The sequence below is a fragment of the Sorghum bicolor genome, chromosome 1 (genome assembly GCF_000003195.3).
Source record: "Sorghum bicolor cultivar BTx623 chromosome 1, Sorghum_bicolor_NCBIv3, whole genome shotgun sequence".
Taxonomy (NCBI): Eukaryota; Viridiplantae; Streptophyta; class Magnoliopsida; order Poales; family Poaceae; genus Sorghum; species Sorghum bicolor.
The window spans coordinates 14,863,912-14,997,894 of record NC_012870.2 but is presented as its reverse complement, the minus strand read 5'-3'; the positions used below and the strand labels follow the sequence as shown (position 1 = coordinate 14,997,894).

At 43.6% G+C, this 133,983-nt stretch overlaps 16 protein-coding genes and 2 long non-coding RNA genes across 21 annotated transcripts; 11 read left to right on the top strand and 7 right to left on the bottom strand.

The window, feature by feature from the left end:
* On the top strand, positions 11,268-13,505 carry LOC8062999 (60S ribosomal protein L10). The gene is made up of 4 exons (XM_002466823.2): positions 11,268-11,425; positions 12,151-12,652; positions 12,761-12,842; positions 13,222-13,505. Exons 1-4 carry the CDS (start codon positions 11,416-11,418, stop codon positions 13,288-13,290), a joined length of 663 nt encoding a protein of 220 aa, XP_002466868.1. The 5' UTR covers positions 11,268-11,415; the 3' UTR covers positions 13,291-13,505.
* On the top strand, positions 15,873-19,439 carry LOC8062998. Its single transcript, XM_021463834.1, has one exon. The coding sequence runs from the start codon at positions 16,679-16,681 to the stop codon at positions 19,190-19,192; it is 2,514 nt and encodes an 837-aa protein (XP_021319509.1). The 5' UTR covers positions 15,873-16,678; the 3' UTR covers positions 19,193-19,439.
* LOC110433997 lies at positions 23,871-24,327 on the bottom strand. The gene is made up of 2 exons (XR_002451445.1): positions 24,203-24,327; positions 23,871-24,092 (listed from the first exon to the last, which is right to left on the bottom strand). It is a non-coding gene; the product is annotated as an uncharacterized LOC110433997 (long non-coding RNA).
* Positions 24,390-25,650, top strand: LOC8062997. Its single transcript, XM_002466821.2, has 2 exons — positions 24,390-24,808; positions 24,936-25,650. The coding sequence occupies exons 1-2, from the start codon at positions 24,390-24,392 to the stop codon at positions 25,579-25,581; spliced, it is 1,065 nt and encodes a 354-aa protein (XP_002466866.2). The 3' UTR covers positions 25,582-25,650.
* LOC110431981 lies at positions 28,541-31,926 on the bottom strand. The gene is made up of 4 exons (XM_021451864.1): positions 31,643-31,926; positions 31,006-31,544; positions 29,704-29,795; positions 28,541-29,150 (listed from the first exon to the last, which is right to left on the bottom strand). The coding sequence occupies exons 2-4, from the start codon at positions 31,374-31,376 to the stop codon at positions 29,038-29,040; spliced, it is 576 nt and encodes a 191-aa protein (XP_021307539.1). The 5' UTR covers positions 31,377-31,544; positions 31,643-31,926; the 3' UTR covers positions 28,541-29,037.
* On the top strand, positions 32,230-34,304 carry LOC110436318. The gene is made up of 3 exons (XR_002454165.1): positions 32,230-32,304; positions 32,784-32,933; positions 34,148-34,304. It is a non-coding gene; the product is annotated as an uncharacterized LOC110436318 (long non-coding RNA).
* On the top strand, positions 49,889-50,770 carry LOC110429528. The gene is made up of 4 exons (XM_021453034.1): positions 49,889-50,018; positions 50,099-50,362; positions 50,453-50,563; positions 50,656-50,770. Exons 1-4 carry the CDS (start codon positions 49,987-49,989, stop codon positions 50,753-50,755), a joined length of 507 nt encoding a protein of 168 aa, XP_021308709.1. The 5' UTR covers positions 49,889-49,986; the 3' UTR covers positions 50,756-50,770.
* Positions 62,237-66,261, top strand: LOC8062996. The gene is made up of 3 exons (XM_002466820.2): positions 62,237-63,906; positions 64,713-64,885; positions 65,184-66,261. Exons 1-3 carry the CDS (start codon positions 62,310-62,312, stop codon positions 65,970-65,972), a joined length of 2,559 nt encoding a protein of 852 aa, XP_002466865.2. The 5' UTR covers positions 62,237-62,309; the 3' UTR covers positions 65,973-66,261.
* LOC8064539 (FRIGIDA-like protein 3) lies at positions 70,778-76,590 on the top strand. The gene is made up of 3 exons (XM_002466819.2): positions 70,778-72,185; positions 74,604-74,776; positions 75,773-76,590. Exons 1-3 carry the CDS (start codon positions 70,964-70,966, stop codon positions 76,370-76,372), a joined length of 1,995 nt encoding a protein of 664 aa, XP_002466864.1. The 5' UTR covers positions 70,778-70,963; the 3' UTR covers positions 76,373-76,590.
* On the bottom strand, positions 76,855-81,204 carry LOC8064538 (FRIGIDA-like protein 3). The gene is made up of 3 exons (XM_002464230.2): positions 79,585-81,204; positions 78,438-78,613; positions 76,855-77,770 (listed from the first exon to the last, which is right to left on the bottom strand). The coding sequence occupies exons 1-3, from the start codon at positions 80,771-80,773 to the stop codon at positions 77,195-77,197; spliced, it is 1,941 nt and encodes a 646-aa protein (XP_002464275.1). The 5' UTR covers positions 80,774-81,204; the 3' UTR covers positions 76,855-77,194.
* Positions 81,900-86,863, bottom strand: LOC8064537 (guanine nucleotide-binding protein-like NSN1). 2 transcript variants are annotated; one of them, XM_002464229.2, is made up of 8 exons: positions 86,423-86,863; positions 84,825-84,963; positions 84,566-84,739; positions 84,264-84,478; positions 83,509-83,773; positions 83,160-83,339; positions 82,872-83,083; positions 81,900-82,435 (listed from the first exon to the last, which is right to left on the bottom strand). In XM_002464229.2, exons 1-8 carry the CDS (start codon positions 86,687-86,689, stop codon positions 82,085-82,087), a joined length of 1,803 nt encoding a protein of 600 aa, XP_002464274.1. In that variant the 5' UTR covers positions 86,690-86,863; the 3' UTR covers positions 81,900-82,084. The 2 variants fall into 2 exon arrangements, with proteins under 2 accessions (XP_002464274.1, XP_021306694.1); XM_021451019.1 differs by lacking the exon at positions 86,423-86,863 and adding an exon at positions 85,068-86,391 and having other exon boundaries at positions 81,911-82,435.
* On the bottom strand, positions 87,214-90,007 carry LOC110429717 (filaggrin-2-like). Its single transcript, XM_021446157.1, has 3 exons — positions 89,588-90,007; positions 87,653-88,106; positions 87,214-87,251 (listed from the first exon to the last, which is right to left on the bottom strand). The coding sequence occupies exons 1-3, from the start codon at positions 90,005-90,007 to the stop codon at positions 87,214-87,216; spliced, it is 912 nt and encodes a 303-aa protein (XP_021301832.1).
* Positions 98,888-99,947, bottom strand: LOC110429689. The gene is made up of 2 exons (XM_021446073.1): positions 99,489-99,947; positions 98,888-99,406 (listed from the first exon to the last, which is right to left on the bottom strand). Exons 1-2 carry the CDS (start codon positions 99,945-99,947, stop codon positions 98,888-98,890), a joined length of 978 nt encoding a protein of 325 aa, XP_021301748.1.
* On the top strand, positions 104,363-105,569 carry LOC8062994 (chlorophyll a-b binding protein 5, chloroplastic). Its single transcript, XM_002466818.2, has 2 exons — positions 104,363-104,598; positions 104,693-105,569. The coding sequence occupies exons 1-2, from the start codon at positions 104,462-104,464 to the stop codon at positions 105,342-105,344; spliced, it is 789 nt and encodes a 262-aa protein (XP_002466863.1). The 5' UTR covers positions 104,363-104,461; the 3' UTR covers positions 105,345-105,569.
* On the top strand, positions 107,909-111,295 carry LOC8062993. Its single transcript, XM_002466817.2, has 2 exons — positions 107,909-109,257; positions 110,859-111,295. The coding sequence occupies exon 1, from the start codon at positions 108,046-108,048 to the stop codon at positions 109,213-109,215; it is 1,170 nt and encodes a 389-aa protein (XP_002466862.1). The 5' UTR covers positions 107,909-108,045; the 3' UTR covers positions 109,216-109,257; positions 110,859-111,295.
* Positions 116,284-117,211, top strand: LOC110429676 (translation initiation factor IF-2-like). Its single transcript, XM_021446011.1, has 3 exons — positions 116,284-116,464; positions 116,553-116,810; positions 116,894-117,211. Exons 1-3 carry the CDS (start codon positions 116,294-116,296, stop codon positions 117,209-117,211), a joined length of 747 nt encoding a protein of 248 aa, XP_021301686.1. The 5' UTR covers positions 116,284-116,293.
* LOC110437014 (DUF21 domain-containing protein At1g55930, chloroplastic-like) lies at positions 120,335-132,923 on the bottom strand. Of its 3 annotated transcripts, none has more exons than XM_021464989.1 (15): positions 132,155-132,923; positions 130,490-130,587; positions 130,302-130,395; positions 130,141-130,223; positions 129,961-130,059; positions 128,912-128,993; positions 126,308-126,447; positions 126,155-126,233; positions 125,982-126,045; positions 125,720-125,811; positions 124,795-124,860; positions 124,027-124,143; positions 123,295-123,474; positions 122,253-122,546; positions 120,335-120,678 (listed from the first exon to the last, which is right to left on the bottom strand). In XM_021464989.1, exons 1-14 carry the CDS (start codon positions 132,734-132,736, stop codon positions 122,286-122,288), a joined length of 2,037 nt encoding a protein of 678 aa, XP_021320664.1. In that variant the 5' UTR covers positions 132,737-132,923; the 3' UTR covers positions 120,335-120,678; positions 122,253-122,285. The 3 variants fall into 3 exon arrangements, with proteins under 3 accessions (XP_021320664.1, XP_021320658.1, XP_021320666.1); XM_021464991.1 differs by lacking the exon at positions 120,335-120,678 and adding an exon at positions 121,882-122,022; XM_021464983.1 differs by lacking the exon at positions 120,335-120,678 and having other exon boundaries at positions 121,440-122,546.
* LOC8062992 lies at positions 121,364-122,288 on the top strand. The gene has a single exon (XM_002466816.2). The coding sequence runs from the start codon at positions 121,673-121,675 to the stop codon at positions 122,072-122,074; it is 402 nt and encodes a 133-aa protein (XP_002466861.1). The 5' UTR covers positions 121,364-121,672; the 3' UTR covers positions 122,075-122,288.

The following is a 133,983-nucleotide window of genomic DNA, read 5'->3' as shown; positions in this document are numbered from 1 at the left end:
AGCCCAAATAGTAAACTGTTGGAGAAGGTCTCTTTTTTCACTTGGCATTTGGTTTTGAGATTTGGCAAAACTATAGATTTGCCAAATGAATTTTAGCAAACTGTTAGAGTTACTCTAAACTAAATTATTTTAGCTTCTTTTTAGTTAGACTCAAGCAAGCTTGATTGCCTGAATATACAGCTCAAGCATTCTTAAAAAATTCAGAAACTAAAGAAATATTGTATAATCAACGGAACAACTTCTATAAAAAAATCAGCTCTAAAATATAAAATCTCATTGGAAAAATTTAGACTACGAAGGCAAGCCAATCTGTGATTTTTATTTTTTTTTCTAAAGTTTGACTTGCATAATGGATATCACCAAATAAGTAGGAGACTAATAAAAACTATTTTAAAACTAAAGTCAGTTTGTATGAATGGTTAGTAATAGCTTCTAATTTGACTAATGCATCTAAATACTTTTATGAGAACTAATGAACAAATTTTTATGTTATTTTATTGGAAATTTTGTGGTGTTTTCATTTTGATGATATATTGATATACAACAAGTCATTATTTGAACATCTTGATCATCTATGTGTTGTTTTTGAGGTTTTGTGTGTTGCACACTTTTTTGGTAACTTTGAGATGTGCGCATTTTGCTTTTCAGGCTATTCTGATTCTGTAGGGGATTGAGGTAGATAAAACCAAGGCGCGTGCTATTTAGAGTTGGTGAATGCCTCCAATCATTTCATAAGTGCAAATTTTTCATGAATTTGCTGGATTTTACCGCTGATTTGTAAAATATTTTAGCATCATCGCTGCACTTGCCCTACCGCCACAATCACGTGCCTACGCGTGTGTGCTACCATGTTGTGCCCTTGCCAAGACACCTCACGCACCCATGATGGTGTAGGGGTGAGGAAGGCCTAGAGAGTGGGAGCAGGTGCGAGGAGATGGCAAGCATGACATCTTGCATTCAAAAGAGAGAGAGAGAAAGGAGTGCAGCGAACTCAATGCCTTTAGAGACCTTTCCTCTAGTGGTCAACGTTTTTTCTTGCGAGATCTATTTACAAACATATGTAGAAACTCACATATACACAAGTGCACACTCACCTCCTATGAAGACACACACCCTACATCTATGAGCATCTCCGAAGAACTGAGTTAGACCAATAAATCTCAAGATTAATGAAGTCACCACAGGCGTCTCGCTGTCGATAAACACGTCGCCTTTCACTGAAAGAATAACATCATTAAATCAACATTGATGGGATGTACCTCAATGGGTCTAACACCGGAGCGACTGGGGTGATATTGTGTGGCAGTGATGGTATTTTTATAGTATCATCGTCGGCTCGGTGGATGGACTGGGGCCTGGTTCAAATTACAAAAATTTTGGGCGAAGCAAAAAAATTTGAGTTTCGGCCTTTTGGAACTAAACGGGCCGACGAAAAGTCGGCCTAGACACTATAGCCCAAAAAAATCGGCCTGCCACCGCCGTCGCCTCGGATTCACCCGTGACCGCCGCCCTTATCCGTGCCCGGCATCCCCATCCAGTGGAACCCTAGTCCCATTCGACACGCACCCTCCGCCGCAGCCACCCTCTCCATCCGCTTCTGCCGTCCGCCGCCCGCCACCTTCCCCCTCCCAAGTACCCGGCAGCGCAGATCCGACGGTCCCCGTGCCCCAGCCGGCCGGATCCACTCCCACAGCGCGCTATCCGCCAAGGACGGCCACCGCGGAGACGACTTCGACGACGCCAACAACGAAGACGAGCGCGAAACCGCGTTCCCCGCGGCCGATGCGGCTTGGTTCGCAGGCGGTGCTCCCCGCCATTTGTCCACAGGAGCGGGGTCCAGCCACGTCACCAACCCCCGCCTAGGGTTGGATAGCTTGGACATCAACGGAGGCGAGGGATGGTCTGGCGGCCCTTCGTACACCGGCAACTATCCCGGTGAGTACAACATGGCCGGCGCTTTTCCCCCTCCGATTCGCGTTCCCGGACGCACCGTCTCGCACGACGGTGCCTTCAGGCCTCCTGCAAGCGTCGGTGGTGGGCCCAACTCCCCATTCTCTCAGCCGTGGTCTCCTCCTCCGGCCAGATCCGAGGCGGCCGGTCAACATCTGTACGGCAACATAGGACGAGCCTTCAGCCCGCCACGGCCGCCTCGCCATCCGTCGTGGTCAACCCCGCCACGTCCTGCATCAAGCAGCCCATGTACCGCCGAGGTACGGGTCGCACCCAGCAAGGCGGTCGGGCCCATCGAGCCTCAGCCGACGGCGACTTTCTACCGGTATAGTTTCGTCCTACTTCCTTCTCTGCAACAGATTCTTAAGTTCTTGTGCTTGTAATTCATGTCGTAGCAGTTTTGTACTGAGTCATGCAATGTAAACATATCCCTTTCTTCCTAACACTGATTTAGGCTTCAAAAAGCAAGGCAAATTGGTCGACTGAAAACACCAAAATTTTATGTGAGCTTTGGTGTCAGCAAATTGGGATTGACAACTGTGTCAGGGGGGTTATGAATAAAACGGGGTGGAAGGACCTCCTCCAGAGGTACCATGCTGCCACAGGGTTGCTCCATGATAGGGACCAGATTTCTAGTAGGAAGCTGAAGACCCAGTGGAAGTTCTGTAACACCCTGCGTTACGGCTTTGGCTTAGGTCGTAAGGAAGACGGTACTGTCATTGCTACTGATGCTTGGTGGGAAAAAATACAGAGGTCAGTTCGTTCATTTGTACAAAGTATTTATCACCAATACTTCATACAACACTTGAACTAAGTGTGTGGTGTGGAACTCTGAAGTTCAAACTATATTTGTGATGTTTCATATTTGAAGTATTTGTTTCCAGTGCACTGTGTGATGTGAATTATTTGAACTGGCATGTGTCAGTGAATTATTTAAACCAGTGCTTATTTGTGTACACAGGCAAATCTCATTTCACCTGGTACTAGGAAATGGGTGCAGAAAGGCGATGACGAACTGGATTGGATGTTTTATGAGTTGATGGAGGATGATGAGGAGGAGAAGTTTGTACAAGGTATGTACCAGTATGCAATGCACATAGACAAGCACTTGAGTAGGAGTGAGTACAGGCAGCCAGCCATGACTGGGTTGGAGTGGGTTCACACCAAACTTGGTAATAGGAAGCAATGCTATAACATGTTTAGAATGAACCCAAACATGTTCCATAAACTGCATGATGTACTGGTACAATCGTATGGACTGAAATCAACTAGGAAGTCCACTTCCATTGAGGCGCTAGGGCTCTTTCTTTGGATGGTTGGGGCACCTCAGTCTGTTAGGCAAGCTGAGGACAGATTTGAGAGGTCCATGGCAACTGTATGCGCCATGTTCAACAGAGTTTTGAATTCCCTAGTGATGCTAGAAGCAGACATTATTAAGCCTGTGGACCCACAATTCGCAACAATTCATCCTAGACTTGAGCAACCTAGGTTCTATCCCTACTTTAAGGACTGCATAGGTGCTATAGATGGCACCCATGTCCCTTGCGTGGTGCCTCAAGAAAAGTTTGTGCAACACCTTTGCCGAAAGGGGATGACCACACAAAATGTCATGGCTGCGTGTGACTTTGATATGCGGTTCACATTCGTTATGTCTGGATGGCCTGGGTCAGCACATGACATGACAGTGTTCAAGGATGCAATATCAAGGTTCGGGGATCTGTTTTCGCACCCTCCTACAGGTACGCAAATGTAGTGTTGGTGAAGGTTTTGTTTTTGGGTCTATAGTAGAGGCTAATGTGAGATACTTTTTGGCAGGGAAGTATTATCTGGTGGACTCTGGCTATGCTAACCGGCTGGGATACCTAGCTCCATACAAGGGAACGAAGTATCATCTGCAGGAGTACCGAGAGGGACCTCAGCCTGAAGGTAAAGAGGAAACCTTCAATTATGCACATTCGAGCCTTAGGAATGTCATAGAAAGGGCTTTCGGAGTGCTCAAAATGAAGTGGCGGATGTTACGTGAAATCCCTAGTTACTCAACTGAGAAACAAAGCCGAATCATAGTAGCATGTTGTGCTTTACATAATTTCATAAGGACAAGTGGCATACAAGATAGACACTTTGCTAGGTGTGACCGTGATGAGAACTTTGTGCCAGAAGAAGCATTTGAGGATCAGCCGGAGCCAGAAGTAGTGGAAGATGACTCACAGCTCATGAATGCATTTCGTGAGTCCATTGCGTGTGCTTTGGTTCACCATTCTTGAATTTTTCTTGTGTTCAAGAATTGGTGTTGTATTTTATCAGTTTTGTTTGATGTGTGTGTATTTCAGAGCATTTTTATGATGATTAAAGGTGATTCATTGTTGTAAACATTAGAACGTATGGCACTGTGTAGAGTATGTGCTGGATTGGTGTTTATATTGTAACAGTTTTGTGTAATGTAACAGTTTTGGTGTTTGTTGATTGTATACAGTTTGCTATGAGCCATGTGCATGTGCATGGACCTGTTTGCATGGGAAGCATTAAATGCAAACCCAAAATTTTTGGGCAAGTGAGCAGGAGAATGCAGAATTTGGCGGATGGCAGGTTTTGGCCCTAAAACCTGACATGTCAGCTTTTTGGGCAAACTCAGAAATTTTTGTAAACTAAACAAGGCCTGGATGGGCTCAGATCTCTTTGGCAGAAGCAGAAGTGCTACGGGATGGCATTCGGCTCATGCTAGAGGGCACTTGGGAATAATGCATCATAGTGGAGACCGATTCCCACGAGTTGGTCTCGCTAGGGAAGAACAAAGGAAAGCACCGATCACAGATCACTGCAATTAATTCTTGATGATGTCGAAGAGATGGTATCGAACTCCAGGTTCTCCACACCAAAAGAACGGTGAACTTTGCAGTTCACTTGTTGTGCCCAACATGCTTCATCTAGTTTAGCTACTTTTGTTTGGTTTGTCCCCCTAGCTTTCTTGCAAGAATGCCTACAATTTGATTGTAATAAACGTTGTTTAATCAATGAAGTGAAAGTTTCCCAAAAAAAAAAGAAGGACCGAAACTTTGGCACAGAACTGCAACATGCCTAACCATCTATGACATGCCACAAATCTCTGGTGATAAATCAGACACCGACTAAATTTAGGCACATCGATCGAGTCATGGCAAGTTTGTGTCATGATCGATATGATCATCAACAGATACATGTTGTAAATATGCAATTTACCATGCATTACCAGGATATCAAAATGGTGGAGTTCTCCTAATGTTTTCAAGTTCTAATACACATCGAGTCCTGCTGCCACCAGCCATCATGCGCTTGGAGGCACGGGTTGCCCAAGCACAGGGGTGGCCTCCGGCTCATCAAAGCTCATGTTCATGCAAGCCGATCGCGCGACCCCGGCCTCGACGAAACCTACGCATCTTTCCAGGAATTTCGTCCCGGTCGTCGTCGACGTCCGCATGCGGAGCACCAGCTAGCCTTGTCCCTCGGCCAACTGATCGACGATACGTGCCCGCGCCGTCGTCGTCGTCGAGTCCGGTGACTGGCTCTTCGCTCTGGACAGCCGCGGCGCCTTCAGCGTGCTCTGCTGTCCCGCGCCGCTTGACCCCCAGGAGAGCTGGTCGTGGCGCGCGTTCCCCGGTCGTCCGCCATTCGAGCACAGGCATGTCGTCTCCTACGCCGCGGGCGCAGACGGTGGGCGCTCGTTGTCGATCAGCACCAAGGCGAACGGCGACGACTCTGAAGCTTCCTTCGCCTTCACCATGGCCGCAGGGGCAGAGGGCAAGCCTGAACCTGAGTGTGGAAAAGCAGAGCAGCAAGGAACAGCAGAAGGGGGCCCTCCACCACAACGCTCAAACAAACTGAACCTATATGAACAAAAGAAGGTATTGATACAACGGTTGCCTGCAAAAAAACCATAACCATGGTGGCATAGCACCCAAGGGATACAACACAAGCTTACACAAAACATCGGCAGCAAAAACATCCAATGGCCTTGGAGGCAAAGCATCCACCATGGGAACCATCATGATCTTGGTAGCAAAGCATCCGCCTAGACTGGCATGTTATTGACAACAAAACATCAACTAGAGAAGAGACTAACGACAGTCAAGCATCCGCTAAGGGAGACACGATAGCGGCAAAGCATACCCCACCAAAGTCGAATGACCAGCAACAAAGCACCCACTAGAAGAAACAACCCAAACAAAAGCGAACGGAATATAAAAATAAAAAACAGGACAGAACCGGTGTCAGTTTTCATCCCTATCTCCAGAAGTGGTAAATCCACACGTGATACTTTGAGGCATATCCTAGGCATTTTGCACATGCTTGTTTTCACCGGCCACGGTGGCCTTACAGCGCACACAACCCCTTTTAGAATATTTCCAGCATTCCTAACACATATGATGGTATTAGGCTTTGGATTACTGAGAGGATTATACTTTTGCAATTAAAAAATATACTCATGTCATCAAATATTCTTTCTATTTCTCTCACACTTGCATACAAGTACAAAGACAACACCATTTTCACATTACAAAAATTAAAATATTTATGTTCTTAGGTTATTGGTATCACTTTTTATGTTCCAACCGCACATAATTTAAACCAATTAATGAATTTCAAATTGAAACTCAAAAGTTCAAATTCGGTATAGAATTATGAAACTTTAGTTAATAACTTGATATAGGGCACACGTTGGCAGGTAGTACCCCGCAAGAACCAGTGAGGTTTGAGTTTGTTTCGGACAGCCTCATAGTATTTAGTGAACGGAAACAAATCGGATATACTTCCTCCATCACAAATTGTAAGTAATTTCAAGAATGTTAGAAAGTCAAAGCATCTCAACTTTGACTAAAATTATAGCAAAAATTACAAAGTTTTGTAATATTAAATAGGTATAATATAAAAATATAATTAATGAACAGTGTAATAATACTAAGTTTATACTATAAATATTATTATCTTACCATATAAAATTGGTCAAACTTGAGATGGTTTGACTCTCCAAAATTCTTAAAATAACTTAAATTTTTGGGATGGAGGGAGTATTACAAATAGGGAATTAGGGATACAGGTTGTTTTTTTTTCTTTCTCTGAGTTCAAAGTCAGATATAGAAAGTGTCACATATTGATAACCATATCATCATTTATGTATTTTATTTATTTAGCATCTGAACACCTTTTCGACCTGTGGATACCGGAAATATCCATCCTTTTTCATCACTACTCACTATTCGGGACACAAGTACATGCATCAACAATTCAACATAGTTTCTTTCTTTTTAAAGAGAATGAGGACTTTGAAAGCAATACTGATATAATAAACTGATGCGTGTTCGATCCTCCGTCCTTCTTGTCCTTCCAGGAAAGATCTCAGGAAAACATAACAATATATGCATACACTAAACGAACTAGCATTGCGCATGTACTCCCAATATTTAGACGACCTAGCCTACAAACATGAGCATTCTGAAATTTCACTAATATATAGCATTATAGCTTCACTTCATCATGTGATCTCGAGGAAGGTAAATTTACTCTGTTGTCGTTAATTCTTGTTCCTATCATCACTACCTTCCATGGCTGACGTGTTTGAAAAGTATCTCTAGACAGTTGTTACATGAGTGATTCATGACAGTAATCAGGGGCGGAGCTAAGTTATAAGCACTAAGTGCAAATGCACCCGCCAAACAATAAAAAAACAGTGAATTTAGTTAAAATTTCATCATATATACACCTCTCATGAGATAAATTTATACACCCAAAAAGCATGTGTACTGTCCTCCTTTAATTTGTTCTAGCTTCATCACTGTCCACTGACAGTAATACAATATCCATACCAGCATGTTTATATCCAGAACACAACAGGATTCTTTGTGACTTGCTCCGAAACAAACTCAGGCAAGCTGTAATCCTGGATTTGTCAGTCGCCAACAGTCAGGTCTCCATTCTTGTCATACTTGACATAGAAAGTGTTATGAACTACGTATAGTAATATGAAGTAAACGAAAATCAAACACAGCGAAGACACACGATTTACGTGGAAAACCCCTTCAATGCGAAGGGGAAAAACCACAGGCACCAGCCGACAACAATCTCACTATCTCAAGAGTTTTGGGTTACACGCCTATGGCGGCTTACAAGAGAATCAAGTCTCCATGAAACCCTAGCAAGGGCATATATACCGTACCGCGGGGGGGGGGGGGGGGGGGGGTGGCCCGCACCCCCCATGCACACACGGGCGCAGCACGGGCCTCCGCTTCACTCCGTCGGAAGCCCGGTCAATATCCTAAAGTAAATTTGGAACAATCCAACAGAAAGTCATAAGCAAGGATGCAGGTTACTCCTCCAGCTTCTCATCAACCGACAAATATTGCTCCTCCAGCAGCTTCTCATCAACACACATAGATTGCTCCTCCAGCTTCATCAACAGACATAGTTGCCCCCCTCCCCCCAGCTTCTGATCAACAGACAAAGATTGCTCATCCAACTTCTTATCAACAGACATAGATTGTTTCTCCAGCTTCTCATCAATAGAAATGCACTCCACGGCACGAGGCGGTAGCCAGTAGTAGCTTCGGACTCCACAAGAGATAATAAGGGTGGCACCTACCAGCTTCTCATGAGGGTTTAGTACAAAAAGCTCCTCCTTGCTGATGTTCACAGCTGGCGACTGCTCCACCTCCTCGTCAGGCCGGTAAGGGTTAGGGCAGAAAACACTTCGCGCGAGCAGAGGTGACCACTGACCAATGAATTCGCGAGAGAGTCCAATCCATGCCCGCAGTTCAGAGTCAAAATGGCCATGGCCACTGAGGCCTTCCCGGAAAAAATTACAAAATATTCAAGATTTCCTGTCACCTCAAATCTTACGGCATATGTATAAAACATTAAATATAGATAAAAAATAATTAACTATATAGGCCTCGTTTAGTTCAAAAAAGTTTCAGATTTCCTGTCACATCGAATCTTGCGGCACATGCATTAAGCACTAAATATAGATTAAAAAAATAAGTAATTGCATAGTTTGTCTGTAATTTGCGAGACGAATCTTTTGAGCCTAGTTAGTCCATGATTGAACAATAATTGCCAAATACAAACGAAAGTGCTACAGTACCCAAAACCAAAAACTTTCATCAACTGAACAAGGCTGTTCATATGTAATTTGCGACACAAATCTTTTGAGCGTCCATAATTAAATAAATAATTATCAAATACAAACGAAAATACTATATTAGTATTTTATAAAATTTTATATCGTTGATCCACTGAAAATGATAGCTACTACCCATCAGGACATCCACAGTGTTGTAAAAGATGGTGCTATCTTGGGTGCTGACAAGTAACCTATGCTCGCCACTGTGCACGGCGTAGGAGGTGACATCTTTGGAGTGAAAGGGCAGCCGTATATCGGGGAGTTTGCGCCAAGCCAACTTCCAAGACTCCAAAAATTCCAGCGGCACCCGGACTCCGTGCCGTCCTCGTCAAACGGTTTGCGGAGAGCAGCTCGAAGGAATCGTCGGCGAGAGCAAAGATGGCGGCGGCGCAATCGACAGGGATGTAGTCATGTAGATGGGGGTGTGAGCTGGATTTGGCACTTGGAGGGGGGCATGCTGCAGTACCTGCCAGTCCGTTTGTGGACGTTGAAGACGTGAGCGGTGAGCCCCAGCTGGTAGATCGTGGCACACGGGCAGCATCGCCAGGATCGAGTCGAAGGAGGCCGCGAAGTAACCACCTGGTCAGCTGGCGCTGTGCCTCGAAGCTGAAGATGGCCGGTGGCAGCCGCCGTTTGAGGTAGCGGGCAGCTGCGGGACCATGTATAAGTTATACATGATTCAATAATTAATTTTTTTTACTATAGCCGCCACAATTGAATGCAACTATGAATTAATTATAGAAATGCATAGACTTAAAACTACATAAAAAAATTTGTAGTAAAACATACCATATTATATGTCCGCTGTGTAAATCTACTCATATAGAGTCCAATAAAATTATATTTTATGTTTTTGCTGTGATTTTTCTATATTTTTTAAGATATGTGCAAAATAAATAAAAAAACAAAAAAAACGCTTATAACCGTTATGGAAGCAAAACAAACGGTTTTAAAAGTTCAGGGAGGTTTTAGAGTTCGGTGAAGAAAAACAAACTTTGGCAAAAATTAAAAGAGAGCATCTCCAAGAGTACCCATGCCCCTTCCTGATCCATATTTTTTTTGAGAAAAAAGAAAATCTTATCTCCAAAAATATCTTGTATCCCTTCCTTATATTTTGGCAATTGGCAAATAGACAGACCAGCATCATGCGTAAAAATATGCATAGCCTTTTTTGCATGCATTGGTCTTCCCCGTGCCATCTTCTCGGTCAATCTAAAGGTGGAAGAGTGTGGGAAAGAATAGAGAGTAGGAACTGATGCAAATAATATATAAAAATTGTTACAATAATTTATAAATAGTATAAGATTTTTGACGCAAAGTTGTTTTCTATATATCAGGAGTGAATTATTGGAAACTCTTGGAGATAACCCTTTTTTTTTCTTCTAAGAGAGATTTACTTGTATGGCCCTCAAAAAAATACCTCTTCCTTGTATGGTCTCTTTTTTTTAACTTACTTCTATGACCCTCAAATGAATTTTCATTCCTTCTATAGCATTCCGTCCGTTTTTAGCACTTAACGGTGTTAAGTGGAGGGTAAAAAGACTATAATACCCCCGACGTGAATTTTTTTTCATAAAGTTTAGTTTGTTTCTTGTATAAATTTCTTTTTGAGTACATATGTGATGCTGTCCAAATATTTATTGTGATCCAAATATGTATTGTTATAATGTCTAAATTGTCAATTTATTTATTTACTATTACTCAAAATATACAAGAAACAAACTAAAGTTTGCAATAAAAATGATGCCAGAGGCATTATCGTTTTTTTACCCTCCATTTAACACTGTTAAGTGCTGAAAACGAACGTAAGCCCATAGAAGAAATGAAAGTTCATTTGAGGGCCATAGAAGGAAGTTAAAAAAAATCCATTCAAAAAAAAGACATTTTTTATGGCCTTACAAGTAAATCTCTCTTCTTCGAATATCTTTTTAGAAGTTGTAAAACTACATATTTTTAGAGGAAAAATAGGATATTCTTGGAGATGCTAACGTGGACTTTTTCCTAACTTCACAGGTCAATTGTAATCTGGGCCCTCTCCCTGGCTACTCCGTATGACGCATGGGCTGACCTTGAAAGAAAGGACTCTTCAATTTTACTGGGCTCTCTTGGGTTTTCCGGTCCAACTGCTCCCAAGGCCCAGCATCGGGCAGTCGCATGCGGTGACGCACAAAACCCACCGCGGCACGGCCCCATTCCGCGTCCGCGCTCTCTATATAAAGTATCCCCTCGCTCCCCTCAAAGCCCTAGCCGCGCCCCTGCTCTTCGCCCCGCCGCCGCCCCGCCGCCGTCGCCTGCCTCCCTCAGCCGCCGTCGCCATGGGCAGAAGTAAGTTCGCGTTTTCGATTCAGCTCCTTCGTACGCTTCTACTGCGATGTTTGTTGCAACCGCTTGTCTGAATAGGGCTCTCTGTTTCGTCCGGTGCAAATCTCGACTAGACTAGATCCACACGAAATCGGGTTGATACTTTTGATCAATCCGTGGTGCTTACTGCACGGGCTTAGTGTTGTTTGTCTGCTGAGCTGATTTGTGAAAATCGCAAAGTTGTGGATCCCTAGTATATCGGATGAAGATGATGTTCTGCTAATATATTGACTCAGTTTTTTTGTGTACGGGTGATGTGTTCCGAGGTAACATTCTCATAGTTTAGGATCTGTCTGACTACTGGTAGAACGTGGTATCAATTGATTTGCTGTTCGTAATTGGAAAATCTTGTTTTGGTTCCGCTTAATGCTTGTAGACCTTGTACAATTGCTTTACCTGTCAAAATGGGGTTATTAGTTTTGTTACATGGATTCTTAACAAATACATTTAGTATTCTAAATTGTATGCCATGAAAAAACACTATAGGACCAATCTGATTACACTCCATATGGTCATTCTGTGTGGGTCATGCAAGCATTGTTGTATATTATGTGGAAATTAATGTTGTGTTTTGCATCTAGTCAATGGTTTATATTTGTTTGCACTGATTTTTTTTGGTTACCCCAGTGCATAATTATTATTATGTTATTGATAATAACGAGCTTTCATGTTTCTGAAACATTGGTCAGGGCCTGCGAGATGCTATCGCCAGATTAAGAACAAGCCATACCCCAAGTCCAGGTACTGCCGTGGTGTCCCTGACCCCAAGATCAGGATCTACGATGTTGGGATGAAGAAGAAGGGTGTTGATGAGTTCCCCTACTGTGTGCACCTTGTCTCTTGGGAGAAGGAGAATGTCTCCAGTGAGGCTCTTGAGGCTGCCCGTATTGCCTGCAACAAGTACATGACCAAGTCTGCAGGAAAGGATGCCTTCCACCTTAGGGTCCGGGTTCACCCGTTCCATGTCCTCCGTATCAACAAGATGCTTTCGTGTGCCGGGGCTGATAGGCTCCAGACTGGAATGAGGGGTGCCTTTGGCAAGCCTCAGGGTACCTGTGCTAGGGTGGACATTGGTCAGGTCCTCCTTTCTGTGCGCTGCAAGGACAACAATGCTGCCCATGCTAGCGAAGCTCTGCGTCGTGCCAAGTTCAAGTTCCCTGGCCGCCAAAAGATCATTGAGAGCAGGAAGTGGTCAGTGCAAAATATATTCATTGATGCTGTTGAATCAAAATGTCATAATCTTATTGCGTGCATAAATTATTTTGTATTATTGTATTTAATTTGCATTTTCTTGTTTAGGGGCTTCACCAAGTTCAGCCGTGCTGACTACCTGAAGTACAAGAGTGAGGGTAGAATTGTTCCTGATGGTGTCAATGCAAAGGTACATCTATTACTCTACTTGCTACATTTTTGTGTAGATATCTCTGAATTAGTTTTGGAACAGTTGATATTATCTCTCTTGGATAATGCATATTTTGAAATGTATCCTTTTCCTTGCCTCATTTCTAGAGGCAAGCTTAGTTTGGACATGGTAATCTATGCTTAATCACAGTTTTTACCTTTCGTCTCTGAGCATTTTTTTCTAATGTTTGCTCTCTCATCTCTGAGGACAGTAGTGCATAATCTAATTTCATCTTCTCTGCTTAATCACTGTTTTTACCTTACGTGTTTGAGCATTCTTCTGATGTTTCCTCCCTCATCTGGGGGCGGTATAGTAGCCAGGCCATAATCTAATTTCATATTCTTCTGACCTTTTACAGCTGCTCGGTAACCACGGCAGACTTGAGAAGCGTGCTCCTGGGCAGGCTTTCCTCGAGGCCGTTGCTTAAGTGGAATCCACAGTGGGACTGCGGATCCAGACGTTTTGCTTTAGCCTATCTTACTATTTTGCTTTGTGGAACATGAATTTCAAGTGTCTCGGTTATTACAGTGCCTTATGTGAACCAACCTATCTTGTGCTGAACATCGCTATGCATGGAAGTAGTTCTCTTTTGTGTCTGAATGCTGAGAATTAAATGTTTTGCATCTGAGTATATCTTCTCAATATGGCGAATCTCTTTATTTATTCGAAATGGGTTACGCAAATTTCATGTAGAGGTGTCAATGCGCGATGATTGTGCAATATACACGAATTTGATTTTAGTACGAGCTTTATCACACGCAATCTACATATCTTGTAGAGGCTTCCTTGGATGCAATGTCTAATTGCTTGGATACAATGGGCAATTGCTAGCGAGCTTATAATAGCCCTACTACATCCAACCTATAGGACCTTGAAATAACCAACCATTGCTTATTTAGGCTGATTTTTAGTCTCAACTTGTAACCCCCTATAGAACACTGAAAATCCATACTACACTGAAATCACGACTAGGGTCTGTGCAACACTGAAAGATGCTACTCACTTGCTGTATTATTAGCCCCGCGGCGTGGGTATCCGGATTGCCGCTTGCTCGCATGATGCCAAGCTGGTGAAGTTTCCACGCCTTAAGCTCCACCGGGCAAATTTACCATAGGTCCATAGCACAAAGTAGTATTGTTTGATATCGTAGCAATGAGCCCTTCTTTCCCATCCGTTCCAAAATGAACAACAGTAGGGAAGTTGAAGCCACAACAAACTCTACCAAAGAGATCCAAGGTCTGTTAAGTGATCCCAACTAAAAGTCTGTTAAAGTGGTCGATCCAGCCTAGCATCGATTCCCTGCAACCCAATTCCGCTCTAGTTGCCGGTACCAATTTGCCAACCAAACACTACCATATGCGTACACGCACTTTTAAAAGAGCCAAGCTCTCGTTTTGCTTAGGACTAGGTTAGTTAGATGCATCCTACCGCCGTGGAAAAGCATGCCATGAACATCGAGTTATAAATAAGAAAAAACATACTTTTGTTTTATCTTGACCTGATGAACAAATTTCCATAGCATCGACAATCTATTGTTATTGTATTATTTATTACACACAACAAACTCTTCAGAGTTACTATACTAATAGCATTAGATAGCATTAGATTTAGTAATGAATTGTAGTCACTAATGATATTTAAAAATGATATTTAAATTCAGTATTGAATTGTAGTCATACATTACAACCGTTTCCAGGAACTGGAGCTCAGGAATATCGCAATATTCCCTTAGAAAGCTATACGTCTTCTTTTGACGTTTTAAGGCTCTGTTTGGAAGCGTGGTACAGTTTTTTCACCTGTAACTGTAATATCATTTCACCTGTAATTAGTTGTGCACAAGGATACGATGCCCAAATTGTAAGTCATTCCAAGAATCTTGGAGAGTCAAACTTTTCTAAGTTTGACCAAACTTATATTATAAAATAATAATTATTATGGTACTAACTAAGTATCATTAGATTCTTTCTTAATTATATTTCCATAGTATACTCACATTACGTTATAAATCTTAGTATTTTTCTTTATAATTTTGATCAAATTAAAAATGCTTTGACTCTCCAAGATTCTTGGAATGACTTGCAATTTGGGATGGAGGGAGTATCTTTTTTCAGCGGTAAGTTTCTTGTTTGGGAGGCGAGACAGCTTCTCATGATGCATACACGAGAACAAGCTAGCTACTATCCAAACCCATGAACATGGCGATGTTGGCCTCTGACCTCCAAGGGCAAGCCCACCACCTCTAACGCTGCCACCGTCCCAGGCCGACGACCTTGAAGCCGGCGAGGACGACACCGGCCGGCGACTTCACCCACTACACCGTAGCTGAGGATGCAGGATGCTCCCCACCATGTCTGATGACGCCACCATCAACCCGCTCCTCATCCCGTTGCCGCTCGGCATGGCCGGTGCGTTCTCCCCAGCTGGTGCCTCGGTGAGCTGTCGGCCAGAACGTTGCTGCAGACGGACGCGGAGTCGGGCGCCATCGCCGAGAGCCCGAGACGACGATTGGAATCAGGGTTGCCATCACCGCCGCCACCGAAATACTATATTGAGAAATATTAATATTTATGATTTGTAATAAGGGGTTGTTTAGTTCCCTATAAAATCCAAAATCTAAAATACCAACTACTTTGATGAAATACAAAATGCCAAAATTTCCAGAATCATGTTTAGTTCCATCCAAAATGCAGAATTTATTGTCCTCATTTGAGCATCTCGAGGCTTTTTTTGAGTTTTTTTTTGTCTCTTTAGGCCAAAATCTAAAATGGAAAAACATTTTTTGGCCTAAAATTTTGGATTGTGTTTAGTTCCATTTTACAAAATGATGTACCAAAACCTAAATTTTTTTGGAAAAAAAGGGAAACTAAACACCCGCTAAGTATCATTAGATGAATTATGAAATATATTTAGAGATATAAATTGATAATATTTTTTATAAATCCAGTTATTTTTTTTAAAATATGACTTATTTTAAATCTAGAACGATGTTCTTTCTAGGTAGAGGCAGTAGACTCTATTTGAAATGTAAAATTTTTCTTTTTGGTTGTGTTTGTTTCTGTGAAGTTAAACTGTTTTCTGTATATAATTATATGAATCAATTTTTTTTACACAAAGAACACAGGGGCCTTGGAAAAAATATTGCATTAGTTATTTGTTTTTATTTTCAATCTTATTTCTAACCTTTAGAGCTTTTTTTTTGGTGTGACGATCCTTCAGAGCTTCAATACTATCATTCTAACTAACAAATAAACCATGCAAACTGCTATCCGAATCAAGGAAATTATTTTTCATGGACCTATAAAAAGTGTTACTTAGTTTCTTAACTTTATTTTTTTTTCTCAAACTTGGCTATTTGACCATAAAAGGAATTTTCTTTGGGTTTTAGCCCTTCCGTTAGTTTGTCGGGCTAACAGTCTTAAGTTGCATGTGAAATTACTCTTTTACCCCAGCACAGAAAACAACAGTTCAATAAACTATAGGTGCGCTCTATAGGTTTTTTAGGGTGTCTACTATATCAATAAATAATATCTCAAAATAAGGTATAAGCATGGAAATCATTATTTTTTGAAGCATGGAATCATTATTTTTCCCAAAACAGATCTAATTTCTCAAATAGCAAGTTTGAGGAAAAAAAGGCTAAGAAACTAAGCAACACTTTTCTTTTTTAGGGTTAAGAAAATAATTTTCTCAATCGGAACGGATTGAAATCAAGGACTTCCATCCAGATCGAAAAAAATTACGGCCTCCGCGATCTATAAAACGCTGGCATCTTTCGGTTTCTTCCCACACGTCTTTCATTTGAAACGGATGGAATCATGGAGTCCGCGATGGACTCGCGAAACGCCGACGCCGCCGCCGCCGCCGCTCCAATGCCCCTGTACCCTCACGCTCTGCTGTCGCTTCCGGATCTCGACCGCCCGCCGGCGATCATGGAGATGTGGGAGGTGGAGGCGGTGGCCGCCGCGCTCCCGGCCAAGAAGCGGCGCCTGCGGGAGACCTTCGAACGCCTGGCCGCCTGCTCCCCGACGCCGCTCCCCTTCCGCTGGGAGGATCTCGACACGTACATCTCCTCCCTCCAGTACTCCGTTACCCTCCGCCACCGCCAGCTCCGGGAACTCGAAAAGTCTAAGCCTGCCCCAGCGCTTGCCCCTGCTCCGGCCGCAATGTCCCTGCTGCCCATCGCCGCCGCCGGCGACGTCGGCCAGGTGCGGGTCCTTGAAAAACCACGGCCTTCCCCTGTTCTTCCCGTCGTCATGGCGCTTCCGGCCACTGGCGGCGATGTCCACGAGCTTCGGGCCCTCGTGAGGTCCAAACCCGTCCAACCTCAACCTCCTGCGCCAGCTCCCGCCGCCGCCGCGGCTGCGGCTGACACCGATGTCCACGTCGAGGAGGGAAGAAAAAGGAAGGCGTGTATCCAGGAGGCGGAGGAAGTCCGCGTGGCGAAGCGTACGGCGCATAAGCAGGAGCGCCAAGCAAAGATGCGGTCGCGAAAGATCCAGGAGGATGGAGCGGTGAAGGAGAAGACGACGTCTCCGTCGCACGACAGCAACGGCAAGGAGTTGATGCCGGTTCCTCAAGGCGACGACGACGACAATGGCCTCGCGGCGGAGGCGAACGCGAGCACGGACGCCACAGTGCAGGTGAATCCCGTCACCGTCAGCAAGGTCGCCGTCGTCCTGCAGCCGGAGCTCCCTGAACCTGCCACTGCGCGCGATGCCACGAACCGTGTGCTGGCTGCTGGCGTCGCGAACTCCACTGGCCTGCAACGAAGTCGTCCGCCCCGCCCCGTCGCCGCCTCTGGCGCCGCAGCGTCCGCGGCGGCTGTCACCGTCACCGGCAGGGATGTGGAGGCCGCCAGCCAGAAGGTGCAGATGCAACTCGCCGTGCGGGAGGTTGAACGGCACGACGACCCGGTGCCGGTGGTCACCAAGAACATCGAGTCTCTCGATGGTGGCGAGGCCAAGGTGAGTCCGCGTCGTCCTGGCCACTGCACCGGCAATGGCCTCCCGATCACGGCCATCACGGCCACAGATCCCATCTGCAAGATCGGCGGCACTCTGCACGAGCCCCCTGCCACGATTCCCAAAACCTCCAGCAACTCCACTAGCCAGGCGGTGACGGTGCCTCCCAACTATGAGGTGCCCGACGTGGAGATGGAGATAGTGGAACCGGAGGAGACGACGCTGCAGGTGCTCGAAGACGACGCATCAATGTTAGCCAAGAAGGCATATCAAACACAAGTCGCCATCATGTCCGAGGAGGCAGCCGGCAAGGTAAGCCCACTTCCTCTAGGCTGCAGCAATGGCCATGGCCATGCACAGGCCGCCGTCGCTGGCGCGGCCACCGCGATGCCGCAGGTAGCCGCTGCTGCTGCTGCTGCTGCGGGCGACGCCACCGTGTGCAAAAGCTCACCCACCGTGACGCGCGACACCCCAAACCTTGTGCAGGCTGCTAGCATCCCGGCCCCGAAGAGCGCCGGCGTGCCCGCTGCCACGCGCGAGCGCGACGCCCCGGCCGCCTCGCACGCCACTCGAGGTGCACCACCGGCAGCTGGCTCCCAGCAGGACGCCAGTGACGTGAGTCCAGTTCCTCCACGAGGAGGCAACGGTCTTGCTCACGCTCAGTCGTCCCGCGTGAGCGCCGGCGCCGCCGGCACGCAGACGGACAGCGCGCGTGATAGCGCCGTTGTCCGGCAAGGTTCCCCCGCCGCCGCGGGCGCGGGCGCGGCACCGGCACCGGCCCGCCGTGACCTGAGCGCCACTAACCCTGTGCCGGCTAGCAGTAGACGGGAACACCCTGTGCCTGTGCCGGATGCCGGCAGGCATGTGCTCCAGCAGCAGCACATGCCCAAGCATGAGCCGGTTTCTTCGCCGCAGAAACAGCAGGAATGGTCTTCGAAAAACCATGGCGGCCGTCCGACGAGCTCTCGCCCTGTGCCTGAAGCACAGGTCGCTGTTGCTCAGAGGTCGTGGAGCAGGCCCGGCGAGGGGAGAGGCGGTGGAATCGCAGCTGCACCTGCAGGAGGGCTACGGGGAGACGACAACAACAGAAACAACAAGGACAGGTACAAAGCAAAGCGACCCCTATTTTGCGACAAGTGTGGATGCAAGGGCCATCTGGCCGAAAATTGTCGCACAGCGAAACACCTCGTGGCACTCTATCAGAAGGCGAAAGAGGAGAGGGAGAAGGAGCAGAAACAGATTTGCTACAGGTGTGGATGTACAGGCCACTGGTCTCGCAATTGTCGCACAGCAAAACACCTGGTCGATCTATACCAAAAGGATCGAGCGGCCAAGCGTGCCGCAGGACTTCTTCAGAAAAATGTCTAGCGTTTTTGGAGATTTATTTCAAGCTTATCTGGAATCCTTCATTTGGAGATCAAGATTGCAATATCTAAATGGGTCTCTACAATACTCATGGCAAAATCAGCTGTATGTTATCTTCATATTTGTTGCATTAACCCTCTCAAATGGTACCAAATTAGAATTCATATTGGACTATTGGAGCCCCTTTTGAAATATTTGAATGTTTGTCTGCTTAATGAAACACGTGCCATTGCATGTTCTCGAAAAAAAATATTTGAATGTTTGTTTAAATTTATGTGATATGAATCTCATACCTAGAGGCATACCTCGTGTGTTATTGCAGAATTTCTAAAAAATAAATATGTTATATGCATAGCATTACTAAGTTATCTTCATATTTGTTGCATTAACCCTCTCAAATTTAGGGTACCAAATTAGAATTCATGGACTATTGGAGCCCCTTTTTGAAATGTTTGAATGCTTGTTTAAATTTATGTGATATGAATTTCATTAACTAAGGCATACCTCACGTGTTGTCGCAGGACTTTAAAAAATAAATCTATTGTATATATAACATTACTGTATGATCAGAGGTGGAGCCCTATATGGCGAGGTTGGGCATCTGCTCTACCTCCTCTCCGGTGAGCACGACATCTAGGAACCCATCTCCGGCGGCGGCGCAGGCTCCGACTCGTCACTGACTCGAGCGAATGGTTGAGACTTGAGAACGATGGCGACGGGAGTCAAGCAAAACAAAGGAAGTTCGGCAGTCTCCAGTTTGTGCTGCTGGGCCGTCTAGCAAACAAGGCCCACGCCCACCCATCGCTCAGCCCAAGCAACATACGGCAAACGGGCAGAGGACTAGCATACGGATACGGCGCCGCTCCCCATCTAGTCGTTGCATCGCTCTCGCTCGGCTCAGTTCGCCTTCGCGCCGCACGGCCATAGTCCGCAGCTCCGCGGCTCGGCCACGCCTGTGCTTCGGCCTCCAGGCATCTGGGCTTCGGTTTCTGGCCACCGCTCTACCCCACCGGCCGCCGCCCCATGCTCCGCCGATCGAACAACGGTGGCTGCCGTAGTGCCACTGTGCGGTCGTGCCGGTCAGCTGCTTGCCTGTGGCCAGTGAGTGCTTATGGATGGAGATGGAGATGAAGTTGGAGCCGACCGAGACACAAGTAGGCAGAGGCCGACAGCTCCAACTCCAACTCCATTGAGCCATAAGCAGAAGCGATATAAGAAACTAGGTATTGCCAATTGCCATGGATTTTTAGGAAATTGTTGGCTTCATTAGTTGATCTTTCTGATTTATGAAAGCAATTAAATTAAATGGTTATGCAGATTTAAAAAGCTTCTATACCACTATGACTAAGAGTACGATTTCTACAAGTGGAAGTAACTCGTCCCCAAGCACTCGTGAAAGCAGTAATGTTACTGAATCCATAGAACAACAAGAGCTAGGAGATTCAGAGCAACATCTAGATCCAATAGAAACAGTACAATTTGTTTGCTGAAATAAATATTAGAATACAATAGCTACGTGATAAACCAACATATATATAGTATACATATATAGTTCGACCGATATATTGGTGAAGTTTGCTATATGTAGATAGCGGTCTGCCCTACCTCATTTCTTCAGCCGGCTCCGCCACTGTGTATGATATTCTATATACTGCGTATATATGAATTTGATTTGCATGAATGTTATTAATTGTACCAAATCTCATAAAAATTGGTAAGTTAATAGAAGACAAACCAATAGAATATTTGATTACATTATAGAGAAATATGTGATAAACAAATAGCGTATGTAGATAACTTGTATGTTAATGAATTAAAGATTAAAAATATTGCACAGGATAAAGACGATGTGGATATTTTTGTAATTAATAAGGGATAACATGGACCTAGTGGAGAATGATATAGATATTTTTTGAAATTAATAAGCGATGACATGAACTTAGGATAGAATGATGTGCACATTTTTTATAATTAATAAGAGATGAGATGAGCTCGGTGGAAAATATTGTGCACGCCACATGAAGAAATAGATGCGTCGAGGATGGCGCGAGCGTCGATGTTCTCTCCGAGGCGATCGTGCACCGTCTTGCCCTTGTGCTCCCATGGACTTAGGGGCTCGAGATGAACCGATGCCTCCCTTTCCTCACGTGGGTGCAACGCTGGTCGCTCGGTTTCTGGCTCTTAGTGTCGAGAAGCGGGGATTTCCGCCTGTAGGACCGTGACACACTCCAGGAGTCTGCGGAGGTCGTCGTGGACCCGTCTCCCTTCTAGGGTCGATGGCTCGGGCATCATCCGCAAGAGCATGGTTGCTGCCACCACATTTTGGCTGGCCTTGTTGAAGAGTTGGGGTCGATCGCCCCACTTGTCCTCGATGATGCGACAGTTGACGTTGCAAGCTTGACGTCGGGCCGTTCCTCCATCTCCGCGGACCGCTTGCTCACGCTCGAGGGCCATGCGCAGTTGCTGTAGACGCTTGCCGTTCTCATCAAGCTTGGCCTCAAGCTCATGTAATTGCTCGAGTTCAGCCCGGCGGTGGCCTTTAGGCGCTGATACTGCGGCCTGATGCCTCGGGAGCTCAGAAGGTAACGCTCCCTAAGGCGGAGTGCGATCTTCCGGTCTTGCCATAGCGTCGTCTCTGGATGGTACTTCCTCGATCTTGAGGTTGAAGCACTCCCAGGAGTGGTCGTAACCTCCCTCATCGGAGTCGAAGTAGCCGAAGCAGTAATCGCTTGCTGCAAGGAATCGGCACAGAGCCTCAGGGTCGCCAAGCCTGGTGAAGTCCGCACCGGTCCACGCATCGCCGTCCTCCGCGGAGTCGATGTACGTGGAGGCTAGCGGGGTTGCGATGAGGTCGAGGGTGGAGCGTAGGTGATGTTCGAGGAGCTCCATGTAGGCACTTAGAAAGGTGCTCGTCGAGGAAGAGTAGGCCAGCGTAGCGTTCCCCATACCATAGGATAGTGGGAATGGTGCGGCCGCCCGCCTCCTTCGTGTCGGTGCCAGTCCCGAGCATGGTGGCAGTGGCGCCCTAGGACATGGGGCCGGGACGTTCCTATGTGCTCCCGGCGCCTCTCCCTCGGCCAAGCGTAAACCAGACATGCCCCTTTCGAGGGGGTGTATGCTGATCGCCGGTCGGGAAGGGCCAGAGAAACATGTTGGGTTATTCCTGACTTCGACGTTAGAGCTAGAATCCCCTTGTCTCTGCCGTGCTCAACGAGTGCGGCGAGAGTGATGTCCTAAGCGCCTCTCGCGGCTTGGAAGGAGTGGGGAGGGCTCGTCGTTAGAGGTGGCTCTTGGCAGGAGAAGGACCATGTCATAGCCGTAGCCAAGCAACATGAACTATAGGCTCCCAAACTAGATGATTGTGCCAAGGCAGAGTGGGTGATGGTCGTCAGCCATCCAGAGCTTCCCGAAGGAAGTGGTGTCACACGCGGAAGGCCCCTACCTGGCGCGCCAACTGTTGGTGTTTGGACACTTGGTCTTACCATCGGCGACTAAATTTGTATAAGCGTGTCCTCGATCCTGATGGGGATGCAAGAACACAGACGATTTATACTGGTTTAGGCCAAGAATATCCTATGTCCAGTGAGTGAGGAGATGAGGAGTCCTTGTATTATCTTGCACCTAAGTGTCTGTAGTAGGGGTTATAAGCGGGGTGAGAGAGAGAGAGAGGGGTGCTCCCAGGTCTCACGTGGAGATGTTGTAGGTTTGTTGTGTGCTCAAGTGTATGTGAACTCATACTTGTTGTGTTTTTTTCTCGTCCTTGGAATGGACCCTGCCTTCTCTTTTTATAGTTACAAGGAGAGCCAAGAGATACATGTGTACATGTTGTGTTGCTACTACAGAACCCAGAGCTGAGCTGAGGTATGGCGTAGTACGACGACAGAGTGGCTTCCCATTCCTGTGGTGTTGTAGCCGGTCGTAGTCGTCGTACGAGGCGTGTCTGTCCCTGTAGCTGCGTGTCGAGCCACGCCTATCTTGTGGATGGAATATCTGTACGTGTTGTAGGCTTGCCGACCTTTGTTTGTTGACCGATGTAGAGACTCGTGGCTTCCCTGGTCGTGGACCATGCCCTGGACTCTGACGGGCGCGTGGTGACAGGAGCCTGGATTGACGTTTGAACGCCTTCCCTGGTCCCAGCCGTATGCACAATGATAGGAGCGGGTGGCACAGGGATGGGAATAGATAGCATATTGATCGTCATGGCCTGCTCTGTGTGGCATGGGCACGGGCATGGGGATTTGACTCGTGTCTTATCTTGTAGTACCATGGCCCCATCATGGGTGATGTCATGGGTGATCTCGAGCGCACCAATAGGGGAAGGGTGCTCGAACCCTGAGGTTGGGAGAGGCGGAGATTGCCGAGTCTCGGCTTCGTTCGAGGCCTTGGCGTTGGGTCTCGGGCAAGGCGGAGAAAATGAGTGGTCTCGGCTCTACCCAGGGCCTTGTCGTTAGGTCTCGTACGAGATGAAGAGCGACTGTTTAGTTTTCCTGGCCTCCTACTAAGGGGAGCGGATGAGATTTTTAGTTCTCTTCTTCGGGTACCTAGGTTATGGTACCTGAGAACCCTATAACACAATAATAATTAATAAGCACCTAAAATTAATAGCATAGTTTTTACGTATAGCTTCTCTTATATATAAATATTTAAAATTCTTAAAGCAACAAGGGTCTGTGGCCATTGGTAGATGAACATAGGCATTTGATTCTGGATCACTTACAACTATACTGTAATAGACGTCGACTGAATGTTTTATCGACTCTGATTTAATTAAATCGACACTGGCTCCTAGTCCGATTTCTGCCAGTCGATTCCGAACTCGACGGGAGACTCACACCGTATACATGCCGCGTTCGCCCCCTAAACTCGCGCCAATTGGACCAATCGGAAGTCCTTAAAACTCGCCCTGCGCATGGAATCAAGCAAGAGCACGTCATCATCAGAATAGAGATAGCCACGTACGTACGTCGACGTCGCGTGTGACTGAGATAGCATAGCAAAGATGGAGTTGCTCACCGACGACGTGCTCGCGGACGTCCTCCGCCGGCTGCCGCCACGAAGCCTGGCCGTGTCCCGCTGCGTCTGCCGCGCGTGGCGTGCGCTCATCGACGCCGGCGACGGCATGCTGTGCGCGGACGACCTCCCGCACTCCTTGGCCGGCCTCGTCATCTGCTACGACGACCACCAGGGCCTCCCGCGCGCGATGCTCTTCGCCCGCCCCGGCGTGGGCTCCGAACGGGTGGCGACGACGGATCGGGATCGGAACCACCACCACCTCGAATACGAGTTCTTGGCGTTTGATCCCGCGGTCTCGTCGGATTACGAGGTGGTCATGGTCCCCTACGTCGTTGTTCCTCCCGAATCGAAAGATGTTGGTGAGCCTGGTGGAGGTGGTGCTGGTGCCATGTTGCATTCAGAATGGCCGCCGTCGCCGTGGATCCTCACCGTCTTCTCGTCGGCGACGGGGCTGTGGGAGGAGAGGTCGTTTCTTCGGCGAGGTGAGCCTGCGGGAACTGTCGCCGACCTGCGGCCAAACTGGTGGAGAAATTGGCGGGAGGATGGGCGCGCTGAATACTGGCGAGGCATGCTCTATGTTCACTGCGAGACTAACTTTGTCATGAGGTATACTTTCGGTTTTATTTTATTTCCAGCCGCCTCTGCTAGTACAGTACATATCTATAAACCTAGTATTAAAGGGTTAAAATTTCTGACTTTGATATCATTTCTCTTTGATTAATATATGTTGCAGAATATCATTGTCAGATAGCACGTATCGAGTAATCAAACCCCCAAGATGTTTTGGGGATCATCAGGAGTTTGTGATAGGAAGGTCAAAGAAGGGGATTTACTCTGCATTCCTTGATGATAAGTATCGCCTTTGGATCTGGATCCTTGATGAATCATGTGACGATCAAATAGAGTGGAAACTGATGCACGATAGTGGTCGGGGGATTGCATTTCCAAGTCCAAGTCTTGGCCGTGGACCCTGGATCTTATATGACCTTGGAAGTGAAGACCAAGATGATGAAGATGAAGCGCAAGCGCAACTGGATCAACACCAAGATGATCAAAATGAAGCGCAGCTTGATCAAGAATTCGAATGGAACTCCGATGACGACAACGACAGTAATATTATTCTGCCCACCGATGATGTAACTGAAGAGCGTCGCAGGTTTGTTCAAGTTATGGCGTTTCATCCTTACAAAGAGATCGTCTTCTTCCATGTATCATCAACAAGAGTGATGGCGTATCATTTGAGTAGCTCTAAAGTCCAAGACTTGGGCGCATTGTTGCCTGTGACTTTCATGTCTTGGCAAAGACATGAATATATCAGAAATTATTTTCCATACACGCCTTGTTGGATGGGAGAGTTGCCTGAAGAAGAATTCGAGTAAACCGAAGATCGGCATGTATTGCATCGAATCAAAATTGTTCTATCAATAAAATGCATAGTTTTATCCTCTTGTTTGGGAAGTTGATTCCAAATGCATACTTGAAGTATAACTCCACCATGATTTTAAATTATATTTGTTATTTTTACCCGTAAATATGCGCATACGATTGAAGTAACTGCAAAACGAATTAGATGCCCACTTTATCACTCTAGGCCCTGGAGGCCTGGGGCCCATTTTGTTTTTCATGCAATTAGTCCAGTTGTTGCTTCATGCTTGCACGTTGCAGAGAGGCACGTACTACGTGTTTTTTTCGGAGTGGCGTGAATTGTACAGTACTCGAGCACACTTCGCGTGGCTCAACGGCTCCCTTCGCCTGTGATGATTTGTGAGATATATATAGAGAGAGAGAGTAACTACACGTACGTGTAAAAAGGAATTTCCATATATATAGGGAAATTCCTTTGTACACGTACGTGTAATTACTTTCATCTTCAATAAACTACATTGTGTATGTATTCATACTTGTTTATCAGTTTGAGTATGTTTATATACTCATATTAAGATACTCTAGATCTTACCACGCGAAAAATTTTCAAAAAAAATTATGTTTTAAATATATTACTAAAATGCCACTACTATATTATATACAATAAGTATAACCATATACTCTATGTATGTATGCATACTTAACATACATATCACTCTAGATAGTCTAGTATAATCATATACTTTGTCTATATACATTTCGTCCGGTCATATACACCTTAAATCTAGAGATACATAGATGAGAGTAACTACACGCGCGTGTAAAAGAAACGCGTCATATATATATATATATATATATATATATATACGGCAACGCTATTCTACACCTTAGGTGTAGAATATTATTCTACACCGCAAGTCAAAACTGAGCTGAAAAAATACTGAGCAGTACTGAACAACGTTAAGTATCAACCAATTGTACACCCAAGACCACGAAATACTGAACAATACTGAAACATGAATACTGAACGATACTGAATTTTGCTTAGTATAACACTTTGGTGTAGAATAGTATTCTACACCTAGGGTGTAGAATAGCATATATATATATATATATATATATATATATATATATATATATATATATATATATATATATATATATCCTACGAGTAGTTACTCCCTCATCTAATTAGGCATCCACGAGCAGAGGCCATCCGCGATGATTTAGCGGAGTTAACGGGTTAAACAAAAGTAACCCATTTGTACCTAGCGTGGCTACCGTATATGCGTGAATTAAAAAAATCAGCGTACTTCCGGTTGGCAGAATAATTAGCGCAAAAAGTGGATCAAGCTGACAATGGGTCAAGTATACATATAGGCATAGATGATGGCTGACATTTAAAATCTCTTGTTTCTCTCTCCTCGCATCTCTCCCGGACGGCACAGGCTGCGGCGGCGCTCCCTGTCCCCGATGAGCAGGCCACGCATGGGGCTCCCTCTCCTGGTGGACTGAGCCTCCTCTACGCGACAGACATCCTCCATGGCAGGGCCACGGCGGCGACGCGCTCCTCTATGGCTGGGCGATTGGATCTCTCAAAAGTCACCGATGGTGGGTCTCTTTTTTTTTGTTCTTGATCTTTTAGTTCCGATCTACATACGCTAGTTTCATAATTTAATTAACATGATTATTTTCCATGCATTTCTCGATTTGCTTGTCTGTTGCCAAGCGGCTCCTATGATATACATGGGTGAGTATCCACTAATGCCTTCGACGGTGGATGTATCTATCATGGCATTCTCCATGGCATGAGCATCCAGCAGCGAGCACAAATTGTCACCAGGCCTACACTGCAAAGGGATCCATGCGGATAGGTTGCCGACATTGGCAACGAAGGCTGGTTATATTATCTTTGGATTTTTTACTAATGATTTGATTTCTACGTATAAGTATTACGTCAGTTTAATTTTGTCAACAGAAATATATATACATGCGTACTCCATTATCATAGAAGTATGCACATATATTTTATTCTCAAACAAAAAGTATGAATACATACTCTCTCATTGTTATGTATATCTCCATATGTGAATCAGTGAATGTATACTGTTGCCTAGATCCGTTTTTGCCGGTAATTAAATGGACACCGGCCTTTTTTAATTCATGTAGATACTCCCTCCGTCCACGAAAGAATCAATTCCTAGGTTCCGTGCCAGTCAAACTTTTTAAAGTTTGACTAACTTTATAGAAAAGAGTAACAACATCTATAATATAAAATACATATTATATAAAAATATATATTATGATGAATCTAATAATACTAATGTCATACTATAAATCTTAGCATTTTTTCTAAAAATTTGGTCAAAATTTAAAAAGTTTGACTTAGAACAACTCGCCAACAATACAAACGGGTCCATGTTACTCCACCCGTTAACTTGCCCTGAGTCCTGCTTGACGGGTATTCTCTCGGTGGGAGTAGTTACTCCCGGGAGTATAGAAAACCCACCCTATATATATATATATACACACGACGCCCGTCCCCGCGACCCACGAGGTAACACAATTTCTGGTTCGTTTCTGGTTTCCTTGAGTCGCAAAGGCCTTGTTTAGTTTCCAAAATAATTTACAAAATTTTTTAAATTTTCCATCACATTGAATCTTACGGCACATACACGTAGCATTAAATATAGATAAAAATAACAACTAATTATACAGTTTACCTATAATTAGCAAGACGAATCTTTTGAGCCTAGTTAAACTATAATCTCCTACAACTAATAAAAAGAATAAAAGTAAGACCTCCCCTTGGTGCGACATTAGGCTTCCGTCCGTCGGTCTGCCTTGCGACCGCGCGCCCTCCCCTCGCCCCCATCGCGCCCCCACCTCATGTCCCTAAAATTGCCACTCCACGTGGACCATCCTGGATAAGTATCCCTCTAAACGCCACTATTTGTGGACCCACACAAATTATTATTCATGTTTTACCACCCAACCGGAGATGGAAACAATCCGTGATTTCTGCGACTCCCTCTTTCTCCCTCTCCCAGACCCGTCGCCTGCGACTCCTCCCAGCCCCTTCGTTCTTCTCTCCAGCGATTATTGTCCGCTGCACTCGTCCTTCGCGCGCCTCTCCCTGCAATCTTCCTCGCCGCGCGCCGCCCCATGCCCTCTTTCCTCGCTGCGCGCCGCCGGCGTGGCATGTCTCCGATGAGGTAGATCAGCGAGGAAATGCGGCGGATTTCTTCAGAGTAACAACGTTGTGCCCATTCGGACTACTACACGGCTGCTACCCAGCGACACATCGTCCCGGACGCGGCGACGTCCGCGTCCTGCCCAGCGACACAGCAAGGTAATTACTGATCCTAGATAGCTTGCCCGTGCGTTGCTACGGGATAGCTCATATTTTTATCCATCTGAATGTACGGGTATGTACTGATCCTATGTAACATATTTAGGCTGTGTTGGCGTTAGGCTTTGTTAGCAGCGTTATTCCACAACCGTGCGGCGGCACGGCGGCAAAGCGGCTCTGCTCCAACTCTTGAGGGTTTCTGGGCTCGTGGAGTCGCAGTGAGGTAATATCCTGCATTATTGTAATATTAATATTAGCAAGCTTATAATAATTCAATTTGAAAAAATACATAGTGCGTTTAAGGAACCAGAATGTCCTGTGTAAATCTGAAAAGTACTGTCAAAAACATAGCTTAAATCTGAATAGTACTGTCAAAAACATAGCTTAAATCTGAATAGTACTGTCAAAAACAGCTTCAATCTGAATGGTAGCTTAAATCTGAATGGTACATAATGTTTTATATCCATGAAAGGATGTAAATTTATAACATGTGCTCAACATTAAATTTATAGGTACTGCACACTTATATTTAGATAAGACACCAAAACTGCACACTTATATTTAGAGCAGGATAAGCAAAGGTCAATGTTTCTTTGTCCACAAATCAATAGTCCAAATCACATACAGAGCCTAATCCAAGCATGATAGCAAAAGGTTGCATACCCTACTTGATTGGAAAATGAACAAAGTGAACTCAGAACTGCAGCCAGCGATTCAAGAACATGAAGTGGAATTTACATTACATCTTAATGCAAGACAACCATATTTAGTGTTGTGTGAATACCTGTAGTAGCAACTAAAATTTGGAGTTGAAAAGGAAAACACTGAAAGCTCTCTGCAGGGCATTTCCAGCCTCTATCTTCTCCATGAGATGGCCTATAATTATTGATCAAGTACGATTAATAAACAAGTGCAATAGCAGTTAAAATCTGACACTTCACTGTTAGAACTCTGGTTTAAGGCCACATGGCATCAATAAGTGTGCAACTGTCACATAATAAAAACTAAAATAGTACCAAGTAATGCTAAAGGTGCACAAGAAAATTCCACCAGAGCTTATTTTGGCAGGAAAATAGTGTTACACAAAATTCACAAAAAAATTGGCTGCAAATGTGTTGGATATTATTTCGAAAAACAGGCTGTAACTTGAGGTTCCACCAAACATTAGATGTAAGAGGGCAATTGCAAGCATTTTCTTCCTGCTGACCTAATGGTGTAACTGTCAAAGTCAACCATGGCAATTGGGACACTTAACAAACTGAGTAGTAATCAGTGTTGGGACTGCTTCCATGGTACTAGAAACCAGGCGTGGTGTTGCCGCGCTCATGCCATGGCATATGAGTGGGACTATCGGTGTAGACTGTGGAGCAGTTAAATGAATAGCAACTTAAGAGCATACTTCTTGACTTATCAGGTCCATCTCTTACACCCAATAGTAGCACAATTTTAAAGCTTGTTGAGAAATATAGATATTAGGAAGATAAACACAATAAATTCTACAAGGAGAAAAGGTGCTATATGTCGTGAAGTGCGAAGAAACCTCCATGTTAGGGAACAAAGATTATATTTGTAGATTAGCAACCTCCATGTCAGGGAACAAAGATTATCTTGCCACATTTGGTTGCAGGTTACCATTTTCCGCCCTAAGCCTATGATAAATGAGTATATATATGTAACAATACAAAAGTGATTAAAACATTTGGGAAAAATATCAAAACTGATATATGAACTGACTACTGGACTCGGGGTTTAATTTGCACTCTGATCAATATTAGAAGGGCTAGAACAGCACAAAAATATTTGCACGATGAGACTGATAAATAATACCAAGTTTCTCTACCATGAATGATTGATCCTCAACCTGTGCAATTATCAAATATCTCTTTTGGAAAAAAACATAGTATGCAGCCATCTTAGAGTGATATTTTTTTCCCAAATGTTTATTTTAGTTCACTAATCAGTGAACCGTTTGTACTAAATTAGGAACAAAGCAAACACATTTCTCGATCCAAACATCTGAACCAAAATCATATATAAATAAATAAATAAATAAATTTAAGGCGAACACAAGGTCACGGAATTGTACCACTGTTGCGTTGTGGCGAGGGAGTAGTTTCCATCCATGGAGACCATCGTGCCCACGCACTGTTGCCTACTCGCCGTCAGGGACCCTCGCCAGATCTGGCTCGGCTCGGTTGTGGCTGGCTGGCTGACGCCAGAGCCGTCGAGGAGAAGAGATGGCACAGATCGAGTAAGAGGTGGCCGGTAAGAGGTGGCAGCCACTCCCTGTTGTAGCCGGTAAGAGGTGGCAGCCACCCAGATCTGCTCGCCTCCGCGCCTGCCACTCGCCAGCTGCTCCCCGGTCGGTCGGGTCGCCATGGGGTACGACCAGCCCAAGATGGAGGAGTACGCGGTGCTCCACTTTCGGGTTCGCTCTGAGCTCCTGGTGTTGGTCATTCACCAGCGCTACATGCTCGCCAACGCGCACCACGCCTATGCCGAGTCGTTGCGCTCCATCGGTGCCTTGCTCCACAACTTCCTCTGTAGGGCCCAATGACTGTCGCCGCCTCTGCCCGAGCTCGCACTCTACCTCCCCAAATCAGGAGGAAATGAAGGAAGAGCCACCTGTGACAGTCAGAGAGGGCCAGTGGAGTTAGAAGGGAGTGGGGAGGGAGCGAGAGAGCCAGGAAGCGGAGATCTGAGGAAGGGGATTGGATTACGACCGGTGGTGAGGAAGCAGAGAATCTGAGGAGTAGCGGAAGGACATCGGGTCGCCACGCCTGCGCAGAGATGAGCGCCAGTGGCGAGTCATCGTGTTGCTGCACAAGGAGAAGCAGAGGGATGCCTGGACGGGAGATCCTTGTTCGTAATCTCCGGGGAGGAAGCTCTACCGGTGCTTGTGGCATGGAGTAGGGGACGGTGAGGAAGAAGTAGCAGGTGGTAGGGGAAAAGAGATGAGGCAGAGAGAGAGAGAGAGAGAGGAGAGAACGCAAGGAAGGGGAAACGGATATAAAAGAAAAAAAAATATAGGTCCAGCTCGCCTCCTCGGCTTCTTCGAACGAGCCTGTGACCAATGGCCTTGTTTAGGTTTTGTTTATTTACTTCCTCCGTTCTCAAATAAATCCATATCTCACTTTCTAAGTAATCAAACTTTTTTAAGTTTTATTAAAAATATGTCAAATAATATTAATATTTATATATACAAATAAGTATATTATGAAAATATATTTTATGCTCAAACTAATGATACATATTACATATGATAAATTTAGTATATTTTTATATATATTACTGATCGTGAATCTTATACAGGTACTTAAGTGGATTTCTCATCCTACAGTATATGTCTACATGGAATAGACCATAAGTCACACACATTTATACCGTGAGTATAACACTCTGTCTAAGTTTTTCTGAATTTTTTTAAAAATAACGTAGTATTACCCATGCGACACACAATAAAATTTACATATATATACTCAAATGTGTAATAGGATGGCACGGAGATGCGGCGAAACTTATTTGTGGATTTACCAGCGCACGAAAGAAATGGATATCAAAGATTTCTTTCTGCCAATATTAAACATTATCTTGGTCGTATCACGGAAAGGTCTATAAAGTAGAATTTGTGAGCCTATAACATCGTGCTCTCCGTGACCGTGTTTGATTTCACGAAGTATTAAGTTTTATTATAATATTATTATCTTATTGTGCGATACATGTATTTTTAATAAAAAATGTTAGCTATCCCGTAGCAACGCACGGACACGCTACCTAGTTGAATAATATTTGTCAAATACAAAATACTACAGATCTTATTTTGCTAAAGATTTTAGAACTAAACAAGCCTAATTTGTTCCGCAGATGACCAGACCAGACCAAAGTATTTTTTGCGATCCCGCAGTCAGCTTCCAACCCACTGCGGAGCCGAGCCGACCGACGGCGACGACCAACGACGACGACGACGACGACGCTGCCACGGCGCCACCGTCGAGTTTCCTTCGCCCGTGAGCGGTACTACACATACTTTCTCCACATGGCATGGACACTTCCTCAGCACACTAGTTTCTTAAATACTACTCCCTCCGTTCCAATTTATAAATCATTTCAAAAATCTTAAAGAGACAAAGTATTTTAAGTTTGATTAATATTATAAAAAAATAGAAAGATTCATGACATCAAATATATATTACTATAAAAATATAACTAATAAAAAACCTGATGTTTAGATGATATCATAAATGTTATTATGTTATTATTTAAATTTGATCAAATTTGAGATACTTTGACTCTTTAAGATTCTTGAAATGATTTATAATTTAGAATGGAGGGAGTACTTAGTTGGCATGCCTTTTTCTTCTCGATGCATATTCTATATTATTATTGTCATGCTTGGTTAATCATTATTTCAACGTGATATAACTAAAATAGCAGAGAATAAATAGTTTTTTTTAACATTAATCGTACTCTCTGTTTTCAAAATGCAAGGTGTTGCTCAAGACGTAATTTAACTTGACATGACTTTAAGAGCGTGATTTGACCATTATTTATTTAGCTAGTACTTCTTCTATTCATGAAAGTTTTAATTTCTAGAGTTGTCTTAAGTCAAATTTTTTAAACTTTGACTAAATTTCTAGGAAAAAAATACCAAGATTTATAATACCAAATTAGTACCATTAGATTGATTATAGAATATATTTTCATAAGATACACATTTTATATCATAGATATTAATGCTCTTTTCTATAAAGTTGGTCAAATTTTTAAAAGTTTGACCGGTATGGATTCTAGGAATTGAAGTTTTCGAGAACAGAGAAAAACCAAATTAAGACCATATGTATTGACAAAGTGACTTCATCTATTAACCCAACTGTGCCATTTTTTCATATATCATCTCATCATAACATAACATCTACATATATGTTATGTTGTTAGAGAAACCTTTTATATTAGTAAAAAAAATCAAACAAGAGTATTATATAACTGTGTACTGGCATTATAAAAAGAAAACGAGGGGGAAGTATGATTCAGAGATAAATTAATTGAGAATGCATATTTGGCCATTATTTGCTTTTTAAACTTGACATGAGCTGTAGTTAAATACTTCAGGAGGGGATCAATTTGTGTGGTGGTGGCTCTACCCCACTAGCTAGCTTTAGAATGACATTGTAACCGTATTATTTTTGCTAAGGCCTCGTTTAGTTAAACAAGTCCTGACTTCTCTGCAGCTAGGCATATCACCCATATGCATGGCATATTTCCGCAATAACGTCCACCTTGTGTTGTTGCTGCTGCTCGTCGTTGTTCAAGCGCCCAAGCTACATGGCATCGACGTGACTGATGAGATGTAAGTGTCAATATATACAAAATGCATGCCTTCTTCCATCATCGTGTCAGCGAGTCCTGAATAAATACGTACATCCATGTGATGGATTTGCTGATACATGGATTTTCTGATTTGCGTTGCCAGATTAGGCCCTGTTTAGTTTCCCACCCAAAATTTTTTCATCCATCCCATCGAATCTTTGGACACATGCATGTAACATTAAATTTAGATAAAAAAATAAACTAATTACACAGTTTAGTTGAGAATCGCGAGACGAATCTTTTAAGCCTAGTTACTCTATGATTAGCCTTAAGTGCTACAGTAACCCACATATGCTAATGACAGATTAATTATGCTTAATAGATTTATCTTGAAGTTTCCTGACGAGTTATGTAATTTGTTTTTTTATTAGTTTCTAAAAAACCCTCCCGACATCCTTCCGACACATTCGATGTGACACCCAAAAAATTTTCATTGCCAATCTAAACAGGCCCTTAGAGGGGACTGCATCTAGTCCGATACGCTATCGGGCTATATCAGAATTGATGCATCGGTTTGCTCACATCTGGGCAGCAGCCACTTGGTCTGCTAGTGCACCCAACGCTGTGGGCCAGCCACCGCCAGCCAAGGTTGATCCTGATCAATGTCGTGAGGAGACGAGAAGATCGACACAATAAGGCTCCTAAGGGCAGTCTTAATGGGTATTTATGGTGGTTTCTATCTCTATTAAATGAGATGCCACCTAATCAAAAATGCTGACATGGCAGATCAATAAATGAGGAAAAAGAAGCAAAACATAAGAAATCGTTTCTTCATCAGGAAACGAAGTCTTCCCTCGTCCCGATGCACAAAGAAACGGTGAAATCCCCGTTGGGAAGAAACCACCCGTTTCTATACGCACCCGCCCTTGCTCCCATGCCGGCCGCACTGCCCGCGACGCCAGCCCCGTTCGCCCATGCCGCTGTGGAGGTCGTCGCAGCAGCCGCGCCCGTGCGCCCCCCAGCGCTGCCACGCACTGCCATGGGAGTTCGCCGTACTCGCCTCGTTCGAGCGTGTTGCAGCGCTGGCCCAAGCCCCCGATGGACATGGACATGGACGGCCCCAAGCCCCCGATAGGGATGGACGAGAACGGCGGCGTCGACGGCCTGCCAAGCGACTCGCGCTCGCCGGTCGCCACCGCTGCCTTCGCTCGCGCAGCGCTTTGACGCGCTGGCCGCGCACGCATCTCATCCGCGCACGTGGCCATCCAAAGCGAGCAGCGAGGTGTTGGCCGACGCGTTGGGCATGAGCAGACGAGCATGCAGCTTTCCGTGGCAAGCATGCAGCCTTCCGTGCCGAGGTGGACACCGGCTGTGAGGCTCCTCCAGGCCCTCGCCTGCTGCACAAGCTTATCCATGGTGAGCATGAGCTCACGCCTCGTGCTCAGAGTGAGGATGAGGATAGATTTGAGAGAGAGAAAGCAAAAAACAAAAGTAGCACATTTATTAAGCTAAGAAACTTCCATTGTGTGGAATAGTTTCTATTGATAGTTTCTTGTTAACGTGGCAGCTATGGAAAGCGTGCGTAGTTTCAACCATTGAGACTGCCCTTAGTTTCAACCATACGCGATAAAACTGGGTCTCTGATTGGTTTCACCAATTTCACTAGACATCACTTACTGGCTACGACTTGCATTCACTACGTGAAAAACTTACTAAGAGAGCGCCCCTCCCCGCACTGTAGGGGCGGTTAACATTTGAACCGCCCTTACAGTGGGTGGGCAGCGAACCAGATAGCCAGCCGCCCTTGTAGTGTTCTCTGTAGGGGCGGTTGGTGTTACCAGCCGCCCTTACAGTGGGGGAGGCACTGTAGGGGCTGGTAACACCAACCGCCCCTACAGAGGTCTGTAGCATAAGTAGCCAGCCCACTCTTCTTCCTCCCCGAGCCACTCACTTCCACTCGCAAAAAAAGGTTTGGGAGGCCTTGGGCACCTCCCTAAAATCACTCTAGGAAGGGGGGGAGGTTTTGAACTTAAATCCTTTGGTGGGGAGCTTGTTTAAGGTAAGAAAATGCTATTCCCACCCTCTAATCCATGTTTTATTGGTTGGTTAGTGAGCAATTTACATTTTGGTTTTCTCTCTCTTCCATGGAGCTTGAGCTTTGTGTTGACCAAATTAGAGCTTATCTATGATGCTATTAGTGTAGAATAGGTAGAGACACCACCTTGCACCATCAATTAGGTGATATAGCTTGATTTTATTGAAGATTAATTGTAGTTTCATGTATGGAGAGAAAAGGCATTCTAGATCTAGGGTTTCCTTTTTTTGTTTTTGTTTCATGAATTTGTAATGTGGTTGGCATGAATAGTTATTGGTAAACTAATAGTTGTTGTTAATATTAATTGTTTCTAATAATGGTAGATCATAATTGGTAAAATTAATTATGTCTAATAATCGTTTCTAACACAATTATTACTAATAATGATAGATAATAATTGTTGCTAATAATGGTAGATAATAATTGTTACTTATTAATTGTTGCTAATAATGGTAGATAATATTTGGTAATATTAATTATGTCTAATAATCGTTTCTGACACAATTATTACTAATAATGATAGCTAATAATTGTTGCTAATAATGGTAGATAATAATTGTTACTTATTAATTGTTGCTAATAATGGTAGATAATAATTGGTAATATTAATTATGTCTAATAATCGTTTCTAACACAATTATTACTAATAATGATAGCTAATAATTGTTGCTAATAATTGTAGATAATAATTGTTACTTATTAATTGTTGCTAATAATGGTAGATAATAATTGGTACTTATTAATTGTTGCTAATAATGGTAGATAATAATTGTTACTTATTAATTGTTGCTAATAATGGTAGATAATAATTGTTACTTATTAATTGTTGCTAATAATGGTAGATAATAATTGGTACTATTAATTATGTCTAATAATCATTTCTAACACAATTATTGTTAATAATGATAGCTACTAATTGTTGCTAATAATTGTAGATAATAATTGTTACTTATTAATTGTTGCTAATAATTATTCTCAACTAATTAATTTTTTTATTTATGTAAAGATGGAGAATAGGGTACTTGGATGTATGGTTTGCCAAGGTACTCACAAGCCTATGCTGATGAGGTGGACAAATTTATTACAATCGCAGTGAATCATGCAAAGACGTTGTCAACAGGAAATAATTGTTCAGTTATTTGTCCCTGTAAAGATTGCAAGAACCACTTAGCAACTTATGATGTGGAAATCATCAGATCACATCTGATTAGGCGAGGATTTGTCCCGAACTACACAGTATGGCTTCATCATGGTGAAGTAATGTTTCTTGATGGCAACGATGATGACCAAGAAGACGATGTTGAAGAAGGCCAATTGTTGTCCCAATACGCAGACATGTTTGAAGCACAAATGCAACATGATTCAGCAAATGAACAAGCACGTGGTGATGATGCCGGTGGTGTCGACAATAATGATGGGGATGTTGGTGGTGTTGACAATAATGATGTTGGAGCATGTGAGGGGGATGCAGAAAACTTTGACAACTTAGAGGAAATGCTTCGGGCCATTGGACCAGAAATACTACAACAGAAGAAGGGTCTAGAAAATCTAGAGCGGGTGAAAACAGCATCAAAGGAGACTGTGTATGGTGTTGAGAAGGGTTGTCCAACACATTGGACACTGCTCCGTTTTGTGCTTGAGCTACTCATCCTGAAGGCTAAGTACGGCTGGTCAAACTGCAGTTTTGACGATCTGTTGCATCTTCTGTCATCTGTGCTGCCACTGCCGAACTTAGTTCCCTCCAACACATACCATGCTAAGAAGGTCATAAGTCCATTGACAATGGGTGTTGAAAAGATCCATGCATGTCCCAACCATTGTATCCTTTTTCGTGGTGAAACGTTCGAAGGTCTGGATAAATGTCCTCGTTGTGGGGCAAGTCGGTACAAGGACAATGACCTTTACAGTGGCGGAGAAGCCTCCACCGGGAACAAGAGGAGTAAGAAGGGTTCCAAAAAGGTGGTACAAGAATCTCGACCTCCAGAGGACACCCCATTAGGCAACGACGCAAACAAGAGAAAAATTCTTGCCTTGGTAATGTGGTATCTGCCAGTGACCGACCGCTTGAGGCGTATTTTCCTGAACCCTAAGGAAGTCGCGCTCATGACATGGTGGGACGATGAGCGCAAGGTCGATGACGATGTGATTGCACACCCGGCCGATGGCAGTCAGTGGCAGGACTTCGATAATAACAACCCACTGTTCAGTTCGGACCCAAGGAATGTACGGTTTGCCTTGAGCACCGATGGAATGAATCCCTTCAACGAGAGGACAAGCAACCATAGCACTTGGCCAGTGATCTTGACCATGTACAACATCCCAACTTGGTTGTGTCAGAAGAGAAAGTATCTTTTCCTCACTGTTCTTGTTTCTGGCCCTCAGCAACCAGGCTTTGATATGGACGTGTTCCTCGAGCCTGTGATGGAAGAATTCGAGAAACTATGGAGGACAGGGGAGCTGATGTATGATGCTTTCCAAAAGGAGACCTTCACATTAAGAGCAATAATATTTGTGACCATCAACGACCACCCTGCATTGTTTGCCTTGTCTGGACAAATCAAAGGCAAGACAGGATGCTTAGTCTGTCTGGATGATACTAAATGGGTGTACCTAGATGGATCTAAGAAGACTGTTTACATCAGGAATCGTCGCTTTTTAAAGCAAGGTCACAAGTACCGCAGCAAAGTGTACTTAAAGTATTTTGGCAACATCCCAGAGGATGAAGATCGACCTCCGGAGAGACGTCATGATGGACAATATGTGTTCCAAATGGTGAAAAATATAAGCGTCATCTATGGAAAGAAGAAAATGGATGGAACACCTAGAGATAGAAGCACACCTCCTATTGAAGGCGTGCCTTTTAAGAAAAAGTCAATCTTCTTTCAGTATCTTGAATATTGGCCACAATTGGAGGTCCCCCATGCCATTGATGCTATGCATGTGCAGAAGAATGTCTTTGAGAGTCTCATCGCTACCTTGATGGACACACCAAAGTCAAAGGATAGTCTCAAAGCAAGGAGAGACATGGAGCAGCTACATGTGATGCCAGAGCTTCACCCGGTACTTGAGACAAAAACTGGAAAATACACCCTACCCGCGGCTAGCTACAACCTGGACCTAGAAGAGAGGAGAGGTTTATGCACTTCTGTGAAGGGGATCAAAGTCCCGACTGGGTTTTCGGCAAACCCGAAGAAGCTAGTGTCGATGAAGGACCTATCATTTCCACACTGCAAGGCTCACGATTGTCATATGATGCTGACGGTGTTCCTACCAATCGCAATAAGGGCTATCAAGCCAGAGTTTTTGAAGATGGCTATCACCCGCATGTGCTACTTCTGGTCGAAGATCTCACAGAAGAAGATTAGCAAGACAGAGCTGAGTGACCTACATGATTTTGTCGTAGAGACACAAAACCAACTAGAGATGTGTTTACCTCCCGCTTTCTTCGACCCTATGGTACATCTCATGATTCACATGGTTCATCAGATACAGGCGTTGGGCCCTTGCTACTTGCATGAAATGTGGTCGTATGAGCGGTTCATGTCGGTTCTAAGTCGATATGTGCATAATCGTGCATACCCAGAGGGCTCTATGATAGAGGGCTATAGTAGTGAAGAAGTCATCGAGTGCTGTCAAGAGTACCTAAAAGTACAGAGAGGGATTGGTATTCCTGATTCTCACTACAAGGGTAGGCTGGCCGGGAAGGGCACAAATGGTAGAAAAATCTTCATCGACAATGAATACGCTGAAGTGAGTCGGGCGCACTACGCTGTCTTGGTGAGCACAAAATTGATGGAACCATATATTGATGAACACATGGAGATCATCCAATCAGAGAGAAATGGTCGTACAGGTGATTGGGTCATGAAACAACACAAGCAACGCCTAACTTCATGGTTGAAGGACCAAAACATACAGCCTGGAGAAACCATAGATTCTATTACCATCAGTAAGTTGGCAGCGGGGCCATCAAGACAGGTGACATCTTGGAGTTCTTATGAGATCAATGGGTACACATACTATACCCACGCAAAGGATAGTAAATGTGTGAACCAAAACAGTGGTGTTCGAGCAGTGGCTATCGGCGCAGGGGGACAAAAGATCGACTACTTTGGCATAATTGAAGATATATGGGAACTTGACTATGGAACTGAGGCACTAAATGTGGCCCTATTTCGATGTCGCTGGATCAAGCAACATGAATTCAATGAAATCGGATTGAGGGTCGTGGACCTTCACAACATAGGCTACCAGGATGATCCATGGGTCCTTGCTTCACATGTTACACAGGTTTTCTATATGACCGACCCGCTCAGCATTGTCCCCCCAAAGAAGAAACCTAAGCATGTGGTTATCCCTGGAAAACAACACATTATCGAAGTTGATGGCGTTGATGATGTTGAAGCCTACAATAAGTGCGATCAGATGCCGCTATTCACAGACTTTATTAACAAGATCGGTGTTGTGGAAAAAAACCTACCCAAAGATGTATTGCCATGGGAACGAAAAGGTGTGAAGTGGAAAACTGTTACGGCGGCAGATACTAATAAATAGTCATTTGTATGTGTGTGAGACTTTATTTATGTATCCATGTGAGACTACATTTATGTATGTGTGTGAGACTACATTTATGTATGTGTGTGAGACTACATTTATGTATGTGAGTAAATGACCTCAAATGAAAAACTTTTCAATACAAGGTAGATAGAGCTCATCAAGATACACATTTCATACATAGGACATTTTTGCATTTGAGAAAGTGTTTGTAAACTCTAGTCACAAAGGCTTGAATCACACATAGACTTTATGAAACTACATGCGGGACTTGTGGATTTAGAACTGCACTTTCTTAACGCTTTGTCAAATACAAAAATGTCCTATATATAAAATGTACATATTGATGAGTGGAACAAAGTTGCTATTCATGACTTTTGGAGTTGGGGCCGTCTAGGGTCCTGAAAACGTGCGTGTAGGAGTCAAAATTGGAAATTTCAAAATTTGAGTGGTCCAAACCATCTCAGATGAAAAGTTGACCATTACACCAAATGTGCATCTTGGTAAGGGGAACAAACTTTGTATTCATGAGTTTTGCATCTGAGACCATCTCGGGTCCGGTCAAAGTGTATTTTGTCAAAAATCCAATGTTTGACTTGGTCAAACTAGGTCAAACTAGGCAACAAAAGACCTCAAATGAAAAAAAATTGAATACAACATAGTTAGATCTCATCAAGGTCTACCTTTGATACACAATACATTTTTGCATTTGGAAAAGTTACAGAAAACTCAGTTCACATGTTTTGAAAACACAAGGCGTGGCTTGGTCAAACCTGGTCAAACGAGTGAGTAAATGACCTCAAATGAAAAACTTTTGAATACAAGGTAGATAGAGCTCATCAAGATACACATTTCATACATAGGACATTTTTGCATTTGAGAAAGTGTTTGTAAACTCTAGTCACAAATGCTTGAATCACACATAGACTTTATGAAACTACATGCGGGACTTGTGGATTTAGAACTGCACTTTCTTAACGCTTTGTCAAATGCAAAAATGTCCTATATATAAAATGTAGATCTTGATGAGTGGAACAAAGTTGCTATTCATGACTTTTGGAGTTGGGGCCGTCTAGGGTCCCGAAAACGTGCGTGTAGGAGTCAAAATTGGAAATTTCAAAATTTGAGTGGTCCAAACCATCTCAGATGAAAAGTTGACCATTACACCAAATGTGCATCTTGGTAAGGGGAACAAACTTTGTATTCATGACTTTTGCATCTGAGACCATCTCGGGTCCGGTCAAAGTGTATTTTGTCAAAAATCCAATGTTTGACTTGGTCAAACTAGGTCAAACTAGGCAACAAAAGACCTCAAATGAAAAAAAATTGAATACAACATAGTTAGATCTCATCAAGGTCTACCTTTGATACACAATATATTTTTGCATTTGGAAAAGTTACAGAAAACTCAGTTCACATGTTTTGAAAACACAAGGCGTGGCTTGGTCAAACCTGGTCAAACGAGTGAGTAAATGACCTCAAATGAAAAACTTTTGAATACAAGGTAGATAGAGCTCATCAAGATACACATTTCATACATAGGACATTTTTGCATTTGAGAAAGTGTTTGTAAACTCTAGTCACAAAGGCTTGAATCACATATAGACTTTATGAAATTACATGCGGGACTTGTGGATTTAGAACTGCACTTTCTTAACGCTTTGTCAAATGCAAAAATGTCCTATATATAAAATGTAGATCTTGATGAGTGGAACAAAGTTGCTATTCATGACTTTTGGAGTTGGGGCCGTCTAGGGTCCCGAAAACGTGCGTGTAGGAGTCAAAATTGGAAATTTCAAAATTTGAGTGGTCCAAACCATCTCAGATGAAAAGTTGACCATTACACCAAATGTGCATCTTGATAAGGGGAACAAACTTTGTATTCATGACTTTTACATCTGAGACCATCTCGGGTCCGGTCAAAGTGTATTTTGTCAAAAATCCAATGTTTGACTTGGTCAAACTAGGTCAAACTAGGCAACAAAAGACCTCAAATGAAAATCCAATGTTTGAAAATTTATCCAATGTTTTATTCAAAATGTTCAAATGAAAACTGTTTCAAATAATTCAAATTTACATAAATCTGAATTTTATTTCTAAAAACATTTGATTTTTATATTTTTAAAAAACATGGAATTGTTTAAAATTTTACACTTCATATAGATAAATCAATCAAAAATACAGTAGTTTAGTTTTATTTTATAAATATATTTTGAAGGTTAAGTATAAACTGTATGATAGTTTAAATTTATTTTATTTTAGAAAAAATAAAAATTTGTAATTAACCACTGTAAGGGCGGTTCTAGACCTCAACCGCCCTTACAGTGTTCGTGCCCTAAGTATATAGTGGCCGGCTGAGGGGAGGCCCATTCGGCTAAGTCGTGGGCGTGACTCTTCCTCTTGACGCCGCCGCCAGGCTGCCAAACTGGCCCGCCTGCGCCGCCGCAGCCACCCCTCGAGCTCTCCTCCCCCTCCACCTTCGCCGTGTGCTCCGACTCCTCCACCCCTTGAGCTCTCCTCCCCCTCCCCCTTCGCCAGTGCGCGTGCCACGCCACCGGTCCGCTACCGGGAACCCTAGGTCACCCGGTCGGAACCCTAGCCGCCACCGGGAACCCTAGGCCACCCTAGCCGCCACCGCTACGAGTTGGGGACCTCCGTCGTCCCTCTTCTTGGCGACCTGCTCCGTCCGCTCCGTCCGCGACCTTGGCGACCTGCTCCGTCCGCCACCCGACCGCGACCTGCTCCGTCCGCGAACTGCTCCGACGCCACTGGTGGGCCGAAGCTCCACGCGTGGCCGCCTGCTAGGAACCCTAGCCGCCACCCGTCCGCGACTTTCTCTCCTTCTCCTCCAAAGGTACCGCCCCCTCCTCTCTTTGAGTCCTAATTAGATTTGTGTGATATTATGTCTTTGTTGTGTGCTTGGATCGATGATTGGGGGTGGGGGCTTAATTAATCATGTTCAGATTGATAGCACGCAATAGGGTTCATCAGCTGCCGTGATTGGGGGTTGGGGCACGTTTTGTACTGTTTATAAAATAGATCGTGAACATGAATATTCTAGTGTGCACATTCTAGTTCATTCCAATGGTGGCGTGTGCTAGACATTAGCACACTGAGCTTTTTTTTTCAATACTTTGTGTTCAATGCCAGACAAAATTTGTTGTACCTAGAACTGCCTCTGTTACCCACAGACCACATAAAGTTTGTTGTAGTCTGCATATGATCTGCACTGGTAGATCTAAGATGCTGCTGGGGATGTTTTATTCCATTGAACACTAAGGCAAAAAGTAATTCATGGGGTCAAATCTTGGTCTGTAGATTGTGCAGGAGTTGTTAGTTTTAATTTACTGATTAACCAACCTGCATCTTAGTATGTAGGAACCAATATATATACAGCAGAAATTAGTTTCTGCAGACCGTCGTTTTTGTTCAATAGCACAAATCGCAGATTGAGTTAATATCAATCTTTTGTGGTATATATAACATAATGGTTTATAAATAAAGAAAATAGATGTTTGAGAAAAAAAAGAAATTTGATCCCAATAAAAATCTTTCTGAGTATTTTATCAATGTAAACATTACCTTCTAGATGAAGTAGAAAATGAGGATTAAACTGACATGCACATCATGGTACTATTTTCAAAATTCAGATCAGATCACACAGTTGCACCTATAGTGCTACAAAGATCAATAGAAAGTATGGCTAAAATGTGCACGCATAGGTTCTTCAAAGACCAGAATCAGTCCACAAGCTTGACCACTGATCGAGCGAATACTAAATAGTCAGCACCAGCATACCATGTATCACCATTAACTTTAGCTGGCTTGTTGATCAGTCATATGTTCAACAACCTACATCAACGTTTATCTGAAAATGAATAGTATGATAAACAAAGATAGTCCCTCTTGATTAGTACTTGCTGTCTACTATCTCTTGATTAGTACTTACTGTTGTTTATATAGCAGGCTGCTTATATGCCACTCCTCTGTACTACTATTTGTGGTGGCTTACTAGCATAATTTTGAATTGATGACATTTTTAGAACTGTGCTCCTCTATACTACTACTATACTCTCTCTCCTCTACTATTGTTTTGCCGATGATGAAATTGTCTAATTCAATACATTATCTTAGAATATGAGCTGATGATCCAAAACTTATGAGTAACTTGGCATCATTACTAGCCGCCTCTATAGTGCCTTCTTATCTGTTTTTGATGCCTTGATGCTCCAAGTTCTTGATCAAATGATGCTAGACATGTTTCTGAGGCCTTTTAAAACCTTTCCCTCTCCTCACCTCTCCTTCCTCTCTGCTCCTTCTATCTCTCTTCTATTTTCTACTCTCATCCTCTCTCCAACACTACGACACTAGTCTACTACTAGTGCTAGCTGCTGCTCTACTCTAGTACTCTAGTACTACACTACTGTTGGGGCTTACTGTAATCCTACTACTACTGCTGTTGTGCCCAACTCTACTACTACCCTCTCTATGACAGTTTTATAAACTGTGCTCCTCTATACTACTACTACTCTCCTCTTCTATTTTTCTTCTCTCCTTTGTTTTGCCGATGATGAGATTGTCTAAGTCCATTCATTATATGGAATATGAGCTGATGATCAAGAACTTGTGAGGAACTTGGCATCGTTACCAGCGGCCCCTATATGACCTCATCTTCTCTATTAAGATGCCTTTATGCTCCAAGTTCATGATCAAATGATGATTGGCATGGTACTGAGGCCTTTACTACTTGTACTACTTTTTTTTCAAAATTTCTTGCTCGATGATACAAAAGGTGTAGTGAGACACAATGACAGTCAAATACCCATAGCTTCTCCTAGACCGAAAGCTTCGGCGGGAAACTAGTCTCGAATGGAGTGCCATTGGATACTAGCCTCCCCCCGAGGTTTTCGGTCTTGTAGTGCAAATGGGTTTTCTCTTAACCTATTACTGACTGTCATATAAGTCTATGATCTATGATCACCACAGAGCAGCGGATGGCTCTATAAAGCAGCAACCCGCTAATTTGAGAGCACATGAGTTTCTTCTTCTTTTACTACTGTAGTTACCGATTACTAATTTGTCTCCTTTGTCTGTTCTCTCTCCTATCTTCTCCTCTCATCTGCTGCTGCTACTACTAAAGCACTGCTGCTCTCTCTTCTCCTCTCTTCAACCTACTTTGATGTTTTGATGCCTTGATGCTCCAAGTTCTTGATCAAATGATGGTAGACATGTTTGTAAGGCCTTTTTTAAACCTTTCCCTCTCCTCACCTCTACTTCCTCTCTGCTCTTTCTATCTCTCTTCTATTTTCTACTCTCATCCTCTCTCCAACACTACTGCACTAGTCTACTACTAGTCCTAGCTGCTGCTCTACTCTAGTACTCTACTAGTACTACACTACTGTTGGGGCTTACTGTCATTTTAATTTGTGGCTTACTGTAATCCTACTACTACTGCTGTTGTGCTCCAACTCTACTACTACTGCACTAGTATACTACTAGTGCTAGCTGCTGCTCTACTCTAGTCCTAATTCTACTACTCTTCTCTCCTACTTCTATGATTTTTCTTCTCTCCTTTGTTTTGCCATGATGAGATTGTCTAAGTCCATTCATTATTTGGAATATGAGCTGATGATCAAGAACTTGTGAGGAACTTGGCATCGTTACCAAATGATGATTGACATGGTACTGAGGCCTTCTCTGTTTTGATGCCTTCTTCTTTATTTTGATGCCTTGATGTTCCAAGTTCATGATCAAATGATGGTAGACATGTTTCTGAGGCCTTTTTTAAACACTACTACTACTACTACTACTACTACTACTACTACTACTACTACTACTACTACTACTACTACTACTACTACTACTACTACTACTACTACTACTACTACTACTACTACTACTACTACTACTACTACTACTACTACTACTACTACTACTACTACTACTACTACTACTACTACTCTCTCTTCTCCTCTCTTCAACCTACTACTACTACTAAAGCACTGCTGCTACTACTACTAAAGCACTGCTGCTGCTACTACTACTGCTAGTGCTGCTGCTGCTGCTGCTGCTGCTACTACTACTAAAGCACTGCTGCTCTCTCTTCTCCTCTCTTCAACCTACTACTACTACTACTACTACTACTACTACTACTACTACTACTACTAAAGCACTGCTGCTACTACTACTACTAAAGCACTGCTGCTGCTGCTGCTGCTACTACTACTAATGCTGCTGCTGCTACTACTACTACTACTACTACTACTAAAGCACACTTTATTCCTTTCATCTGTTAGAACAAATCACGAAATGACACGGACAACAAGCAATGCAGCCCGATCCAACGAACATGAAGAGCACCCTAGCCCTAGAGAGCAAGAAATACATGATCAGTTTTCTCAGGAACAGTTTGATGAAGAAGTGGGCAATGGTGTAGCATTTATGCTTACTCAGGAGGAGTCTGGCGAGGAGCAAGGTGGAGAAGCGGGAAGAGAAGAGCCTGATGAAGGATCTAGCAAGGACGATGACTCAACCTCGGGATATGAAAGTCCTGAGGATCCACACCCATGTGAACCTAGACGGAAGCCAACGACGGATGAGTTGGACAAGGACTTTGACCCAAACGAGAAGGTAGGGATATGAAGGTCACTTAAAAAATCATAAATTTTGGTAACGATATGGCTGTGTTACCTCTACTAACACTTTCACCTGTTGTTTATACAGGTCCCTCCTAAACCTCCAAAAAGACCACGTCGGCGTCCGGCACGTTTCGCCGGACACGACGGGGCAAGGGAAAGGAGGGCAGAGGCAACAGGCACAGAGACTACGATTGTGGCCTCTGCTCCGCAACCTGAAGGCACAACCTCGGCCTCGACTACCAAAGTGAAAAGGAAAGGAGGGGTCAGAAAGCCAAACCACTATCCAAATGCAAAAATGGTTTATGTGATTGATGAGGTTGGGGAAGAAGGGCAGATCCTTAAGCCAAAGGAGTTCCAATCAAAATTCCGCAATGCAATTGGGGCCCTAGTCAGAGACAAGTTGAACCCATCAATCCGTAATTGGCACGACTATCCAGAGGACATAAAGGATGACCTATGGAAAAACCGTCTGTTGGTCAATTTTAATTTTAGGATTCCGGCAGAGAAGCTACCCCCAGTAAGACGACGTGCTATGAAGATGATGGGAGAATCCTTCCGACGTTGGAGGAATGAGCTGAACACCGAGTACATCAAAAAGGGGTTAACTCCGTACCATAAGTATGGACACATCACTCCTGCTATCTGGGCGTTGCTCGTGGCTGAGAAGACTGCACCAGAATCTTTGGCCTTAAGTGAAAAGAACAGCTTGCAGGCGAAGAAGAACATCCACCACCCTCATCTAGGCCCCGGTGGCTACGAGGGAAAGGAAGAGATGTTTAGAAAGATGGAAGAGGAGGCCGTAGCTTCTGGGAATACAAAAGTAATGAAATTGAAGCCACGCACCAAGCGTTGGCTCTTTGCAAGGAATCTTGAAGAATCAGGCAGCAGTCTGAAATTTGCCAAGCCAGAGACCGAGGAGGCAGTGTCAAGGATAATGAAATATTCTGAAGACATCGAGAAGGGCTCATTCACTCCTTCTAGAGAGAAGGACGAGCTTAGCCTTGGCTTGGGAAACCCCAAGCACCCAGGCCGTGTCAGGGGTTTAGGGAAACATAAGACATGGAAGGAAGGATTTCGAGAGGATGTGGAGATGTACAAGAAACATGGTAGAAACTGGGAGGTGAGTCTTGCCACCCTAGTGAAGACCCTAGTTGCCAAGGAACTACAGGAGCAAGGACTCTCTACTGAGCGACGGTCACAAATGGAGCCGCCTAGGGATTTGGTTCTAGTTGGTAGCCCTCCAAATGTTCAAAGCAGCCAAGGTTCCAATGCAGCCTCCGCCTCAGTCGATCACATACGGGTGCCAACTCGTTGCATCCTGTTGATTCCCATCGGTAGGGGACAGGAGATGGCTGAGGTGGCAACGGGTCTGGCACATCCTCCAATTCCAAGCGACATCTGGCACCATAAACCGGTCCCGGCCGACTATAGTAAGGTTGAGGTGCATACCGTGAATCCCGAGTACGCGAAGCATAAGATTGAACACCCAACTAGCGAGGGGATTCGTGAGCTTGGACTACTCATGAAACAGTTCATCCTCTGGTACAAAAAGGATATTGTGTTGAATGTTTCCTCGCCAACTCCAAGTGATGTACACCTGGAGAGAGTCCACCTTGAGGATGGAGCGGTGTATTCACCGTCTCATGAGGACCACTTGATGCATGAGAGGGTACCGGCTTCTCCAACCGCTGGTGAGCAAGGGGTCGAGCCAGGGCATGATGAGACGCCACATGAGCCTCAAATAGGTGAACCTTCTGTAGCTCGTGCGGAGCCAGAGCATGAGATGCCACATGTGCCTCAGAGTCCGCAACCTTCTACAGCTCGTGCCGAGCCAAAGCGTGACGAGACACCACATGTTCCTCATAGCCCAAAACCTTCTACAACTCGTGCCGAGTCAGAGCATGACGAGACAGCACATGTGCCTCCTAAGCCACAACATTCTCCAGCTCGCCCCGAGCAAGGCCATGATGAGATGACACAGACTTTTCAACAAGCACCGCCGACACATGAAGAACTACTCCCTCTAGTATGTGAAGCTCGTGAAAAGATCCCCATCATGATAAGGTCGACAGGGTCAAAATCTTTTGTGGATATGAATGTCTCGGGTATGTACAAGTGGTATGCTCATGACCAGTTCAAGCCTGAGAACCAAGGCCCGAACAAATTTGCCTACAGGATGCCCACTGACACCTCAGACTACACAACGATAACAAAGTATCCAGATGTTGAAACTATCAAGTGGTCAAAGGATTGCCCGAAAGAATATGTAAAAGGCAAACGTTTCCTACCAAACCGGGTCTTGTGTAAGATGCCATATGGAATGAGAAGGTTCCATGATTGGTACTACTTGCATGTTTCACGTACAGAATTGAATGTGTTGGAAGCAGTAATACCTGCTCGCACATTTGGAGGCCCTGCTTCGGGTATTGCCTTTGACTTCAGCGACATCCAATCATGCTTTCACCTTAGTTCAATGTCGATGAATCTGATTCGCACTTGGTGCCTGTAAGTCCTCTTCCTCTTGATATGATTTGAAAGTAACCTAGTTGGATTTTGCTAAAACTAACTTACGTCATGATTTTTAGAATGCAAGCAAACTTTATGAAATCTACACGCTCAACGAAAGCCGGGTATGTAGACCCTATGCCTATAGCACAAATAAATTTTAATTACCCATCGAGATGGGAATTGGATGCGCCACAGCTAGCTGCTGGAGGGACGTTGGCGGAGAAAGAAAAGATCCGTGCGGCCAAAATAAGAGAAGAGTCTCTTAAGGTTGCGGCGTGGATTGCCGTATGTTTAAAGAATCTCCAACACTTCGAAACAATATGGATTCCATACCACTTCAAGTAAGTTCGATTAATTGTATACTTAACGATTGTTCGGTTTATCTTATTTTGATGCAAAGGTACTTATGTGTTTATTTAAAATTGTTGTAGCAATCACTGGATAGTCATAGGTCTCGATGTCGGGATGAACATGGCATGGATTTGTGATTCTGCAGATTTTGACCCTCACACATATAAAGACTTCATGTCAATTCTCATTACGTAAGCAAATTTGTAATCCTAGTAACCTTATATGATTCACTTTAATATCGACTTCTCCATACTACAAGTCACATCGATTTTTATTCAAACAGGGCATTCAGGGCCTATGTCAAGAATCACAAAGGAAGGCATGATCCAGGTCTGGGGAGCCACTTGCGTTTTAAATCTCTATGTTCGGTAAGTGCGACTTAGTTTGGCATAAAATTACTAATTTTTTCAGTACTTATACTTGACACATCTCCATTTGCAAATTAAAACAAAGTTTCCCAAGCAAAGGCCAGGGAGTCTGCATTGTGGATACTATGTATGTGCTTTCATCAGTAACACAAAAGGCTACAGGAGACACCCTGAATTGGTAAGTTTGAATCTCTTAGTGGGTTGTAGTATGAAAACATAGTATTTCTCACTTAGCTTTGCAATCTCTTCTTTACACTAGACCTAAACTTGTCTTTTACGATCTTGTAGTGGAAAGAAGAAAAAGGACTAAAAAGGGATGTCTACAGGGATGATGACCTCTTAGAGATTGTTGGTGACCTTTGCAACTTTATAATGAACCATGTTGTTTATTACAAAGGTGATTACCATAACCCACAGTCCGACTTAGGTAGCAATCCTCTTTACCAGCACCTCCGTCAGTGGGATAGGCTATGTCTAGGTCGTTGATTACATGTGAACTTGTTGGAATGGACTGTGATCGATTTGTATTAGTACCTGAAAAATTTCGGACTCTTTTGGATGGATTTGGACATGGAAACATTTTGGACTTGAAATGTGGTGCTGTGTATATGTATGGATATTTATGTTGTGAATCTGTGATGTTGAGAATCTGATTATATATGTATATATGTATGTGGTGCTGTGCTGTGCTGTCAACTCGATTATAGTAATTTTTATTTTTTTTCTGAAAAATAACTGTAGGGGCGGTTCTAGATAGAGCCGCCATTGCAAATGCAGACAATAGAGGCGGCTGAGACACAAGCCGCCCTTACTAAGGCTCACTATAAGGACGGCTGGAAGCACCAACCGCTCTTACAGTAGGCCACTGTAAGGGCGGCTGTTGTTTCCAATCGCCCTTACAGTGGGCCACTGTAAGGGCGGCTGGTGTTGAACCGCCCTTACAGTGAATTCCACTGTAAGAGCGTTTGCATAAGGGCGGCTGGGCCAGCCGCCCTTACAGAGCTTATTTAGCCGCCCCTGCAGTACTTGACTGTAGTAGTGATTCAAAGTGCATAGCTAATTGGTGGTTAATATCGCTCCTTTGTGAGGAACAAGGGACACTAACAGGCACAGATGCCCATGAGCTGAGAGGATTTGAGGTAGCGACGACACAAGACGTGGAGAATATCTGGCTACTAAATTATCTAGTGTTAACAATATATTTTCTCTAAAAAAGGATCGAATAAAGGACTTGTAGTTGTCATACTGCTTACCATTATCATGTACTCCGTACTAGTACTTTCTCTCCTATGTACTGAGGGCTTGTTTGTCATAAGTCAACATCTTCTCAGCTTTAGCATGAAAAACAACTCTTCCGGTAGAGTTGAAACTGTTTTCAAGAAACCATTTGGTAAACAACACTTCTTCTAGTGAATAAAAAGGATAAGAGACGCGGTATTGAAATATGCAATTGCTCTTCTAAATAAATAATGAATGGGATCTGCAAGCGCACAGATTAATACCGATGCAGCATTTTAACCGGGAAGTATTCCAGGTATCGTTATTTATATTTTTACCACTGGGAAGGGATTAGCGATCATCACTATTGATTACAGAATAGAATATGAGATTGAGCATCTATCATTGCATGTATAATTGAGAACATTATATCTAACTCTTCATACAGGGATAAGTGTCACACAAAAGATATATGAAATAATAATAGTGACAAGGATAACTAATCTGATCTAGCCACATAATAAATATGATAAGCACCTCAATTAGATACTCTAGAAAGTCATTAGCATGGTATTAGAACGAACTACAAGAATATTCCCTAAGTTATTCTTAACTATATAGTCTAGCATATCATAGTTAGTGCAAGCATACTTAGCAATCATTGCGAGACAAGACTATGCCCATGCATAGTGATATTAGCAAGGAATATGAGAAACATAGCAATCACTCCCCTGTAATAATGTTGCTCTGCCAGCCCAATACACGAGAGGGGGACTATATAAGAATCAATGAAGCTGTCACTATCACGAACCACCCCACGATCTGGCATATTGGGTACAATCGCAGATAAATACGGTATAAGCACCACGCCTACACAATATCTATCATTTACCCATGGATCCGATGGATAAACGCTATACGATCCTAAGCATGTATATAGATCGTATCTAACTAAGCCAAGTACATAACTATGATAAACTAAGAACAATATAATCTTGAATATAAGCAAGTAGAGCAAAGTCATAAGCAATATATTGAAGTAGAACAAAGTCATATTCATAATATTGAAGAACAAAGATAATTAGAAAGCAATTAGAAACACAATTAGAGAATTACCAAGAATCCTCTTGACAGATCCGGAAACCAATCGAAGATTGACTCCTTCTAGTTCTAATCCTATGTAGCTATGCTAATCTAGATGTCTAATTGATGTGGTGGCTCTAATCTTGATCAGAGGCTTCTTCTCCCTTGATGGAACAATGAATTAGGGTTGAGAGGCTCTCTCCTCCAGGGGCCAGGGGGTCTGGTTTTATAGTCCCTCCAAGTGAATATGGGCCCTTGGATCAAACCGACATAGATTGTATGGTTTAGATTCATCCTTTAGGTCGGTGGAGAGTTCCCGCAAAGCAGAGTCCTGATTGGACTTGGACAGGGGGCGGGCGCCCAGTAGGTCAGGGCGGGCGCCCTGCCTCTGGCCCCGATTCGCCTCCGCTTCGGTCTCGTGGCTTCTGGAGTCTTCTAGATGTAAGATAATTGCGCAACACGTTAATATCTTTACGTAATCCTGACATGTGGGCCTTTCTTCCATATTTCCTGATAACCCCCTGCAGAAATAGACAAACACCAAAACTCGTGGAATTCTGTCAGATAAAACCCTAAGTCTGGATGTTGATTTCATTTGGATCCTTTTCTTTATTTATTTGATAATTAAATTTGATACTTAAGGACCGTCAACAAACTCCCCCAAGCTTACCTCTTGCTCGTCCCTGAGCAAGGATAGACTCAGCTATGGATCATAAGTAGTTGCAATATCTTTAAAAATTGACGGTACACATGCTTTTTAAATAAGATCTCATCTCTGAGTTAGAGTAAACTGTCAAGACTTAAAACTTACTTACTTTACCTTCACCATGGGACTTGTAACCGTCACTTCTATCCACAGTGGTTAAAAGATAGAACAGTCTAGCCAAGTGCCATGTCTCTTATTCTTGATCAGCTATAGCTCTGGGGTTTTTGCAGATTTTCAAATAAAACTCAGAAATTCCTTGTATGATTCTCTCAGGTCTCTCTTTTGTGGTATTTTTGGATCCTTACCAAGGCAGTGATGGTATATGCCTTCTCTCAAGATATGTGGTATTTGTGGTATGAGGCAGAGTGACATTGCCTTCTCTGTCACCCTACTCTAATAAGGCTTTAATATCTGGAGCTCATAGGTGGGAGATAAAGTATACATACTTACAAGACATTTATTGCATAGTCAAACCATGGATCCAAAGAAACAAATCAATAAGCCAAATCAAGATGTGCATGTGTGGCGAATGAGTGGTGTACGGTGATGATGGTGACAACAATGATGGAAACAATGGTGGTGGAAGTCTAATTCTACTTTGCTCTTTGAGGGGATACATACCTTCCTTGCTTTTGAAACTTTATGAGAATGAAATGATCTATCTTTTTTTTCTTTCCTCTCAGGTGGGTATCTTGCACCCCTAATTCTACTGTCGGACACTTGTCCAATTTTTACCTCTCGTCTCACTTTTCTTTTCTTTCGAGGTTCCGAGCACTTGCTCCTTTTTATTTCCTCGTATATTTTTTTTCTCTTCTTTTTCTCTCTTCTTTTTAGAGCATTCATCTCTTGAGATAATATAGCAAGTGGTAGTAACAAGATAACTTGAGCATTTATTTCACAAAGGGAAAACAGAAATATTTTTGGTTATTCTCTCCCGGATTAGGAGTAGAATATTTTTGGGTGATTCTGGAGATGGAAATGGATGGATATATGTGGATGGTACTTCCGGAGTAGAAGTAGCATATATGAGTGAACGTGCAAGTGAAATCTTGATTTAACCACATGACAAGCTCCTAAGGGTCTACACAGCTTGACCACACTCAATGCTCATAAGCAGTAAATAGTAAATGTGTGTCTCAAAGTCTAGCAAGCATGTATATATGGCTGTGGTAGGAATTTAAACTCTCATCATACAGGAACTCATCATGCAACATTTTAAAGATTTTCAAAGATAAAATTCTCCAGAATTCTAGCATCTCTAGGAACAGATAAACAGCAGCTCAACCTTCCCATATAATATCCGTTAACAACTTAGACTTCAGATCAAGTTTTCATCACACAAGTTTAGGTCTAGAGCAAGCTGTAAATTATAACAGTTATATCTAAACTTGAGAGAGAACTTAAAATGTGCAAATTAGGCAGAGCAACTATTCATCATATCCATGCTTAAGTTTTATTTAGATACAGATTAGCATAGCCACTTTATTTATTTATTAAACACACTAAGCAAAATATATATATAAGCATAAACTCTTTATTTGGTTTTCCATAGTTTATGTATATTTAATATTGTAATATAATATAAGTATGAAGATAGATAGAAATACTTATCGAGATAAATGGGGGTGCTTTCCCCCAAGCTGAATTTTGACGTAATTTCTCTTGATGTAGCTAGCAGGTGGCAGAGGTGTATTTGAAAGTCAGCAGCATTCTGACAGCGATTAGAATGTCCTCCGTCTGCTAGTCTTCTTGATTCTTAAATTCTGTGGAGTTCAAATAGACAACAAAGCTTATGGAACTGATTAAGTGTTAGCATAAATATCTAGCCTTTATCATGTTGAGACTCCTTAATAAATTTTACTCCCTGTTTTTATATTTTTTTATTTTTATAAAGCAGAAAAATATTTATTTTATTTTTATGCCACCACAGTGAATGTACTTATGGGTTTTATGCCACTCGTCTACTCACATGGGGCTTACAGTTTTTCACATTTTTATTTTCTTTTTAAGATAGTATGAATATGATTAACTAAGTAAACTATTTGAAATAATTGAAAGGGAAAGGATAACTACCAAGTTTACCTCTTGGCAAGGCGTTCGGTTTTTTTAAGTCCTCCGAACGGGACTCTCCATTTTCTTAATCGTCCTGAGGTTCGTTGGGTGGCGTAGTCGGTACTTCCGGTAGCGCCTCCTCTTCTTGTATAGTTATCTTCATTTTCCACACCTGACTTGGTGCTTCAATCTCCTCTGGATAATTCTGTTTAAACTCAACGTCTTCTGACCTTACAACTTCTCCTTCATAGTCTGCCCATCCGTCCTTGATGATCTGCCTCCTCTGGTTGCGGTTGCGTCTCTTTCTGACCTGCTTAGATTCTTCAACGATATAGTTAGGGTCAGTAAAATAACGGCGTACCTTTTCTGAGGGGAAGTGCATATGGACTTCTCCGGTTCCAATGTAGATAATTGCTTTAACGGTGCTGAGGAACGGTCTTCCAAGGATGATGGGTGGATCATACTCGTCTTCTCCCATGTCAATAACTTGAAAGTCTGTGTAGACAAAGTGATCATCTATTTTGACTGGGACATCAGATATTATTCCTTTGACTTCTCGAAATGTCTGATCTGCCATCTGGAGCTGAATGTATGTTGGTCTTAGTGGCATGGTCCCGAACAAGAGCCGATAGGTGACTGCGTCCATTATGTTGACGCCCGATCCGGTGTCGCAAATCGTCTTGTAGAAGTTGTATCCATTTATGGAGCAGTAGATGCTTGGCATTCCTGGGTCGTCCTTCTTGGTCAAAAACGGTGACTTAAGTTGATGATCTTGGCCTCCATGAACTACAGTGACCATCTTAGCTGACTCGGTCCACACTTGCTTGTTCCTGTTCCTCCTGTTGGTCCTCTTCCTTGATTTACGTCTGGATTGATCTTGTATTTGTGTAGTCTTGTTCTTGAAGAAAAATGTCTCCTTCTTCCCTTTGACGTAGAAACTGATCTTGGCAGCACTGGCGTAGATGATAGCTCCCGTGGTGTTCAAGAATGGCCTCCCTAGGATGATAGGTGCTCTCTCATCATTTCCGGTCTCTACCACTACGAAGTCTGCTGGGGCATATAAGGTACCAACTCGGACACAAAGGTTCCTCACTATTCTTTTTGGAAAAGTTATCGTCTGATCTGCAAACTGCAAACACATGGTTGTTTCTAATAAAGGATATATAAAGAATTTTTCATAGAGTACCCTGGGTATAATGTTGACACTGGAGCCAAAGTCACAGAGTGCTTCTGGAACGTCCACCATGCCGATGGAAATCGGGATGACGGGGCGTCCTGGATCGCCTCTCTTGACCGGCAGACGGTCAGTAGTGAATTCAGTGACGGGGTTACTCCAATTACCTGCATCAAACATGTCTACAAGATTTACAGATTCTAATCCTTCCGGTTGTGATGGTATACCGGGGTTAGTAGTAGGAACAGCAGCAGCTATTTGATTTAACTGAGATTCAATCATTTTATTAAAGCTAATTTGATTCTTGATGGCAGTAGAAAAATTATCCATTCTATTATTTATATTTTCTAGCATTTTATCATTAGATGCCAATTTCTTAGATAGATTATCCATTAGCTTGCCTTGATTAGACACTAACTCTCTCAAAGGTAGAAAATTATTATTGTTGTAAGAATTGTTACCTTGATAATTACCTGAGTAGTTAGGCCTCTGTTGATTCCAACCTTGATTTTGTTGAGGACGGTTGTAGTAGTAGTAGTAGTAGTTGTTGTTGATGTAGTTCACATCCTCAAGCATCTCAGGGCAGTGGTTGCCTGAGTGTCCAGTGTCTCCACACTCCTCACAAGTCATGTGAGAGTCGTAGATGTGCATAACTTCTTTCTTATCTCCAGCTCTATCGTCGAGCTTCTTCATGAGCAGGTCTAGCTTTGCAGACAGCATGTCTACCTCCTTCAGCTGATGCATACCTCCACCTCTCTTGCGTGTCTGGGTCCTCTCTTCATTCCAGCTTTGGTTGGACGCCATCTTCTCTACAAGAGCTGTGGCTTGTGGTATAGTAAGTGATAAGAATGCTCCTCCAGCTGCAGCATCCATGGTCTCTCGGGCACTGTTGCTGAGCCCATGATAGAATGTCTGCATCAATAGCCAACTCTCCATTCCATGATGGGGACATTCTAGGATGTAGTCTTGAATGCGCTCCCATGCTTCTGGAACAGATTCATCATTTTGTTGCTGAAAACTTGTAATCTTCCCACGGAGAGCATTGGTCTTGCCCATGGGAAAGAACTTTGCCAGGAAGTTTGTTGAGCAGAGTGCCCACGTAGTATTCTTCTCCTTTGTAGCATAGAACCACTGCTTCGCTCTTCCTAACAGTGAGAATGGGAAGAGGAGAAGTAGTACAGCGTCTTTGGGGACTCCTGATATGGTAAATGTGTTGCAAATCTCTAGGAAGTGTTGGAGATGAGCACTAGCATCTTCGTGTGCCTTCCCACAGAACTGGTTGGATTGCACCATGTTGATAAGTCCAGGCTTGAGCTCAAAGTTGCCATCGATCTCTGCAGCAGGTCCAGTGCGGATGTTGTCCGTAGTGGGAGCTGAGAACTCGCGGATTGATTTGTTCGCCATGGCCTCGAACTCTGAAGACAAGTTCCGGTGATCTTCTTGATTGGATGAAGCTTCTTGCTGAAGTGTTGATGATTTCTCTAGCTTGGCTCTCGTCTTCTTGAATAATGCTTTGGGATTGTCAACAAAATTTCCTGGAAGATGTCTTCTATTCATACATTCCCCTGCATAAGATAAAATAGAAAAATATCGGAGTAAAACTGTATGAGAGAATAGATAAGCTCAATCATATTAGTGATGCGAATGATAACTCAAAATCTTTTATTCTATTCCTGATTGGTAATCAACCTTCCCCGGCAACGGCACCAAAAAATGCTTGTTGGGTATTCTTAACATCATTACCAAAAGTAGACTAAGTTCTTTAAATCTAGTAACGGTGCCAAAAATGCCAAACCTATCCCTCACACCACTTAAGCCAAGTTGTCATCCCCAACATGATATAAGAGACGCGGTATTGAAATATGCAATTGCTCTTCTAAATAAATAATGAATGGGATCTGCAAGCGCACAGATTAATACCGATGCAGCATTTTAACCGGGAAGTATTCCAGGTATCGTTATTTATATTTTTACCATTGGGAAGGGATTAGCGATCATCACTATTGATTACAGAATAGAATATGAGATTGAGCATCTATCATTGCATGTATAATTGAGAACATTATATCTAACTCTTCATACAGGGATAAGTGTCACATAAAAGATATATGAAATAATAATAGTGACAAGGATACCTAATCTGATCTAGCCACATAATAAATATGATAAGCACCTCAATTAGATACTCTAGAAAGTCATTAGCATGGTATTAGAACGAACTACAAGAATATTCCCTAAGTTATTCTTAACTATATAGTCTAGCATATCATAGTTAGTGCAAGCATACTTAGCAATCATTGCGAGACAAGACTACGCCCATGCATAGTGATATTAGCAAGGAATATGAGAAACATAGCAATCACTCCCCTGTAATAATGTTGCTCTGCCAGCCTAATACACGAGTGGGGGACTATATAAGAATCAATGAAGCTGTCACTATCACGAACCACCCCACGATCTGGCATATTGGGTACAATCGCAGATAAATACGGTATAAGCACCACGCCTACACAATATCTATCATTTACCCATGGATCCGATGGATAAACGCTATACGATCCTAAGCATGTATATAGATCGTATCTAACTAAGCCAAGTACATAACTATGATAAACTAAGAACAATATAATCTTGAATATAAGCAAGTAGAGCAAAGTCATAAGCAATATATTGAAGTAGAACAAAGTCATATTCATAATATTGAAGAACAAAGATAATTAGAAAGCAATTAGAAACACAATTAGAGAATTACCAAGAATCCTCTTGACAGATCCGGAAACCAATCGAAGATTGACTCCTTCTAGTTCTAATCCTATGTAGCTATGCTAATCTAGATGTCTAATTGATGTGGTGGCTCTAATCTTGATCAGAGGCTTCTTCTCCCTTGATGGAACAATGAATTAGGGTTGAGAGGCTCTCTCCTCCAGGGGCCAGGGGGTCTGGTTTTATAGTCCCTCCAAGTGAATATGGGCCCTTGGATCAAACCGACATAGATTGTATGGTTTAGATTCATCCTTTAGGTCGGTGGAGACTTCCCGCAAAGCAGAGTCCTGATTGGACTTGGACAGGGGGCGGGCGCCCAGTAGGTCAGGGCGGGCGCCCTGCCTCTGGCCCCGATTCGCCTCCGCTTCGGTCTCGTGGCTTCTGGAGTCTTCTAGATGTAAGATAATTGCGCAGCACGTTAATATCTTTACGTAATCCTGACATGTGGGCCTTTCTTCTATATTTCGTGATAACCCCCTGCAGAAATAGACAAACACCAAAACTCGTGGAATTCTGTCAGATAAAACCCTAAGTCTGGATGTTGATTTCATTTGGATCCTTTTCTTTATTTATTTGATAATTAAATTTGATACTTAAGGACCGTCAACACCGGCCCCGTCCGGCCCGGGCCCGTGCCCATATGGCCCGTGCCTCCACAGGCCACCGTGCCTGCCTGATGGCCCAGGCATGGCACGTGGGCTGATTTTTGGGCCGGGCCGGCTCGAAAAGCACGATGCTCAATAGTCATTTGGGCCGACTCATGGCCCGCTATATGAAAAACACCAAATTTAATACAAAATTCAACAAAGTATAAGTAAATCACATTCAAGTTACAGACATTGATACTTCACAATTCACATAACATAATATATACTCACATATCATATTTCATTTGCCAAAAGCCACAATTTTCACAAGTCACAGAACTTGATGCTTCAAGTTTCACAAGTTCCCTGATACCGGGCCGACACCGTGTCTGCTCTTAAAAGCATGATGATAATTTGCAAAACTAAAACAACAGCTAGATTATAATTTGCGAAACGAATCTTTTGAGCCTAATTAATCCATAATGGACAATAGTTATCCTGTTAAATTTTATCACCCCAACCAAACACTCCATTTGCTAGACGAATCTTTTAAGCCTATTTAGTTTATGATTGGACAATAATTGACAAATATAAACGAAAGTGCCACATTTTCGTAAGGGAACTAAACAAGGCCTTATTGCGTTTTGGTGGGCAGGTTCCATATCAGCAGTTTTTTTTAAAAAAAAAAAGTTAGCGAGAGAGCTTTGAAGCCAAATTATCAGTATAACAAAAAAAACGAAAAAAGACCACCGAAAGGAAATAAAAAACCAAAAAGAGGCTAGAAAAAAAAAAGAGAGCGTAGAAAGCACCCTGCAGCTTTCCACCAAACAGCCTACCACAGATGCAGCGTTTTCAGCTGACCGGACCCGAGCACATAGTTCGGCTCCAAGGTGCTTTGACTTCTCTACGCAGTTACTGTGTAACATTGTTGATCACTGTGGTAAATTAAAAATAGTTTCGTCTTTCACACAAATCAACAAAAGAGAGGAGGGGCCACCGGAGCGGAGCCACGATTTTAGTGCTCCGCCATTGTGCCTCTACGGGGAACAGGTAGGTAGGTGCTCCTGAAGTTGTAACATTGTTCACAACAGATCATTGTAGAAGTCGATGTCTTGATAAATACCACCTGCACTCTTGCATCGCCATACTTGGAAGATGAATCATTCTTGGTTTTTTCTTTCAAATATTCCACAAAAAATATATGCTCCCTCTGTCAATTTTTTATCGGTCCTTTTTCTAAACCCATACTTTTCTCTCACAATAAATCAGTGAGCATTATTTTTAGCCATGTTGTGTGATTGAAAGTAGTATTCGCTAATTTATCGTAAAATAAAAACATTGTTCATTCGTTGAAATAGTAGCTCACCCCTCAACAACCACCCCTACCTCCCCGCAAAAATGATAATGGATCCCCTTAGCTTTCAAAAACTGATATAAAAGCTTGCGAGTCTGTTTTTATTCTTTTTTGAAGTAAAAGTCGTACACAAATATCGTTTTAGAAAAAGGTTAAAGTTTTTTTAATTTAAATGATAAAGAGCTTTGTGCAAGATTTTTACAAATACAAAAGTTCTTTTGAGAAAAAAATTGTAAAATGAACGTTAGAAATGTGTTCCCAAAACCAAGTCGATTTTTTCCTTGGAGTGTCATCTAAGATTTGGTCGTCATCGGGAAAAAAACATCTTTAGGTACTTTAATTTTATTAGAGTAAAGTTTATTTTGCTTTTGAAAACATATGCTGTCAACTTTCTATTCGTTGGATTCGCATTGAGAAGTGTTCAAACACTTCACAATGCGAACACAATGGATGAGAGTATATGCCCTTGAGAGAAAAAAAAAAACTGCGTTCATCCCGTTGGGCCTTCGCCCTTTAGCCCGGCCCGGCCTGGCCAGACGCTCTGCCGGGTCCGTTCGCAACCTTGCCAGGAGGCAGGAGCCCAGGTGAAACGTGTCTGTTCCGCTCCTCGCCGACTCGCCGTCGAACTCGGGATGGGAACCACCACCATGCAATCCGCCGCCGCTCCAAAACCCCAGCCCGCTACACCCTCCCGGCCGATGGCGCAGGCCCGCCCTGACCACCCGGCTCCAATGGCGATGACGGTGGCGGAGCTGGAGGCAGCCATCGCCGCCCTGCCCGGCAAGAGGGACGCCCTGCGGGAGGCGTTCGACCGCCTCGCCGCCTGCTCCCCCTCGCCGCTCCCCTTCGCCTGGGAGGACCTCGACGGCCACATCTCGTCGCTCCAGTCGTCAATCGCGCTGCGGTTTCGCCAGCTCCGTGTGCTCGAGTCCGCCGGCGCTGCACCCGCTGCTGCCGCGTTGGGTGGAACTCGCGGCGATGGGAAGGGAGAAAACCAGGAGGAGGTGGAAGAAGAAGAAGAAGAGGAGGAGGAGGAGGCGGCAGAACTGGAGAAGAAGGCCGATGAGGATGAGGAGATACAGGAAGCTTGCAATGATGAGAAGGATGTGAAAGAGGTGGAAGTGAAGGAGGAGGAGGAGGAGGTGGCGGAGCTAGAGAAGAACCATGAGGAGATGCACGAAGCCAGTAGCAATAAGATTTGCAATGATGAAAAGGACGGGAAGGAGACCAGAGAGGTGGAAGTGGAGGAGGAGATGGCAGAGCTGGAGAAGAAGGCCAATGAGGAGATGCAAGAAGCAAACTACCATAAAATTTGGGTGGTGGAGGAAGAGGAAGTTGAAGAGGCGGCCAACGTGAAGATTGGCAATGAGATGAAGGATGATAAGGAGGCAAGGGAGGACGAGCAGGCCAGTAAGGTGAACGAGCAGGATCCTAATAACAAGGAGATGCAGGTGGTTGATAATGATAAGGACGGGCTGAATACCAAAGATGCTTTTAAGGCTTCTCAGGACAAGGAGGAGGAGGATCAGGATACCAACATGGATGAGACTGCGGCCAATATGGTATCTTTAGTGCAGCACAAAGGGGAGGAGGCTTGCGACATGAAGCGGGAGAAGGAAGCACAACAGCAGGACGTTCATGAGAAGGTGGAAGTTACCAAAAATGCTACGGACCTGGAGGCGGCGGTAGCCAATGAGGTGTCTGTGGACCAGGGTAATCGAGCTTTTCCATGTAGATCTGATGATTGCACCGTAGCATGTGCAAACATGGATGCACAGAGGTTGCTCAAGCTCATATGCACCAACACCGAGCTCAATTCAGAGTTTCATGCTGCACTTCGCCGTGCTCCAGATGCTGCAGCACTGGCTCTTCACGTAGTTGAGCTATTCCTACACAACAAGATATTTGTTAAGACCAGGAAGGTCTGGGCAGGCTGTGTTGGGCTAATTCAAATGGTACCTCTAGTTGTTACCAAGCCTTCTGCCGACACGATTGAGCAGGCCAAGCGGGTGGCTAAAGATTGGAAGGAGATGATTGACAATCCAGAGAGTTGCAATGGCCTTGGCAGCCTAGCCTCGTGGGGCCTCCTTAACTTCCTTATTTCCTACAACATTGTAACTGAGTTTGACAGGAAGGAGATCTTCTGTCTCTTTGGTAACATCCCATGCAAGAAGAAGAGGAAATCTGTCGTGCTCTTAAAGGGTCTTGGGCTCGGCAATAGAATCCCAGGTACAACCACATCTTTCGGCATTATTAACTATACTATGTTCTGCACTTTTTCTCAAACTGTGCTGGGAAAACATAATATGTTGGATCTTTAATATCTGCTCATTACTTAAATTCAGAGTCGTCTTATGGTTTAAACATTTTATTTTTTACGCTTACAGCCTTGTACTATACAACTCACAGATAACTATGGCAAAAGTAGTTATCCTGTTATCCATGATATTTAAAAATTTGCATACTTTTTCCTCACTTCAAGTGAGCAGTAGCAATCAATGCAAGTCGGTAGCTTAAGATGCACAGAGGTCTAATTAAGTAATCCTAGTTTTCATAATGAAACTATCAATAATCTGAGGCATAAGAGTCGCCATTATATCACTTATCTGTTTCCGTGTGCTATTTCCATGTGAACCTATTCTTTGATGGACCTATTCCTTGATACCTACCTGATGCCAATTGTGCCAGCCTGCCACGGTGCCACCTCTTGATCGAAATCACATGTAAGAAATTTTCCGAAAGGACATTTTTGTACATTTCATGGACTGGGCCTTCGCATGACATAAATCCAAGCAGTATAGTTGGTAATATGATATTGATGGATATATTTGATTGATTTGGGTATATTATAGCCTCAGTGAGTATATCACTATGCACTTGATCTGTTGATGATTTAGTTCATTGCTGTTTTGCATATTTGCATGCTGAGTCATCAGAATGCTTGTCCAACCATCATTTCAACTCTGACTCCACCTCATCTGCAGTGTAAGGTCTGCTTGTTAATGTTTTTGCTGCTTTCGTCCTTTTTTTTGTAGAGTTAATGGACTACTTGATCAGAAATGGGCAGCAAATAGATGTTATTTGGTTGGCACACGTTTTAAATATGGTGGACAAGTATCCTCCACTTCATCTTCTGAAGGGATATATCGAAAAGGCAAAACAGACTGCTATGGGAATACCTCAAAAGAATATGACACACAAGTTCCAGGTATGTGCCAGAAATTGATTTTAGTGGCAGAATATATTTTTTAAATTTGTTTACATGACTGGTTGTTTCACCCAGTTTTATAAGAAAAAATGGGGAAATTTAATGTCTTATGCTTGAGCTATTTGGAGTGGCCTATTTCCTTGTAAGGTTTCATGCTGAAACATGTAATATTATTTTTTTTAGAAGGGACTAGCATGTAATATTCTTATGGGGACAAATATATATTCATAATTCATCTCAATCTGCTTGATCTCTGCTATATTATTAGTTTAATAGTTTTGCATCTTCCTGTGTGCAGATAATAAAGGAGCTTGACAATCTAAGAAGGGCACATATTTTGGCTAATAAGAAGGGAATCACCAACTCCAACCTCTGGACGAGTATCAGGGAAGAAATCAACATTTTGATAGGTGAGCTTGAAAAACAGAAGCGGAATTTAGAGAATCCCTTGACAGCCTCAACTTCAAATTCACAGCAGCAACAAACAAAGAGTAAGAAGAAGCTTAAGATAGAGCAGAAGCAGGAGCATCAAAAGGGACAAGAAAACCAGATGCGAGGGCAACTGAGTGAGTTGGCAGAGAAGCCGGAGAAGGAACAAAGGAAGCCTCGACAGGAGCAGCAACAGAAAGAAGAAGATAGGCCGGAAGAGAAGAAACAGAAACAAGAAGATGAGCCAGAAGAGAAGAAACAGAAACAAGAAGATGAGCCAGAAGAGAAGAAACAGAAACAAGAAGATGAGCCAGAAGAGAAGAAACAGAAACAAGAAGACGAGCCGGGAAAGAAGAAACGGAAACAAGAAGATAATCCAGAAGAGAAGCAGCAACAGAACAAGCAGAAACGTCAGAAACGGCTGAGGCGACGCACTCACCAGCTACCAACACAGGGTTATCCTGCAATGTGGAACGCGGCACTGAGAGGCGACTTGGATCTTCCACTATATGCCGCAATGCATGGAGTCCATCATGGTTACCCTGCCCAGCCAGGCTGGCCTGGAGTTCATTGTGCATCACCGTTCATGCCACTTGGAGCACCTGAGTACATTGGACCCTTTACACCCTTGTACCCTCCACAGTTCTATCCCAGGTAGCAGTACCTGCTTGTGTTGGGTGGTGATGCTCAGTCGCCCAGTGGAACATGGACTATGCCCAGGAGTTCAGTTAGGACTATGGACAAATAGCCTGGTATGTTTTGGTTCGTTTGTTTGGTACACTGGAGACTGGAGTTGTTTTTCTTCTAACCTGACAGTCTGGCATGTATATATTCTTGTGTGTGTGTCTTAGAGAACTTCAGTGATCTGAGAGACAGCTCATGTTATATGTAGTACTCCGTTCAAATTCGAATTTACTGTCTTTTCTGGATACATACATTTTATTACATATTTAGACTTAGTATATATCTACGTGTAAAAAAAATATATATATATTTATTGAAGTCAAAGGTACTTATAATTTGGAATGACTGGAGTACTACATATATATAATAAATAGGAACTGGCTGCAGTTGGAACTTGGAAGTGGCTGCAGACCAGCAATTGCACATTTCACAGAAGCTTTGCGGAAGCCGGCAAGGGTTCGGCGGGTTTGAGTGGCAGCCGCAGCCAGCCTTGCCGGCGACGGATGGTGAGTAAATTTGATGAACTTCGGCCTTGTTTAGTTCACCCCAAAAACCAAAAACTTTTCAAGATTTCCTATCTCATCGAATCTTGTGTAAAGTATTAAATATAGACAAAAACAAAAACTAGTTGCACAGTTTGCCTGTAAATCACGAGATGAATCTTTTGAGCCTAGTTAGTCCATGATTGAACAATGTTTGTCAAATAAAAACGAAAGTGCTACAGTACCAAAATCCAAAAATTTTTCGAAACTAAACAAGGCCTTCGTCATAAAAAAAAGAGTAGGTGAGAGTAAATTTTGTGATCTTCGTCATAAAAGTAACTACCACTATCTTGAAATAAAGTAAAAAAAATCAGGTTGTTCTGTTACCTTTGCCACATAGCGAGTATTTTTTTATTTTATAATAATATTTATATATCTATTATATATACTTCCTCCATTATAAATTATAAAATATTTTATTTTTTTTGGTTCCGTTTTAAAACCGAGGCCCTCTCTGTGCATCGGAGCCCTTTCTTTCATTTTGGCTTTTTTTTAGATACATAAATTTTATTATCCTGTTCTACCTAAATAACTTTGCTAGAAAAATGTTGTTCGTTATCCTGTCCTAGGTAAATAACTTTGCTCCAGTCGACGAAAGCTAGTCGGCAGTCTACCTTGGGGTATACCCACGGTAGTAGTTTATCGGTAGACGGTGCGCAAACTACGAACTCGATGGTGACGCAAGACACGGACAAGCTTTTTATCCAGGTTCGGCCGCCGAGTTGGCGTAATACCTACGTCCTGCGTCTGGTCGTATTGATTTGTGTTGAGAGAATATGATGTGATAGGTCCTCTAGGGGACCCCTGCCCCTCCTTATATATCCTGAAGGGACAGAGTTACAAGCAAAGTATCCTATTTGGTACAATATCTTGTAGCCTTGCGGTGCACGCCGACCAGTCGTGCGCCGCACGTCTTCATCTTGTGGGCCGAGCCACCTCTGATGGTGCGGCCCATATAGGCCCGTGAGGGTATAGGGGTTTATACCCCCACAGCTAGTCCCCGAGCACCATGTATTGTGATGTAACACGCCGTCTTGAGCTTCTTCGATCAGCGAGGCTTGACGTCTTCAATAAACAGGAAAGTCGCCCAAACAGTTGCAACGGTATTTTGACCAACTCAAAAGACAGTTGATCAACATTGACATCGAAGAAGCAGGTTGTTCGAAGAATGCATGGTGCTCTTAATTAAAAAAAGATTTTTTCCTGGTGAAGTGTGCCCACTTTACTTTTCTGAAAAGTATAGTCTTTCAAAAAGCAAGCATATTCACCGCAAGGTGAAGTGTGCCCACTTAGTCCCCGAGCCTGGTAGTAGGTGACGTAGGCACGTGGTGCCAGGGTCAAAAGAAAAGTCCTCAAAGAAATTCTGAAACTGAGATGCATCACCAGATGCATCGTACCGATGTAGTCCCCGAGCTTGCTGGAAGGCGAAGTATGAGCCTTGTAGCAAGGTCTAAAAAATTGAATTTACCAGTCCCCGAGCATATCATGCTCGTATGCAATTGAATAGACTAATCGACCAGTCCCCGAGCATAGAACGCTCGGTGGTCGGTACAGTCTCCGAATTCTCAAATTGGTGGGCTGGTCGACCAGTCCCCGAGCGTATAGTGCTCGGTGGTCGGTGCAGTCCCCAAGCTCTTAAATTGGTGAGCTGGTCGACCAGTCCCCGAGCGTATAGTGCTCGGTGGTCGGCACAGTCCCCGAGCACGGCGTAGGGACCGGTGGACAAGTCCCCGAGCGTGGTTGGGAACGTAAACGTGCTCGGTGGTCGGCACAGTCTTCGAGCATAGCATAGAGAGTAGTCGACAAGTCCCCGAGCGTGGTTGGGAACGTAAACGTGCTCGGTGGTCGGAGCAGTCCCCGGGCACAGCGTAGGGAATAGTCGACGAGTCCCCGAGCGTAGCTTGTCGACTGGGCCAAACTCCTGAAAAATAAATATAGAGAAAATAGGTAGTACATGATGTATAAATAAACTCTAGATAAAAAATCAGCACTGAGATAAGTTTTAGACTTTTTATTATAAAATTAGCACGAGTAGTTAATTCATCCTAGAGCTTGTACCAGCTCTGGTCTAGCCAACAATCAGCATGAGGTGCGGAACCTAGACACGCGTGGGATTGCCAGCCTCGCCAGAGAGCTACTGCCGACCACCCGGAACGCAGAGGGCGGATCTCGTGCACGTGTAGGGAGGAGTCGGAGACAGTACCGGCTCTGGAAAGCTCGTGTAGGAGAAAAAACTAGTGTGGCTAAACAAAAAGTTGTTTTTTGAAGGATAATAAAAAATATTATGCCAAAAATAAATAAGATATTAGAAGTGTACTTATCTTTGGATGAAAGTCTGGTCGGTGACGACAAAATTGTTTGGCCCTCGAGCTTTTGGACTTGTTATCGTGACGGTGGTCGCGGTTATCGTAGCGCCGTTCTTCGCGGCGATTATTATTGCGACTCGTGGTCAGAGCAAGTAGGCCAAACAACTTGGTTGATAGGCTGAGCAGGTCGGTGTCATCGATCTGCCTCTCTTTGTAGTAGGGAAGCAGGTGACGCATTGTCGGCGTGGTCGGAGACGCTGCTGGTGTGGTCGAAACCGTAGCCAGCGTGGTTGAAGCCGCCGCCGACGTCGATGAAGAAGTGGTTGGCGCAGATCGGATCTACACCTCCTCCGTGGTCATGGCGGTGAAGTTGTTGAGGCTGACGGTGAACGTGAAGTCGCCCGCCATGGCCGCGAAGTCGGGGATGATGGCCATCTTGTTCGTCGGGAGAGCTGTACGCACACCCCCTACCTGGCGCGCCACTGTCGACGAAAGCTAGTCGGCAGTCTACCTTGGGGTATACCCACGGTAGTAGTTTATCGGTAGACGGTGCGCAAACTACGAACTCGATGGTGACGCAAGACACGGACAAGCTTTTTATCCAGGTTCGGCTGCCGAGTTGGCGTAATACCTACGTCCTGCGTCTGGTCGTATTGATTTGTGTTGAGAGAATATGATGTGATAGGTCCTCTAGGGGACCCCTGCCCCTCCTTATATATCCTGAAGGGACAGAGTTACAAGCAAAGTATCCTATTTGGTACAATATCTTGTAGCCTTGCGGTGCACGCCGACCAGTCGTGCGCCGCACGTCTTCATCTTGTGGGCCGAGCCACCTCTGATGGTGCGGCCCATATAGGCCCGTGAGGGTATAGGGGTTTATACCCCCACAGGCTTGCATGCAAGCACTAGCATAATCCTTGATGATGGTTGGGACGTTGGATTAATAAGGATAGAAACCATTTGTATCCCGCCATTTATTCTTTACGCTTCATCTAATCCTAACCGTCACCTATTTCCCTTTCCTTGTCTCACCCTCTGTATGACTGTATCCCTGGATGATATTTTAAATTATATAGATTTGTTAAGCAAATCTATGAGCCACGCGTCATTCATGTGACTACACAAACAAGTATTGTGGAAAAATAATTCATTTTCCCACCGCTTAATTGTGGGGAAACGGTGGTCAAAGCGACGAAGAAAATAGGGCTTTGTTTTAGATGCGAAAAGATTTTAAATTTCGCTACCGTAGCACTTTTGTTTGTTTGTGATAAGTATATTATTCAATTATAGACTAACTAGAATCAAAAGATTCGTCTCGCGATTTACAGGTAAACTGTGCAATTAGTTTTTATTTTTATCTATATTTAATGCTTCATGCATATGTCAAAAGATTCGATGTGACGGAGAATTTTGAAAATTTTTTGGTTTTCGGGGTCAACTAAGGCCTTGTTCAGTTTGCGAAAATTTTTGGTTTTTGCTACTGTAGCACTTTCGTTTGTATGTGACAAATATTATCCAATTACGGAGTAATTAGATTTAAAAGATTTGTCTAGTAAATTACAGACAAATTGTGCAATTAGTTTTTATTTTTATCTATATTTAATGCTCCATGCATGTGTATAAAGATTCCATGTGATGGGGAATCTTGAAAATTTTTGGAAACTAAGGGCTTGTTTAGTTCTGAAAAAATTTCGAATTTCGGCACTGTAGCATTTTCGTTTTTATTTGACAAATATTATTCAATCATAGACTAACTAGGCTCAAAAGATTTATCTCGTGATTTACAGACAAATTGTGCAATTAGTTTTTATTTTCGTCTATATCTAATGCTTCATGCATGTGCTCTAAGATTTGATGTGACGGACAATTTTGAAAAGTTTTTGGTTTTTCGGGTGAACTAAACAAGGCCTAGATCCAGTTCCCGCGGCGGAGAGGGCCCAATCCCAAGCGCTGCCGGGCTGACGTCGCCTGCGGCTGATGCCTCGTCGACCGCTGCTGCGCTAGCGACCGGCCGACCCAACGGCGAGCGCTACTTGGGGGAGACGGGGAGCCTCCGACGCTGTGAAGTGTGAATTTCCTCACTCCTCCTCGCCGCGGGTTCCGACCCAGGCCCAGCCATGGGGACGGCGGCGCCGGCGATGATGCCGACGGAGGACCTTGAGGCGGCCATCGCCGAGCTCCCTGCCAAGAAGGGCGCCCTGCGCGAGGCCTTCGACAGCCTGGCCGCCTGCTCGCCCTACCCGCTCCCCTTCACCTGGGAGAACCTTGACGCCCACGTCTCCACCGTCCAATCCTCCATCTCGCGCCGGTTCAGCCAGCTCCGGGCGCTCGAGGCCGCGCGCCCGGCCCGCACTAGTGAGAATAAGGAAGGGGCTAACAAAGTGGAAGAAGAAGAAGAGGAGGAGGAAGAAGAGGAGGAGGAGGAAGCGGAGGAAGAAGAGGTGGAGGAGGAAGCGGAGGAAGAGGAGGAGGAGGAGGCGGAGGAAGAAGAGGAGGAGGAAGAGGTAGAAGAAGAGGAGGAGGAGGCGGAGGAAGAGGAGGAGGAGGAGGCGGAGGAAGAAGAGGAGGAGGAAGAGGTAGAAGAAGAGGAGGAAGAGGCGGACAAGCAGATGCAGGAGGCCGACGGCTACATTGGCAATGAAGCGAAGGATGCTAAAGAGGGCGGCGTGGATGACAAGCGGGATGCCAACGAAGAGGCGGTGACTACCAAGGTCTCTGAGGGGCAAGGCAAAGAGGCTGAAGGTGAGGAGGAGCTTGATGGAGAGCAGGATACTGAACCTGAAGAGGAGATGGTTGAAAAGATGACCAAGAAACAGCGTAGAGGGCTTCCTGCAGGTGGTATAAAGGAATTTGCTGAGGCATGTGGGAGAATGGATGCAGGGACACTGATCGAGATTGTGATATGTGTCAGCGTCAATAAAAAGTTGCTGTTCGCACTGCACCTTGCCCCAGATCCGGCGGCCCTTGTCCTTCAAGTGGTCAAGCTACTCCTATCCAGCAAGGACTTCAAGTGCTCCAAGGTCTGGGGGAAATGTATCAGGTTGTTTCGCTGGTTGTCTATGAATTCTGTCAAACATTCTGCAGACACAATAGAGCAAGCCAAGCTGGTGGCAAAGGATTGGAAGGAAATGATCGGCAGACCAGAGTGTTGTGGGGAACTTGACTCGCTGGCTAGGAGCCTTCTCGAGTTCCTCATCGCATATAACATTGTTTCTGAATTCAGTATCCATGAGATCATCAGTATTTTTGCTATGGTCCCTCGCAAAGTTCAGAAGAAACAGAACAACACTGACAATGTTAAGCTTTGCGAGGAGCTTGGGCTTGCAGATAGGCCCACAGGTATGGAGCTATCTCTGTTCTTAGTCATATATTTTTTTTCTCAATCTATGTGTTTGATTGTGAAGGCCATGCATATGGCATTATGGTGAATTGTCAATAATATTTCATAAACAAGGTTGATTTAAAGTGCTGGTACAATTTTTTATGTCATTTATAGCACCATAACAGCTTGATTACAGAAAACCACATTCCTGCAAGCAGGTTATTCGTTCATAGTGGATGTAATGCAGTTTGACTAGTTTTGGAAAGGCTTCGTATCTGATCATGTCATCCAGAGTTTCCTTATGGTTCAAGCGTTTTTTTTAGAGTGCACTGGCGGTCCTCAAATTTATTCGGCTGTGCTATCCTGGTCCCTAAGCTCGCAAATCGATCATTCCAGTCCCCAAACTTGTTCATCTGTGTCATTCCAGTCTCTAAACTGTCAAATTGCTCGTCTAGGTCCTCAAACTTGTTCGGCTATGTCATCTAGGTCCCTAAATTGTAAATCACCTGTTTATGTCTTCAAACTTAAACTTGTAAATTCAATATTTATAGAACTGTCCAAAAATGGCAAATTTAGTTTTGTTAGACTCCTGGTAACATGTACTTTAAATTAGAATAAAAGAAATCACCATTTACTTTCTATTTTTAACTCTATGGTTCAATAACTAAATAGGAACATACACTTTTATGATTTATAAAAATACACATGCCTATTTAGTCATTTAACTACAAAGTTAAAAATAGAAAGTACATGGTGATTTCTTTTATTCTATAGTAAAATAAAATTAGATTATTTATAATTTTTGGACAGTTCTATAAATATATATTGAATTTACAAGTTTACATAAGTTGCAGCATTTAGGGACAGGGATGACACAACTGAACAAATTTAAGAACCTAAACAGGTGATTTGCAAGTTTAGGGAGCTAGATGATGTAGTCGAACAAGTTTGAGGACCTAAATGAGAGATTTATGAGTTTAGGGACCGCGATGACACAGATGAAGAAGTTTGAGGACTTAAACGGTCGATTTGCGAGTTTAAGGACCGGAATGACACAGCCGAACAAGTTCGAGGACCGCTGGTAGACTTTACTCTTTTTTTTGTATCTTCTACTGTGTAGCCACACGGTAGAATATTGTAGATGCACTACTATATAGCCGAATAAAAGAAGTCATATTTGTATAGGAAACAAGGGAACTATTCTGGTCCATCTTTTGATTTTGTACTAATCCATGCTATGTGAATTTTCCAAATTTGACTTTCTTGAAATTTTGGTAGCAGATAGTGTAAGTAGCAAAGCTACAAAAGATGCAGACTAAGGACCATTTGACACAACTCATACATGTTTGTTTCACCTGGCGCTGTGTATCCTTCTTTGCCTAATCGATTAACATGTATTCCTGAGTAATAACAGCTGGATCATGCAAGTGTTTGATCTCTGGCTGCAACACTCCAATACCATGTAACTATTCATAACTAAGATTTAGCAGTTATTAAACTATTTACTACTGTAAAAGTTTCTAGTCTCCACAAGCTTTATAGACACAGCACTGTTGGCTCACCATTGACAGCAGCATCTCAGACACCACCAGGTGGTAGGTCTCAACCATTCTGATCGTTTGGCCCTGACTTTCACATCAAACACCAAAGAAATTAGTTTTTTAATTCCTAAGTTTTCATTAACATAAGTAGTGCTTATTGTTGGACATGTAAGTGGATGTGCAAGGCTGCTAGGGGAGGTTTTTGTTGATTCCCAATGGATATTTTGTCTTTCACTATGTTCAATAGTCAATGTAACTATGTAAGTATCAAAGATCAGTGTAGAATATATACAATACACATCAAATGATTGTATTGAAAAATATAGTTGTCAGTTGTCACTAATGTGGGACATCCAAGACTTCAGAACCAAAAGTTAAGCACCACCAATTATGGTCGCCATGTTGTTCTTTGGTGTTGTGCCTTCATGAGAGTGTTCCCTGAAGGTGTGCTTACATGCTTTCCTTTGCTGCTAGCCTGTCATTTATCAATACAATCTGTGAAAGAGTCTGAATCCTGTGACCAAAATGAGAATTCTGTTCATTATTGCATCTCACGTTATAACTGATATCAACCCAAGTGATAAGTTTATTTATATGGATATACTTGTAAATTTGGATAGAAACTCTAGTTTGCTTAGTATATCAAGTATGTACATCAGTTGATTGTCTGGTCTGTAGCTATAATGCATTTTTGTATGTTTATTGCTTAGCCATTATTTGAACTTTTCTCACTGTTTTCATAAGCAGCTAGACTTAAATACATTGACCTCTATCTTTACATTTTCAGTTTGATTTTGACAGAACTCTAGGCACTCGTCCATGCCTGTACCTCATTCGCATTGCAAGGGTTCGCCTTCTTATCAATGTTTCTTCTTGCCTTCATCTTTTCTGCAGATTTAATTGACTATATGATTGGAAATGGGCAGCATCTTGAAGTTTTTCATGTGTTACAATTTTTTAATTTGGAGGACAAGTATACCCCATTTTCTCTTCTGAAGGGATACATTGAGAAGGCCAAGCAGACTTCTGTGGAGCTATTTAGAAAGAATGAAACACACAAGTCCTTGGTATGAACTACCCCTTGTGACTTTAAAATCAAGTATTCCACTGACAGGAATTATATGGTGCCCAGGGTAGTGCGAACCCTGGACATCCAGGCCATTACGCTGTAAAGTTAATATTTGTTCTGACGGAGAGAAATTTGAGGCCGCTATTCATCTGTTAACAGATTTTTTAGGGTGGGAATGCATACTGATACCCCCTCTGGGGTGCTGAGCTCACTCTTTTCAATGTCCAGTGATCTCCAATAACTCTGGCAGGTTATAGTTTCAGGTTGGGATATGAGATTTTGGTTTTGGGGATCTTGGTGGCCTCCATCTGTAGAGGTATGGCTGGGGGTTGCAGGTAGGTCACCGGCACGGTGGGGGGAATCGCGAGAAGGCGGTGGACAGTGGTTGGGCAGGCATGGCTCCGGAGCATTGTGCTCGGAGTAGTTAGTGCCGCCTTTTTGTGTGTGGGTGGGTGGGGGTGGGGGGGTTGGGTAGGGATCGAGACAATGACAGCTCTGTTTCCCTCCGTCTACGATGAAGACCAGGATGTCCAGGATGCACATCCTGGTGGACATAGAAACCAGGTTGTTTCACTGATCACCTTAAATCCTTAATCATAACTTTCTAAGTTACATAGCATTGTGGTTTGGCTACAGATTTTGGAACAAGTTCTGTTGTAGATATAAATGCATAATGATCCAATAAATCTGCTTTCTTGTCAACTATATTTGTTTGTCTTTTGTTTCCTTTTCACATTTACAATGAAGGAAGAAAGCACATACACATACTCCACTGACGCACTTGCATGGCACATGAGTGTGCCACCTATCTGATTCACACCCCTAGAAAACCATATACCTCTAGTAAATGGGGAAAGTACTCACGCATGTGTACATAGATATGGTGTCTAGATTTCAATCCAGGGTGGAGTCATAAAACTCCATCGCACCAAGAGGTGGGTACTCAAATTTGTTGTTTGTTAGCTGAATGGTTTTGCATCTTGCCTATGTGCAGAACTTGGCTATACCAAAGGAAATATGGATTGCGCATCAACTAGCTCAGCATAAACTCGCTGATTCTAGCCAACGCAGTGCTATTTTGGCAGAAATTAGATATTTGATTGGTTCATATAAAAAGCAACAAAGGTCAGGAAATCCCTCAACGCCTGCAACATGGGATTCACAGCATCAGCCAACGAAACATAAAAAGAGGAACAAGAAGCGCAAGAAAGAGGAGCTGGAGCACCATCAGGCACAAGTCAACCAGCAGCAGCAGGCACAGAATGAAAACAAGTTAATCCAAGGAAAGCAACATCAGCTGCATCAACAAGAAAATAAGGCGCAGGTGACAGAGCAGCAGCAGCATATGCAACCGCCAAGGCCAGCTACTCTTAAGCTTCCAACACCTGCTGTTCCTCTGGTTCTGAATGTTCCTCAGATCCAAAACTTTGGGCGCCCACCATACGCTGCTGTGCCTGGAGTTCAGAATTACCCTGCCCAGCCAGGTTGGCTTGTAGGATTAGGAATGCCATTTGTACCGCAATTCAGATCACCTCAGTATATGGGTCTGACATTTAATCCCTTTGCCCTTCATCCTCCGTCCTATCCCAGATAGTGTAGAAGTTCTGTCGTTCTGCATCGACCGCTGAGTGAAACTATATATGGTGAAGCGTAGAAGTTGTATATGAAACAGCCCTGTATTGGTTCGTTCTGTAAGTGGTTTTGTGTTCATTTGTTTTATGTGACGACAGTTCTCTCGCAACATGGTGTATGGACAGTTGCCAATCACTTGCATCGATTTGTTGAATATAATTTTATAGGGCAGGTTTTGTAGTCTGGTCACGTACACATGCTCAGCGAAGTGTTGCAATGCTTGCAATCTGAAACATATGCACTGTAACAGGAATTAGCCTACTTTTCAGTTACATATAAACATTCACAAATACCTGCACGATGAACATAAATCACTGAAAGAGCAAAAGCATCACAAGATGGTCGTGCATGAATCCTTTTATTTCACAACGAATTCAGAAAGAGTGCGCTTTACTATAGACGCTTATTTATATATGCCAGAAAGATCAGCCATGCTTCTTCAGGTATTGTGACAAGCAACATTTTTACGGTCAATGCGAGAATCACACATGAATAACTACTAGACAAACTTGATTAGTCATATCCAACATACACAGTCGATGGTTGTGATTCAGGTTTCAGTAACACAAGCCACCGAGGATAGCTAAACTGTGCATAGCATATACACAAGTCACTGTGGGGACTAAAGCTTTTTTTTTTATGGAAAGCTAAGCAAAACCAATCAGCACTGGACAACTTTCTCTTCTATTTTCTACCATCAGCTTACTACTACAACAGTAACTTCACCGAGTACTACTCTGGCATCAATGACAGGACCACTGGCACGTGATGCTGAGAACGATCATCACATGGACCAAAAGTATCGAGGTATGGTAGTGGTGGCTGCAAACGGAGCTCTTCGAGTTCCTGAAAATGGTTGCCCATGCTGGATGTTAATTCCTGGCCTGGCATATGGAGGTAGCCATGGGCGTTTATTCTGTTGCTGCAGTTTCTGCCTGCGCTGTTTCCTCTTGCGATTCTTGTTTTCTCTTTTCCTTTTCCGGTTTTGCCACATTTCCCGCTTCTGCGGCTCTGGTTGATTCTGAATGTGCCGATGCTGCGTCTCTTGTGGCTTCTGCTGCTGGCGCTGTTTCTCTTCTGGTTTTTGCTGCAGCTCATGTGGCTTTCGCTGCTGCTTCTGCTGTTCAACCAGTCGCATTTGTGGCCGCTGCTGATACTCCTCTTGAAACTTCTGCTGCTGGTGCGAACTTGCAATGGAGGCTGGAACTCCTGCTAGACTTTGCTGCTTGTTTGTATACTTGTGTAACAGCTGAGTAATTTCTGCCTTGATGCTATTACGCTGAACAGAATCAATATCGCACCCATCAATTGCGCTCCATGAAAATATTAGAGCATCAACCTTCTCTGCCATCGCTTGATTCTGCTCAATGGATGATTCAAAGGCGTTAAAACAGTTGAAAGCATTATATGTCTATACAAGTGTTGAAAGCAGCGACGGAGCCAACGGTGGGGCTAGTGGGGCTCCAGCCCCCCCTATGGTCGTAGAACCCACGTAGCCCCCCCTTAGCCCCTCCTATAAATTTTTATCATTGATGCTCTTTAAGAAGGGGCTAAAGTTATGTTAAGGTAGCAGAAGCCTCCCCTAAATATTTTCCTAGATTCGTCACTGGTTGAAAGTACGATATCAATATGTCATTATGTGGATGCAACAATTTATCTAGGAAGAGGTTTTTTCATTTTTTACATAAAGTAAGCAATACAACTTTCAGAGCAGGAGGGATAGCATTGCATTATTATTACTACATACTATAATTTCACTACGTTATAAGAAGAAAGACCAATATCTGACCAAACAGGGCTCAAACCTAGATTGGTGCGTGTGCACACCGAAACCTAGCTTAGTTCCTCAGCTGCACTGCTTTAAAAGTTGTGAAAACTTGCTTTAGAAAGCATGAAAGCACGCTGTATTTTATTTTCCAAATCCAGGACTTCTCAAAGCTAAGAAAAACTACAGTTGTGATAAATGGACAATTTCATTTAAGTTGGATTAGCATAAAAAGACATCCCTTCCAAGAAACAGAACATACCAGAGATTCCAGTGTATAGCTTTCCTTGCTTAGTATGTCTTCAGCAGTCTTCTTGGCATTCTCAATATAATCATTCATGATGGCAAGTGGAGGATATTTGTCAGTCAAACTGAAAGTATGTGCCAATCTTATAGCATCGAGTGGCTGCCCATTTTCAATGAAATGATTGATTGAATCTGCAGAAGAATGAGCCAAACATTAGCAACACAGTTGGTAAACAAATGGGATAGTGATATCCTTCCAGTTCCATGAGCTACGAGTGTGATTAGAAAATCTGATAGTGAGTGTAACATAAAACTACGAATAGTTCAAAAGATGCTCCACAACATGCAATAACTGCAACACAACACTGGAAGAAAAATCAACAACTCATCTTATTTTTGTCAGACAGACATAAAACCATCCTACATTAATGTAGAAGATAGATTCAACTTGAAATCACCAAAGTAGTAGACTGACATAAATCATCTAGGTGCTGCCATGACTGAACAATATGGCATATAACTAGTAATAAATAAGCCCAGATACCTAAGTGGTTAAAATCTCAATTTGATGGCTGCATCAATATATGTGAATTTCTTACTAAAAAGGAAAGGAAGTGCATAGTACTAACAGGAAAAGGAATAGATCAAAATATTCTTGCGTTGAAAAAAATAGATCAAAATATTCTACAATTTGATTCTTTTAGTGCCACTGCAATCCAGCTCTAAGTTGTTATATATGGTAGTATATTGATCCCAGTAATTACCTTGTCTGGCTAATGTTATCACCTCTCTTGTTCGTATTCATCATGATATCCTGCTTTATTCATGATCTCTGGATATGTATAAAGCCATAAAGGGTTACAATACCTACAGCCTACAGGTGATCTGCTAAGGTTCCTGCTTCTACTTTTAAGTGTGGTTAGCTGCGAGTGCGAGACAGTGATGGAGTATGGAGAGCATTGGTTGGCATCCACCTGAAGAGAGACCTATGCGATTCAGAGCATTCTGATGTCTGAATCGCAAGTAAACTACCAGTCTACAGCGTACAGGTGAACGAACATTCATCTACTTACACCGCGTTGCATCGTAGAATAGGTTAACTACAAGATATGAGATAAGTAAATTCATAATTGAGAGTCGAAGTCGAGGAGCATAGTATGTACCAGTCATCTTCCCGATGAGGCCAAGACGCTTGCAGAGCTCAACGCAGTTGTCCTTCACCTGGGGCGCGATATTGTCGAAGAGACGGATGATCTCATCAGCACCGAACTCCGGGACAATGTTGTAGGAAGCAATGAAGCTGAGAAAACCCCATCCAGCCATCCCGCCCATGTCCCTGCCACCAGCATCCGCAGGCCCCGTGACCACCATCTCCTTCCAGTGCCGCGCCAGGCGCTTTGCCTGCGCCAGCGCGTCCGCCGACGGGGCGGCGAGGCGGGGCGCGCATTCGATCAGCGCGACGCAGTTTGACCACCACTCGCTCGCGTCGCGCCCCGGCCCCGCTGAGGCCAGGTACAAGAAGCCGCCGACGGCGCGGACGAGGAGGGCGTGGGGGTCCGGGGCGCCCAGCAGCGCCGGGAGGAACGCGTGGAGGGAGCTCCTGCCGCCGAGGCGCAGCACGTCCACCAGCGCGGAGGGGTCCATGTTCGCGCACGCCGCGGCGACGGCTCTCGCCAGAGCCGACGTCTCTCCGCCGCCTGCGGCGTGCGGATGCTGCAGCCACTCCCCTTCCTCCGCCTCGTCCGCGCGGCCTTCTCTGTCTGCGCTCCCGTTCACGGCCTCCTCCTCCTCCTCCAGCATCTCGATATCGTCGTCGCGTTGGATGGGAGACGCCACGAGTGCGCCCATGGCATCCTCCTCCTTCTCGTCGCGTAGTTGTTCTGGAGCTGCCTCGATTGGCACCGCCTCCGCCCCGAGAATGTTCCCCGCTGCGTCCGGTTCTCGGTCGGAACGCGAACTGGATGCCTCCCGGAGCTCCTCCCCCTTCTCCTCCCCGCGTTCCTGGTGCAACGACGCGTTCCGGTGTCGCTCCTCCGACGCGCCGCGCCCGACGCGGCGTTCCCGGTCCTGCTCCTCCTTGTCCAGGTGTTGGAAGTGCTGAGCAGCGGTGGTTGGACCCCTAGCGTCAGCGGCTGCGGCTGCTGCACCGGCGATGGCGTCGGCGTGGGTGGAGTCGAGGTGGCGGAAGCTGGCGGCGATGGAGGCGAGGTGCGCGTCGAGGTCCTCCCAGCGGAAGGGTAGGGGGACCGGGGAGCAGGCGACGAGGCGGTCGAATGTCTCCCGGAGACGGCGCTTCTTGTCCGCGAGCGCGGCGACGGCCGCCTCGAGCTCGGCCTGCGTCGCCATCGCCATCGCCGTCGCCGGTTGGGTGGGAACTGGAAGCGGCGGGAGTGAGCTGGGCGTTGGTTGCAGCGCTGCAGAGCCGGACCTGCATTTCAGTTCGCGTGACCGCCTCCGCTTGGACTTGGAGGACGGCGGCGCCTATATACAAAGAGAATGTAGTACAAGCAAAGCACCAGTTGTTCCAGTTGGGAATTGGGCGTTTTCGTGCCGATGCTGCCTCCGACTCGGCTGAAAATATCATTCGGTTCTCAATGAAAAGGGAGCTCCTACCTATGATTAAGGATCTATGTGATACACCTAACTAAAATTTAGCTAGTTAGATTTTTAAGGTAAAACTTTAGCTGGAGTATTTGGATGCTCTAGCTAATAGACTCGGCTCAATTTTAGATGACTTTAGCTAGGGTCTTGTTTAGTTTACAAAAAATTCTAAGATTTTTCGTTATATCAAAACTTTGGACACATGCATAAAGCATTAAATATAGATAAAAAAATATAATTAATTATACAGTTTGCATGTAATTTACGAGACGAATCTTTTAAACCTACTTAATTCCAAATAAAAATAAAAGTGCTACATTAGCCAAATCCAAAATTTAGCACCAAATAAACAAGGCCTAGGTTAAAATAGCTAAACCTAGTTAAACTTTACTAGTCTTTTAGCTTTCATTTTTTTAGAATCAACTTATCTTTTAGCTATGTTGTATAGATGGCTAGCAGTTAAATTTAGCCAGAAAATTTAAGGCCTTGTTTAGTTCTCCAAAAAATTTGAAAAAAATTTTAGATTTCTTGTCACATCGAATCTTTAGACGTATGCATAAAGTATTAAATATAAATAAAAATAAAAACTAATTGCACAGTTTAGTCAGAATTGACGAGACGAATCTTTTGAGCCTAGTTAATCCATAATTAGACAATATTTGTCAAATACAAACAAAAGTGCTAATATTCCTATTTTGCAAATTTTTTTGAAGTAAACAAGACCTAGCTAGTGCATCTAAACAAGCCCTTGCATAAACTGATCATGTTTGCTTGGTAACCTTTCTCTATAACGCATCATGAATTCATGATAAATAAATGCAACCAAGGATAGCGCATCATGATCAATGAAAGCAACTTAAAGAGCAGGTAAAGGTAGGTACTGGAACAGGTAAAACGCAAGCCTTCTCATAGTATCATCTTTCATTAAACAAACTAAGCGCACAAAACTTTTGCGGGTTAATTTTGCAACCCCCACTAGGCCATTTCTGGCACTCGACATGATAATATCACCGATAACATCTACCCGCCATTAACTCATACACAAGGATGGAGCTAAATATTTCACGCATCATCAACACCAGTCATCGGCTCATTATCCTTGGCTTCATCCCCGCCATCTTCATCATCCGCTTGTGCACCCCCATCGTCCTCATTGGCGGCCGATGCGTCCTCCATCTGATAATCCACCTTGAAATCATAGTCCGCATCCATGTCGTTCAGCACGCTGAACTTGTTCGCCTTGCGTCGTTTCTTCTCTGCTTTCCTCTTGCGAGGGTCGAGTATGCCCTCGGCGGTGTACAACTTGTCATTCTGTGTGCTAGCACTGGCTGCCTTGCTTCCTTCCCGATCATTCACGTCAGACATTTGCTCCTCCCGGCTTTCCTGGGCAGGCTCACTTGGTTTCTTGCCTTCCTGGTTAGTGCAAAACAAGAGTCAAATAACAAGACCAACCACGATGTTCCTAATGCACCCATGTTTTGCTTGCAGCAAAGCATATTGGTATTCAAATAGAACCTACGGATGACTTCTACAAATGTTTTCACCAGAGAGCAAGCACTGCCCTTTTACCATGATGCCAGTTTCATTATGCAGTTTACAAAGGATTATACATAGATGATCTTAAAAAAAAATCTGTTGGTCAATAGATTCGAATGAAACCTCCTAACATAGAACTGAGACCGAACCAGCGACCATGCGAAAACAATCTCACAAAAAAAACATATACTTTCAATGAATGCAATGCATCTGGCCATCACAAGGACAAAACAGATGGCATTGCATTGCATTCAGGGGTTACCATGTTAAATCCACTAAATTCACGGAAAACCGCTAACTTTAAGATCATTACCTCTAGCATCTCTTCATCAATCCCTGGTGGAGCATTAGGAGGAATCTCAATGTGATGAAACTCCTCAATGGACTTCAAACCACCAATATATGAAGACTCAGCTTTGTAAATTTCATCAATATTAAATTCTTTCCCATCTTGTGTTATAATCACTGCATTTGAGTCCTCCCCAGCATCTCTTTTAGGTGGCAGTGTAAAATATGGTATTTTACCTAAAAACAAGAGGAAGGTCACTGGTCACAACTCACAAGAATTTACAAAGTTCATGACAAAAGTTATCATACATACCTTCATTCCAGTCATGAAGCACAATTCTCGCAGCAGCTTCAACATCCACTACACCACCCTTTTTCAACTTCCCCCGTACAGTTGCTACTTTCTGAAGGAAATCATCAACTGAACTGAAGTTTGGAACCTTGTACAGAGATAACAACTTCTCATGCGGGCAAATACTTAGGATCTCCTTAACTAGAAACATCAAAAACAGAGAGAAGCATAGAACATGTCAAGTATTGCACTTCTGGTCACATTATATACTAGATTATTGTCGAATGGCACAGTATCTAAAGAGTAAAATAATAAGATGGCTATATAGCTAGAATAAATAAACTTCAACAGAGCTAACAGAAGCTCTTACCAGGAGTGACTGGATCTTCCATTTTCTCAACTCTTTTGCAGTTTCGAAGGGCTACAGACACACCACTGCTGGAAGATTTGAGCATAACAACACCAGGGCAATCCAACAACTTCACCTTCTTGTCTAATTGAACTTCTTGCATTGCCCTAGTAACCCCTGGAGTGGAACCGACATTAACCACTCGGGACCTCTTCAGGCTGTTGATCAGACTACTCTTGCCAACATTAGGAAGTCCAACAATACCCACCGTAATTGCCAGTTTGAGCTGCAAGTCACCAATAGCAAAACTTAACAAAGGAAGAACAAAGAAGGGAACTCTATATGAACACAGACATGGGTACAAGAGCAGTAAAAGAAAAAGGTAACACTGAAGCATTAGGAAGGTAATAACCGAAGATAAAAAAAAAAGGCCTACTTATAAAACTGGCATGATAAGATACAGCACACAAAGTAAAACTATGTGCATGAAGTCATTAGGTTCATATACAAAGCGTAGGAAGCTGTTCTCCCTTCAGAGATAAAAGCATTCTATTAATCATGTTCAATAAAAGGAAGTATGCACATAAGCAAGGAAAAGAAAGTGAAGGTTCAATTATTATAATATAGTCAAGTAATGAAGCATACAGGATGTTGTAGAACAAGGATAACATTCTAACTTAGAAGTCCATACAATAATCAACTTGTGATACAGATGAGAGATGATCAAAACTATATATGCATAAACATTATCTGAAAACGGTAGTAGGATCGTTTACCTCATGGCTTCTGGAATAATTCTTGAGCAATCTGATTAGATTCTCAGCACCAAGACAATCACTGCTTTGTGGGATGTTACTTGTTTTATCAAGTTTTGAAGATTTCCATCCCAGCTTTGTCCTCTGCTCTTGGGTATTGCACTTAAATGCAACTGTTGGCATTTCTTCTCTTAGATATGTAAGCCACTTCTCAACCGCCTCCTTGGGAACAAGATCTAGAATTCAAGAATCGTAAGTTGAGATGTAGGATGGCATAAACACCATAAAAGTAAACTTTAAACATAACAAACATGGCATAATACCTATCTTGTTGAGAAGTAGTACAATCCGTTTACTTGGATCAGCCTTCTTAACCATCATTTCCATGTCAAGGCAACGGGTGCCTAGTGGATCCCTTGCATCAAGAACCTCAAGAATCACATCAGAAGCTTCAATTACTTTAACAAGCTCCTTGTAGAAAGACCTCTCTGAATGATCTGGGATACATTTAACATCTTTAGTCAATAATGTAACTACATGAGTTAGGCCAATTAGACAATAAGTGAGAGATGAGAAACTTACCATTGCTCTTTGCCACTGCTAAAGGAGCATTCTCCTTAGCTGCATCCTTTGCTGCAAACTCACTGCCCTGCGCGGAAGCTGCAGATGCCAAATTAGCAATGTCCTCATCCTCAAGCAATCCTAGCTTCCTCTTCCGAGCCTGAAAAAGGTAGTGTCTCATAGTTTCACCACCACAACAAAAATGATATAGATGTATCTATAAAACTAAACGAAGAACATAAATAGACCTTAAGGAACACATACTTCATCAAGGGTGACAATATCTAATCGTTGCTCAGTCAAGTCTATGTGAAAGTTCATGATCCTGACAGAGTGAGCCTAAAATGTAAAGTGTAAAGACCCAAATAAAGGACGATCATCCAGCTTGTCTGGATCAATAACCAGAATTTCACAAGAGAACACAATTATACATACAGCAATATTGGTTCTAACAAGCCTTCAATTGTAATAAGGGACAATAAGGGTTGGGACAAAAGCTATCATGGCAGATACCAACAATAGCAGGCCATCAACCAAATGGTAACTATGTACAGTTGTACACTACCAATATAGGGAAGGATCTAAGAAAGAGTTAATCACTATAACATGAATCTGCAGGATAAACCACGGGCAGGTAGTATCCACAGGGTGAGTTGCTCCGTCAACTACTTCTTTCTTCTGATTCGTCCTTTGTTACTTGCATTTTCAGCACCTCAAGTCATCAAGGATATGCGATTTGCATGGGCAGGTTGACCTGTGGCTAAAGGGGAATGGGCATGCACGTCCATGCTTGGCAGAAGCGTTATCGCAGCACAAGCGGGTATGGACGGGCAGAACATATGCCCCTATATAATAACTGTGACAATGAGTGGCAATGGTGTCATTCATGTTATCTCCCTTCTGGGCGCCCGCTAGGCAATGTACACAAACATCCTTACTTCCAGAGAATTAAGGTGAAATTGTAGTCCAGTGGCAATTATTTACGATTGTGCAATGATTTTCGTGCTCAAATTTCAGTTCATCTAGCATTTGGTTGGCAATCAAGATTCTATTATATGCTTTGTACTCCGATTTTACTCTTGTGATGAGAACTGGGATCGTCATTCGACAACATCATTGAACATAATTTTACTTTTGTTATGCAAGGACATCATTGTAACATAAATAATACTACTAATGTTAATAATGTTATCCTATCTGGTGAAGCAAAGCTTTCCGTTTCAATCATGATGAACATAACTGGTCACAATGTTTCTTTCATGTAGATTGCATGCTAAAAATTTTGTCTGTTGCAGTCATGTTAGAATGGTGTCTGTGTGGTGTCAGTATAACCATAATGTTGCACGATCTTAGCTTGCATAGAGTTTTATACTATTATAATGATAAACCAAAGTGAGCAGAAAAGTAATGCTCTTCAAGGCACCAAAGCATCGTGAGAAGTAAGAGAATAAAATATAGCAACGCCGCCACGGGTTTTCTAGTTTCACAGAGAAACTGAAGGGACAAGAAGGTGGATTAGGTTTGCAATTTAACGGAATGAAGGTGGAGTCGGCTGTAAGACTGAAAAACTACAACAGCAGGTGGGAAGGCCAGGTTGGTGCACGGCAGACATGACATACCCTCTCCTTGCGCGCCTCCTTCTTGAGCTCGAGCTCCTGGAGCGCCTGCGCTCGCCGGGCCTCTAGCGCCTTGAGCTCCTGCTCCTTGAAGGGCCACTCGTTGGGGATCCCGGGGTCCTTCTCGACCTTCTTCCGCTGGCCGGCCTTTCCCTCCTTCTTGGCCTCCTTGCGCTTCTTGCGGTGGTGCTCCTTCACCTTGCGCAGCACCTTGTGCTTCTGCTTCAGCGTCACGCGCTTGCTCTTGCTCTTCTTGCTTCTCTTCACCATCTTGGCCGACGCTTGTCGAGGCGGCGGAAGGAAGGAAGGAAGGAGGCGGCGGCCCTGAGGTGGAGAGGAGAGGAGAGGAGAGGAGAGTTGGTCGGGGCTCGGGAGGGGCGACTTCGGCCGCAGTGGCTTGGCGGCGGGAAGGAGAGAGAGAGATAGGGAGTTAGGGTTTTAGATTAGAAGGGCGTCGATACTGGATTGGCCTGAAAAGGGCTCCGCAGCTAAAAAGAGCCCATGGAATGAAGCGGGCCGACCCCAAAGGCCTAAACAGAAGAGTAATTCTGGAAGTACGGAGCGGATGATCGAGATTAGGTGCGCACTACTCCACCCTGTTTGCAGCCCTAATACTGGACGTACGGCCCATTTGAATGAACTCCTAATAATCTCAAAAAAAAAAAGTGAACTCCTACATTAGAGGCGGGTGAATTTGGACTAAGCTGAAAATTCATGGAGGTAAATCGATACAATATTTTGAAAAATGGCAAACAATTTATTAGCAGCATCTTGCTGCGATAATCCTAAAAAGTTCACAGGATACACATTGCAGCGCCACTGTGAGGGGCAGCTGCATCCATAGGAGGCGTTTGAACAAGATACATTTACAGAGTTACAAAGAACTCTCGGCACAGAATGACACGAGCATCGTAACTTGCAGCACCGCTTTTTGCCGTCCTCCGGCCCGGCGGTTCCGTGGTGGCCAGCACCGCCCGATGACGCTCACAGTGGCGGAACCAAGGGGGTGGCAGGGGCAGTTGCCCCCCCAAGCCTAGTCATTCCTTTAAATACCTATGTAAATATTAATATTTATAGTACAAGAAATATCAATTTTACCGATTTTTTATTTAAATATGATGATTTTGGTAAAAATAGTGTAATATTTTTAAAAAATTCTTCAAATATATAATTATGTATATTTTATTACACTAAAAAATACAGTCATATTTATTCGGCCCCCCTTAATCAAACTCGCTGGTTCCACCACTGGACGCTCCGCGTCCTCCGGCGCGACTCCACCGTCGTCCTCCGGTCCGGCAGTGACATGGTGGCTAGCGTCGCCCGACGATGTTCTGTCGTCCTCTAGCCTGGATCCCCCGCCGTCCTCCGGCCCGGGGGTGCTGAGGTGGCTAACACCACCTGACGACGCTCCGTCGGCCTCCAGTATGGCTCCACCACCATCCTCCTGCCCGGCGGTGCCGTGGTGGCCAGCACCGCCCAACGACGCTCTGTCGTCCTCTAGCGCAGCTCCACTGCCGTCCACGCCTGACGATGCTCCGTCGTCCTCCAGCCTAGATCCCGTGCCGTCCTCCGGCCCGGCGGTGCCGTGGTGGCCAGCATCACCTGGCGACACTCCGTCGTCCTCACCCTCCTCTGATCCCCCGCCAGCCTCCACGTCTGGCATTCGGCGAACAATGTTCTTGCGCTAGAACATGTAGGCACAGATGCACATGAGCAGAACAATAGCAACAAAGGCCACGATCGCCGCAATTTTTCCCCTCGCATCATTCAGCTGGAGCGCGGGGGTGCGGGTGGTGGGTGGCGGTGGGGAATGACAATCCATATAATGGGATTAGCGCTGCTCTGCTGCGTGCAGGGAAGCTGCTCTGGTGAGCGTGTGAGAGTGAGGATGAGGACTGGAGGAGGAAGATGAAGGATATGTACGTAGTGGGGCCATGGCACCTAGGCATGGCCCAAAGGCCTTCTTTGGCAGCCTACGAATTCCATAGGTCTTGGCCTTCTTTAACCATATTAGATGTATTTATCTTGCTCTTTAGGTACAACATTTATTTCACTGATGTTGTTACCTTTGCTCTCTAAGTATGTTTGATTCCAAGTAAAAAGCAGTTAATGTTGCCTATTGTGCCTACATAATATTCTGTACAACAATACTAAGTAGTACACGAAAACACTATTTTGCCCTGGCGTTGAATGAAAAGGTGGGAATTAGTATTACGTATGTGTGCACTTGAATTTATAATTGTCATGTGCAAATATATATTTTCATGTGCAAATATATATAAAAAATAGTGATCCCATGCTTAAAAAATTATTACAGACCATATTGCAAAACTATTGATATTAAACCATCTTTTTCATTCAGCGTCAGAGTTAAAATAGTCTTTTCATGTACGACTTAACCTCGTTACTTCATCAAACTAATGGAAGGACCATAGAACCAAACAAAATTCAATTTTGGGCCAAATAACTAAGTTCACTCAAAAAAGGGCTAAGAAACTAAGAAACACTTTTTTTACAGCCAAGGAAATAATTCTCATATCATTTTTGGATGCTAGTAGGAGTAACAAGAGATGCTTGGGCATCCTCCACCTTTTTCACAAACAAACATCGCGGCCCGGCCCACTACCATAAACCGGCCTCTGGCGTCCAACCGCGCCTTTTTTTGGTGCTTGTTACATTTTAGAAATCACTAATTGATTGATCAACATCTCGCTCACGGACGCCGACTCGTCGGAAAACAGCTCGGCGGTGGGATGGGGAGAGTAGAACGTTGTCGTCAAGAATGGTCAACTCCCGGCACAGAATGACACGAGCATCGTAACTTGCAGCACCGCTAGCACCGCCCTCTGCCGTCCTCCAGCCCGGTGGTTCCGTGGTGGCTAGCACCGCCCGATGACGCTCACAGTGGCGGAACCAAGGGGGGTAGCAGGGGCAATTGCCCCCACCCCAAGCCCAGTCATTCCTTTAAGTACCTATGTAAATATTAATATTTATAGTACAAGAAATATCAATTTTACCTATTTTTTATTTAAATATGATGATTTTGGTAAAAAATAGTGTAATGTTTTTTAAAAATTCTTCAAACATATAATTATGTATATTTTATCACACTAAAAAATACAATCATATTTATTCGCCCCCCTTAATCAAACTCGCTGGTTCCACCACTGGACGCTCCGCGTCCTTCAGTGCGACTCCATCGTCGTCCTCCGGTCCGACGGTGACGTGGTGGCCAGCACTGCCCGACGATGTTCTGTCGTCCTCTAGCCTGGATCCCCCGCCGTCCTCCGGCTCGGCGGTGCTGAGGTGGCCAGCACCATCTGACGACGCTCCGTCGGCCTCCAGTCTGGCTCCACCACCATCCTCCTGCCCGGCGGTGCCGTGGTGGCTAGCACCGCCCAACGACACTCTGTCGTCCTCTAGCGCGGCTCCACTGCCGTCCACGCCTGACGATGCTCCGTCGTCCTCCAGCCTAGATCCCGTGCCGTCCTCTGGCCCGGCGATGCCGTGGTGGCCAGCATCACCTGGCGACACTCCGTCGTCCTCACCCTCCTCTGATCCCCCGCCGGCCTCCACGTCTGACATTCGGCGAACAATGTTCTTGCGCTAGAACATGTAGGCACAGATGCACATGAGCAGAACAATAGCAACAAAGGCCACGATCGCCGCAATTTTTCCCCTCGCATCATTCAGCTGGAGCGCGGGGGTGCGGGTGGTGGGTGGCGGTGGGGAATGACGATCCATATAATGGGATTGGCGCTGCTCTGTTGCGTGCAGGGAAGCTGCTCTGGTGAGCGTGTGAGAGTGAGGAGGAGGACTGGAGGAGGAAGACGAAGGATATGTACGTAGTGGGGCCATGGCCCCTAGGCATGGCCCAAAGGCCTTTTGTGGCAGCCTATGAATTCCATAGGTCTTGGCCTTCTTTAACCATATTAGATGCATTTACCTTGCTCTTTAGGTACAATATTTATTTCATTGATGTTGTTACCTTTGCTCTTTAAGTATGTTTGATTCCAAGTAAAAAGCAATTAATGTTGCCTATTATGCCTACATAATATTCTGTACAACAATAATATTCAGTACAAGGTTTATTTCTCTATATATAGATCAATCAGCGCATTGTATTTGAGATTAGGGACTGCTATCATTGAAAATTCAAAAGGACAAGAGTTTTTTATTTTAGGCTCAATTTATTTTTCGTGTGTTCTTTAACCCAAAACTCTATATACATATCAACTAGAACAGTGATGCCATAGTCACAAGAATTCTAGGTCGATCGGGTCTAGTGATTGTTGGATTTATTATGGGCTAGACCTATTTAGATTTAATAAATCAATAAACTCTATTGTGTGTAGTTATGGACAGTATATATTCTACCAAATTGGAAGTCCAAAAGTTGGAGTGGCAGGCTGACGGTATGGGAGTTTCAACACAATTATGTGGGAGTTTCAACTTATTATCTGCGGGTGTTTCGATAGTTAACTGAGGGAGTTTCAACTCTGCGTGAAAACCCTTCAGATGCCCGTCTCCTCAACCGCCAACAGGGAGTCCCTTCTCCTCCTCTTCTCTCCAACCACAAAGATAAATAGGAGACTCATCTCTTTGGTACAACAAGAGAGAACACTCAGATCACTTTTTCGTTGCAAAGTAGAAATTCCCATCTTGTAACTCCGCGCGCACGGAGGAGTGAGAGGGCAGGTGCCTCCGGAGCCCTTGCCGTTCGTGACCTTGCTCAGGGGATCGACAATTAGGTTTTTGGGGAGCGTCTACGCGACTACCCAACTTCATTGATGTTGTTCATCTTCTTCCCGGAGGTCTCTTGGTGTTGCTGGTCGCCATCTTCTCCTTCTCGGTGATTGGTTCGTCGTCTTTGCCTTCGTCTCTGCTCCATGGTGATCGAGAAAGGACAAGGTTCTGGAAATCCAATTGCGGGAGTCTCAGGGTATGATCTATTCGTCTTCCCTCAGTTTTACGTCGCTCTGTCTCTATTTGTTTTAGTAGCTCTGTCGTGCAGATTCAGTAGTTGTGTCATATCTGTTTCAGTAGGTCTATTTTGTTATTTCGCAATATATCTATTGTCTATTCCTATTATGTTTAAGTTCTACGTATATGCTTCTATTCTACAGTTCTGTTGTTTCACTAGTATCTGTTTTTCTGTGTTTAGTACATTTGTTTATTTTTGTTGACAGTTATATCATGTTTGGTGCTGTTACAGAGAGTTATATACCATGTCATGTTTTGATGTTTGATATGCTTTTATGGATCATGTTTACATGTCGTAATTATGATTCATGTCATGCTTATATTTATCAATAATATCATATATGTCATCATCATATTGTTAATTTATGGAATTAAAATGACATGGAAATTGTCTAATATTCTAACATTTCAAAAACCTAACTATAGGCATTTTTCTGTCAGAGGTTTTGCTACCGTGTTAAAGCCTGATTCTTTTGATGGTTCTTGATTTGGAAAGCTAAGATGGAATTGCGGCTAACTGCTATGTCATGTTATCAGATGAGGCAAAGTTTAGGGCTGATGACAACCTCTTTCGAGGTGCAGTAATTAGCGCACTTGATCCAAAATTCTAGAAAAGCTACATAATTCTTCCAAGTGGGAAAGAATTATAGGATGCTCTTGTGACTAAGTTTGGAGTTACCGACGCTGGTACTGAGCTGTATCTTATAGAGTAGTTGTATGACTACAAGATGGTTGAGAACCGTTCTGTAGTGGAACAAGCTCCATGAACTATGACAACCAAACTGTGATTACTAAAGTCAATAGTTCTAGGAATAACATGAAGTCTACAAGACATGTAAAGAGACGATTAAAATCTGTCAAAAAGTTGAAAACCTCTGAAGTTATAACGGTGGACTATGTCCATACTTCAAATAATTTGGCAGATCAATTCACTAAGGGACTATCACGTAATGTGATAGAAAGTGCATCGAGAGAGATGGCTATGAAACCCACAAGTTAGTCTACTGTAGTGGTAACCTGCTCTATGTGATCGGAGATCCCGTGAAGTAGAGTGGTGAAACAAGCTATGAGTAGATTGAGAGGAAAGTTCCCTTTTAAACCTATCTCTGATGTACGACTTTCCTTCTATAAGGCGGGTTGGTATTTACCTTAATGTATTCCAAGAGTCTTATACAGATGAGATGTTGGCCTACAGAACATCTTTTGAGGAATACACCTATATGAATCAGACTGCTGGTCACAGTCTATGGAACTTGGGTAATCCCTAAATACTCATGAAAGGCACTGAAGTGTGACTTATATGCTTCAAACAACGGGGATGCCTTGTGCAGCCTAGTATCAGCTAAGGACTTGAGTGGATCTCATCTCGCACAAAACTATCAATTCAAGGCTTAGTCCATTGTTCAGTTGTGAGTGGGTGAAACTCTTGTTCTAGATGGATGTTCAACTTAACAGTCTCCATCAAAACACTAGTATATCAAAGAACTGTGATTCTGATGCTTCATCATTACAAACCCTAGAGTTTGGTGGGGATTGTTGGATTTATTATGGGCTAGACCCATTTAGATTTAATAAATCAATAAATTCTATGGTGTGTAATTATGGACAATATATATTGTACCAAATTGGAAGTCCAAGAGTTGGAGTGGCAGGCTGACGGTACGGGAGTTTCAACTCAATTACGTGGGAGTTTCAACTTATTATCTGTGGGTGTTTCGATAGTTAACTAAGGGAGTTTCAACTCCATGTAAAAACCCTTCAGATGCTCGTCTCCTCAGCCGCCAACAGGGAGTCCCTTCTCCTCTCCTCTCCAGCCACAAGGATAAATAGGAGACTCTCATCTCTTTGGTACAACAAGAGAGAACACTCAGATCACTGTTTCGTTGCAAAGTAGGAATTCTCATCTTGTAACTCCGCGCGCACGGAGGAGTGAGAGGGCAGGTGCCTCCAGAGCCCTTGCCGTTCGAGACCTTACACTGGGGATCGGCAATTAGGTTTTTGGGGAGCGTCTACGCGACTGCCCAACTGCATTGTTGTTGTTCATCTTCTTCCCGGAGGTCTCTTGGTGTTGCTGGTCGCTGTCTTCTCCTTCTCGGTGATTGGTTCGTCGTCTTCGCCTTCGTCTCTGCTCCATGGTGATCGAGAAAGGATAAAGTTCTGGAAATCCCATTGCGGGAGTCTCAGGGTATGATCTGTTCATCTTCCCTCAATTTTACGTCGCTCTGTCTCTATTTGTTTCAGTAGCTCTGTCGTGTAAGTTCAGTAGTTGTGTCATATCTGTTTCAGTAGGTCTGTTTTGTTGTTTCACAAGATATCTGTTGTCTGTTCCTGCTATGTTTAAGTTTTGCGTATATGTCTATGTTCTACAGTTCTGTTGTTTCGCTAGTATTTGCTTTTCTATTTCAGTACATCTGTTTATCTGTTTTGATAGTTATATTATGTTTGGTGCCGTTATAGAGAGTTATATACCATGCCATGTTTTGATGTTTGATATGCTTTATGGATCATGTTTACATGTCGTAATTATGATTCATGCAATGCTTATATTTATCAATAATATCATATATATCATCATCATATTGTTAATTTATGGAATTAAAATGATATGAAAATTGCCTAATATTCTAACAGGGACGCGAGTCGACAATCGACAAAAATGTGGTACGAATAGGGTATACTCCTGCTGTACGAGAACCAAATATTTGGTACATGAACCCAAAGCATATGGGTCGATGACCCCGGTACGAGGCATGGAGTATTGCAGTTATTGTGCTGTGTTGATTAAATGTGCTTAAACGTTACATATTATTCATTAGTAAAATAATAAAAAAAGAATAGTGGTGCCATTTCAGTCAATCATGAGCCCATTGTACATTGAAAGGCACATCTGCAATTATATGGGCTATAATTTCTGGCCCATCTCTACACCTCGTATGCCCTATTATCACTGTACAACAAAGCAGCTGCCACAAGTTACTCATTCTCTCCTAATCTTTAACAAGAAGAATCCTACACCCCGTATTTCGTGTTTCTAACGGCCACGTATCTCAAATTGCACCATTTGAGGAATGGGAAAAGAAGAGACTAAATATCTCGTATTTGCAGATTTAGGGTTTTTTGGCTAAAATAAATGTGACAATAAACAAGAAGCGCAAACTTGGACCTAAGACTGTTGACTGTACTTTCTTAGGTTATGCTGCTCACAGCGTAGGGTATAGGTTTTTAATTATAAATTCTAGGGTACATGACATGCATGTTGGTACTATAATGGAATCTAGAGATGTAACATTCTTTGAAAACGAATTCTCTATGAAAAGTACACCTAATATTTCTAATCATGAATATATAAATTTTCCTGAGCAATTTATTCTGATAGAACAAACTGAGAACCTCATGTTCACTATCCCGAGGAGGATGATAATATTGTCACTTGAAAGAGCAAGAGACAAGAAAAATAAAGTCTTTTGAAGATGACTATATTGTGTACCTCGTGGATGATACCCCAACTACCATTAAAGAGGTATTTTTCTCTCCTAATGCTGACCTATGGAAGGAAGCAATAAGGAATGAGATGGATTCAATAATGTCTAATGGGACTTGGGAAATTGTTGAACGCCCATATGGGCGTAAACCTATAGGCTCCAAATGGGTGTTTAAGAAAAAGCTTAGCCCTGATGGTACGATTGAGAGGTACAAGGCTAGGCTTGTGGCTAAGGGTTACACCCAAAGAGAAGGGGAAGATTTCTTTGATACTTATTCACATGTTGCTTGTTTGACTAGAGTGTTACTTTCCTTGGCTGCCTCTCATGGTCTTCTCATTCATCAGATAGATGTTAAAACAACTTTCCTAAATGGAGAGCTAGAGGAAGAGATCTATATGGATCAACCTGATGGGTTTGTAACAAGCGGTCAAGAAGGCAAGGTGTGTAAACTATTAAAATCCCTATACAGCCTAAAACAAGCTCCAAAACAATGGCATGCGAAGTTTGACAAAACTTTAACTTCTGTCGGCTCTGTTGTTAACAAAGCTGATAAATGTGTATACTATCGGTTTGGTGGGGGAGAAGGTGTGATCCCATGTTTGAACGTGGATGACATACTGATCATTGGGACCAGCCTTGATGTGATCAAGGAAGTTAAAGAGTTCTTGTCTAATAACTTTGAAATGAAAGATTTGGGAGAAACTGATATTCTGAATATTAAGCTTTTAAAATAAGACAATGGTGGGGTTACACTTGTACAATCCTACTATGTGGAAAATATTTTAAGTCGCTTTGGTTATAGTGACTGTCAATATGCTCTTATGCCTTATGACCCTAGTGTGTTATTGAGGAAAAATCGAAGAATAGCAAGGGATCAACTAAAATTCTCCTATATTATAGGTTCACTGATGTACCTAGCAAGTGCTATGAGACCCGATATCTCATTTGTAGTTAGCAAACTAAGCCAATTTATGTCAAATTCAGGAGATATTCACTAGCAAGCTCTTGAGAGAGTGATGCACTATTTGAAAGGTACTATGAGGTATGATATTCACTATACCAGATACCCTAAGGTGTTAGAGGGTTATTGTGATGCCAATTGAATTTCTGATGCTGATGTTTTAGAGGCCACAAGTGGATATGTGTTTCTACCTAGAGGTGGCGTTGTTCCATGGAAGTCTTGCAAGCATATTATCTTAACGAAGTCAACCATGGAAACAGAACTCACAACATGGAAGCTATGGAAGCAGAACCACAACCATGGAATCATTCCAAGGCCACAACATGGAAGCTTCCACTCAGCCTCAGCGTCGGTAGTGTCTCCCTGCGCGACCAGAATCATTCTCCCTGTCCTTGTCGAGTTGTTCTCTTCCATCTCCGTCCCGAACCTCTGTGCGCACAGAGATCGGGAGAGCAGGCCTCCGAAACCCGGTGCCTCGCATCGAGACACCTGCTCGGGTATACGGGCAATCAGGTTTTTGGAAGCGTCTTCTGCGACTGCTCACTTCCTCAGATTTGCGAGATCGACTACTTCCTGCTCGGATTCGTAGGATCGTCTACTTCCTAATGGACGTTTGCGGAATTGTCTTCTTCCTGGTGGACGTCCGCGGGATCTTCTTTCTCGAATCGACTACTTCCTGGTGGACGTTCGCGGGATCATCTTCTTCCTCGGATCGACTACTTCCGATTCTGGTGGACATTCGTGGGACTGCATTGCGAACATCTTCCTGCATCGACTGTGGTCCGCTACTTCAAGCAACGCACTATGTCGACTAGTGTGAATGGAGCTGTCGGTGCTTTCGGCACTGGTCTCTCCTCTAGGTATAATCTTAAACGATTATGTATTATTTTCATTATGTATGCAGCAATGTTTATCACTAGTCCGTGTAGCGGTAGATTTGCACACGTGCACATATATGCCACCATTTTGTTAATTATAATTTTCTGGATTAAGTCAAAGAGTAAAATGTCTATAAATTTCTAACAGTCACAATAAGTAATAACAAGTGTTATGTTTCATTGCTGTCTAATTAGTATAAATTTGATGATTGAGGATTCCTTTTAGATTGCTTGTTTTCTTATATATGTATATGTGTCTGCGATGAAGATTCGGCCCTGTTTGGAAGCCCTGTGTATAATCACTCGAAAACACTTGTAAACTACAGCCCGTAATATTCTTTCTAGCCCACAACAAAACTTGCTGGTTGGATATGACCAATCAGCCTGCTAAAATTACTACAGGTGTTTTGGGCTGAATACGACAACTAGTCAACTATGGGCGTGTTTGGTTCACTTCTCAGCTGATCCTGGGTAGCACTAGCCAGCCAGGCTAGGATTGGCCAGGATGAACACATGCAACAGGCACTTGTTTGGTTACCTGCATCAGCTCAGCGTGGCCAGCATTAGCCGCTGTTTGGTTACCTGCGCCCGCATGGAATTCAAATCCTGGACATACAAGGTGGTGTTTGGTTGCTTGCATACAAGGTGGTGTTGTCACCAGTTTGCACCTTTGGTAAGGTTACCACTACCCACACACAGAAGCTGTTACAGCAGCTTCCAAATTAGAAAGCCTATTAGCAAAACTACAACTAGCAGTATTACAATTTTAAAAACTGCAAGCCACAAGGCGAGGCTCCCATCGTTTCCATCATTGTAGACATGAGGTGGATTGACAGGTTGTAGAAGAGGAGGATTGTCAAGGGAATGTCCATAGAAGGCTTGCACAGCTTGGTTCCTGCTGTTGTATTTCTTATAGCAGTTACCCTTGAAGCCATTCACCTGCTCATGTGCTTCTTCCCAGGTAGAATACACACCCGGTTTCTTGCCAACGTGAACCACATACCAAGCCATAGCTGTTCAAGAAAAGAGTAGCAAGAAAAATAGGCAGAATCTGGTGAGTTATAAATATTATCATAAAATTAACATCAGTGTCAAATAATAGGGGCCTCAGATATTAATTTTTTCTGCACAAATTTTGTTTAAGACAATCATCCCTGGTGGCCACTTTCATGATCCCAAATAACTGTTTCATGTGTACCATGGGGCCATGAGACACTCCATCCTCAGCCATCAGGTGGTAAGTCCAAACCTGTTGCATTGGGGATGGATGTATCTCATGTCCTGATGATACCCATGAATGAAAGGTAGCCATACAATACAACAGCAACTAAACATGTAAAGCCACCTCAGATTGTCATGTGCACAGATAAGGTAGTAATCATAGGTAGCTCTAATAGAAAATCCAAAGAATTGTGGCACCCATGGCATCTGGAGTACCATAAACTTCTAGCCATCACCTTGAGTCATGAACCCAATTGTTGCTAAGTAAAGTTTATGGTTCCTTCAGATGTGATGAATGACACAAGAAAAACAGTATAGCCACCTCATACTTTTTTTTGTCATCATAGGCCACAACAAAACCTCAGAGTATGTAATGAAACTCATACATGCCATGGAAGTATGTGAAGTGAGCTGGCCACACAACAAAGTCAGAAACAACATTGTGTAGGCCAACTCACTATCACATACTTTGATGACAGGCATGACATAATATAACTTAGTCATACTCATCATTGGCAAACAAACAAGAAAACATCACTGGCAAGATTAGGCATGTGCTCAGACCAAATAATAAAACATGCATGCATCCTGCTCAGATTAATGCATGAGCATAATAATAGTTTAAAATCTGATGCATAGGCACATGCTCAGATCATGTTCAGAACCATCTTGGTTCTCATCAAGTACATCCAACAACTTGGTTGATCTAGGATGGAAGGGCAGGGTTACACTAGAATATGCAAGACACTAACTATAAGTTAGTGTTAGTAGGAAGAATGCAGGATCAGATCAACTGCACAAAAGAGTAGGTCAGCCCACTACACAACCACCAACTGCAGTAAGCTATGCACAAAAGAAACCACCACTGCACACCATCAAGCAGTCACCTAAAGAGGGGCATGCACTGCACAAAAGGATCAACCACCAGCTTCAAAGCACCTCACACATAGTAGTGCTTGGCCAAGAAAGTCCTCAGCCACAAGACACGGTGGGAGTCAACCATCTTGACAAAAGCTGTGCCCAGGGCCTTGTTGTCCAACAGGTGACCATAAGCACACATCAGGGCTTCGTCAGTGAAGCCTGGCACATACATCACAGCTGCATACAACTCTGGATGAGAATCCTCCACCTTAGTAGACTTAATAGCATCTGCAACATCTCTCACAGCATCTGCCATTCCAGTGAACAACACCACATCCTCATCAGCAAGCACAGATCTCTTCCTCTTGTTCCCAACAACCACCTCAGTTTTTGTAGCATCAACTGTGTCAGTTTTCCCACTAAGAAGCTCTGTTGGGTCAGGCTTGAGGGAGCTCTCAGCAAAGTCAGATGGAGTACCCAGTGGTTCATTTGATCCCATGGCATACTTACCAGTTGCCTGACCATTTCCAAAGATGATCATCATCTGCTTGTAGTGTTGGATGGGTTTGTTCAGGAGCTCAGCATCTTTGGGATGTGCCTACACAAACAATGAGAAGTGGCACTTAGCATTGAAATAAGTTTGAAGTCAGAAGTGGACACTCTGTGCTAAGATTGCTTACTTGGGTATGGCCATTGTAGTGCTCCTCCTCTAGCACAATCATGCATGCATCCTCATCCCACAAAGCACCACTTAGCTCTCTCAGTTTGGTCACTCTCACCCACCTCTGCCTCCACTTTCTTAGGTGGTTGTACACCTGGGTACCAGTGACCTCTTGCCCACTGAACTCATGCAGCGCTTTGGCTACCTGATTAAGGTGAACTTCCTTGAAACCCTTATCAGTCCTAACTCCAGTGGTTATGAGCTGGCACATGTGGCGCAGCACAAACCCAGACATAGGGTCAGTCCACCTCAGATTTGTCCTCTGCTGAGCTAGAACCTGTGATGCAGTTGTGAAACCAGCACCAATCTCCCCATGACCAACATCCCCAGCCCCAATCTCCCCATGACCAATATCCCCAGCAACATCCTCAACTCCAGGAAACACAAGGTGGTCAGCAGGCATGCCCCCCTCAGCCATGGCCTATTTGCAGAGCCAGATGGCACTTAGAAACAGAAATCATCATGGCACATGCCTACTTGCCTCAGTTCATAAGAAGTAATAACAGAAATCATCATAGCACATGCCTACTTGCCTCAGTTCATAAGAAGTAATAACAAAAAATGAAGTAATCATCATTGCATATGTACAAAGCCTCAGATGCAGTGCAGTATCTCAAGAAATAAAGAGTCATCACAGCATTTGTCCATAGTCTCAGATCAAGTGCATTATCTCAAGAAATAAATAGTCATCACAGCTTATGTCCTTAAAATATAAATGAGCAAAACTTACAATACAGGTCTAGATGCGAGAGGAACCCTTATTAGCCCACATGTGGGTTGCCCATTCATCCCTTTTAAGAGCCCAAGCAGCATTGTCATCCATATGGACATGGGGTAAAGGGGGGTTATTATTTGGCACCCAGGAGAACTCAGCAGGAACTACTTCATCAACCCCATGAGCAAGGATCCAATTATGTAATATACAACATGCAAGTACTAACTTCACTTGTGTCTTATAGGGATGGAAGGGTTTGTTGTCAATCATGCGAAAACGATTCTTCAAAGCACAGGCACGTTCAACGGTAACTCTCAGGCTAGAGTGTCTCAAATTAAATAATTCCTTATAGTTTGTTGGGTTGTTCCTAGGACCAAATTCTTTGAGATGATACCTAGTCCCTCGATAAGGAGGCAGAAACCCTGGGCGACATGCATACCCAGCATCAACTAAGTAGAACTTGCCTAAAAGAAGAATGGGCAGGCATTAGGTTCATGTGTATGTAACTATATGTTTTAAAAATTTTAATAAGGGCCTTAGTTACCTGGTGCAACCCTTAACCCATCATGTCTCTCTAGTGCATCAGCTAGAATGGTTGCATCATGTGCTGATCCCTCCCAGCCAGCCAAAACATAGGTGAATTTCAAGTCAAAGTCGACTGCAGCAAGGACATTTTGTGTTGGGTGGTTCTTCCTACCCCTAAATGCAGCTTGGATCTTGGCTGGCACTTTAGCATAGATATGTGTACCATCTATTGCCCCAACACAGTCCTACATGGCATGCAAAAGTGTATAGTGAATTGACATGAACCCATGTAGCAACAACCTAAATTCTAAATGACAAATTATTTACCTTCAAATATGGATACCACCTTAGGCTGTTGCTAACCTTAAGGGGTGTCTCATTGGATGGAGGTCTAATCATATCTTGCCTAAGTTCTCCAATTGCATACAACACCTCTTTGAAATGGCGATGGACAGTCTCTATAGACCTTCTCCAGTTTTGCCTAATCACTCTAAAATGTTGGTTGTGCCCCACAATATGAAGAAACATAGCAACTTGCTCTTCTACACAACAATTAATGCTGTCTGCTAGCAATTTTCTCTCCCTAAGCAAGTTACACAAGCTAAAGAAGGGTGCCCTTCTCATGCGAAGCATGTTCACACACTCAACATCATTGTAGTTGTAAATTAAGTCTAGGTTCTTTTGCCTTTCCTCATCCCACTTACTCAAAGGACCATAACTGATCTGAGGCCTTGAGGACTGAATCATTCTAATCCTAGCAAAAAGTAGGGCATACATAGCAGCAACAAGAGCTGCAGCACGAGCAAAAAGCATGCGCCTCTTCTCTTGCAAATCCATCTAGAAGATAAAACATGGAATAAATGCTTAGACTAGGACATAAGCTCAGACTAACTGAAAATCATCATAGACTTGGACAAATGCTCAGACATAATGAACAATCATCATAGACTTCAACATATGCTCAAACATAACAATGTAATCATCGACTTGAGCAATAGCTTAGCAAAAAAAGGATCTTCATATAATTGCTCTTAATATTAAAAGTACGACATGCATCCAAATCAAAGAAGGCAAAACTCTATATCACACGGTGCAGATTAGAGGGGGGTAGGGGGAGGAGATGAACAAATTACCCACGTCAACGCACAAGACCCAGCAAAGCACAGCAGCAGTTCAGGGGACGTCGGATCTGCACGCACAGATCCACAACAAACATTTACACAAGTTAGGGTTTACAAATCGGTAACAAAAAGAGGAGAAAATGAGGGAGAACTCACCGGCTACGAAAATCGTCAGATCCACTTGCCCTGCAACAAATCCAGTGAGAAAAAAAAATCAATAGCATGAAACGAATCAAACCAAGAACAAAGGGGGAGAGGGAGAAGACCACGAACCCTAGGAACCGGCGGCGCAGACGCGGAGCGACGAGAAGACAGGGAGGAAGCGGGAAAGGAGAGATATATAGGCAGTGAATGGCGGGAAAGAGGGAGGTAACCCTAGAAACTTCGCGCCATCTCCCCGCGCACGGAATCGCCGACCGCGCGAGCACGCGAGAGCACGGAGCGAGCCAGGCTGAAGAAAAACGGCCGATTCGAGCGTAGCTTCGGAGCCTAGCTCCGGGGGTCCTTTGCACGGGAAAAGCCAGGCTAGAGAGAAGAGAAGGGAACCAAACACCGAAACGCTGCATCCAGGGAGCCTGGTTCGCCCATATGCGGGCAACCAAACACGCCCTATATCGCTCGCTCTCGCTCGAAGCTTCGCAGGCTCGTCTCGGCGGCGGCGCAGCGAACGCAGTACCGTACCGAGCGGCGTGGACGTTGTTCCGAGCGCGGCCACGAGCGCACATGCATGGCTACGGGCTCAATGACAGGGCAAAGGCCGGCGGCGATGAGGAGCGAATCTGTGGCAAACGGCGGGGCGGCGATCAGCCCATCCCGGCGTCCCGCGTCCGCAGCAGCCGCCAGTGAGTTTGCATGCGGGCTACACGTGACAGCCCGCGATGTGTATCGCTGGAACACCGACTGCAAATCGAACGAATCGTGGTCGACGACCCCCACGGCGGCGTCGTGGCCTCCTCCTCTACCGGCGGTGATGAAGAAGCCGCGGCCTGGGCATGTCCTTGTGCTCCGCCGGTGGCTTCCCCTCCGGTCAAGAGCACATATGTGTCTGTGCCCTGCATCTACGGCAATCGAGAGCGCACAGGTGGCTATAGCCTGCATATGTACACCGGCGAAACTTCGCCATGTCCTCCACTCGTGGCCTTCCCTCCACATTCTTTTGCCATGGCTAAGAGCATCTCCATGAATGTGGTAAAACAACTTTCTATCTTGATTTTTTAGTAAAAAAAAAGTCTTTTCCAATAGTTTAGTAAAAGAGGTAGTTAAAAATAAAAACTTGTCAAATATCCTTCTCAACTCATAGTTTGCACCAGTAGAGAGAACTCTCTATCCCTCTAGTAAAAGATATGATTAAACAAAAAATAACAAATATATGTGGACCTTACTATAAATTTTTAAATTTTAGAAATCTATTATAGGTTACTGTTGGAGAAGAACAAAATTTAAAGTTGCCATTTATTTTATTAACAACTTGCTAGATCTGTTAGTTTAGCAAGTAAATTATACCAAACTTCTGGAGATGCTCTAGCTGCACAAACAAGAAAAAACTTATGGAGATGCTCTAACTGCACAAACAGGAAGCTGCTTTTTCTCTAGCTATGTTTTTAGTTTTAAAAATAGTATATGTTTAATAATTAATACTTCATGCATGTGTCTAAGTATTCAACATAATAGGAGTTAAGTTTACCATAGGTAACCAAACGGGGCCTAAATGGTTTGGCAACATTATGCATTGAGAAATGATTTTTGGATGAGATCGATAATGATACCATCATCAATGAATTTGCATCGAGGAATGTTACAAGGAATGTACATTTTATGAATTGTTGCATATGAATACTGCTTTTGCATGCACAGTTGAGTATTTATGAATATATATATACTCATTCTATAGGATTTAGAAGTCGTTTTGGACAAGGTTCGTGTCAAACATTAGGAATATAAATCATCGATAACTTTTAAATTGTTGAGTTTGCAAATGTAAAAATTATATGAATAGATTTGTGTTGAAAATTACTTTCATAAAAGTATACATATATCATTTTTTCTAAATACTTTTATAAAAATAAGAGGTTAAAGTTGTGTTTTGGAGACCAAGTCACTATCCTAAACGACTTCTAAATTCTACACGAAGGAAGTATATTTATATATATTTACAACAACTACATGCATGTACCAAAACCTCAGGGCCGGCGCTGCTCATCGTCACTGCATTTTGACAGGAATCTAGTTTAGGAGTAACAAGAGATACAACGGCGACGACCGTGATTGCTGAGCTGTTTGGTCCAGACTCCAGATAGCGTTGGATTTGGGCGGGGCGATCTTTGCCTCCACCTGGCAGCCGCCCATTGGTCGCCCCGGCGCGCGATATCCAGAGAGGCGCGGCGGCAGCCAATGGCCTCGGCGCGGACGTGGCGCGCCGCGCATCCACCAGTCGCGCCGCGCACCGTTGAGCCGTCGACCCGTCGTCGTATAAAGATCTCCTCCCCACACCGGCCATTCCCACCACCACCACCGCCACCGAACATTTCTCACTGACCACTGTGCCGCGCCGTGCTCACACACAGAACGACGATGGCCGCGTCGGCGCTTCACCAGACCACCAGCTTCCTCGGGCAGGCCCTGGTCTCCCGCCCCGCCGCCGCCGCCGCCGATGCCGGCGGCCGCATCACCATGCGCCGCACCGTCAAGAGCGCTCCCCAGAGCATCTGGTACGTGCTCTCTGCTCCGCACATTCATCCATCCATCCATGTTTACAGCTCGCTTGCTGTCGCTGAGAACTGACACTAGCTCTGGCTGCTGCAGGTACGGCCCTGACCGCCCCAAGTACCTTGGCCCGTTCTCGGAGCAGACGCCGTCGTACCTGACCGGCGAGTTCCCCGGCGACTACGGGTGGGACACGGCGGGGCTGTCGGCGGACCCGGAGACGTTCGCGCGGAACCGCGAGCTGGAGGTGATCCACTCGCGGTGGGCGATGCTGGGCGCGCTGGGGTGCGTGTTCCCGGAGATCCTGGCCAAGAACGGCGTCAAGTTCGGCGAGGCGGTGTGGTTCAAGGCCGGCGCGCAGATCTTCTCGGAGGGCGGGCTGGACTACCTGGGCAACCCGAACCTGGTGCACGCGCAGAGCATCCTGGCCATCTGGGCGTGCCAGGTCGTGCTCATGGGCTTCGTCGAGGGCTACCGCGTCGGCGGCGGCCCGCTCGGGGAAGGGCTCGACAAGGTCTACCCCGGCGGCGCGTTCGACCCGCTCGGGCTCGCCGATGACCCCGACACCGCCGCGGAGCTCAAGGTGAAGGAGCTCAAGAACGGCCGCCTCGCCATGTTCTCCATGTTTGGGTTCTTCGTCCAGGCCATCGTCACCGGCAAGGGACCCATCGAGAACCTCTTCGACCATGTCGCTGACCCCGTCGCCAACAACGCCTGGGCTTACGCCACCAACTTCGTCCCCGGCAACTAAAGCTGATCGAGCGAGCGAGCTGAAGCTGAGCAGAGCATCCATGCGTGCATGTCGAGCGAGGTCTCTTGTACTCTACTTGTTGTTTTCAATCGTAGGCGTGTAGTAGTTGCACGAGATCGATGTAAACTAAGCACAGATCGCATGTAACATCAGTGTGGATGAATCAATCTATATCGATGGCCTGTACCATATTCAATTTTCGATCAATCATCGTTAATTACTCCATCGCTCTATCGATCGACCATTGATTCTTTCTGGAGTAGTAACATGAATCCACGATGGGTTGCCTAGTTTGATGCGTGTGTATGCAGTGCTTGGACGAGGAATGTTGTTGCGAAAAATATCCCAGCGCAATAGCGCATGACGATGGCATGTGTTACGTGGAATGACCATAAATGGTGTAAATCCTCTGCTGTCTTCGAGCTTATCTTTGCTGAATCTACTACTCATTCAATAGTATTTTTCTCTCATAACAAATCAGCGAATAATACTTTCAACTATGACTTTTTAGCTAAGTGAACAAGCTCATTGTCATGGCAGAGGTGACACATGCGCCATATACCTTAAAGTCCTTAACTATAATGGACAATCACTTTTTTAAGTGATTATATTTTAAGCATGCATTCATCATAGTACATGATTATGAATATTATATTCTTGAGTCCAGTGGCGGATGCAAAATAAGATTAAAGGGGTTGATCTCTTCTTCTCTCCATTTTTCTTCTTTCCTCCACCCCTTCTTCTTCCTCACCCTCCCCATATTTCCATTGATGCACTAACTATTGTTGGCGGGCCGGGGGGGGGGGGGGCTAGAGCCCCCCAGCCCCCCTTTAGATCCGCCCTGCTTGAGTCTAAACCAAAAACAAAACACTGAGGACCCAAACGTAACAACAAAATCTAGTGAAACTCAAAATGTTGGGTGTGAATTGTCTATTTGTGATACAGACATATGAATCCAAGAAACTCATACTCTCTCCGTCCATAAATAAATGCACATCTCGCTTTTCGAGGAGTCAAACTTTTTTAAAATCGACTAGAAATATATCAAATACTCCCTCCATCCCAAATTGTAAGTCATTCCAAGAATCTTGGAGAGTCAAACTTTTTTAAGTTTGACCAAATTTATATTATAAAATAATTATTATTATAGTACTAACTAAGTATCATTAGATTCTTTCTTAATTATATTTTCATAGTATACTTACTTTACGTTACAAATCTTAGTATTTTTCTCTATAATTTTAGTCAAATGTGAAAATGCTTTGACTCTCCAAGATTCTTGGAATGACTTACAATTTGGGATAGAGGGAGTAGTATTATTATTTGTATCTACAAATAAGTATATTATAAAAGTATATTTCATGGTCAATCTAATGATACATGTTACATATGATAAATATTAGTATATTTTTTTATATACTTGGTCGAACTTAAAAAGGTTTGACTCCTCGGGATATGAGATATGCATTTATTTGTGGACGGAGGGAGTATGTATGATTATGAACCATATGTGTAGAATTAGAGAACGAGTCATGCTAAACTTGAGGGACAAATAGAAAAAAAAAAAAGAAAATATGGATGTAGGTTGGATTTTCAGAAAAACCCTCCATTTACCACTTTCTCTGTTCCAGTGAATGTAATAACGCCTAGGTATAGATTCACCCTTTGTGAAGCATGAAGAGGTTAATATTGAGTGTGTTTTTAGTGTAATACATTAAGGATCAGACTCCATAAAATCGTTGTTATCATCATACGAGGAAGAGGAATCCAATCAAGTTAGATAACTTATTTCTAATGGAGTAAGAACAACACAGTGGAAAAAAAGTAATGCATGAATCAAGTGAAGACCACACATATATACAGGGGTGAAGCCATGTTGAAGTAACCTGGTGCACAGGCACCAGGGTATTTATTTCTCACCATATGTTTCAATAAAGTTGTGTGAGTTACTTAAATAGTGCACCGGGATTCATTTGCTTGTAAGTTCGCCCCTGCATATATGCAGATGAAACATATAGCATCTTGGAGACAAAATTTGCAATATAGCCGTGGGAAGGATGGCTGTTTGATTTATAGCCGTTGGAAGATCCCTGTTCAAAATATAACAATTGCGAATTATTTGATGTGAAAATAATTTGTTAAATATTTACCAGTTAAAAACTTAAGCAATTTAAAATGCAAATCTAAAATAATGCTGTTTAAATTAAAATACCATTAAACTTGGTAATACATTAGACAAAATTTGCAATATAGCCGTGGGAAGGATGGCTGTTTGATTTATAGCCATTGGAAGATCCCTGTTCAAAATATAACAGTTGCGAATTATTTGATGTGAAAATAATTTGTTAAATATTTATCAGTTAAAAACTTAAGCAATTTAAAATGCAAATCTAAAATAATGCTGTTTAAATTAAAATACCATTAAACTTGGTAATACATTATGTATAAAATACAGCTTTTTTTTTGAGTGGATGGAATATAGGAGGCTGAAATGAGAATTAGGTTAGAAAAATGTGTGTGAATCGGCCTGGAGTGTGATGAAAAGTGCTGAAATCTGGATGAGGGGCTACGGCCCAAATTGGATGCTTCGGCCTTCGGTTGTGGAGTTGCCAAATGCCAAGGGCCCAAGGCTGAAGGCGCAGTCTCACTCACCGCAATCCCTCCCGCCGTCGGTCGCCGGCCGCCGGCCGCTCCCGACGCTATGCTCCGCCTCCGAAATTGCATTCTTCCACACCTACTCTCCTCGTCCCGCCGCTCAACCTCCTGCATCGCCCCCCTCCATCGCCTCCTCTGCGGTTCCGCCGCCGCCGCGAGCAGCCCCTTCACGGTCGCCGACTACCTCGTCGCCAGATGCGGCCTCTCCGGAGAGCAGGCCCTCAAGGCATCCAAAAGTATCCCCGGACTCAGCTCTCCCTCGAAGCCCGACGCCGTGCTCGCCTTCCTGGCCGGCCTCGACATCTCCGGCACCGACCTCGCCACCGTCGTCGCCAAAGATCCCAGACTCCTCTGCGTCGACGTGGGGAAGACCTTGGCCCCCCGCGTCGCCGAGCTCCGCAGCCTCGGCCTGTCGAGCCACCAGGTCGGCCAGGTAGTACTCGCCGCTCAGGCCCGGATCCGCAGCCGCTCGCTCCTCCGCAATTTTGAATTCTGGCTTGGGGTCTTCGGCTCCTTCGACGAGCTCCTGCGGTTCGTCAAGATGAACGGCAGCCTCCTCAGCACCAACCTCGACAAGGTCGCCAAGCCCAACCTGGCCCTTCTTCAGCGATGCGGGATGCAGATTTCCGATATCCCCAGCACTTTCTTGTCCCGGATACTTGTCAGGAGCAATGAGCACCTCCAGGAAACTCTGGCACGCGTTGCCGAGTTTGGAATCCAGCAGGGCACGTGGGCTTTCCCCTTCGCGTTCATGAGGTTTGCGATCTTCAACCGTGAGAAGCTCGAGAGTAATATACAGCTGTTTGAGAAGCTTGGCTGGTCGAGGGATGATATAGCGTCAGCAGTGAGGAAGGCGCCGAATATCCTGAACTTAGCTCCGGAAAGGGTTCGCAAAAGCTTGGATTTTCTAATGGGTGATGTTGGGTTGCAGATGCCAGACATTGTGTATCGGCCAGTGTTGCTATTGTATAGTGTGGAGCGTCGGTTGTTGCCGCGCTATTACTTGATGAAATTTCTCGAGGACAAGGGATTGGTGACTTCTAGTTTCAGCTTCTATACTATTGCAGTGATGGGCAATGATAATCTCCTGGCTAAACTTGTGCACCCGCACGAGATGAGTGTCCCAGGTCTTGCTGCTGCTTATGCTTCTAGCTGTGCTGGAAAACACCAGTGGGAGCTCCTTGGTGGCCTGACAGAGGGAAAGAGAAAGAGCTAAGACTTGTTCTGGTAACTAGTTCTGTAAAGAATATCTTCTAAGGTTTGCCATCCTCATAATTCATTCTTGCAACTTCTTCACATTTTTGTATGGGCATCTTTATCGTTACTTTATTAGTATCTAATGAAGGGCAGTGTTCTAGTTCTGAAATTCCATCTAGCTAGATAAGTAGATACATATAGTGGACTAAAAAGGGTGGTAGTGTATTGAGTTGTTTCCTTTGGTTCTTAACACTTAACAGTAGATGTTTGTGTGTTCTTTCTACTGTATTTGGGTGGATTTTGTACTGTGCTTTCCTTGTATTTTTAGTTTTCTGACTGGCCAGTGTTTGAAATTGTTTCTAAATACTAAACTGAAATGCTGCTGTCATTTTTTTGGAGCCAAATTTGTTAGCAAGATTTGTTTTATTTAGCTTCATATAAAACCGAAGTGAAGTTAGTCATGTGCCTTTGAATAGAAGTTCTGCAAAATTAGAGATTCATGATCATTAGACGTGCAGTGATTTGATTTTCAGTTGCCTTTGGTGCCCATGTGACATGAAGGCGCTGCTGTGGGTTTCCCCTGGACCAAAATTTCGCACCTATATTTTTCTTTGGCTTTGTACAAACCAAACTGAAATTATTTCCTGAGTTTTGTCATGTAATGGCAGCTCTGCGAGCTAGGTTCATTCTTGATAGACCGGCTGCATGATATAGGGTAAACGTAGTTTTTTCCCCTTTGAACATAATAATCAATTCATCATGGGCTATCCACGTCATTACTGGGGCTTAGATGATGAAGAGCATATTTTTGGGCAGCAGGAGTGAGAAATTTGGCTCATTCCTCAGGTGCTATGGTGGCATTGTTGTTTTATTCTTGCCAAATTAGTTTACATGGAATTTTACTTTTGCTTTGTACAAAGCAAAATGAAGTTATACCTAAGCCTCTCTCATAGATCGGCAATTCTGTGAGTCCTATTCAAGGTTGATAGACATGCTAGATGATTTTTGGTATGATAAAATGTTTCTTCCCTCAAACAATATTATAAATTAAACATGACGTGCTGTTTTATAGACCATATACATGAAGGAGGGTATAAATGTGGACAGCAAGATCAGAGGATGATGATTTATGCCTCAGTGCTGGGATGGGGTTGGTTAAAATACAGGGAATTCTGTGTGTGCATGTGTGTTGTAGAATTTGTTTTCTTTTATAATATTTTTGAATTGAAAAAGGTTTGCAGCACTAACACCAGATGACCAGGATCTCTGATGCTTGTTGAAGATATATGTATATATTATTAATAGTATTATTAAATTTCTTTGGCAGCATTAAAGATAGGTTTGTGTTCAATAGATTTTACTCTTTTGGAAGCTAGCATTGATAGTTTAGGGAAATGACTGTGTATATTATTTATGCACTTTGCATGCACTTCTAGCATTCACTATTCATCCTACAAGTGGGAGTAAAAGAAGGGAGTATTTTCTAATGTGTTGTTTACAATGTTTGATGTATCACAGTTGTCCCCCGATTTTCAGTCCACTTAAGATGTAAAATAACATTTTGTGCCCAAAATCCATTGTATGATCTAATTTGTATGAGTTGTTTTTGCCTTCGCCATGCAAATTGGTAGTGACACTACTAATCTCCTCATTGCATTTCAGGTGGCCTATACGTCAATCATCAAAGGACATTGGGTTTGAGGAACTGCATACACCATGAAGAGGACAGTGCTGCATTTGTGTGACTTTGGGCATGAACTGTTACTTCAGGCTTTGCTTTCACAAGGTTCTCGGAGCAATGTGATTTTTGAACACGTTCTAGGCTACTGTTTGACAGCCTCGCTCGTTGAGGAAAAAGATTCTAAATTTTGTCCTTTGTATACTTCAGTGAAAAGCTTGAGGATGCGGGTGTGGAATTTTTGCAGAAAGCAATCTGATTCTGCTTTATTTAAGTGGGGATTGCGGATTTGCGGTTTCTAAATTCTAAAGCTGCCAACAGTAGATTTTAGAGTTCTGAACTGAGATTAGGTTGGATTATGAAATTCTACTGACAAATGAGTTGTTGGAGGTGTATACTATACTTAAAAAACATGTTTTCACTTTTTTTTCTTAAAACAAGTGCATAAAAATATGCATTCACTCCCCTTTATACGCCATATTCTGAGATTGGTAGATGGGTACGTCTTCCACAACTACTAAAAGAAAGAACAGCGTCGTTAATTTATGTATGAAATAAATACAGAAAAATACATGTATTTTTGAGTTTTAGTGTGGACTTGCGCCAGAGTGCTTAGAGCGTTTTACATTTTTTTAAGATAAAGACTTGCAGCTTTATTATGTCTCTGGTGGATCGTGAAGGTTACGAACCGCTACAGAGATTACAAACTCTGGGAGAGAATCAACCAAGACATAAGATTGATCCGGGTCCAATGACAAACATAGCGAGTTAACTCATGTGCACAGACATTATAAGAACGTGGAACATAACTTATATCAAAAGAAATGATGAGTGTCTAGAAGAAATTTAGCTTCTCTAAACATAGTATCTCCAGCTGAAAGATCATAATCAGGAGATCTATGAGCTTTTACCAAAACCATAGAATCCGATTTAAACTGAATTTGCATCATTCCTTGATCTACTGCCACGGTGATAGCTATCAAGCATGCATGCGCTTCTGCACATAGAGCATCATAAACATTATCTAAGTTTCATGCACCTGCCAAGATCATAGATCCTTCATGATTCCTCATAGTAAATCCCCAGGCTCCACTCTTTTTGTCCTCGATAAAAGAACCATCAAATTTAATTTTCACATATTCTGAGTTTGGCGGACACCAGTGTACCTTCTCCATCTCCGGTTTTACACCTTTCTCTCACCACTGCATAGAGCAAAAAAAGGCTTGTTGACATGGCTCTGTGAACAATCTCTGTTGTCGACCACAACTGTTCACCAACCTTTGCCTTATTGCATGCCTCCCACCGTGAAAAAAGAAGACCAACTATTTTCATCTTTGCTTCTTGCGGTAGAGATAGGATTTTCAGCATCATATCTTTATTGTAGCAAAATTGTCTTCAAAATCACTTCAGGGAAGTAAAATACACGGTTTAAAAAAATTAAGGAAGATAATTTGTCCAGTTTTAGAGCTACGAGAGGAAAAGTGGATTATCTTGAAAATTAGAGGAGAAAAAGTAAACTTTTTCCTATGCAAAGTTACAGCGAAACGCAGCCCAACAACATAAAGTTGCAGAGTACCTGTCTCCGAACTTTACTGCCTCGCTGCTGGCACATTTGTGTTTGCCATCGTGTCAGAACACTATATAAATGACAACGGTAAAAACATGCTAAATCTAATGTGGCTCGATATGTGTTTACTTGTGAATGAATGAATCTAAAAAAGGCGCAGAATATCAACTGCAATACAAAGCCGTTTGTTTACTCGACCAGATGCGATGAGCCATACATGGACTGCACTACACAAAGGCCTTTTTTTTTAATCAAGAAACAAGTGACATGGATTACAATGGCCTGGACTTGCCACGAGCCGCTCTGAAGAACGCCACCCAAGCTCCCTCTAACAACTGGACCGCCCTCCTCAAAGGCCTAGGCCTTTTTTACAGGAGAAAGGCCCATGGGCCACGGCCCAAGCTAGATCCTAGCTAGCTAGCGCGGCGAGCTGAACAGCTTAGCGAAACGTAGTAGTAGTAGTACCACCTCGGAAGCGCAGACTGCGTTCAGCTAGCTTATAAGGCTGCGCCTCGCGCGGTGTAGCACGACCTTACTTGAACAGGATCTGTTCTATAGGATCGTACCGCTGCATCCTTGATTAATAAGGAGGCAAGCACTTAAGCCTGGTTGATGAGCCATGACCTGTGGGCCAGAGCGTGATTAACGGCCAGGATTGGCTCTGACGCTTTGTCCGGTGCTGTAGATGATCGTTTCCGGCCAGGCTTGCCTGGCTGGGATGGCCCATGGGTTGTCTGACAGGCTCTTTTTGTTAGTTTTTTTTTTTGGCTGTGCTGCAACTACGACGAAATTTGATCAACATTGCTCTCGAATTAAAAAGGGGCATAATTATGATCCATCCTGAGAGCACCCATTTTGAATGGTAAAAAAGGGCACGAGACACATAGTGGCTCGACCCATAATGTAATGCGATGCTTTAGTAGGCCCATATGTGCTTAGGCTGCGTATTATTGGGCTTAGCCCATTTGGCCATCTCTAGCATCCGACATGCCTCACCCGGCCTGTACTTGCCGGTTAAGGATGTACTGTAGCATATAGCATATTTCTGTTTTATTTGACAATTAGTATCTAATTATAGACTAACTAGATTTAAAAGATTTATTTCGCAAATTACTCTCTAGTTTTATTTTAGTTTTGTAAATAATTTATATTTAATATTTAATGCATGTGTCCAAACACTCGATATGACAGGAGTTAAACTTTACCGGAGGAAACGAAACATGGCTTAAATGCATATTTTGGTTTAGCAGGCGTTTTGTTAATTGCTGGCTCATTAATTAGCTATAGCTAGTGCTCCAACATAACGTGCATTGTGAACAGTGTCTATATGCAGCTCATTTCCATGATTGCTTGTCGTTAACACACTTGTAATAAGCTAAGCTAAGTTGACAGCAAGGCGATCGAGTTCGTGCAGTGATTAATTAGTTTATTCAGGGACAAGCACATAGACGCTCCATGCATGCACGGATGAATGCATGCATGGTCAAACAAAGTGCCGCGCGCATCGTCGTCTGTCAACAATTCAACATTGAGCGAATGTCCGTTTATACGAAGGACGACGACGTACTACATATCGTCCTGCCTCGATCTCACTCTTCCAAACCTAATGAATGTGCCATGAACTACAGGTCGATCGGATATATATGGATGCATGCTAGCTATACCACACTTCTCTCTCTCTCTCTCTCTCTCTCTCTCTCTCTCTCTCTCTCTCTCTCTCTCTCTCTCTCTAACCCTAATGCGCCACGAGGTAGATACAATGCAATGCAATGCGGGAAGCAGAGCTAGAGTTTGGGCAGCTTGCGGCGTGTCCTTACGTACCCAGCTGCATGCATGCAACGCAGGCACATTAAAAAGCTGAGACGCATCACAATAGTAGGCGTGCGTGTAGGACCAAGAGATGTGAATGGTGGACCCATGCATGTTCCGACCATATCCATCCAATTAGCGTTGCATGCATGCATGTACAGGAAAATGTAAGCAAATTTTCCTAGGTACTCTCACCTCCCCCACCAACAACTAGCTAGGACACATCCTCCTCGAGCCATGAACAAAACCATCCATCACCGCTTTAACTTTTTAAAAAGCAATAATGCATGGGCTTTTAGGTTTAGGCCTTGTTTAGTTCCGAAAAATTTTGCAAAATCGACACTGTAGCACTTTCGTTTGTATTTGACAAATATTATCCAATCATGGACTAACTAGGCTCAAAAGATTCGTTTCGTCTATTTCGACCAAACTGTGCAATTAGTTTTTATTTTCGTCTATATTTAATACTTTATGTATGCGTTTAAAGATTCGATGTGACGGGGACCGTGAAAAATTTTGCAAAATTTTCTGGGAACTAAACAAGGCCTTACATACACACTTTACTAGCTAGCTACTACTATGTGTGTCATTATTTCTCTTCTTTTGTGTAGCTATATTCCTATATAGTGCATGCATTCAAGACGCGACGTGCTTCCATTACGGCTTTTTGCCATCGATCAATTCAAAGCCCACACTACAGGAAACGAGAGCTTTGCCGAGGGCTCAGCTTTGCCGAGAGCTAGCCCTCGGCAAAGACTGCCTTTGCCGACAGTCAGAAACGACCCTCGGCAAAGAAACTTTACCGATGGTCAAGCTCTCGGCAAAGGCAAGCCCTCGGCAAAGGCTAGCTTTGCCGACAGCCTAGCTCTCGGCAAAGATAGGCTCTCGGCAAAGGAGCAGCGCTGGTAACGGCAACCGTTGTCGTCACCTTTGCCGAGAGCCACGGCGTTAGGCTCTCGGCAAAGAGGAGGCCTTTGCCAAGTGCCTTGTCAAGCTCTCGGCAAAGAAGAAAGATTTTTTTTAGTTTTGTACTCAAACTTTTTCTGTAACCCTTACATATTGTATATAAGCACATGTTCAAATTTGAGAGCTTTTTATAACATTTTGCTATATTTTTTAATTAAATTATTTTATTTGTATTTTTCTCGAAAAAGTAATTTTGAACTGTAGGAGCATGAAATAATAAAATATAGTCATTCAAAAAATTATACTCATGTTCAAGACTGCATTTTGATGTTGTATCCATAAACTCACCCAAGAGTTTGAATTTCTTGTATATAAAACATGACCATCCATGTGTCGTACAAGTGATTTTTAATTATATAAATTCCAAATGAAGTCCAAAAATCACGAAACTTGACGATGTGTCATGTTATGGCATGTGGAGACTGTGGTAAAAAAATCATAAGGTTTCGAGTAAGTTGCGACACGAGATGTCTAAAACCCAGACATCTCCGCATGTGATCACATTCGATAACATGTGGAGATGTCTGGGTTTTAGACATCCGGTGTCGCAACTTGCTCGGAACCTTATGAATTTTTTACCACAGCCTCCACATGCGATAACACGACACGTCGCCAAGTTTCGTGATTTTTGGAGTTTATTTGAAATTTATATAATTATAAATCCATTTTCCCTCACATTCCTTGACATGTTATGTTAGCGAGAGGGTTGAGATTTCATGTGTGGTTGTGGTTACGACCTCAACGTACACCAAATATCTTGACTATCATTTTTCGAATCATTGAGTTGTAATATTTCATGTACCTACAGTTGAAATTTGAATTATGTGAAAAAATATAAAGAAACAAGATTAATTAGTTAAATATAGCAAAAAAAGTCAAATTAATGCCAAATTTTAAAATGTATTTAGAAATTGAGTCACAAGGACAAAAAAAAAAACTCAGCTCTAAATTCAAAAAGAATAAAAAAAGTCAGCAGTTCTTTGCCGAGAGCCTGCGCGTTAGGCTCACGGCAAAGGGTCTTTGCCGAGAGCCAGACTGGACGGCCCACGGCAAAGGGTCTCGGACACGGACTTGCTCATGAGGACGGGAGGAGGGAAGCAGCACGGCCGGTACATGATTGCCCACAGCGCAATCAACCCGGCCACCGTACCCACGCTCCGCGAGGTTCGGCAGGGGAGCAGCTCGACCTCCGACGTCCCCATACGGCCTCGTCAGCCGAGCTCCGTGCAGCAGATAGCTACGATGCAGGTAACTACAGCTTTATCCATCGTCCATTATTTTTACATATATACATCTCCTTTTGCATTGTTTAACCATTGCGGGTGTAATATTGCAGTCGCAGCTAGAGGAGTTGCGGGCCAGGCAGGACGAGCTGCAGGAGGCTCATCGGCGAGAGCTGGCGGCCGCGCTGGCGGCCAGAGACGAGGCCCATCGGCGCCACATGGAGGCACAGCAGCAGCACACGCAGCGTCAGATCTCGGACCTAGTCGGATACTTCCAGTCCATCCACAGCTCTACAGCGCCTCCGCTGCCTGCCTCGCTCTTCGCTCCACCCCCTGTTCCACCCCCTGTTCCTGCCCCTGCAGGCAGTCCGGTGAGTGTATATATGTTTGTCTATTGCTTTGGCTTGTGTGGCCGTCCTGCAGATACTAATGAGTTCGCTTTTATATTATGTAGCATCAGTCGTGGGGTTCGAACCCGACCCCTTCTCCAAGGAGTGGGTGGCAGGTTACTACTTATGGCCACCCAAGTACGCAGCACACGTGGCCTGGTGCCCATCCGCAGCACGGCCACCCCGGGTTGTCCGGCAGCCCTCCTCCGCGCCCCGGGTACTCGTACCCGTACCCGTCGGTGCCAGGGCAGGCCATGTGGGCGCCGTGGGCAGGTGCGAGCTCTACACACCCTGGGGGGCACTCACCCTGGTCGGCTTGGCCAGATGGAGGCTCGGGACACGACGGAGGCCACGGCGACGACAGGTCAGAGTCACAGCACTAGGGGTGAGGCGCTAGCGACTTCGAGGAGTGATATTCACGTGGACTTGTGGTTTATGTTATGAACTTGTGGTGACTTATGGTTTATGTTGGACGTAATGTTATATTTGTCATATCTATGTGGATTTGTGATATCTGTGGACTTCGATATGTTTCATGCGTGATATATATGTGGATTGTGATATAGACAAAGGGATTTGTGATATATATATATACATATGTGGCTGTGCATGTAAAAAACAGATAAAAAACAGAAAAAAAAACTAAATTCTCAGCTTTGCCGAGAGCATGGATGGCTGGCACTCGGCAAAGATAGAAAGCCGGGTTCAGAAGAACTACAGCTTTGCCGAGAGCCTGGATGTCTGGCTCTCGGCAAAGGGGTTCTTTGCCGAGAGCCTGGATGTCTGGCTCTCGGCAAAGGGGTTCTTTGCCGAGAGCCTTCCTGCAGGGCTCTCGGCAAAGGCTTTTTTTAAAAAAAATAAAGAATCTTTGCCGAGAGCCTGCCAGCATGGCTCTCGGCAAAGACGACGTCAATATTGACGTTTTTCGACGGCGCCGTAGGCTTTGCCGAGGGCGTTTATGGCCCTCGGCAAAGCCTTTGCCGAGGGCTTTTAGGCATTTGCCGAGGGCTCGCGGCTCTCGGCAAAGAAGCCGGATCCAGTAGTGCCAGGAACCACATGCACAAATTGACGCATCAAAATTGACGTGTCTTGGAGCAATTATATTCTGACTGTATGGTGTGAAATTCGGAGGATCCGCGAAAAATGAATCATTGGCATAAACTAGTGCGCACGTACAAGCATTGCATATTTGACCAGTTCACTTCGAAATTCAAAAACTTTTTAAAATTTCCCGTCATATCAAATCTTGTGGCACATGTATAAAGTACTAAATATAGACGAAAATAAAAACTAATTGCACAGTTTGTCTATAGTTTACGCGACGAATCTTTTGAGCCTAATTAGTCTATAGTTAAATAATAATTATTAAATACAAATAAAAATGTTACACTGTCGTCTCCGTAGCGCAGTCAAATAAATTAGTAAAATGACTGACCGACAGACAGACAGACAGAAAGAAAGATGGAGCCATCAGCCATCAATTTTTTCTTTGTTTCCCATTCGATTCAATTTCTCGTCCGCTAGCAGGTGTTGGCTTGCCCGGCTGCCCCTGCCCCTGCCCGGAAGACTGTGCCGTGCCCGTGCCCGTGCCCGGCCGCCCCCCTCCGCCGAAAAAGAAGACGGGCGGCGCGGCGGTCGTCGTCGGCAGCATTCACTTTGGCAACAAGGGCGGCGCTTTAGGGAGCATGCAATGCAGCAACACCCAACCCGGCCCCGATCCATCGACGACACGACACGACACCAGCAGAGCTCGATCAGAGGAGCATGCATGCTGCGAGTGACCGACCGTATGCTGCCGATGGATGGACAAGAGAAGAGAAGAGAGGAGAGGAGAGACGCCGGCCGGGAGCTGTATACCATGTCGCATGCAGGCAGCAATGCATGCTGTGTGCATCAGCAGGGTAGTGCACCCACGCATGCCATTCGCGTCCACCGGCTCCGCGACAACGGAGGAACGTCGATAGATGCTAGCTAGCTGCAGGCATGGACCCGTCCTTAAACTACTGCCCTGCCCTGCCATCAGCCTTCCTTTTAGCTTCTCTAGTTCTAGCTGCTGCTGCACCACGGCTGCCCCGGCCTATCACCAATCACCAATCTTCTTTATTTTCTCTGCTAAGCTCTCTCGCTCCCATGCATCAATCGATGATCTGCCTTTAAAAATATCTCGCTCCCATCAATCTGCTTAAATTATTGCCATACTCTCCATGCATCTCTTCTCTAGAATGTTTTACAAGATGGTCATATTGTTCTCTCTCTAGAATGGAAGCGACAGCGGCGGTAAAATATTGGGGCATGGAAAGATTAGGTGCCTACTGTCAGGATCGTACGTAGCAGGGAACTAGCAGTACATGCAAATGCATATACTATGTTGCATGTTAATGTTATGGGCTACTATTGGCTATCCAGGATAAATTAATATAAACAAGTTCAACACTGTATATATGTCGCATGCATCCAATGTATAATATGTCCGGCAGTACTAGTCCCGTTCCACAACAAACCAGAGATATCATCGTCACAAGACTCCAACTGATCAGTTTGGATGATAAGTTAGTTTAGGGCCAGATTAGATAAGGCTCAGTTACCAAGCTTCTAGTTCTAGGTTAACTACACATAATAATATTAGTAAACTCCACTCACCACTACATGTTTGGAGCAAAGGATATACATATACTCTTCACTAGACAAATTAAAGATAAATGAGCCTAGCTCTAGAAAATGACCAAGAAAATATAGGAGGATTAATTTTGACATGTTTATTATATATGGGATTCCTACAAATCCTCCATGAAATTCCGAGTTTCAAAACATACTTCTTCAGGCCTCAGTCCACAACTAAATAGTAACGGAAAATCCCTTTCATTATTTTAGAAGCAGAGTATGCTAATACCATCAAACATCTATGCAACTATTTACTCATTCGTTGCAAAAAGGAACTTCAAAAAATCTCTACTCAATAATGACTTCTATAACAGCTCCAGGGAATCAACAACCACAAACAAATAACGTTCAGATTACTCATTCCTCGCAAAAAGGGAACTTCAAAAAAAAAATATCTCAACTCAACAATGACATTTACAATAGTTCCAGCCACAAACAAAAGTTCCGATTAATTTGTCTTTTTCTTCTTGTTTTACATGGTAGAAATATTATTCTTAAAGAAATCTTTTTTGGATAATTGTTGATAGCAAATAATTCAGTCAATATCAGCAGAATGATTTATTGACTTCTTTTATATCCATTTACATGATATTTAAAGAGTCTTAGGAGCCATGGAGCCCACTATATTTTTTCTTAGCCAACTAGGCAAACAGTTATTTTTTTATGTTGTGCAGTTTTTTTTTCTCTCAAATAACCGAACGTATCTTATTCTACTTCATCAAATAATTCATGAGACATGTAACCCACAATTTTCCTTTTCGTTAGGCATTTTGGCTATCTATTCTTTGATGCTATTTTGTTTTCACCTGATATTGTTCACATTAGACTACAAAACCCTAGGCCACTTGAAGGGAAAAAAAAATCAAAGAAGAATATAATCCTTGACCATTTGAGAAAATGGTCGTTACTTAAATACCATGTAGCATCATGATAGTTGGCTGGCTAGGCAAGAAATGGATAGGTTCCACCACAAAAAATCTAGCACTCTAATTATTAGAGTCGATAATCCAATTATAATAACCCGACTCTGACTCAAACATGCCCTTTCTTATTTTCACAAAATGCGGAAACCAACGAAAACTAGTTTTCTCTTCGGGTAGTGAAGCATTTGTTACGAATATCTCAATTACTGTCCAAAGCATCGGATGACAGAGGTCTTTTTGACGCCGGTGCAATTGGCCGTGTTTACCTGGCCGTCAAAAAACATAAGATCAATCAACTTTCCTGAATTAACCAAAAGTTGAAACTTCAAAGCAGCACGCCGTCTCAGCGTTACTCGAACGCACTGTACTACGCAGCGTGCAATCAGCGCTCCCATTCACAGATCTATGGACGCACCAGTCAAAGACCCAAAGAAGTAACGTTCAACGCAGACTTTCTGCTCCCAGACTCTCCAACACGTTCACACACGCAAACGAAGACAATGGCTCATGGAGTGCACAGTTCCACACCTGAAAGCGCTGCCCACAGTTGCTACGAACAGCACGTACTACAGCTCCAACGACGCCATTATAGACCAGGAAAAGCTCGCAGTGCCCGTTTGGATGGAGAGGGGGAAGGGAGTAGTAGCGAGCTAGTACGAGCAGCAGGGCAGGGCATGGCAGGGCATGCAGACCTCTCCCCTGCCCTGCTGCTGCAGCAATGCGCAAGGGAAAAAGGTGACAGACAAACAGAGGCGCAATCATGGCCACCCCGCACATCACAACGGCACACGGCGATTCCCACCGCCAGGAACGGAACAAGCGCAAGCGTCCACAGCCCCATTTCCTTGGACTCTCCCACGCCACGCCCCTTATTCTCTCACCTGCACGCCTCCCACTTCCTTTCTCGGGCGACGTGACATTCTCCTCCCAGATTCTCTCTCATACCAATAGTGCCTCTTTTGTTTTTCAATCAGCCCATAAACAAAACACACAAACAGGCATAGCATCACATAATGGAAGATGAAGATGAAAGAATTGGCGCAACTTGCAAGACGACCACAAGACGACGCCCTGCGCCGTGACAAAACTTTGCGGCTTATAAATACGCACATGCCCAAGACCACCACCCCTTCAAGCAGCAAGCAAAACCCCCACACACACCGAGCGAAGTAGACAGACGCTTGAGTGAGATACACACGACACGAACACGTAACTGAAACTCGGAGCTGGAGTGAGAGCTCCCCCTCTCGCCCAGTCATCATGGGGGTGCAGAGCAGCGAAGGCCAGGTGATGTTCTCCTCCATCGCCCTGCTGCAGCAGAGGTTCAGGGAGCTGGAGAGGATCAGGGAGAAGCGGGAGGAGAGGCTTCTCCACGTGCTCGCCCCCCGCCCTGCGGCCACCGCCTCCCCGAGGGAGATGCCCGTCAAGTGGTTCTTCCACCCGGAGCTGCTCTACCCGTGCAGGCCGCTGCGGGAAACCACTGCCGCTGTTGCCGCCGCAGCCTCCTTATTCCCGGCCGTGCCAACCACTGTCTGTGAATGCAAAAGCTTCCAGCTCCACGGCGATAGCGACCCCATTGCGGTGGAGCTGTGGCCCAGTAAGACCTACAACTACAAACATGTCTCTGGTGAAGTCGACGTCGACACCTCGCTGCACCTCTAGACTGCTACTACTGCTACTCCTGCTACTGAAAAATGTTGCAATGCCTTAAACTGCTGTTAACCTCTTGGTGTTGCTCTCGCAGTTTTTTTTTTTGGGTAGCCTACTACTATGTTCTTCTCATCTTCTTCTGTTGTAACAAGGGGTATTAGGACCGGTGACGGTGTGCTGTAATTATTACCAGTAGTACGATGGTCTTGGAGTTCCTTTATTGTCACCTCTTGGCACTAGAACTGCTTGCATCTTCCAACAAGGCACTGTTACCATCCGAGTAGGAGAGTGCCTCAGCAGGGCAGCCATTCTCTGTTGTATCTGGATACTCGTCACCGGAGGAATCATCATAGCCCTGCTTCTTCCGTTTGATGATCTTCTTGGAGACCAGGCGGTTCACACCCTTGTTGTCAACACCAACACATTCACTGCTTATTGGCTTAAATAGGACTTTGCCCACCTTCCTTGCATTAGCTTCCACTATCTGTGAGCAAGAGAAGCCAGGTAATAAAGGTAGTGAAAACAACTACAGAAGGTTATTTAATTCTGCAACAAAGAATGAAACTTTGGGTGAATTGTGAAACAGAAACTATGGATTCCTAGGGCTGCAGCAATTCAATTAAAGTGTACGAAGACTTCCGGAAATGGGAGTTGCACCAACTAATAAAGGTTGTGTACCAATACCAAAACAATTTCACTGAAATAACCTTATAACCCACAGTATGAATTCTGAATTGACAATTGAGTAGTTGGTTTTCTTATCTATTAGTTTTTGTATACTTTCTTTTTTTAGCTTCAAATAAAAAAAGCAATTACAAATGTTCGGTAGTATTAGCACCACAAAAGCGGAGTGTGGACATGTTACAGCAACCTTCTGAGTATTGTTGTCTTTTTATATGCACAAACAAGCATGTAGAGGTAATTGTGGATAGTAGTTGGTTCTTACTTATAGTACGAAATATCCTATAAAATGATCTAAGAACCAAATGCCCTGTATGGAAAATTGGTTCTAATGAGAGTTATTTAACAAAAAAGGTTTCATGGTATTGCATCAACAAAGAAAATTGAAGCTTTTGTGGTGTCTTTCAGCTTTCAAGTAATGAAGGAAAATTCATAATAGTTATATATACTAGTAAAGATTTCTAGCGATGACAAGATAATCGCATTATAATAATTGACCTGGTACTAGAACTCTTGAGCAAACAGAGTACACAAGGAGTTGTAACAATTACCTCAAGTTCGTAAGCTTGAGTTTTTTCTCTATCATCTTGGCGATCAGAACCTTCCTCCTGATATTCACCGTTTTCTTCTCTGTAATCCTTTTCAAGAATCACAAGCATTTTCCCACCTTCTTCTGGAATATAGCCAAAAGATGCACAGACAAAACCAGACACCGTCTCATACTGATGCCCCTGCCAAAAGATAGTGTCCAAGTGTCTCAAGATTATCAGCCAATCTACGAGAAACATGACAGAAATACAGAGCACCATATAAATGATGACTACCAAGGGCATATTTTACAAACAGAACATTTGTGAATATTTTGTTGACCTAAATATTAAATGTCCAGTTTCCACCAAAAAATAGATATAATAACGTTATATCTGTATAGGTTCTGCAAACCAGGCATCTCTAAATGATGGAACTCACATTTCGATGATCATCATACAGTGTCCACTCCAACATATATGTTAGAATGGAGTTTCCAGAGGGCTATTGGGCTGGCCGCATGGGCCCTGGCACCTAAGCCTGCCTCCATGGGTTTTATGTAGTTGATTAGCTATTAGGCAAGGATCTCCCTGATTGGGTATTGTTCTATAAATCCCAGATCATCCTTGCCTACCCTTTTGTACTACTCATAATCAATCTACTATTTTCCGAGCCATACCTTCCTTAAATATACACATGTCCAAGGGAATGCATAGCAACTGTAGAGAAAGCTAAGATCAAATGAGAAACAATACCTCTGGTATTTTGATACCAAGCTCTTCAGAGAGGTGATCTATTGATGTATTTGCATCAACATCAAATGTTCCATCTCCCCGCCTCACTATATAGCCTGTTTTCTTCTGGATTTCCTCCTGAAAGGGTGAAAAACAGAGTAGCAGAAGGAATTGAGAGACTGCCTAAGCAAATGACAAAGAGCAACTAGCTTGCTACATGGAAAAATCCTTTGTTTTGACTAGGATACAGAAAATAGGAGTGAAGCAGCTGCTTCCAGATCTTGGAGAAGCACTGAGGCAGGAGATCTAATCTTTATACCTGCCGCTGGATATTCAATCCCCATATTCAAATCCACACCCGCATTAATTGGGGAGGGTATGGGTAGAAATAAAATACACATTTTGATTTGGGTGCGGGTAGGGTAATATCCACCTTATTCATTCAGCCACCTTCAGGCACATGCAAACTCCGGCTCAGTACCCACCGCGCTAATGCACTGCTGCTGCTAAAATATGACTGTATGATTTGCCTGTCTTTTTTGGCATGGCTCAGTATGTTTGGCCCACTAAATTTCGTAAGTTCAAATGCTAGCATATCATTATTTATTACCAACATATGAAAAGTCAGTTATGTAATATAAGAACGATAGTTACAAGGCAAAAAGGGAATAATAAACCAAAAGAAAGGGGGAAATAATTTTGAAAAAGAAATAGAAAATAATAGCATGCATATGTATGGCACTGAACACCCACTTGCGATTTGAAATAAAAAATTCCAGAAATAATCACCTTGGAATCATTCTCGTCAAATATTTCACCAACTATTTCTTCCACTACATCTTCTAGTGTTACAATCTGCATTTTTTTTTGGCCAAAGGTCAGAGTAATTCCCAATGTCCCATGCAGTGATAAACATATGAAATTACAAACTGTTCTAATAAACATTTCTGAATACAATAGGACTTAGTTGCTGCAAGTAATGGATAGATATTGCTACATTAAAGCGTAATTGCTCGAAGGGTATGTGAGACAAAGGAAGCTCACGGGTAGTAGCTTTGTCCAATCATTTGCAACTTTTACCAATGAGCATCAGTAATGAGAAAAACATCTTAAAGAATTATCCTTTCAGCAGCAAACATAATCAAAACATGTTCATCGCTCATCAACTACTTCTGAAAACAGAAACTGATGAACAAACTGTGAGCATAACTACTTCCTAAGAAACAATCTCTAAACTTGTGGAAAGTAATAATCTCTGCTGCATGGAGCATAACTAATCTCTATGTGTGGGGTATATCTTAAAAGGAAACAAACCATGAACAACAGGGACTGCTACTGCAACAGATGAAAAGTGCCCCATTGCTGCAGTTACATAAGCTGTGCAGCAAGATCACTTGAAGCATCGCACCACATGCTTGTGCTAAAAACACGACCATTGTGGAACAAAAGCCAGTAGTGTTGCCAATAAATGGCCATCAAAATGTCACCATGTACTGACTAGCATTCATCAATTATTAGCAAACTAACTAGCATGCTTGGAAGTTACAACTAAAAATTGATTGGAGTAAACAATGTTGAACCTCGTTGTGTGCCATAAGTCAAAATGGTCTCAATTGAGCAACTAGCCTTGGATGAAAGCATAACAAGAATATTAACAAGTACTAAACTGTGTCCAGTTTGTAAAGTATAAAAAATGGGTTTCATAGGGACATACACCAATAGTTCCACCATATTCATTAAGGACCACTGCCATATGAACCTGCCTGATCCGGAACTCTCTTAATAGGTTCCAAACAGACATTGAATCTGCCAGATGAAACAGTATCATATGTTACATCCATGATGCATAGATGGGAGAAAACATGTGGCAGAAATGATTAATTGTTGTGGAAAAACATCCAACCCTATAACTACTGACAGATGCCTTCTTTTAGTTCATCATGATACTTGTATCCAACAATGTTACTAAAAATTACCTGGAACAAAGTATGTAGGCATATGTGCGATTTTCTTAACAGTGATTTCATTCAGCTTCTCAACCTTCAAAAGAAAAATACACCTTTTACTTTCCCTTTAGAGAAGCATCATGTGGAGCAAATAAGACTCACTGTGATTAAGTTTTACATTAAATGGTAAACAAGAGACATACCTCTTCAACATATTCAAGCATGTCCATTGCATATGCAATTCCAACAATATTATCTATGCGCTCCTCAAATACAGGAACTCTGGAAATAACAAATAGCAGCAGATGTCAGTGATAAGACTTGAAAATACACGCGACAATAATAGTTGACAATACCTAGAGTACTGATGAGTTTCCCACAAGTTTTTGAAATCAATAAGTGTTGCAATAGCATCAATTGCAACTACGTCCACCAAAGGCGTCATTACTTCCCTCACCTGTGTATCTTTAATTTCCAGGACATTCTCGATCATATCCTGTTAAAAGACTCAGGTGCTGACTTTAGCTGATCAAGTAGAAAAGTGTCCTGCACAAGCAGGCACGGACTAGGAATTCATAATAGTGTAACACAGCTATAGGTTCTAGTTCTAGGGCCTAGAATCTAAGCACATAAATAACTATATGGTTCCTTTTTTTCTTTTTCTTTTTTTTTGTATATGTGTGAGTGGGCTATGCTATCACAAAACTACAGATTTAAGAAGTTTTATCACAGAATTATAAATTTAGTGTCCTTGTTTTTGCAAAACTAAAACTACACATTTAGTATTTCTATGTACTGCAGAAGTACTGATTTCATCAGCTAAAATCTGTTATTTGTGACAAATTGACACGATAAATCTGTAGTCTTAGATAGTTTCAACAACCTATCAGTACTTATGTATTTCCATGCTATAGTCTGACCTATCCACTTAACCCAATTCTTATGATGATTCTGAGGGAAAAATATGCAGAATGACTACCTGTGATCGAGAATAATGAACTTGAAAGTTGCCTGCAGGGGCTTTAACAAATGGGATCGCTTCCTAAAGATTAATGGGATTGCTATGGAAAGGTTCTGCAAAATACCTAAAGGATAACAGTAGCCAAAGAAACTAGCTAGGTGTGCCCCTCTCGGATTTCCCATGCAAATACTTAGGTCTGCCCCTCTCCCTAAAGAAACAAGTGCAGCCTATTATTGATCGTACTGCAGATCAACTTCCTGGCTGGAAGGCAGACCTAATGACAAGGGCTGGAAGAAGGGTTCAAGTACAATCAGTTCTCACTGAGAATGCTCATTTACTTAGCTATTGCTTTCGACTTTCCTCCATGGCTATCAAAGTGGTAAATAAAATTTGGCGTGGCTTTCTTTGGAGGGGTCGAAAATATGCAAAAAGGTGGTCATTGTCTTGTGGCTTGGGTCAAAGTCTGTGGCCCACCAGAGCTTGGAGGCCTGGGAATTTCAGATTTAAAAACCCTTGGCTGGTCCTTGCGCACGAGATGGGTTTGGCTGCAGAAAACAGAACCTCATTGTCCTTGGGCTGCTCTACCATTCCATGTGCCGAAGCAAGTAAGAGCCTTCTACTCAGTGGCAGTAACTTCTGAAATTGGATGGTGCAAACACTCTTTTCTGGACAGATCGGATCAATGGGCAATGCATTGCAGATCTTGCCCCTCGACTTTTTGTGGCTACTCCTAAAAGGAGGGTTAAGCAGCATACTGTCCAGGATGCCCTTACTAACCGGGCTTGGATTTTGGACATACAAGGAGCGCTCACAGTTGGTGGGTTTGTTGACTACTTTCACTTATGGTGGGATCTACTTCTGGATTTTCAGCTGCAGCACCTATGGAGGCTCTCCTCTAATGGACAATACTTGGCTAAATCGGCATATGAAGGCTTCTTTTTCGGATCTACTCTTTTTGGACCATGGGAAAAGATTTGGAAATCATGGGTGCTGCCCAAATGCCGTTTCTTTATGTGGCTGGTCGCACAATAAGTGCTGGACAGCTGATCGTCTAGCACGCCGAGGGTTACCTCATCCGGAGAATTGCCTCCTTTGTGACCATGAAAAGGAGACTATCGACCATCTACTTGTCCATTGTGTGTTCACAAGAGAATTTTGGTTCAATCAGGCTTTTGTCCCCTCAGCTTACAGAATTATCCTTCCATGCTTGGTGGGAGAAGGCTAGCAGCACTGCTGATGGGCTGACAAGGCAAGGAATTAATTCTCTTGTTATGCTCGGAGCTTGGACTATATGGAACCATCGCAATGGGTGTGTCTTTGATGGAGCAGCTCCAAACCTTGCTGGCGCTCTGATCATAGCAGGCGAGGAGCGCCGTTTATGGTCTATGGCAGCAGCTCGAGAGCTATCATTCTTGACTGCCCTCCTCCCCGATAGTTAGAAATGTTTAGCCTAGTAGTGGTCGCGTTGTGTGTTTTCTTACGGGCGCGAATGTAACATTTCTGTTGGGGCGTGAGTGTGTGATGTGTGTGGTGTGTGTATGGTGTTTGTGGGGTTGTTCGGGCTCTTGCCCTTTATCCTCTTAATATAATGAAGTGCAGCTCTCCTGCGTTTTCAAGAAAACAAAGAAGTAGCCAAAGTGTGCTAGTAAACTATCAAGAGGCAAAATCCTAGTCTGCAACAGTATAATCTAACTCAAACCTTTGGGGCCATACTGCTTTTCAAATTCTGGATATATGTGATGAGATGGTGTACAAACATTAAATTAGCAGTTAAAATCATGCAAAAACGTTAGTTACTATTTTCCTGAAATTTCATTAATTCACTCTTTATTTATGTAAGTAGTCAGCTTTCTATATGATATAAAAATTGTAAGTAAAGGCTTTGCCTAGATTGCACTGGATAACAAAATCTTGCTGTGAGGTACACAGAAACATAAAGAATAAAGAAGGAAATATGCAGCACAATATATGGGCATCTCCATATACTAGATTGTCTAACCTGTTCATCTTCTGCAATTGCACCACTCAACTCTGCTCCTCGTAACATTAACTTCAGTTCATCTTCAGTAACATATGGTTCACTGAGGAAAGAAGTGTATATGATGCACAAGATTCAGAAGTAGATCTCCAGAAATGTCAAGAGTTATGAAAAAGAAAAACTAAATCTTATCTATATAGGAATCTCAATTGTATATTGGTTAAACATATACAAATGTAGTAACTAAAAGACATAGCAAATCAATGTACTTGAGTACTGGATTTTGTAAAAAAAATGCAAAAAATAACATACAAATGTGTATTGTATTACAATATCAGATACTAAATTCAATTTGTAAACTAAATTATACAGAAAGCAATCAATAAGTTTCTAGCAAATTCAAACTAGAATTAGATCCTTCATGAACAATAACAGATGATATGCAATTCTTGGAATAGTGTCAACGGTCATCTATTGATTAAAAATATAGTCACTGCACTATTTACTAATTATAGAAATTTTAGAAAGTACAACTATCACCCTATAAACTAGACTCAACACATACTCAAACTAGTCTAATCTAGTCCATGTTGTACCATCTCATTTGTACTTGAATTCTAGTAATATACAAGTTTAATCCATTTTTAAAAGAAAACAGGTGAGATTTTATTTGGCAGGAACCAGGAACTCAATCAGTGTGCTTCCCTGGTTATTTTTTCTCGAATGACGCAAAAGAGCTGCATGCCATTTCATCAAGAAAAAGATACAGATGGATGAAGCTAGAGTTGCCCACCTGAGCAGAACCCACACACACCTAGAAACTCAATCCTTGTGCTTCCCTGGTTATATCCACTACGCAGAGCAAGCCATATGCTCTTAAAAAAGAGTTCTGTGTGGTTCTTGTGGCATGAATTAATTTATTGTTTGTGTATCCTTCTTGAAAGCATATCATAACTAATGGGGGATATAATCTATGACTAACATGAGCTTATTGAGTTGGCATATTTTCAAAGAATTTATCTTCTAGTTGATCAAGAACTAGAGTATTATACATACTCTTACAGTCTTACCTTCTCCCTTTCAGGCCTAGAATCTTTAGCATTCCCATAGACAGAAAAGTAGCAATCCGCCCAACTGGATAGAGGATCAGCGAAAGCCATGCGACCGGTCTGATATATCGCAACAAATGCACAATGTTCAGTACTCAAAATAAACATGTTTGAAACTAAGTTATACTTGATATCTCTCACCTTACCACAAACCTAGCGACCTCGGTGGCATTATGGACTGCAACACTTTTGGGAGTGATCTCTGTAAGAAGTAAGATGGCAACCTAAAAAATGGTGCTCCATAGTTAGATTAAAGAACACTTACACAAGAGCAGAAGGCCAGTATGAGACAGGAGACATACTGTCATGACACCTGTTGCTGCACTAACACCTGCTTCACCAAACATTGCTGTTGCTGCCTCAGTAACAATTGCTGTTGCGCCAATGTTGACCACACTATTTCATACAAATTATGCCCGAGATTAGGGTTTAGGGTTAGTAAAACAAAATTGCAATGAGTGATGCACAACTTAGAAATGCCATGGATTACGTTGTGCCAATGAGAATAGTTGTCAGGAAACGAGTGACGTCATTTCGGAGCATTTTGAAAACACCATTCTCAGGTTCCTTCTCAGCTAGTTCACGAACCTAATGCAAAGGAAAAAAGAAATCAGCAAAGTCTCAGCATATAGATATTCGCTCTCAGCATACAGTCAGTTACAATAAGAAAAGAGTACCACTACGAAGCAAAGTTTCAAAACACTGATCTGAAAATGCCCTAGGTGGGTAGAAGGGGGTGATGCCTCAATGCTTGAGTAGAGAGGCTAGCTAGCTATTGGGCGCTAGGCAGATCACTAGAAAATTAGGCCTTGATGTGGCAATTTCCAAACAACGTTAGAAAAATAAACAAATGCAAAGGGGGAAAAGGTATGCAACCTATTACACAATACAGTGTTGCTATTTCTATGATTCTTGCTAGTTTTTGAACATCAAGCATGATTCAATTGAAAAATTTTGCATGAATCAAACTTCAGTCCCAAGTGCGCTGTTATGGAAAGACTCTAGCACCAACCTCTAATACTTTAGCCATTTCAATATGCTAATATGTGTGCAAATGCTTGAACCCACAATGATAAGTGTCAGTGAACTTGAATCCTTAGGCTCAACTCTGGAGGGAAAAAATGCACTAAACCTAGGGCTTCATTATTCCTGTGCTTGCAAATAAACCTCTACTAAAAATAAAATGCAAGTTCAACATGTGATTAACCGAATCCAGCCATCAATTTACATTGATCACCTTGTTGTAGTCTTTGAAGAATTAGAATTGAATTTAAATGTTGATAAACATGAACAAAGAGGCAGGACCCCTTTAATGATAGTTACAAGAGCACCAATGTTCTGTTCAAAGCTATAAATATTCTGAACCAGAAATACCTATCCAGTTGATGAGATTAGGTGTGAAGGGAGATTATATATAAAGTCAGTAAGACCGGTAATCCAATACCAGTGTCATTAGTTCCAGTTTCAAAATAATAAAAACTTTCCTTGCATAGATTCCCTGCCTAATTCTCCTACAGATCACTAGCACAACATGTCACTAAAGCGCATGTGCACACTGTCATTATATCTGAAGCACCTTGCTGTTGTCAGCTTGTCAATCAGTTATGCCTGCTGCTCAGCCCTCTATCCTACAAAAAAAAGGAAGGAGCAATAATGCTTTCCCCATGTCTTTCAGCAACACTCCCAGCAGTGACATCACTTCTCAAATACAAACTTGTGCTGTGGATTATGTCATCAGCAAGCGAGACAAAATTATCACATCACTGCTGAAGCAGGATGTGCATGACAACCGCCACATCCTCGACCCACACATGCCACAGCCCAACCCAACAGCCTAAGCTAGTGCGTATCCGTTTGCTTTGTTCATACAAATACTCATTGCATAAACCCATTTAGAATGAGTATAGTAGTTGATACAAGGACGTACCCATAAGACACTCACCCCATCTCAGCATCCCCTCTTAGCAGCAACACTACACCAATACCAATCTGCTCATCTAAGTATCCAAAAATCTCCCAATATCCTACCTCGTAGCTCAGTGAACCAAACCGATTGCAAAACTGGAAGCATAGTTCATTTCGCGTACGTACAGTAATTACTATGGCAACAACAGGAGTTTAAGAAAATGGGTCTCCGTAGACTTGCTGAACGCACCTTCCAAGGCCAAAGCGTCGTGATAGAAGTTTCTGCCATGGAGAAGAACGCAGAGAGGCCGAGCAGCGCGGCCAGAACCAGGCCCTGCTCCCTGAGCAGCTGCAGAATCTGCAGCACTCTCGGCCAGCCCCCGTGCAGCGCCATCCCTCCAATCCCCGCGGCAGCTTCCACCGCCCCCGTCGCCCCGGCCCCGGCCCCCGCTCCCGCTCCCGCCGCCGTGGCCGCCCCCACAGCCATCGCCCGGCGGCACCACGCCGCCGCGAGCGCCCCGCACGCCACCGCCACAGCTACTCTCCTCACGGCCGCGGCCGCGGCCGCGCCTCCCACCCAGCCACCATCCTCCACCTGCGGTGGGGGAGCGGCCGTCACCGACACGGGCAGCGCGAGGGCGGAGGCGGAGACGGGGCCCAGAGGGCGGGGGCTCGCGCTGGCGCGGCATCTGGGGAGCGGTGTGGACGGGGACGAGGCCGGGCGGCGGAAGGGGGGCTTGGCGGGGGCGCGGAGGGACTGGAGCTGGAGCCGCGGGAGCCTGCCGCCGCCCAGCAGCAGCGAGGTCGCGGAGGTGGACGCCGCGGCGGGCATGGCGCTCGTCGACGGCCGCTGTGGCGGCGGGCTAGGCGAGGAGGGCGGTGGGAGAGGGGTTAGGTGGTTGCACGTGGGGAGGAGGAAGAGGAAAGGGGGGGGATGATACCACCACCATGGGAAGATGGAGGTGGGGCGGCCGGTGCGAGCACGGGCGGCAGCGGCCAAGCCAAGCCAACTGCGCGGATGGGCCCGACCAGCTGCTCTCCACGAATCAACACCCACTCTGAACCAGATATCGCCGCCACTACGTACAAATTCCAATTCCAATTCCGATTCCAACACGAGGAAAAAGAATTGGGAGAGAATCGGGTCAGGTTTTGGGCCACCTGCCTCATTGGGCTTCGACCTTGTTTGAAATGGGTTATTGGGCTGTTTAGCTTTAAAAGCGGTTCGAGATGGACCAAACGCCTAGCTTCTCCAGTAGCTTATATTGAACTACAGGTGGCCAGGTGGGCTTTTTTTAGGAAGGCCGTGGAGAGAGGCTTTTTAGGCTTTCCACGCTCGCAGGTAGGGATGGAATCATCATGGAAATAATGAGTCATGTACCTTTTATTGTATTGTTATGAAAATAGATTATCTCTGTTGTTTTATTTCTGCTGTTATAGTGGGAAGTGACAAATAGTTTATTAATGTTATTTATTTGCCTAGGATTCATGATTTAGTTATAGAAATGACTATTTAACCTCCTCTAGTCGTCTTCCTTTATCCTTCTAAACTTTGTGTGCTTTGCAGCCATTGCCGATTGTTGCCTCGTGTCCAGCGTCCCCTTCTCTCCCAAAGTGAAGGAGCCTAAACTTTAGTGCTCGGACCTAGAGGCATGGATATTTTTGGTGGCCCACTACAGAGTGAGACAGCCTGATGACTAGACTAGTAAAGTGGGTGTGCCTAAGCTCTGATGACCACCGGACTTATCTAGTGACTATTCAAACCATCTCACCAAGCCCCTCTCTTAAACCCTTTTTCAAATATGATATCTCCCAAATGTGGCAGACGGAACAATAACACCTTTAGCACTGAGTTTGCATTTTCAAAGGTTTTCACTTGCTTCCTCACCATGTCACTGAGTCTAACACATGTGTATTGTTAGTCCCCACCTAGTGGCACTAGATAACAATATTAGCTTAATAAATCTATCCTAAACATAATTGTGCACTCATATTGCACGTTAACCGGTAAAAGCAAAGCTCTACAGATATACCTTGATGTTGATCACCACAACATTGCTTTTGTTCTCCTGGTGGAAT

Coding starts and splice junctions, on each gene's coding strand:
- LOC8062998 (XM_021463834.1), top strand. CDS start 16,679: ATGGAGTCCGCGATGGACTCGCGAAACGCCGACGCCGCCGCCGCCGCC.
- LOC110429528 (XM_021453034.1), top strand. CDS start 49,987: ATGTCGATGAATCTGATTCGCACTTGGTGCCT. Junction 50,363..50,452: donor TGGATTCCATACCACTTCAA/GTAAGTTCGATT, acceptor AAATTGTTGTAG/CAATCACTGGATAGTCATAG. Junction 50,564..50,655: donor TTCATGTCAATTCTCATTAC/GTAAGCAAATTT, acceptor TTATTCAAACAG/GGCATTCAGGGCCTATGTCA.
- LOC8064537 (XM_002464229.2), bottom strand. CDS start 86,689: ATGGTGAAGAGAAGCAAGAAGAGCAAGAGCAAGCGCGTGACGCTGAAG. Junction 84,479..84,565: donor ACTACTTCTCAACAAGATAG/GTATTATGCCAT, acceptor CTTGAATTCTAG/ATCTTGTTCCCAAGGAGGCG. Junction 83,340..83,508: donor GGAAGATCCAGTCACTCCTG/GTAAGAGCTTCT, acceptor TGATGTTTCTAG/TTAAGGAGATCCTAAGTATT.
- LOC110431981 (XM_021451864.1), bottom strand. CDS start 31,376: ATGACCAACACCAGGAGCTCAGAGCGAACCCGAAAGTGGAGCACCGCG. Junction 29,796..31,005: donor CTCGCCACAACGCAACAGTG/GTACAATTCCGT, acceptor CAATAATTATAG/GCCATCTCATGGAGAAGATA. Junction 29,151..29,703: donor AATTTTAGTTGCTACTACAG/GTATTCACACAA, acceptor ACAATAATGCAG/GATATTACCTCACTGCGACT.
- LOC8064538 (XM_002464230.2), bottom strand. CDS start 80,773: ATGGCGATGGCGACGCAGGCCGAGCTCGAGGCGGCCGTCGCCGCGCTC. Junction 78,614..79,584: donor CCTCATCGGGAAGATGACTG/GTACATACTATG, acceptor ATTCTTCTGCAG/ATTCAATCAATCATTTCATT. Junction 77,771..78,437: donor GCTATACACTGGAATCTCTG/GTATGTTCTGTT, acceptor TCCATTGAGCAG/AATCAAGCGATGGCAGAGAA.
- LOC8062994 (XM_002466818.2), top strand. CDS start 104,462: ATGGCCGCGTCGGCGCTTCACCAGACCACCAGCTTCCTCGGGCAGGCC. Junction 104,599..104,692: donor AGCGCTCCCCAGAGCATCTG/GTACGTGCTCTC, acceptor TGGCTGCTGCAG/GTACGGCCCTGACCGCCCCA.
- LOC8064539 (XM_002466819.2), top strand. CDS start 70,964: ATGGGGACGGCGGCGCCGGCGATGATGCCGACGGAGGACCTTGAGGCG. Junction 72,186..74,603: donor GCTTGCAGATAGGCCCACAG/GTATGGAGCTAT, acceptor TCTTTTCTGCAG/ATTTAATTGACTATATGATT. Junction 74,777..75,772: donor ATGAAACACACAAGTCCTTG/GTATGAACTACC, acceptor GCCTATGTGCAG/AACTTGGCTATACCAAAGGA.
- LOC8062996 (XM_002466820.2), top strand. CDS start 62,310: ATGGGAACCACCACCATGCAATCCGCCGCCGCTCCAAAACCCCAGCCC. Junction 63,907..64,712: donor GCTCGGCAATAGAATCCCAG/GTACAACCACAT, acceptor TTTTTTTTGTAG/AGTTAATGGACTACTTGATC. Junction 64,886..65,183: donor ATATGACACACAAGTTCCAG/GTATGTGCCAGA, acceptor TCCTGTGTGCAG/ATAATAAAGGAGCTTGACAA.
- LOC8062999 (XM_002466823.2), top strand. Junction 12,653..12,760: donor ATCATTGAGAGCAGGAAGTG/GTCAGTGCAAAA, acceptor TTTCTTGTTTAG/GGGCTTCACCAAGTTCAGCC. Junction 12,843..13,221: donor CTGATGGTGTCAATGCAAAG/GTACATCTATTA, acceptor GACCTTTTACAG/CTGCTCGGTAACCACGGCAG.
- LOC8062992 (XM_002466816.2), top strand. CDS start 121,673: ATGGGGGTGCAGAGCAGCGAAGGCCAGGTGATGTTCTCCTCCATCGCC.
- LOC110429676 (XM_021446011.1), top strand. CDS start 116,294: ATGAGGACGGGAGGAGGGAAGCAGCACGGCCGGTACATGATTGCCCAC. Junction 116,465..116,552: donor AGCAGATAGCTACGATGCAG/GTAACTACAGCT, acceptor GTAATATTGCAG/TCGCAGCTAGAGGAGTTGCG. Junction 116,811..116,893: donor CTGCCCCTGCAGGCAGTCCG/GTGAGTGTATAT, acceptor TATATTATGTAG/CATCAGTCGTGGGGTTCGAA.
- LOC110429689 (XM_021446073.1), bottom strand. CDS start 99,947: ATGGCTGAGGGGGGCATGCCTGCTGACCACCTTGTGTTTCCTGGAGTT. Junction 99,407..99,488: donor ACTACAATGGCCATACCCAA/GTAAGCAATCTT, acceptor TTGTTTGTGTAG/GCACATCCCAAAGATGCTGA.
- LOC110429717 (XM_021446157.1), bottom strand. CDS start 90,007: ATGTCAGACGTGGAGGCCGGCGGGGGATCAGAGGAGGGTGAGGACGAC. Junction 88,107..89,587: donor AGGACGCGGAGCGTCCAGTG/GTGGAACCAGCG, acceptor TACATGTTCTAG/CGCAAGAACATTGTTCGCCG. Junction 87,252..87,652: donor TCCAGTGGTGGAACCAGCGA/GTTTGATTAAGG, acceptor CTATGGATGCAG/CTGCCCCTCACAGTGGCGCT.
- LOC8062997 (XM_002466821.2), top strand. CDS start 24,390: ATGCTCTTCGCCCGCCCCGGCGTGGGCTCCGAACGGGTGGCGACGACG. Junction 24,809..24,935: donor GAGACTAACTTTGTCATGAG/GTATACTTTCGG, acceptor TATATGTTGCAG/AATATCATTGTCAGATAGCA.
- LOC8062993 (XM_002466817.2), top strand. CDS start 108,046: ATGCTCCGCCTCCGAAATTGCATTCTTCCACACCTACTCTCCTCGTCC.
- LOC110437014 (XM_021464989.1), bottom strand. CDS start 132,736: ATGCCCGCCGCGGCGTCCACCTCCGCGACCTCGCTGCTGCTGGGCGGC. Junction 130,396..130,489: donor ACTATTCTCATTGGCACAAC/GTAATCCATGGC, acceptor TGTATGAAATAG/TGTGGTCAACATTGGCGCAA. Junction 126,046..126,154: donor TGCTTGAATATGTTGAAGAG/GTATGTCTCTTG, acceptor TTTCTTTTGAAG/GTTGAGAAGCTGAATGAAAT.